Genomic DNA, 117813 nt, shown 5'->3' with positions numbered 1-117813 from the left:
TCTCTGGTAGCAGTCGTCACCAGCATCCAGTTTTGACTTTCAGCTTTGTCCCATGCGCACAGAGATTCCACCTGATTCTCTTAATGTTGTGATATTATACATTGTAGAGGCCAAGGCTGTAATTTTATATTACACATGTTGTACTGCATGTACAATTGTAAAATACATAAATTGGCCATTAATTTGTTAATTCTTCTAGGTAAGTCTTGCATTCACAGAGTCACCTTTCAAAAGTCCCTCTTCTCTTCTAAACTGTTTGAATGTTTAACATAAAATATGATAAATGTATACAATTAATAAACAACAAAAAATATGTCCAAACTGTTAATTCCACTGATTAACTTTCAGAGAATTTGGATACATAAAAGGTTGGAGATGAAATCACTTTTACCTCTGAAACAAATGTATATACCGATGCATAATATTTATCATGTGCTTTCTGTGCTGACTACTTCTTTTATCACTAACATGCTGTAATCAGGGGTGGTGGGTCTAGAAAACTTTTATGAGGGGCCACGTAGGGGCACAGACGAAAAGGTTGCACATGTGAATGAGACCTTTGAAAAAAAGTCTAGATTTCAGGAATAATTATATGATAAAGCTAAATTTGTAAAAGCAAACTTCCAATTATATTATTTAATCAACACTTGGTTTCTAAGTATCCTTCACTGTATGACTTTAATCACTGTTGGAGACTCCATTGATTAGGAAAAAATTGTTTTGAGCCAAATCACAAGTTTAAACTGTGTTTCTTCATCATTAATGCATCACATCTGGTGGTTTTGTGACTTTAATGTCCTCTTCATAATATGTAAAACGTTTGGTTAGACAAATATCATCATGGTGCTGAATGAAAAGTGCATAATGATCAAAAACATGGCAGAGTTGATGTTAAAGTTAACATTTGCCACCTCTGTAACCAGTAGACTGCTGCTCTCCACATTATGATGTAGAACGTTATCATGCTGCATTCATGTGCACATGGACATCATTATATAGGATAATATATAATTTACACATGCATTACAACTCACAAACCGGGTCTTAACAAAATCTCAAAATGTTTAATCACAGGTATCTGTAACGGGCCCAGGGCCTTATGTTTGACACCCTTGGTGTAGCCAACTATGTGTCAGAACGTGATTGTCCGTCCTGGACGGTAATCTACCAGTATAGCTGGTAACTTTCACCACTAGATGTCCTCCTGCCTTTCATGACCGCTACAACTCTACTGAGCTTCAACCAGGGACGCTTTCGTAAACGTCTGCAGCGCGTGCGCGTGCACACACCCGCGCGCTGAAGCACACGCTCGGCGCATTAAGCCACGCCCCTCTCATGAATAATGCAACGCCTCCCGTCGACCGAAGGAGGTTCGTGCTCACAGGAGGGGCTGATCTCAGACGTCAGCTCGTGCTCACCGGCTTAGAAAGATAAATGGTCATAATATTAGGATCCGTTTACTGATAAGGAGATTCTAATATCCGGTAATGAATGGGGGAATCGAGGCGCGCGGGAATCCGCCTCACGCTCAACGTCTCTACTGGTTTCTACCGGGAATTTACGCATGAGGACGCACCGAGGGGCTGGATACTAACCAGACCGTGACCGACCTATTATCTACCGGTCAGACGTTAGAATCATCGGCTGTGAACTGAGAGAAAAACAACGCTGGAGGTGTGTTTGCTGTCATTTCCCCGCGTTTCTGGCTCGCCTTATGTGAGTGTGTGCTGGATGTAATCTGTGTGTGACTGAGGGGGGGCGATTATAGTAACGCGGTTTGGTGCGTGTATTTTATCATTAATGTGTGTGCGTGCGTGGATGTGGAGTCAGCACAGCAAAAGCATCAAAGACATCAATAACAAACAGCAGCCTGGGCTCTAAAATCATCCCACTATCGATCCTGATCCTTCACACCAAAGATTATTCTCCTTGTTGTGGTTGATATTTTCTGAGCATTATATTATTATTGTTGTTGTTGTTGTTATTTATTTCTCCAGGAAATAAGTGTGATCTTGATATTTTTAACTCAACAGCAGGAGCTGAGAATTACTGTAGATAAGATCATTTAAAATAATCTGCCTTGAGTTCATGATCACACCTGAACTTGTACAGTACAGGATTGTTGTTGCACTGGGAGGACTGGGAATAATCTTGTCCTTGTACTGGGCCGGATGTCTGTTGGAGGCAGCTGGTGATTTACAGTTGTTTTGGCAGGAAACAGAAAGCCTTTGTTTAGAATTGACAGGATTATCTGTCACCTTCTCAACATACCAATCTATGCATATTGTTATGGCTGCCAACACAGGAAAATCTATAAATCTATGCAGCTCATTGTCTTCTAGCATCTACATCAGACATGTGCATCTTATTTCAAATTGACCTAAATTAACATTTCCTCATTTTAACTTTTTTTTTTTTCAGCTGACTGTGCCACATTTGTCTTTGTGTGTGTGGATTTACTCCTTTACTGTGATATTTCCTTTCCAAACCATCACGTTTGTGTAACGTCAAACAAATTCCCTTGTTTTTTGTTCTGCCAGCCTCTTTTCTGGCTTCTTTTCCTAGACAGTGGCAGTGCAGATGGGTGTAATCCCACATTAATCTGCCTTACCCTCTACTTCATCGGTGGGGTTTAACCCTGTGCTGATTAAAAGCCCCCATCACTGTGTCACTCATTAGTTTAATTAGATGACTCACACACCATCACTGGTGCAAATTAAAGGAATACAAAAGATACGGGGGTGGGGGTTTAAACACCCTCCACAAAATCATTGTTTATCTCAACCAGTCTGATTCATTCCTGTCTTGAGCCCAGGATGCCAAGAAATACGTGATATTCATCACAATATAGCTTGATAACTAATAAAAAAGTCATCTCTGCTGGAAAGAAGAGGCTGAGATGAGCACAGTTCATCACTCTGACTTCCTGTGGGAAGAAACTGTCTCTGAAATGGGCAGCGTGTGATTTAATGACCTGGTATCATTTTCCACAGGGTGAGAGTTAGTGTGGACTACCCGCCTGGTGTCCTTGATGATGCACCTATCATGAAGCTGCCCGTACCAAGATTTTTCCTTAATTTGTCCTTCAGCAGCCTGTCATCCTAACAGTCGAGCTGCCATAAAGTAGAGCGATGCCCCCTGTCAGGATGCCTCCAGTGATGTAGTGTCAGGTCAGTGTCGTGAACAAAAAATGACCCCGTGCATCATTATTAAGTTCTGCTGATTAAACTTTAGTTGTTTATACCAAGCAAGATCAAATTCTCAGGTCAAGTGTAAGGATTTGAGATAGCCCCTTTTAAATAATGAGTCTGTTTGAGGAATTGTTTGCACACACCCTCCGAAATTAACATTATCCATTTGCGAGGTGCAGCATGTGAGTGACCAGTAGGGGGCAGTGTAGGGACCACTTTGACTGGGTGTAAGGTCACAGAAAATGTTAACGTGTCAGTGTTTGGTATCACTTTGGTGTTTGCAGTCATGTGGACTCTCCATGTGTATGTCGTGGTTAAGAAAGTGCTGATCCAAAAGGTGATTTTTTTTCACTGGACTTACCAGTGACTCACCGTTCCTACCCTCACGAGCTGTGGGTAGTGACTGAAAGAACAAGCTTGTTAAACACAAGCAGTGGAAATTAGTTTCCTTCTCAGGGCTTAGTTTTAAAATGTATAACTTTGCCACCCACATCTGTACAGGCTTTGAATTACAATGTTCCAGCCTACAGACATGCAGCTTAAATGGCCGGGATATCCAAGACCAGAGGTTTTCAAAGTGGGAGGCTACAAATAATTTCTAAGGAGGCGCATTGAATAGATGTGAAGGAATATCACACTATTTTTTGAATAAGTTTAAAAAATGAGAACACATGTATTGGTTGATCAGTGATCATAGATAGCTGGTTGAAAAGAAAAATTACAAGATACACTCGAGCGACGTAATAATGGACCACTAAGTTTATTTGTAAATTTACTGGTGTAGTTTGTTGGATGCCAGTGGCCAGTCTTGTTTGCCTCTTATCACCTTTAATAAATATCATAACTTAATTGATGACAAAACAAAGAAAGACTCAGAAAATGCCCAGAAATGTCAGCACCATGCATTGTGAAAGTAACAACCGCAAGTTTCAGCAATCAGTAATTAATGTACCGAGAAGTCATTTGGGGTTCGTTGGATAAAAGAGTCTTTTGAGGCCCAGACCACCCACAATAATCAGTCAGGTGTGACCAAATCCCAAATGTTGGGGATTATCATAAAGGCAATGTTACCTACAAACATTTGTCCAACTAGTTCCTTTAATAAAAAAAAGGTTCTTCTCAAACTGGGCAAGAAATGGAGTGGTGAGTTACAGACTCGCTGGAGTCTACATTATCTTTGAGAAAGTTTACCAGGTTTTACCAGAGTTGTTAAAAATTCTAAATTAATAAGTCAGTGTTCAAAACAACCACTAAGAAACACAAAACAATCACAAAGACACTAAATATCCACAAAGACACACAAAATGGCCACAGATACGTAACAACCAACAAAATGACCAAAACATGGAAAGTAACCATAAAGATGCTTAAAACAATAACAAAATAAAAATCACAAAATTGTGTTGTGATCCAATTTATGTCGATCTCTGTGATGAGATGTTTGACATCCATCCACAGAGAAAGCTGTTTCTCTCAGCACCCTCCAGTCATTTAGGTGGCGGTCGCCTGCCTCAAAGCTGGTTAATAACCACCAAGAAAACCCAAGAATAAAAGATACAATGAGCTGCCAGTGGGCTGAGAAAGGAACCTAAACAGAAGCTTAGGAGAACCAGCGTAGTCAAAGAAAGTCACGAAAGTCGGAACTGACAAAAAAGGTCCCACCACGTCAGTAATTTGGATGCAGCCACGAAGAACAGACTAATAAAATATGCAGACTATGGCAACACCAACAGTTAATTAGTTTAAACACCTGAAAAGGCATCTACCTCGCAGCTACGCAAAGAAGCATGAAAATGTGCTCCGATGCTTTAAACAGAGAAGCATCATCTCATTTTATGCTGCTGCCACATCATAAAAGTCCGACGATGGACATACATGTCTGAGTCTTCCAGTTTGAAGATTAAAACTAGCTGGCTGGTTTCAAATGAAAAACATATTTTGTGAAATATTTTTAGCACCCTTCACACAGTGGTTTTATTGGCACAAAAAGACTCACTAAGCGGTTTCCTTTCACCTTTAGCTGTTCATGCTAGGGCTGGATGATATATATAAAAAAACATATCAATAAAAATATATTTTTCACTTTATGGCGCCAGGTTACACGGCAGACACCGGACATCGACACATTTGCCATTTTGTACAGTGTTGCTGATTCATCAAAGAAATCCAACATGACATTATTAGAGGAAGAAAGTGAGATAAGAGATAAGACAGGAGTCAACACCAGACTGACTTTTACTGGCTGGAGAGATCTCAGAAAAGAGACAGGACGAAGATGGAGGAGTAAATCTGTGAAAAAATCTGCCAGAGTTCACTAGTATTAACTTCTAACAATTAACAATTATATTGGATAATTACAGTTATTTTAGATCATTATAATCATGTCTGCATAATTTTAAATTCCGTCTTCATTCATATATAAAAATATCTGGATAAAAGCTGTTAAAATGTCACATTTCCACATTGTTTTCCACCGTTTGATGGACAGATGCAGTTGACATTCTTTTAAAGACGTGTTGACTTAATTTCAAATAAACAGCTGTTAGATTTCATAATATTTTTTATCATTATTAATAGTCTTATAGTTGTAGACCGTTGAATTTATTTGATTTTTTAGTAAAGAACCCTGTGATGACTGAATTTGCTCTTTACAAATTAAGATGATTGAATTGAATTCAACCATTGTTAAATATTTAATGCTACTCTTTATATCTGTATGATGAATAATTGTATAGTTGAATCTGCTAAATTCAGCTTTAGTACAGTTTACCAATATTTTTCCTCGTATTTTCGTCTTCGTCTTTTTTAATGGACCTTTGTCTCAGTAACTCTTGATTATGTTTGTTTTCTCTAAAAACCAGAATAATCCTGTTTTTTATCTCTTACTTTATTTGTTTTGGGTGTTCAGATTCTTTAATCTGAAGAGTTTACACACAAAAAAGAAAAGAGTAAAAGGTGAGCATATCAGTGTGGCCTTTGTTTATCTGTAGGAAGCTGTTTTGAGGCCACACACACTCACACTTTCTCCCTTCCTGTATATGTAGCGCTGTCAGGAAGGAGGGATTGGCTTCACTGAGGAAGAAAGATAAGAGTGCTGTACAGCGTTTTTAAGTTATTGTGAGTTCAGCTGCACATCTGCGCTCTTCACAAACATCCCTAAAGACACGGATACACAACCGATCCTGGTCAAACATACCTCTGTGTGTGCTCTGGGCCTAGACTGTTTGAAGGTGTGTTTCTGACTGCCGGTGATTCCCCTCTGCTTTTACAAACAGCCACTCATTGTTTGGGAGGCTGGTGAAGAGGAAATGGGGAAGATGTCTGGGAAAAAGGGACCGCCGACAGGTATAAAACTTAGGTTGAGTTTGCATAGCGATGCGTTTTGTAGTTTAAAGATTTTATTGGCATAAGCAACAGCTGTGTATTATCTACAAATGTCTTTGGCTTTTATTTTTATTTTCTGTGCAGCACAGTCGTCCGGTTTGGTTGTTTTACACTGCATTATAAATAAAGCTGGACTAAAATACTTCCTACAAATATTTAAATCTTTATTCGTTGTAAGGGATTTGTCAAAAAAATAGCTGTTGTGGAAAAATTGATCGATTTAAAGCCTGTTTTGATATGTGGTGTAAGAGTGAAGGGACAATAAAGTGTTATAACAGTATATATATATATATATATATATATATATATATATTGGTTTTACTAACCTGTACTTGTGTATCTGAGTAGCAGTGGTCTGTACGGCCATTGAATACTCAGCACTGCCCCCCTGTGGTTTCTGGTAATACTGACGTGTTTGCTTTATCAGGCTATGCATCTGTAAGCGCTCTGAAACAACGAAGCCAGTAGATGTACAGAACGCCCTGTCCGTGTGCATATGCATGTTTAACATAGAGCATAAATTAGGCTTCAGGTACACCAATGTGAAAAGAAAAAATGTAGTCGTACTCAACAAATCTTGTCACACTCTGACTGACTTCATTCATCTAATTAAGACAGTTTATGTAATCCACATCAGCCCAATTTATAATAATTGTGGCCATATAAGCCAATTTAAGCCCGTTTCCACCAATGGGGGCAGGGCAGGACACATCTTTTGTGTTTCCACACAGAAATTGGGAAGGGTACTAATATCTGACCCGACCCATCCTACTTTTTGGGACCCTTCCATTGGGGTATCAATCTAACTGATCAGACCCAAAAAGGTGGAGTTTGACACACTGGAATCCGTTGATTGGTTGGAAAAAAAACTCACTTCCTGTGCAACCTGGCATAAAAACAAAGCAGGAATGGCTCCTTGTTTGGAGCAACAGACTTTCTTTTTGTTGACTAAATCTCCATTTAAAATGGTGTTACGAGGCCTGGCCAAGAAGAAAAAACACAAACTGTTGAATGGCCGCCATTCTCCCCGTCGTGTTTTAGTTATCCTTTAAGGAAGGCGTTGCGTGCTATTACGTAGCTGAGGCTTCTATCACCATCCGGCTGATGCTCCGGCTCTCAGGTAAAGTCTGGTACATACATTAGGATTTTTTTAATCTTATGAGATTTTTTATCGGTTCGAAACCTCACATGTTAAGATAAAAAATCAGGCATTTAACAGTTTTGATTGTACTGTGTGTGGTGTGCTTCAATAATCTATTTTTCTATTCTTTTTTTTTATTCTTTATTTGTCAAAAACAACTTGTATACTGACACTTTCACAGAATAATGTTACACATTATGTCCTATTACAATATCACTTACACAACACACGATGTTACTACACACAAAAAATCATAATATACAATATACATAGCTTTCAACAGATATCCTTATTAGTTTCATATTTTTTAATTATCTCATCTGTTATCTTTTGTTTAAATTTTCCTGTTGATTGACATGTTTTTATATCCTCATTGCAGCTGTTCCAGAGTTGAGCTCCTCTTGTGGAAATACAGTGACATTTAGCATTTGTTCTCACAGCTGGTTTTTGAACTTGTATGTTCCTCTTAGGTTTAATTTACTCTCCCTTAACTGGAAAAGCTTTTGGATACTGTTAGGCAATTGTTCATATTTAACTTTGTACATAATTTGAAGAGTCTTGAATTTTAGCAGATCTTCAAATTTCAAAATTTTCAATTTGATGAACAGAAAATTAGTTGGTTCTGTACAGGTGGAGTTTGTAATTATTCTTATGGCCTTTTTTTTTGAAGAAGAAAGACTGAATTTAATGTGACTTGTATGTGTTCCCCCACACTTCAACACAATAGGTCGTGTATGGTAGTGTAAAGGAACAAAACAAGGCAAACAAAGGTTGATGGTGGATCCTGGGCCTAGAGGCTGCCGGTGGAGCCGGTGGGATTGTTAACAGAGAAAGAGAGAAAGCCAGAACAAAAAAAATAAATAAATAAAACAGACTGGAGACGGCATGAACACGGACTTTATTTACTTCCTTGTTCCCCAGCCAGCTCGCTCCCTGATTGGCTACATTCCATTTCACGTCACCATCCACGCAGTGACAATTCACGAGTCGTCGGCGTTCCTCACACACATAAAGATGTCGGGTCCTAAATATTGAACATGTTTAATATTTCCGATTCTCGGCTACAACCCGTTTTAAGGCCGATTATTGGGTCAAATCCGCTCATGAGACACCCCAGACCAAACGATAATTGTACAGGGAAATCTTATAAGACTTATAATAATCGGGTGTTAACCATCATTGGTCAGAAAGAGGCAAAATCCGGACATAAATAGCCCAATAATCTTTATGTGTGTACCAGGCTTAAGGTTACAGTTGGCTGTGGAAATGCAAGAAGATCATAGTTTACACACCATATCCACACCCTAACCATCCCATCCCGACCCGCACCGTTTGGTGGAAAGAAACCTTTAGAACATAACTGCTTAGCTACTTGACTAATCTGCAAGAGGTTTTTCAGCCAAAATTAACCTCAAGTCTGAATGATATTTACTAAGCACTTAAGTTCAGGAGAAATCCTCAGAGATGTGCATGCAAACCTACTCTAATTACTCCTTACACAAAAAGTATTTGCTTCTTGTCACATGATTTATGTTGCTCAGAGCAGTTTGTACTACAAATGTAAATACTGTATCCACACCTGTTTGAGTGTGGTCCATTTCTCCCACATACAGTACATCCAAATGGACACACCCACACAAACATGCAACATTTTGCATGTTTTTTTTGTTTTGTTTTAAATCCCACATGACCTATTAGCTGCTGGAGTTGATTGTGTTAAAAGCTTAACTGAAATCCAGAAACAGCATCTGCTTCTATGAGTCTTTGGAGTCCAGGTGGGTGAGGTCTGAGATGACGTCTTCAGTGGACCGCTTGGTCCCGAATGCAAACTGGAACAGGCCGCATGACGAGACGCTCGAAGCGATTCATTATGATGGATTCTAATGGCACAGGCCGCTAATTGTAGCTGGGCGGGTGGAGCTTCTTTCAGACCAGTATTACTATGGTGGCCTTGCCTCAGAAAGGTGCTGAAGATGTCTGTTAGGACATCCTTGAGCTCCTTAGCACAGCCTGTTAAAGCCCAGCCAGGTATGTTGTCCGGTCCTCTGCCTTGCATGAGTTGACCTTTTCACGGTGGCTGGGGATGACGACAGCGCTCGTCTGGAGGAGGTGATGTCCTTTGTGCTGCTGAGGTGTTTAGTGTCTTAAAGTGCATGCTGGAAACATCAGTAACACCTGGAGCTTCTAGATAATGTTCAACTAACTGTTTATTGTTTATTGGACTGTTGTTTCTTCAAAATGCTCTTCTTCAAAATTGTTTAATTTTCTCTTTGTTGAAGTCACATTAGAGATCAATGACTGCCAATCAAACTCGAATTTTCCTCATTTCTGTGTCATGTGTGACAAGAAAATGAAGATCTTGTAGTGTAACTTGAATAGAATCACCTACAACGTGGAGAGGTTGTACGTCCGTGTCCATCCCAAACGCAGTGTTTAAGGAGGAGAATGGTCATGAGGAGATTCATTCAAGACTTTAAAAAAAGGATCTGGTCAGCTGTTGCTGTGATAGTGTTAGAAGATTTTTTTTGTTAAAAAATTGTATATATATATATATATATATAGCTGGCATGCTGTTGCTTGTACTTTTTAATACATGGATGATCTCTCAAGTAAGTTGAATGAATGTAAAAATGGATGCAAGATGGGGATCATCCCATTAATCCTCTGATGTATGTATCTTGGTCATTCTGTCTCCCTATAGTGCTGGTTTACATTAACTGCTTCAAGTCTGTGCAAGTTATGGTGTGCAGTATGACATCACATATAATCCGAAAAAGAGTTGTCATGATTGCTAGAACCAAGGAGGACTAGAAGTTAAAATTTCATTCATTTTATTTAGCAGACCAGGTGTTTAATGTGGTGAACAAAGTCAAATATTTAGGTCACATAATCAGAAATGAGTTATGTGATGATGTCATCATCAGTACTGTAAACTGTATGCACAAGCAAATATGTTAACACACAAGTTTTATATGTGTCCAGATGATGTGAAAGCCCTTTTTAGAACATACTGTACTCCTTTCTGTATTGTTCATTTGTGGTGCACTTATAGTAAGGCTTCAGTGCAAAAGCTTCAGGTGGCATTTCATGATACATTCAGAAAACTGCTTTCACTTCCAAGATGGACAAGTTAAAGCCTCATGCTTGTATCAAATAATGTCCCTACCTTTCATTCTGTATTGAGGAGTCGTATGTATAAATTCATGTGTCAATCAATGGACTCAAAAACATAATTCTAATTCTAATTCTGTTTTTTTTTTTTCATATGGACCAATGCGGCTAAAATAAAAATAATACACACGTGTGTGTGTGTGTGTATAAATTAATTTTATTTTTATTTACACATATTACATATATATATATATATATATATATATATATATATATATATATATACAAACCCTGAGGTGGAGGGGAACTACCAGAATGGTTCAGTTCATGTTTCCCAGGATAAGCTAATGAACCTCCACACAAATCACAAAGATCAAAAGAGTCTATCAGGAAACAGGCAGATCAGGTACTTATTTGAGTTGTATTTGCATTCTGTCTCAGTCCTGCTCACATCTACAAAAACCCTAAATTTGCATCACTGAATATGTTTACCAGCCCTGAACAGTGACTTCCTGTGTTTTCACCTTGCTAGTGCTGGGTTTGACCTCCTTTTTTACTTCATAACTGCCTTAATTCTTGGTGGCATGGATTCAACAAGGTGTTGGAAACATTCCTATCTGGCATTTTTATGTCTTACACAGTCAAACATGGCCATGGTTAACCATATAATGGTTGCTCAATTTTCTTTACATTAAAGACAAATAAACATTAGCATCACATTGCTTCGTAGAATAACCATAGCACTTTAATATACCTTCACTATTGGGTACTTATATATTATTCTCTGTGAGCTACACTCATTGCTTTACTTTACAAATCTTGCCAATGATCCTTGTTTAGCTAAAGTAAATTAATCTATGTTTCTCTGCCATAAACGTCATGTTATCACCTTTCTTTGTCAGTGACGTGGGTTACATGCATACGTTAAGTTGAACTACAGTTGGAGCTCAATCTGTCCATTTACCTTGACCACCAGACGACATTAAACTGTGGATTGTGCAGAAAAACATTGAACAGCAGCTTCTAACTATCTGTGGCAGATGTAGTACAGCTGAATTTACTGCACACATCTTTGGGTTAGTTGAATGATGCTTTCGTCAGATGACTGTGGTTGTAAAATCAGGATTTTTGAGAGTAAAGCAACAGTTTGGAAATGACTTGTGTGAACCATGAATTGTCTTCAGGGGCTGCTTTTCACTCACAATTTCTGACACATTCAACCATCTCACTAAAGAAACTGAAAATATATGTATAATTTGAATACACCTCTGCTTTATTATTTTTACAAAAATTATGAAAGAATGTGGAACTTTGTAGCTTAAGAGTTACTCAAGCAGGGTGGTTTATATCATTTTAAATTTGTATTAGTATTTTTTTTTTTCTTTTTTCAAATGAGGTAATCCTGTTTATAATTATATAATGTAATCCTGGCTGTACAGCCAGAAGCCATTCTAGGGTCCTTGGTTGAATTTTAAAAAAGGTCCCTCCAACCAGTGTTTGTTGATCTTTTATTATATTGTGTACTTATAGCATCACATGTTAGTAATATAATGTTGTGCACTTTTCACAATTCATATACTTTGTTTTACTTAGTCTGGGCTAGGGGTGGGTTATATCATCAACAAATGATATAATATTTTTCTAAAATATCTCGATAACGATATCACAGACAATATTGATGTCTCTGGCCAAGCCTGCTGTTTTAGTTTGGTTTGTTTTTGCTTGTAGTTGCTCAAGTTGTTCATTTTTTTATCGCGTGTTAAAGCAGTTTAGGGCTGGGCGATTAATTGAATTTTAATCACAATTACAATAAAAATTAAATGATCCCATTATTTTTGACATTCGCAGTTTTCTCTTGTGCTGTTTTCAGTTGCAAATCGAGCACCACTGGCGTTGCAGCGCTCAGCTGCAGACTCCTCCCACTGCTACAGACTCCTCCCACAGCCCGAACGCTCTAGTTTTATTCAGCGCGAGTTGCAAACACCTTAACAGTTAAGGGCTGGACACACAGGAGGCGACGTCGCTCCTTCTCCATCATTTTCTATGGAACTTGAGCGATGAGGCAAAAATCGCTGCCCTCCTCCAGCCAAGCGACATTTGTGCATGTAAAATGTTGCGCTAGTTCACGTAGACGTGCACACGGGGGCTTGCGACGTGACACAAGAAAATAGAAAAATGTTCCATTTTTGTGAGTTGTAGAAGCCACCAGCTCCCAGAGACAGAAAGACAAACGTTATAATCAAACAGAATTTTTTTCTCAATTAACACAGTGAACAATCCGGGATTTAAGAAACTCTTTGGACAAATGGCATCACTGCCATCTCATGCCATCACATGCAGAGGCTGCAGTCCATGTCTCTTTCTCCATGTCTGGTCCTGCTGCAGCGGTGCGTCTGATGTAATCAGAAAAGAGCGGTTTTATTAAAATGAAGAGACGTTTTCTGTATGGCACTTAATAAAGAAGAAAAAGAAGCAATATTTCTCTTTGCCTGTCAAACCCATGCAGATGGGCTGAAAATTGTGATTGTTTGGACGGGAAACTGCTTTCAAAAGACAAAGCTATTTCTTTATTTATTTTTTTCCTGGTTGATTTAAGTTTTAAGGCAAGACAGCAAAGGTAAGACATTTAATGACTATGTTTTACAAACGTGCAGCTAGGGCTGGGCGATTAATCGATAAAATCGATAAATCGAATTTTCCATTTCTGGAGATTAATTTTTTTGAAAATCAGAATTTTTTTCCATATTTAGTTAGCAGCAGACTTAGCCCTCCCTCCACACCAGAACGGTGTTTGTCTGACAGATTTTCAGTAAAGTGACCCTTCACTCACGCCTGGGATTTAGCTGTGCGTATAACTGCAGTGAGAAATGCTGCAAACACTAGTTAAGAGACAACCTTCATCAGGGGAATTATTCCTGCAGTGGATCCTGTATGATAAGGATCCAGATGGAAAGAGATCACGGATGCATTGTGTCGCATATTTCAATGTAAGATATGAAGTCGTTTATATGGTGGAAGAGCTATGACATTATATGCTTTATTTTTGCTAGCATTCATCTATATAAACAAATGAATGTTTTAATAAGTTTATTTTTGTTTTGTAAAAGAAAAGGAAAAAAAATAGATTAAAATCGGAAATTGGATTTGGTTATAAAAAATCGGAGATTTTATTTTTAGGCCATATCGCCCAGCCCTACATTCAGCATAAATCGGGTCTTCTTCTGCCTCTGGTTCGGTGAATCTTGGTCATAGCGAGATGAAACTTCCAGCTGTGGAATCTGTGAGATGTGAGCTTTCAGTAGAGGAGTCGTTTGTGCTTCTTCATGCCATCGGGTGGACACGGGGAGCCATAATTTGTGTTTACATATTTTTCCGGACTTTGTGTACCTGGTCTCGTTTGTTGTCTTAACTGTGTTTGTTGGTGATAGAAATGGTTTTACTGAGCTGGTAGCTGCGATTCTGGACTTTCTGTGGATACCACATAAGTTTATAGTTACATCTACAGACCTAACGCTACACCTGGAAACGAGATGTTAACCCCTTAACTCCTGGTAGCGGAGGCTGCAGGTGCAGAGGTGAAGCTAAACAGTCAAGCTAAGAATGAAAGTTTAGAGAATTTATATCCAGAAACCTGGATAATGAAGCAGTGAAGCTGCATGGATGGAAGTTATTGTGCATATTGTGAATATTTCTCTCTCCTCACCATCTAGAAGCTGTGAGATTCTAATCTTGCTTTCTGTCTGTTCACCTGATGCTGATATTCATCACATATTGTTCCTTCTGTGTTTAGAAGGAAGCAGCTTCACAGCTTTAAATTCATCCTGCTGACTTTTTACCTTTTAATTAGTAAATCCTGAACATTTCATCCTTCTTTCTCATAAATATTTTATTTTATATATACTGAGAAATATTTTAACTGTTGCTGTTTAAAGAGAATTTGTTTAGTGCAGGGATCTGCAACCTTTACAATCCAAAGAGTCAGTTTTCCCTCAACCAGCTACATACAACTAGTTTAGAGATGCAAATGGTACATGACCTTTTGAAAAAAAAGAGGACATTAAAAAGAAGCAAAAAGGAAAGCAGGAAGAAGAAAGAGGAGACAAAGATACAACAGATAGAAGGCAACGACCCTTCGATCCAACCTAAGACCAGACAACCAACTGCTACACCTGTATTAAGTCCTGTTTTAAACTAACCACAAAAACATGACTTTCTTTTCTCACATTGTGTACATATGAAGTGGTATATCATGAAGCCCTGTGTGCACAACAAAGTTTCCACAAAAGTTTTTTCTTTGCATATTTGGAAAAAAATGCTCACTCACTCAGGTGTGCAACACATCCTGATAAGACCAGGAAACACAACAGAAGCGTTGCAAACCAACCACTAGTTATTTGGCGCATGTAACTGCTGCGTCTTCGCTGTCTGCATACATGTTCTACCAGAAACAGGTTTCGCTTCAACAGACCAAACAAGTTAAGAACATGAACGAGCACAAACACAACATGTAGGTGCGCCATTGTTGTTGTTGTTTTTCGCGGTTAAGCAGGGTCTGAGTGCTCAAGTGCAAGATGACATAAAAGATGTCATTGTCATCAAAAGATTACAGTTCCAGTTCACACTGACACGACTCGCCTTCCACTCTCTAAACAGGGCCTGAGTCATACTGGTTTTGGATTTTTTATGTTATGAAAGGGAGCTTTAAAAGGACAAGCTTCATCTGACAGCGGCTCCAGAGTCCACAGCAAACATTCAGGATTTACACTCCCAGTGTTGGAAGTGTTTAACACTCAGTGTGAACTCCACATGTTGGCTGCTTGACTCACTTCCACAGTGTGGGCAGGATGGCTGAGAAGAAGCTCAATCGGTGGATCACGAGTTAAACACAGTGACACAGTGCCCACCTTTCAAGACTGAACCTGGTAACACGCTGTACTTGATGTACATGAGCTTTCCTCTCCTAAAACTCCAGCAAATGGTCTCCTCACTTCCCAGATGTTTACAGACAGTTGTAAAAAGAAGAGGGGATGCTACAGCATGCTGAACATCACCCTGGAACTGCGTTTTACGCCATGCAGAACGTCATCCTGGAACTACTTTTTCTACCATGCTGAACGTCATCCTGGAACTGCTTTTTACACCATGCTGAACATCACCCTGGAACTACTTTTTACACCATGCTGAACATCACCCTGGAACTACTTTTTACACCATGCTGAACATCACCCTGGAACTACTTTTTACACCATGCTGAACATCACCCTGGAACTACTTTTTACACCATGCTGAACATCACCCTGGAACTGCTTTTTACACCATGCTGAACATCACCCTGGAACTACTTTTTACACCATGCTGAACATCACCCTGGAACTACTTTTTACACCATGCTGAACATCACCCTGGAACTGCTTTTTACACCATGCTGAACGTCATCCTGGAACTGCTTTTTACACCATGCTGAACATCACCCTGGAACTACTTTTTACACCATGCTGAACGTCATCCTGGAACTGCTTTTTACACCATGCTGAACAATACCCTGGAACTGCTTTTTACGCCATGACGAACATCACCCTGGAACAGCTTTTTCTACCATGCTGAACGTCACCCTGGAACTGCTTTTTACACCATGCTAAAAGTCATCCTGGAACTACTTTTTACACCATGCTGAACGTCACCCTGGAACTGCTTTTTACACCATGCTGAACGTCATCCTGGAACTACTTTTTACACAATGCTGAACGTAACCCTGGAACTGCTTTTTACACCATGCTGAACGTCATCCTGGAACTACTTTTTACACCATGCTGAACGTCATCCTGGAACTACTTTTTACATCATGCTGAACGTCACCCTGGAACTGCTTTTTACACCATGCTGAACGTCATCCTGGAACTACTTTTTACACCATGCTGAACGTCACCCTGGAACTACTTTTTACACCATGCTGAACGTCATCCTGGAACTGCTTTTTACACCATGCTGAACGTCACCCTGGAACTACTTTTTACACCATGCTGAACGTCATCCTGGAACTACTTTTTACACCATGCTGAACGTCATCCTGGAACTACTTTTTACACCATGCTGAACGTCACCCTGGAACTACTTTTTACACCATGCTGAACGTCATCCTGGAACTACTTTTTCTACCATGCTGAACGTCATCCTGGAACTGCTTTTTACACCATGCTGAACATCACCCTGGAACTACTTTTTCTACCATGCTGAACGTCATCCTGGAACTGCTTTTTACACCATGCTGAACATCACCCTGGAACTACTTTTTCTACCATGCTGAACGTCACCCTGGAACTACTTTTACACCATGCTGAATGTCATCCTGGAACTACTTTTACACCATGCTGAACGTCACCCTGGAACTACTTTTACACCATGCTGAATGTCATCCTGGAACTACTTTTACACCATGCTGAATGTCATCCTGGAACTACTTTTTACACCATGCTGAACGTCATCCTGGAACTACTTTTTACACCATGCTGAACGTCATCCTGGAACTGCTTTTTACACCATGCTGAACGTCATCCTGGAACTACTTTTTACACCATGCTGAACGTCACCCTGGAACTACTTTTTACACCATGCTGAACGTCATCCTGGAACTACTTTTTACACCATGCTGAACGTCATCCTGGAACTGCTTTTTACACCATGCTGAACGTCACCCTGGAACTACTTTTTCTACCATGCTGAACGTCATCCTGGAACTGCTTTTTACACCATGCTGAACGTCATCCTGGAACTACTTTTTACACCATGCTGAACATCACCCTGGAACTACTTTTTACACCATGCTGAAAGTCATCCTGGAACTACTTTTTACACCATGCTGAACGTCATCCTGGAACTACTTTTTACACCATGTTGAACGTCATCCTGGAACTACTTTTTCTACCATGCTGAACGTCATCCTGGAACTGCTTTTTACACCATGCTGAACATCACCCTGGAACTACTTTTTCTACCATGCTGAACGTCATCCTGGAACTGCTTTTTACACCATGCTGAACGTCATCCTGGAACTACTTTTTACACCATGCTGAACATCACCCTGGAACTACTTTTTACACCATGCTGAAAGTCATCCTGGAACTACTTTTTACACCATGCTGAACGTCACCCTGGAACTGCTTTTTACGCCATGACGAACATCACCCTGGAACAGCTTTTTCTACCATGCTGAACGTCACCCTGGAACTGCTTTTTACACCATGCTGAAAGTCATCCTGGAACTACTTTTTACACCATGCTGAACGTCACCCTGGAACTGCTTTTTACACCATGCTGAACGTCATCCTGGAACTACTTTTTACACAATGCTGAACGTAACCCTGGAACTGCTTTTTACACCATGCTGAACGTCATCCTGGAACTACTTTTTACACCATGCTGAACGTCATCCTGGAACTACTTTTTACATCATGCTGAACGTCACCCTGGAACTGCTTTTTACACCATGCTGAACGTCATCCTGGAACTACTTTTTACACCATGCTGAACGTCACCCTGGAACTACTTTTTACACCATGCTGAACGTCATCCTGGAACTGCTTTTTACACCATGCTGAACGTCATCCTGGAACTACTTTTTACACCATGCTGAACGTCACCCTGGAACTACTTTTTACACCATGCTGAACGTCATCCTGGAACTACTTTTTACACCATGCTGAACGTCACCCTGGAACTACTTTTTACACCATGCTGAACGTCATCCTGGAACTACTTTTACACCATGTTGAACGTCATCCTGGAACTACTTTTTACACCATGCTGAACGTCACCCTGGAACTACTTTTTACACCATGCTGAACGTCATCCTGGAACTACTTTTTACACCATGCTGAACGTCACCCTGGAACTACTTTTTACACCATGCTGAACGTCATCCTGGAACTACTTTTTACACCATGTTGAACGTCATCCTGGAACTACTTTTTCTACCATGCTGAACGTCATCCTGGAACTGCTTTTTACACCATGCTGAACATCACCCTGGAACTACTTTTTCTACCATGCTGAACGTCATCCTGGAACTGCTTTTTACACCATGCTGAACGTCATCCTGGAACTACTTTTTACACCATGCTGAACATCACCCTGGAACTACTTTTTACACCATGCTGAAAGTCATCCTGGAACTACTTTTTACACCATGCTGAACGTCATCCTGGAACTACTTTTTACACCATGTTGAACGTCATCCTGGAACTACTTTTTCTACCATGCTGAACGTCATCCTGGAACTGCTTTTTACACCATGCTGAACATCACCCTGGAACTACTTTTTCTACCATGCTGAACGTCATCCTGGAACTGCTTTTTACACCATGCTGAACGTCATCCTGGAACTACTTTTTACACCATGCTGAACATCACCCTGGAACTACTTTTTACACCATGCTGAAAGTCATCCTGGAACTACTTTTTACACCATGCTGAACGTCACCCTGGAACTGCTTTTTACGCCATGACGAACATCACCCTGGAACAGCTTTTTCTACCATGCTGAACGTCACCCTGGAACTGCTTTTTACACCATGCTGAAAGTCATCCTGGAACTACTTTTTACACCATGCTGAACGTCACCCTGGAACTGCTTTTTACACCATGCTGAACGTCATCCTGGAACTACTTTTTACACAATGCTGAACGTAACCCTGGAACTGCTTTTTACACCATGCTGAACGTCATCCTGGAACTACTTTTTACACCATGCTGAACGTCATCCTGGAACTACTTTTTACATCATGCTGAACGTCACCCTGGAACTGCTTTTTACACCATGCTGAACGTCATCCTGGAACTACTTTTTACACCATGCTGAACGTCACCCTGGAACTACTTTTTACACCATGCTGAACGTCATCCTGGAACTGCTTTTTACACCATGCTGAACGTCATCCTGGAACTACTTTTTACACCATGCTGAACGTCACCCTGGAACTACTTTTTACACCATGCTGAACGTCATCCTGGAACTACTTTTTACACCATGCTGAACGTCACCCTGGAACTACTTTTTACACCATGCTGAACGTCATCCTGGAACTACTTTTTACACCATGTTGAACGTCATCCTGGAACTACTTTTTCTACCATGCTGAACGTCATCCTGGAACTGCTTTTTACACCATGCTGAACATCACCCTGGAACTACTTTTTCTACCATGCTGAACGTCATCCTGGAACTGCTTTTTACACCATGCTGAACGTCATCCTGGAACTACTTTTTACACCATGCTGAACGTCACCCTGGAACTACTTTTACACCATGCTGAATGTCATCCTGGAACTACTTTTACACCATGCTGAATGTCATCCTGGAACTACTTTTTACACCATGCTGAACGTCATCCTGGAACTACTTTTTACACCATGCTGAACGTCACCCTGGAACTGCTTTTTACACCATGCTGAACGTCATCCTGGAACTACTTTTTACACCATGCTGAACGTCACCCTGGAACTACTTTTTACACCATGCTGAACGTCATCCTGGAACTGCTTTTTACACCATGCTGAACGTCATCCTGGAACTGCTTTTTACACCATGCTGAACGTCACCCTGGAACTACTTTTTACACCATGCTGAACGTCATCCTGGAACTGCTTTTTACACCATGCTGAACGTCATCCTGGAACTACTTTTTACACCATGCTGAACGTCACCCTGGAACTACTTTTTACACCATGCTGAACGTCATCCTGGAACTACTTTTTACACCATGCTGAACGTCACCCTGGAACTACTTTTTACACCATGCTGAACGTCATCCTGGAACTACTTTTTACACCATGTTGAACGTCATCCTGGAACTACTTTTTCTACCATGCTGAACGTCATCCTGGAACTGCTTTTTACACCATGCTGAACATCACCCTGGAACTACTTTTTCTACCATGCTGAACGTCATCCTGGAACTGCTTTTTACACCATGCTGAACGTCATCCTGGAACTACTTTTTACACCATGCTGAACGTCACCCTGGAACTACTTTTTACACCATGCTGAACGTCACCCTGGAACTACTTTTTACACCATGCTGAACGTCATCCTGGAACTACTTTTTACACCATGTTGAACGTCATCCTGGAACTGCTTTTTACAGACATCATGTTGCTGCCATCAGATTCAAAATGAACTCATATTTTTCAAGAAATGGTAAAATTTCTCAGTTACAACTACTGCATGTTGTTTATGTTCTGTTAGGGATAAAATATGGGTTTTTGTAAATCATTGCATATTGTTTTTCTTTATATTTTACACAGCATCTCTGAAAACCTAGTTTACAGCCTGAAAATACAACAGACCTTCACCTTTAACAGTAACATATCAGCATCAATCTATTTTATGTTTCTCTTTCTGTAAGAGTCTGTCATGTATTTCAGGTTTGCATCCTGGCTGAATGCAGTGCTTTAGGTTGGGATTGCATCTCATTTGGTTCAGGGCTAACTCTGTGTGGTAAAACAATTGTAGCTGTTTCTCATTTGGCAGCAATCGGGTCAGCCATCTGTGCTGTCCAAGTCTGTTGTGCTGCTGAAAAGAAACAGCCCCTCTTTGTTCACCAATGTGCCAGCATGATGGTTGCTAATTTTGAAGATCTCAGCTGTCGGTGAAGATCCTGGTTTTAGGAGCATAAAAGGACCAGTGTGGTAGAAGATGTTCTGGTTTAGTTAGTTCTTCAGCTTGTAGCTGGGATTATCTGCAGCATCTAGCTAGGCGGTGGCCATATGACTCAAACTTATTGTTATGCTGTGATTGCGTTTGGATAACCAAACACAAAAGGCCCTTCAGTGTGTGTGTGTGTGTGTGTGTGTGTGTGTGTGTGTGTGTGTGTGTGTGGTTAAAACAGAAAAAGTTCGTGGAGCTCAGATGGAGCAGTAACTGACAACAGATGGTGTGTATAAGTGTGTGTGTGTGTGTGTGCTCTCTTTCTCACATGAATGAGCTTCACAGCACGGTGGCGCTGAGTCACATTTACCGGCTGCAGACTGATCAGTGACTCCTCAGTTTCCACATATCTCTGCTGTTTGGTGTGTTTCATGGTTTGTTTGTGGTCATGGATGCTGTAGATTGACGGGGTCTCGGTTTCCTCACATTCATGAAACACAGAAACAGCAAATGCTACATGACAGTGTCAGGTTTAACTTAAGTAGCTTTGCATCATCAGTGCATAAAGATGGAGGAGATAAAGCCTCTTTAACACATGAATGAAATGATGCAAAGTGAATAGGAAAGGATTATTGGACAGCTGTGTGTTGCCTCAGCATTAATTTATGATCCAGTTATTGCCAGCATTACATGTTTTCAGTACGTCAACATAAGCTCATCTGGTGAACCAGACATTACACCGGCATGAGGGAGCCATGGGGGTTTTCATCACTTCCAACTTTATTATACAGAGCTGTGCCTTCCTCAGGGTAGGATATACACGCAGCCAATCTCATAGCAGCAGCTCAGTACATTTAGTCATGCAGACATGGTCAGGACGACTCAGCAGGTTCAGAATTTGGTGAAAACATCATAAGAACATGGATCCATCCAGCCTTGGATCAACACTTCAGGCTGCTGGTGGTGTAATAGTGTGGGGGGATATTTTCCTTAGTACCAACGTGGCCTAGTTTAACCAGCACAGCCTACCTGAGTATTGTTGCTGACCATGTCCATCCCTTTATGACCACAGTTGAGCATCTTCTCATGCTACTTCCAGCAGGATAATGCACCATGTCACAAAGCTCAGATCATCTCCACCTGCTTTCTAGAACATGACAATGAGTTCACTGTATTCCAATGGCCTCCCCAGTCACCCGGGGCCTCATTTATAGAGCTAGTGTACATACAAAAATCTGCGTACGGCAATTATAGTCAACTTTTGGGATTTGGCAGGAGAACGTGCCTACCTCCACGGCTACTAAGACCCTGCCGCACGCACAAAATCCGGAGAAACTGCAACAAGAATAGTACCTTTCACACCACATGTAATATAATAAACTATTTGCAAAAATAAATAAAGAGGAACATTTGGATATTAATACTCCTGGGAGTGCATGTGCTCACACACAAAAAAAAAAAGGGGGGGGGGGGGGGGCTACAGGAGAAACAGATGTATGTAATTATTAAGAACCTCATCCGCTGAAATATGTTCTGTCATTAGGAAACAAAACTTACATGTTAATAATCCAGTCACTCTAAATAATAAAGCTCACAGTCTGCTGCCAACATGTCTCATCAGTTAGGCCAGTGGTTCCCAACCTGTGGTCTGGGACCCCCGCAAGGGTGTTCCTCAAAGAGCACAAGGGTCCCTGAGGCTTTGACCATTCAGAGCCTTTGTGATTAACGTCCACCCATTGTCACTATTTTAACGAAAGAAAAGTAAGGCTCTATGTTGTTCATTTATCTTTGGCTTTATGGAAGGGCAGGACTCAGCCAGAATATGATATTCATGGTGAGAATCTCCCTTTTGAAATCTTAAAACCAAACATGGTTTCAGCACGGGACGGGGCAGGGGTCCATGGCTTTGTAGTATTTCCGTGAAGAGGGTCCCCAAGTAAAATTAGGTTGGGAATTAGGCTACAAACATGGTATTTTCTCCCCATCTGTAGCTATTCAGAAAATTGACTAATGGGTGGATATAAAAAGACGTGTACCCTAATCTGGCACTGCTGGACGTTATGACATGAGACTGCGGAGTGAGCAGATATTTGGAGACCAGCAAGAATTACTGCATGGCTCATGAGCCGGTCCCAAGTGTTGTGTGCTGTGCTGTTGGACCTCTGTGATACTTTGGGCCCGGTGTTACAGAAACGCAGGAACCATAGTATGTCCATCCCTCTGCAAGTGCTAACACTAGGTATTCTCACAAAACCAGAACCTTCCAAAGAGAACAGGCTGACAGGTCGGGGATATCACAGCCAACCTTCAGCCATGTTAGACAGCATCACTGGTTTGTCACAACTTTACATTAACTTTCCTACACTAAGGGTAAACAGGCAAGCAAAACAATGCAATTGCAGCAATGTCCATTTTAATTAGGGGCGTGTCCTTTTGATTGACAGGTATCCAAAATCCGCGGCAAGAAGGGAACGTGCAGCACAAATGTGGTTTTTAGCCGGCTAACAGTGCGCCTTAGCTTTAGCCCGCCTACCTTCATTAGCCGGTTAGCTCACGTTAAATCCGAGTTAGCTCAGTTAGCTCTTCGCTACAGACAGCTCAGAGTTTGATAGACGTCAATCATCCACCCCCACGCTCACAGCCCCCCTCTAAGCTCCGCCACTTTGCCCATTTTTGTATTTTCCAGGAGCAACGGCAGACATGACACTGCCAAGATGGCAATGGTAGGAACCGCCCAACGAACTTCACTTTTGCTCGTCAGAAAGGTACCGGTGACGTCACGGAGGCTCCATCCATCTTTTATACAGTCTATGGTGAGAACATGGCTGCTGCGGCGCTGTGGAGTCTCTGGTCTCACCCTCTCTAACCACAGCTGCTTCACCGCTGACCCAGCTGAAACACCCAGGAACCAGAAAGAAATATTAATTAACGCTAAATAAATTGATGCCAATCTTAGTTGTATCTATTCATGTTCATTTTATAAATTAAAACAAAGGAATAATTTTATTCTACTTTATTAATCCCAGTTGGGAAATTCTTTCTCTGCATTTAACCCATTCTAGTTGCTAGGAGCAGCTGCCAGATTCCAGTGCACAGGGAACAGTTGAGGATTAAGGGCCTTGCTTAGGGGCCCACAGTGGTTGACCTCAGTTGACTTGAACCCAGGTTCTCCAGACCCAAGCCCACCTCTGTAACCACAAGGACCCCCAATGACCTGCATCATCTGGTGGTGCTGGCGTATCTTTCCCTCTGACATGGCGTTGACAGCATCTGTCACCTTCTGCCAATCGTCTGCTTTTATGACCCCGGTGATGCCCATGCCTTGCCCACCAAATAAAACCTTTTTAAATTTTGCAACGTGGTCCATCAGGATCTTGGACTTGCATTCCAAAAAAATCCACTTCTTCCTTCTTTTTCCCTCTTGAGCCATCATGGAAATGATATCAAAGAATATTTATCATGGGCATTGACCTGATCTTTTATAGACACCATAAGCGCGGAGCAAGACGCCCCCTCACAAGCGCAGACTGTAGAGTTGACTGCGTGAGCACTCTTTTAGAAATCTGGACATTTTTGTGTGCTGCATTTCCCTGTAGTCATCTTGGCTATAGTATGCACAGTTTTAGAAATGAGACCCCAGTTCTCAGTCCAATAGAGCAACTTTGGAATCTGGTGGAACGGGAGATTCTCATCATGAGGGATTTTAACCTACCTACGGTTTCCCAAATTAAACAATATATTCAGACATCCGAAGGAATTTAGTAATATGTAACAATGTTAACATGAGCTTACATAAAAAATAGCCTAACTTATTTAGGTTGGTTGCCAGGCAACATAATGCAGTGACATTCAGGTTTTATGCAAAATGACTTATTCCAGTGTATGATCCAGTCTGTAGTCAACCTACTGTCTTCATTATTAAAAGTCCAGGGGATGGAAGGAGGCTCTCGATTGGATTCTTCTTTGGTGGTGGCTGAGTTCTGTTGCCTGGTTTGCTGGTTGATGACCCATTTCACTGTCTATTATACTAAAAAGGCTACAAGACACCTTTAAATCCCTTTTTAAAACTGTTGGAGGGACTTTGGAAGTGTTGGATGAATATATTATATATTCTCTTACTGCTAATCTGGCTGCCGTGTCTTTCTCTCTTTTCCAGGTTAGCACTGTGAAACTTTGTTGGGAAGGGTGCTATATGAATTACACCTTATCATTGTTGTTACAGTTGGTGTTATTACTCTTAACTTTATCAGTCAGACAGACTTTCTGATTTTATCAATTTATTGAAGGGAAACTGTTAGTGTTGATCCTTTTATGAGATTTTTTTGGAAAAGTGCTATATAAATTAAGTTTTATCATACTTTGTTGATATTTACAAGCTTTTGTTTGAATTTTCTTTACTAGTTTGTAAAGAGAAGCTGTTAGCTAATCAAAACTCTCCAGAAAGTAACTGCTTGAATGACAGCTTTGCTTGAATAACAGCCACTCTACACACTCATGGTGTGATACTGCAGCAGCAACATTAGAAATCACACACTGATCTGGAGTTCGACCCCCATTTTATGTGGTAAAAAACAAGTTTTTTGCGGTGAATGACAAGGCTGAAGACGGGCAGCTGCTGGCCAGACCTGCTGCACACAGAAAGAGAAAGTTGCTGTAGTGGAGTGCATGATAGGGAGAGTTTTGGGAAATAAGGATGTCTGGGTATCCTGTTTAACCTCTTCTTGACAAGGCCTGCTTTTTCTACCTCCTGTCAAAAATGTCATATCTAAAATAAATTAGGTACATTGTCACATCGACAAGGGCTGTATGTTTATGCTTAACATGTCAGATTACTTCAGAAGTGTCACAATCAACATGTGTGTTAATGTGTCAGAGTAAATTAGCTGGAACACTAACTGAAAAAACACCCATTATATTCAGAGTAAAAACAACTACAAGTTAGTAAATATCTGATGAGTAACAATGCAAAAATAGCAGTTTTAAAGATGTTTTAATAGGGGTATGACCAGGTGGAACCACCTACATGTGCCTAAATGTGACATTTAAATGGCACATTTGTCAGAATCGGACAGAAAAAAATTATATTGAAACATCCCTACTCTACCATGCATAGTGTTGTTCTCATGTTTTTCTTACATTCACTTATCATTGCTTGGGGTTTTGAACTGTGTTTGGTTTAGGTGGCAATGCTTGGTAGAGTATTTTAGCTGAGTTTCTCCCAGTCATGTTATGCTATCATGTAGCATGTTAGCATGCTACATGTTAGGATTGCGGCTTCCTAGCATGTGCAAAACTGTCCAGCATGTATCATATTGCCGCCTGCCTGTATGTGCTCATTAGAAAAAGCTAATGCCTTTTAAGTCGGCTTTCAGATCACTTTTTCAGAAACTTGCTAAGTCAAAGGAACTCCTCCACGCTCACCTGCTCCATTCCTGCTTCTTCAGAGAATCATCATCTCTCACAGCTCTAAACAGTTAAAAACACACTTTATATCAGGCTTTTTCTCTTTATTGTGCCATTTTATAAAGTCTTCTCTGCCAGACACAGATGACTGCTGCTCCAGTTTTTCAGACACTGTCTCATTTGTCTTTAGTGCATTTACATAAAAAGCCAACATCTTTCTTTTTCCAGACACATGCACTGTCACATTAATATATGTGCTGCAGTTTACTCATGCGTATGTATGCGGGTGTGGGTGGGTGTGGGGATGCAGTCTTAGCTTTTTTAGACCCAATCCCATCTTTCCTGCTTGCTTGTTGTCAGGGATTAGCACACTGACATACATTACACACCATGCGAGGCTGAGCTAGCCTCTGCTGTGTGTTCTTCATATCTAATGAACGAGAACTCGTCCAGGCTTCATGGGACGGTTTTTCAGACACAGATTAAGCTTATTCCTAGACTAGCCAAGCAGATAGTTGGAGCTATTTTACATCCAGGTTTTGGAATAACTGCTGCTGCTGCACAAGGCAGAAATATTAACCCTGTTAAAGGACATCATGATTTTTTTTTTTAAAAGAAAGAGTTGTTTCCATATCCCACACTTGCAAAAGACCAAGGCGTGGTAAAGTTTGTCTTTGTGGAGGAACTGCTTCCATGCTCGCTTCGCACCTGGCGATCAAGTTTTCAAAGCACCTGATCCACTCTTTGTGGACACACACACGGAGGGGGATGGGTTCCCCAGGAGGAAACGTAGGGAACAATAGAAGAGAAAAGAGCAGGCCTGGACAACATGCACTGCACCTGTCTGCCACGTTCCACACATTGTAATGATGATCTACTGAGAGGCTGAAGCATCCATCATACACCTGGTTGTTTACTCTGTCTGGGTGTCTGTGTAACCACAACTTTCTGTGTACTGTTATGTATAACAAACTAACAAAAAAAAGCAGACGCAATGCCGATGCAGCACAGACATAAAAGAAGAAAACATGATGCCTTCAAGTGTATCAGGTTTTTTTGAAACTTAAATCTAGGTCTGCTGCTAGTCGTTAAGGTGTCCTAAATACAACAGCTGTGTGGTGCCCCTAACACACACCCTCTCAGCAGGCCCAAAAAATGAGGCTTTCTATATTTGCCATTGCAGTTGTCTTTCTCAGTATTGACCCTCAGGCATCAGTTTTCTTCTGTCTAAAGTCATTACAGACAAAAATTTCTACTACTAAAGAACTGCTATAAAACTTTACACTGAAATGTTTCTGCTTTTTTCTTTTTTCTTTTTTTTTTTTGCATAATTTTTGTTGGAAGAACCTCAGCTTTGCTCAAATTATCAAGCATTCAGAGGATTTTGAGAATTTTAAACCTTTAATATGGAGGAGTAAGAGTGCCACAATAAAAAAATTTAATATATCATTAAATAATTACCTGAATCATTAAATAACTAAAATGATAATTAAATACATTAATGTGTTAATAAACGCATCACTAATTCATAAAAATACCAAGTAATGTATGTAAAAACATATATGGTCCTGTGTTGCAGAGCATAATGGATTTACTTTATCTGTCAACCTTGCCCATCAAACGCAGTGGGCGGGGCTAATGCTAATCTAGTATGATCCATCGCTTTGGTCTTAAACTGAGAGGTTGGAGAGAGATGATGGATGATTTTCGTGAACTTTTCCGGGAGATGGTGAGAAACATTTTACAGCTAGCAGATGATGTAGAAGCAGGACCTGCTTACACAGAGCATGTAGTGAGGAAACCAGAGGAATTTATGGAAGTTGTTGGACTTATTTCGGCACTTTTGGACCAAGAAATTGACCATAGAGTGACTGCAAATTTAGAAGAAGTACTCCACCACTTCTCTGGTACCAGGACACAACGAGCAGAACACACACCGGGGTGTTTCACATACCGACTGCAATTCTGGAGCACCAAGTAGGACTTCTGTTCAGAGCTTCTGCAATCAAATCCGCTGCTTCTCTCAGCAGCTCCAGGCAAGCTTTCGGCATTTTAATAATGTAAAAAAAAAATGTAATAAAAGTTTGTTCTATGGGTTTTTTTAATAGAGTACCAACATAGAGGTGAATAGCGCCACACAGTGTACGTGTTCACTAGCTCTGCACTGATCCATTATCTGGAGTCTAATTGCCTGGACTTGTGGGTAACCAATCAGGCGTTACCACTGAGTTTGATGGACTAGGTTGACAGATAAAAGAAATTCATGATGCACTGCAGCACAGGACCATGAAATAATTAATTTGTGAAATAATTATATATGTTTTTACATACACTAAATGGTATTTTAATGAGTTAGTGATACATTAATGTATTTAATTCTCATTTTAATTTAATTAATTACACATTTAAGTAACTATTTAATGATATATTTAATTATTTCATTGTGGCACTTTTACTCCTCCATACTTTAAATGGCAGTTTGATTATTTAATGTCACTGTTGTTGTTTTCCTCACTTTTTAGATAAATATGTTAATTCTCATTAAACCAGTGCTTCTAAAACTTCCCGCAGGGCCCCTTTTCCTCCGAACCCACTACCTGATGCCTAAAAGAAACATACGAAGAATGAAATAGTCTCTAATTTATAGGCTGCTTCTTCGTTAGCTATAATTAAAATCATGTCACTGGCAGAAGGCATCAGTTTCTACTTCAGGTGAGCTGAGCTTTGGATGAGACGCATGCTGCTGTTCAGTGTTTTATTTCTGAAGGGTCACGGGAAGTTGGAGTTAGCAGGCAAGAGGCAGGTACACCTGGACAGGTCACCAGTCCATTGCAGGGTCAACACAGAGAGACAAACAACCCCTCACTCCTAGGAATAATTTAGTGTTATGCCTGTCTTTGGATGGTGTGAGGAAGCCGGAGTACCCGGGGAGAACTTGACAACTCCACACAGAAAGGCCACTATTCAAATCTCTTCCCAGCCGAGGCTCGAACCCCCGACCTTCTTACTAACCACCACACCACCATCTAGCCCCACAAAAGGCCTTTCAAGAAATAAATCTTTAAAAATTATTCATGTTTCAAAGTACACAGACCACATAACATCACAGGACACAACAGTTTAGAAAACTGAAATAAAACAATTAAACAATTAAAATAAAAATGATAACAGCAAGTAGCAAATAACAAATAATGATTCAGCGAGTTATTAAAGCAAGAACATGCTTACTTTGGTTCCTGTGTTAATAAACATCATGACCTCCAAATCAGAATTTGGGCAGCTGGTAAAATTTTGGCTTTAAATCACTGATGAATGAGTGATGCATCCTTTTATTTCCCGATTTATTTGACATGTTTAATTTAGCAAGTTAAAGCTAATGGCTTGTTTTATTACAGTCAGTTATTAGAACAGGCTTGTAAACTTTTAACATTAGAGCCGTAAATGTTTCCTTTTTCTAAAAAAAAAAAAAGTTTAGTCATAATTGTTTCTATCTGTGTGTCTGTGTGTGTGTGTGTGTGTGTGTGTGTGGGTGTGTGTGTGTGTGTGTGTGTGTGTGTGTGTGTGTGTGTGTGTGTGTGTGTGTAAATGTAAGGTGGGGGTTGGTTTGGAAGGGGCGTAGGGGGAGGGTTGGAGTTGAAGGAAGTCTATTATTTTCTGTCTACCATCTCTACTTTAGCCAGATTTTATTTTGGCCAGTAAAGCTTACCTTTGCTCCGTATCCGTGGAAACTGTTGGCTGAGGTTTAGATGCCTTAACTGAATCACTTTACACTCAGATTTGCATCAATATTCTTCCACAATCACATCCACCACAGCTTACACTAGCACAGGGTTATATCTAATACCCATTCTCATTAAGGGATTGCTTAGCAACCATAGATGGTTGCCTAGCAACATCATAACCAGACAGCAACTTGGGTGTGTGCGAAAGTCACACTGTAGTAAGATAAACAAGGGGGAGGAAGGGAAAGTGTGTGTGTGTGTGTGAGTGAGAGAGAAGGAGCTTAATGATTATGCAGCACTTCAGATAAATGAGATTTTCTGCACAGTCAGCTGTTTCAGTGAAGAACACTCAAAGCATGTGTTAGAAATGAAGCTCTGCATGAACCAGCATGAACTCTGTGTTATAATCATCTCCAAAGCAGATAAAGAAAGGTGCCCAGCAGAGTTCTGCTGTTTAGTGTAGAAATGCGAGCAGAGCAAGAAGGTTCAGCTGGCGAGTTAACTACCAGAATGTCTGAAAAACAGGAAGACCTGCAGGGAGAAGTACGTGTTTTCATGGGTTGTACAGATGTGAACTATCAAAGCACAAGAATACTTGTGTGTGAAGGTTTTATATTCATATGCAAAAGTTGTTTTTGTGTAAAGCACTTTGCTTTTGTATGAAAAGTGTTTTATACATAAAATTTTATTTGATTTGATGTATCCATCCATACATTGATGTATTCATAGAGATAGTTACATCGTTTCTTCCGAGCTGGTAATGCTCAACTGTAGGACTGAATTTCCTGCAAAGAAAATCTTTTCCCATCCATCCATCCATCCATTTTATCCTGCTTATCTGGAGTCAGGTGGCGTGGAAAGCAGCCTAAGCAGGGAAATCCAAACTTCCCTCTCCCTGGCCATATTCATCAGCTTGTCTGGGGAGATCCTGAGGCATTCCCAGGCCAGCCGAGAGATGTAGTCCATCCAGCATGTTCTGGGTCTTCCCTGGGGACTCCTCCTGGTAGGACGTGCCCAGAACACCTCACCAGGGAGGCGTCCAGGAGGCATCCTGACCAGATGCCCGAGCCACCTCATCTGGCTCCTCTGGATGCGGAGGAGCAGCGACTCTACTTTGAGCCCCTCCTGGATCACCGAGTTTCTCACCCGATCTCTAAGGGAGATCCTGGCCACCATGCAGAGAAAACTCATTTTGGCCACTTGTATTTGCAATCTCGTTCTTTCGGTCACTACCCACAGCTCGTGACCATAGGTGAGGGTAGGAACATAGATCAACCGGTAAATCCTGAGCTTTGCCAAGCTCTGTCATACAGGGACCGGAGAGCTCGTATAGAGCTGGTCCACTGTTCCACGACTGGGACGAAAACCACACTGCTCCTCCTCAATCCGAGGTTTGACTATTCAATGGGTCCTCCTCTCCAGGACCTCTGAATAGACCTTACCAGGAAGGCTGAGGAGTGTGTTCCTCCTGTAGTTGGAGCACACCCTATGGTCCTCCTTTTTGAAGAGGGGGACCACCAACCCAGTCTTCCAGTCCAAGGGAACTGTCCACGATGTCCACGAAATGCTGCAGAGGCGCGTCAGCCAAGACAGCCCTACAGCATCCAGAACCTTAAGGAACTCTGGGCAGACTGCATCCACCTTCAGGACCCTGCCACCAGGGAGCTTTTTAACCACTTCAGCGACCAGTCACGCCCCACCAGGTCTCACTGTCATTGCCACATGAGGATTAAAGTCCCCCAGCAGAACGAGGGAGTGCCCGGAAGGAGCGCTCTCCAACACCCCTCCAAGGACTCCAGAAAAGGTGGGTATTCTGAACTGCTGTTTGGTGCATAAGCACAGTCAGGACCCGTCCCCCCACCTAAAGGGTAGGAGGCTACCCTCTCGTCCACCGGAGTAAACCCCAACGTACAGGCACCAAACCGGGGGGCAATGAGTATGCCCACGCCAGGAGCAACTCTAGAATGGAAGAGGGTTTAGCCCCTCTTGAGGGCAGTGGCTCCAGAGCCCAAGCCGTGCATCGGGGTGAGTCCAACCATATCTATCCGGAACCGCTCAACCTCGCGCACCAGCTCAGGTTCCTTCCACACCAGAGAGGTGACGTTCCGTGTCCCTAGAGCTAGCTTCTGCAGCCGAGGATCAGACCGCCAGGGTCCCTGCCTTCAGCTCACACTGCACCCGTCCCCCATGACCCTTCCTGCAGGAGGTGAGCCCACGTGAGGGGGGCCATGTCACCCTTTCAAGGTGAGCCCAACCAGGCCATATGGGCAAAAGCCCAGCCACCAAATGCGCACCTAGATGTTGGCTTGCTTTATTTAAGTTATTATGAGAGAAAACTAGTGAAATCCAACATGGGTCATACAATAAACTGGTTACGTCAGTCCAGCTGACTCTATTTACAAATAATTACTAGTGCCACAGAACTTAAAGCTACATAGGCACACTTTGAGATATTTCAGGGGTATGTTGATGTTAGTTAGGGTTTGGTTGGAGGCATTTAATTTAAACAATGTGGTTTTATTCTGTGAACTGATCTAAAGTTAAGAAGCACATATTAAACTCTACAGATGGTCACAACATGACTCGATATGAGCTGGAAAGGAAATGATGACTTGTTTTGCTCTGCAGGGGTTGTTGACAGGAAGAGCTGGTGTGACCGGTCTTTGTGAGCAATCATGTTCCGAAACAGCCTGAAGATGCTGCTGGGAGGCAAGAGTCGCAAGATGAACAACAACGGTGAGCTTCTTCACTAAATGGGCGTGTCTTTCTTCATCCAAATCCTGCTCCAGTCAAACTCGATTTCTTTTTCCCATCAGGTGGCAGTAGCATCGACTCAGACGGCTCAGACATCAGAATGATGGAGGGCTTTACTCGTTCACTCCCCTCCTCCCCCCTCCTCAACCTTCGCCTGACTAAGAGATCTGGTAGGTCTGTTTACTGCATGTTGCTTACTTGCTGCTACATCAAACCTGGTTTCTGCTGCCAAAGAAAACTCTGGAAGTTTTCAAGCTCTGGCTCAGGAAAACCTGACTGAGACAGTTCAAAATGTTACCTTACTCTGATGTTCGGGTGATTAAGCAGGACACCTGCTGCAGTCAGGCTGTCCTGCTTCAGGCAGACTTGCTGAGTGGATCATAACGTGGTTGGTATTCAGTCACATGACTTTGGCAGATTAAAGTACTTCCAGCAATTAAAGTGGATGTCAAAAAATCCAAAATGACTCCTAACTAAGTGAGAGATATTGTGAGTTACAGCTTTAACCCATGAGCTTTCATTTAGCCCCAACCTATCATCAGCTAACCCCACCAACTAAGGTAAAATTATTTCCAAACCTTTAACCAAGTGATCGCTGAAAACTCTGACATAACCTGTCTTTATTTGATCCCAACTAAAGATTTGCAAGCCAAGTTTTTTATAAGTAAAATCCTCAGCTCCTTGTTTTTTTCTGACTTCATAAGGAACCTCGGTCAGGTTCATGATCTGAAAACTTGGCAAAAGCAAAAACAACTCATTCTTCAGCAATCAGTAACAGGTTCATCCCACTCTCTCTGGTCTAAAATGAGCTAGTTTGACCACTACTTCATGTTACACTCAACTTACGAGATGTGTAACATTCTGCTAATCAAAGGCGTTAAAACAACCGTCCTCCTCATTTGTGTCCTCCATGTTTTTTTTTACCTCTCCCAAACAGCTGTGACCTGTTACACTGTGTCTGGCAGCTAAATGGGGGGTTGACCTTTGACCTCGCATTTGATCGCTCCGATGTGTGTTTGTGAGACAGAAACCACAGAAATGTACCGCCTCAACCCCCTGCAAACCTCTCCTCATCCTCCTCCTCTTCCTCCTCCTCAGGGCTGCTTTCAGACACTTCTAAACATTACCATGTGGCTCTTCTCCCTCCTTCTCCCGGTTCTCTGCTGCTCGCTTTCTGTCAAAACACAGTCATTATTGTGAGAAGGCACCTTTTCTTCTCCAAGCCGCATACACAAACACTCCTCTTTCTTTTCTTCTTGGTTTTTGTCTGTTCATCTCACAGGCTTTCTTTGTCTTCTTCACCTCTGGCTGCAAGGTCCTCACAATGTTGGAAACAGACGTTCATTTTACTGTATAAAATATTATTGTGTTTTCTGAATGGGCTGGAGCTTCTCTTCCAGTATTGGACCATTTTACACTATACATTTAATTTCTGCTCCAGTTGTTCCTTTAGCCCCTGGTGCTTCTCTATCTTTTTATGCTCCTTGTTGATGATTGCAGAAACTCTGCTTACACACTCAGAAACTTCCTGCTTCTATGGGTCTGTGTGCTTTCAGGCATTTAGATTCAACTCATGTTAAAAAGCAGAGAGCGCCCATAGATGGAGGAAACTGTTGGCCAACCATAAACTGTCAATCCAACTGCTCAATATCTATACATGCAGAAACATAAGCATTCTGAGTAGTGTGCCTATTTTAGGCTCAAAAACTGCACACCGATAATAAAATGAGTACATCTCTGCAACCTCAAGGTCTATTAGATAATTGTTAAGATGTGTAAATATCAGTTTATATGTTAGTGGTAAAGAATAAATGAAGATGGTACATAGCATAAATGAAAAAAGTTTCAGGCTTGCCTTAAAAAAAACAAACATTTCTGGTATGAATCTGAATATCTCTTTGGAATGATGCAGGTTAAGGTCTAAACCTCTATCACAGAGGTCCCTAACAAGCGGGCCGCGGTCTAGATCTGAGCCCAGAATCTGTCCCATATGGACCAGGACCTAAAATATAAAAGTTGATGGTGTACTTTTATTTTAACTAGCGCTACTTTAGTAGTCTTCACAGTAGTTGTCAGTAAACATGCAGACCAATTGCATGTGAGTGATGCCATCCCACGATACACTGAGCCAGTTTAGTCTGTGAGGTTCCCGGCAGGAACTTTATAGAACTACAGTGCAGACAGGCGAGACTTTAGAGCCGGGTAACTAGCCAGTAGAAGGGGAGAGAAAGCAGCTATATAAAACAAAGGGAGAGGTGCAGAGGACTGTGACAGAGTAAGGCGGCAGTGTTGCTAAATCTCGCTATAAGCGAGTTTAGGCTTGTTTTTCTGTGAAGTTGCTTGCAAACATTGTAAGTCGCAGGTTTTGGGCTTGTTTTCTCGAGTGTAGTTGCTTATTTGGGCTCGACCTGCTCCTGTTATGAAGCCCTCTTGATTCTCTCACAGTTGTCCACAATCAAGCAATAACCCATGGAAGCAGAACAGTAAACATGAACACAAAAGTCCTTTTTTTTCATGAAGTAGTGTCAACAGCCGTTTCCTTGGTTACTGCGGGCGGTCAATCTAGCACCCCCCTACCCACATGCACGCACAACTTCTCTTATATCTATCTATCTATCTATCTATCTATCTATCTATCTATCTATCTATCTATCTATCTATCTATCTATCTATCTATCTATCTATCTATCTATCTATCTGTCTATCTATCTATCTATCTATCTATCTGTCTATCTGTCTATCTATCTATCTATCTATCTATCTATTTGTCTATCTGTCTATCTATATATATATATATATATATATATATGTATATATATATATATATACACATGTACATATAATAAAAACTATGAAATATATATATATATGTGTGTGTGTGTGTGTGTGTATGTATTTATATTTATATATATTTATATACGTATATATATTGCTCCACAAACTCAGAAACGAAGCAGTAAAAATATTTGCTTTGAAACTCTAAATATGAGGAAGTTTTACACTAAATCCTGCTTTAATGTCTACAAATAGAAATGTATTCTCTTAGTTTTATTTTACATTATGTGAACATTTTAAAGCTTAACATGTGAATGGAGGTGATTGTGTTAAATCTAATTGATCTCTCCTTTCCGAATCAAATCAAACTGACATCATGTTGCAGAACTTGTGACATCATTGAACACTGAGGTGTTTGCCACTGAATCAATATATTGTAATGTGATCAGACTTGTGATTTACATCCTAATTGTTGTGAGTATCATCTGTTTGGACTCTGTCCTGTCTGGTGGCCAGTCCAAACCAGTAAAGAATTATTATTGTAGAACTGGAACAGCTCCTGAGGCAGGTCCTGAGCTCACACCGGAGATACAGTCTATTCTGGCTTTTCTAGACTATTTTACTTTATTTCATCGACATTAATCTGTGATTCCAGTCTCTGAAGTATACTTTGTATTTTTTATACACAGCTGTCCTTTAATGTGCTTTTCTTTGACTCGGAAAATGAAGGAGTTGAAGCATGTTAACAGAGTTAACGCTCTAATTACTTATCTCTACATTTTTCACATTTTCTGGACTAAGTGGATTACATTCCTGCATGGCCACAGTGATCTGTGGTCAGACGCTCCTCTGTTCCTGGAAAAGGGTTTCTTCTGTAATTACAGCGTTTCTTTGCTCTGCTGACCTTCATTCTCCTCTCAGCTTGTCATTTTTGTAGAAGAAACAGGGCTGAATTGTCTTTCTAAACTTTCCTCGCGCTTCGCTGTGTGAGACGGATGATTCTGGCTTGAGCTCCTCCTGCATGTTTTCCCTTTTTTTTCTTCTTCTTCTTTTTTTCTTTTCTTGGGGGGTTGGAGGAGGGGAGGTTTGGTTTGCACTCAGACGAAGGAGGTCGTCTTACAGACCAGTTATGGAGGCTCCACTATTGAAAGTACTGGAAGCTTTTCTTGTCTTTTTTGACCCAAGAGAGCATCACCTGGGAGAGGAGTGATTATCTCTACTTTCTGCTTTTATTTCTGTTTTATTCCTTTGTTTTAATTTTACCTGTGAACAAAAAAGAGGCTTTTTTGTTGTCAAGAAAGGACAAAAACTACCTGAACTCATTGTCCAGATCTGCTGTGAGTTGGATCAAGTTAAAAAGCTCTGCTCATGTTTTTTTCTGGATTCACCTTTTTCCTCTAAAATCCAACAAAGAAAATCTCCCAAACTCACGAGAACTTTTGCATTTTCCTGTTCTACTCGCCTCCATTTGCTCTGCTTCAAAGCTGAAGAACTTCTAGTTATTTGTTCTTTTCCTGGAGAGCCTCTTCCTCCTTTTATCTTTTTCATCTTTCGCTCCTTTGTGCACTCTGGAGAAGGAGGAGCTCAGGACCAAAGAGAAGAAGAAAGTGATGTCAGCAAATTCTCTGCAAGAAGAAGTAATGGAGAGCACAAAGAGCACGACCGGAGCCGACTGTGTTTACCCTGCCCGCTTCATGGAAACGCTCTGAGCCAATCAGAGCTCGCTGCCAGCCAGCCATGGACTGCACAGCAGCTGTTTTGAAAGCGTGTGCCCGCTCCAGAAGCAAGTGGTGTGGGCACAGGCGGTCGTCTGTCTGCCACCCGTGGATGCTCTCGAGCGGATGTGGTTGTGGTGGAGGCATTACTGCGGTGGGGGTCGTCACCCACGCCTCGTCTCTACTGCAACGTGTGGCACTGCATTTGTGCTGCTGCCGGTCTCACGAAGAGAGCTCGGAGCTGTGTCGGGAATGGGGGGATCATCCAGTGGAAGGAGAGGAGAGAAGAGGAAGAGGAGAGGAGGAAGGTGAGAGAGGACTGTCCAAATGGCAGGAAATAATAATAATCTCTAGTGTCAGCTCACTTCATTCTTATGTGAAACCTTAGTTTTTTCTGTAAGCTTGAGTTTTACCATTTCTTTTGAATTAGTAACCAAACAGGTTTATTTATGTGCGAATACTTTAGACATTTAGCTTTGAATATTCATAAAGTTGAATAAATGAAAATAAGAGATACAATACACATGAACTGACCCCACATCCATGGCATACACTCATTGGCCACTTTATCAGGTCTACCTGTTCAACTCACTGAGTTTTCTATGCCGCTTAGTCCAATTCAGGGTTGCAGGGGTCTGGAGCCTGTCCCAGGAATAAGCAGAAAAGAGGCAAGGTACACCTGGACAGGTGCCAGTTCATTGCAGATCTGTTCAACTGCTTATTAGCACAAATATCTAATCAGCCAATCACATGGCAGCAACTCGATGCATTTACTCATGTAGACATGGTGAAGTATAAAAAAGTGACAGAAAAAGACACTGCATTTAAAAAGAGAGAAGCAGGAAGAGAAGAGTTACTGCAAAATTCATGTCATTAGCTGCAACACAATCTAAATGTAAAAAATAAATAAATAAATAATCGTGGAAAATTATGAAAATGGTCTGAAAAAGAGAAAATATCCAGTAAGCAGCAGTTGTCTGGACTAAAATGTCTTGTTGATGATGATGTCAGAGGAGAATGGGCAGACTGGTTGTAGATGATGGAAAGGGAACAGCACTGGTTCCAACCAAAGTCTGCAGAACAGCATCTCTGAACACACAACACGTCCAGCCTTGAAGCAGATGGGTTCCAGCAGAAGACACACCGGGTTCCTCCTGTCAGCTAAGAACAGGAAACTGAGGCTACAATTCACACACACTCACCAACACTGGACAATAGAAGATGGAGAAACGATGCTGGTCTGATGAGTCTCCACATTCAGATGCTCGGCTCAGAATCTGCTGGAAACATCATGAAAACATGGATCCGTGCTGCCTTGGATCAACGCTTCAGGCTGCTGCTGGTGTAATGGTGGGGGGATATTTTCCCACTTTGGGCCCCTTAGTACCAACGTGGCCTGGTTTAACCAGCACAGCCTACCTGAGTATTGTTGCTGACCATGTCCATCCCTTTATGACCACAGTGGAGCATCTTCTGATGCTACTTCCAGCAGGATAAAGCACCATGTCACAAAGCTCAGATCATCTCCACCTGCTTTCTAGAACATGACGATGAGTTCACTGGACTCCAACGGCCTCCACAGTCACCAGATCTCAGTCCAGTAGAGCATGTGGAATGTGCTGGAACGGGAGATTCTCATCATGGATGCAGCAACTATGTGATGCTGTCATGTCAATATGGAGCAAAACCTCTGAGGAATGTTTCCACCAGCTTTTTGAATCTATGACACCAACAAATAAGGGGGGGTCTCAACCCGGTACTGGTGGCTGGTGAGTGAATGTTTACACGATAGCTTCTTTGCATGAAAACAGTTGTATCGTGCCTCGAAATCTGCTCTGAATTATGCAAACCATCCCTCTTTTGGCTGCAGCTGATTATCGAGCTCAAACACTTTAATTTCTAGTTTGCCTAAAGTAACAGTCAGCAGCTAATATGCTGCTAAAGTTCATTGAACTTTATAACTCCAAGAAGTTTCTGCAAGTTAAAACGTCCTGAAGGTTTTTTAAAGTTTAAAACATAGACTAGATTCACTGGTACATCGCAGTCCTGTGGTGTAAAATCTCAACAACTCACAAACAAACATAACAACCACAACATGGACACATTCACAGGGTTTCTTTAAAAAGAAAATATTCTCCTTTTAGAATCTTCAACCTTTCCAACCATGAGGATGTGCTGATTTATTAAATCAGGAGACACAGTTTGAAGAAGCTTAGCTGACATGAAAGAGCTTGAAGGTAGAAAATTCATTTCATTCATGCAAAAGTGTCACTAACACTAGTTATTCAGCTTTCTGCAGGCTTGCTGAGCTCAAAATGAAAACTATGTGGTGGATTACTGTGGTCTGTGTATCTGAGGGTTGTGGTGGGATAATGACAGCAGATGATTTGAATATTTTTTTTTATTTTAATCTTATATCCTTACCCTCTAAGTGCTACAGGTTTTCATATTCTTATTTTCTTTGTTTAAGCAGAAAAGTCACAGAGACACTGCACACGTGCTGATGAAGCAGGGTGGGGGCTGCTGCAACGTTTTAATAAAGTTCAGGCTAAATTCATCCGTTTGATTTTCTCCTGATCAACAGCATATGTTTGTTAGTTTTTAATAAAGTAAAACCTGATGCAAAAGTTGGATGAATGTCCTTTTTACTGTTGGGCTGTATTGATAATATTTAACAATTTTACATGATACAATCTTTTAGGACCATGAAGTTTAAGAGTGCTGTGAAAAAAACTGTTTGTTTGCATACATGCATATTCTTGTGGATCATGTCTTCGTGGCGTTTGACATGACAGGCCTTCATGGCCACACAGGATCGCCTGAATTAAGGCTGGACATATTATAGAATATCGTCAGTGTATTTGGAGTGATGCTTAAAATGGCCACATAAATTGTAACTGCAGCCTTTTAAGCCGTCTTCATGTGAGTTTCTTTGTAGTTCGGTTTCTATTCTCACATACATGTTAATTAAGTTTAATGTTAGTGAACAACTAAATGTCATAAAAAATGTTAGCCTGTAGAGATAAACAGAACATTTCCATTTTTATGGCCCAGTTTTCCATTTCGGGGGATAGTCCAGTATATTTCTGAAGTAAAAAAACAAGAATTAATTTTAAAAAAAGAATTTGAAGTAGGAGCTGATGTACGTCTGGAAGCTCGCTGCCTCCACATCAGCACAGCTTTACCATAATTACTAGTACAGATGTGCTTGTAAAAGCAACCAGAGATTGATGTCTAACATCAGCCAAAGGCAACACAAAGAAAATGAACAGATCTAGTTTTATGCTAAACAACTATACTTTATATCAAACCATCTGCTGCTCTGCATTATCACTGGTTTTTCTTCATGTGTTGGGGATTTAGACAGCTATAGCTGTGGTCTGAAATGAGCATACGGTGCAAGATTTAAGCATTGTATTATTTCCTGTCATTCTTTTTCCCTCTGTCATGGCATCAAATCACTAATTGCTGAAACTGCAGCTGTCCTTAAGCTAACTCATGTAAATGCTTTTGCTAGCATGTCTCAGGTGCTAGCAGGCTTTTAGCAAATGAGCTAATCACAAAAAAATCCAAAAGGCTCAGAAGTTATATGTGTTAAGCTACGTTAGCTTGACTCAGCATATCTTTGTTGGATTTTTAAACATGCTGATTCATAGAAATGCAGTAATTTATTTTTTATTGGTACATTTCCAGTACTATGTGTTGCTACATTCTACGTCGCTTTCAGCATACTTTATATATCTTGTTTTTATCTTCTATGACTGTCACTAATGAAATTTTGTTATTAGTTTCCAATTAAAATAGATTCTCTTCATCTAATTTATGTGCTGGCCTATTTCTGTCCCAGCTACAATGCTAATCTTTAATAAACCATCTTCAGGACTCCAGCTTGAGATGAAGAATACTTCTTAAAGCTAAAGTGTTTCTAGTACGTCAGAATGACTAAATACAAAAGTAAATTAGTACTTTTTCTTTTGGTGTTGACAAAGTGATAGAATTAGTGGCTGAGAGCTAAAGGTTCATAAAGTCGGAGAAAGTCAGTGCAGCAGTTGGTTCAGATACTGTTGGACCATCAGGGTCTAAAGGAACCTGAATCCTTCTGGACACACAGGACAGTTTCATTTTGTTTAAGGTTGAGAAAAAACTGTTAACAGAAGGAAAGGAAGAAGGAAGGAAAGGGGAAAAAGGAAAGAAGAAAAAACACAAGTACGGAAGAAAGCGAAGAGAAAGAGAAACAAGGAGAGCAGGAAGGAACAGAAAAAAAGAAGATAAAAAAAGATGGAAAACAATAGAATTTAACTGAGAAAGACAGGATGAAAAGATAAAGAAAGAGATCATGAAAGACTAATGTAAGGAGAAAGGAAAATAAAGAGAAAGAGCGAATTGATGCAGTCTAGGCCCAAATATAGATGGACTAAAGGAGGACAAAATAGAGAAAGGACGAGAAAGGGAAGAAAGGAAAAAAGAGGGAAAAAGGAAGAAGGACGAACACAGACAAACAATAAGAAAGGGAGAAATGAATCTAAAATATAAACAAGGAGAGAAGTAGGAGGGAAAGAAGGAACAGAAAATACTAGAACTTACTGGAAAAAGAAAGAATGAAAAATGGAGACAAATCTCGGGAAAGAAAAAACGTGACAGAAAAGACGGAAAAGAGAAAGAAATTAAGCAAAGTTTAAATTTAGATGGAGTAATGCAGAAGAAAAAAAAAGAAGAAAAATGACAGGGAGATGACAGGAATTTTCAAATGGATTGAGGAAGGAAAGAAGTAATGAAAGAGTCAAGCTAAAGAAGAGAGACAAGCAGGCTAAATACAAAAGGAATGAAGGATGAAAGGAAGTGGAAAAACTGAAAAGAGAGAGACAGAAATAAATAGGATGAGCGATGGACTGATGAAGGAATCAGCAGCTGGTTAACGAGACAGAAATGAAAGTCTGTTCTCTCTATTTGATCTTTCCATTTAATTTTTCTTCTAAAAACAACTCACACACCCTGTCATTGACTGACCACACACACACACATGCATGCGTGTGTGCACACGTACACACATGGACTTTGTGCTTGGTTGGTTTTTATTTTAAGTGGTGTGTGTGTGTGAGATGGTATTTTGTCCAACAGTCAGCATTTTGTAGCTGTAATTACAGACTGTCAGAGACTCGGTGCCAGCCTCCATGCTGACTGTGGAGACATCTACAGTCGTACTGGCAGATTCAGGTCAACACACTCCACATATTCATCTTCGCATCAAAATTAAGCTGATTTCTTCTGTTTAATGATCTGCTCTTATTGGGCAGATTTACACCAGTTTTTCATGATGATTGGTGAGACAAGGTCATTGGGGCAAAGGAATAGATCTTAGGATCAATCTCTGATTTCATTACCAAGAAGACAGTAAATGATGGATGATGTTTTGGATCTTTCGGGCATTCAGGCATCTTTACAGGACGGCAAATTGTTGATCTGAATTCCAGTTCTCTCCAAAACAATGTACGTAATGTATGTACGTAGCGATATAGCTTCCCGTTATCTTCAAAACATCCAGTCTTTGTTGAACATAGCGACGTCCACAGTCCTAGCATTAACTGCTAATGTTGGAGCTAAGTAACCTGCAGAATAGATTACACTTAAATGTTTGACTTTGTTTATGCTTTGACTTCCTGCTGCTACACATCATCGTGTTTTTCTTTTGTGTTCCACTCACGTTCTGTTTGCGACACAGTGTTTTGCACATGCACAGCTGTAAAAGAAGCAAAGTAAATCAGATATACAGGTCTGCATGCACAAAGAGGTCAGAGTACTGGGGAGAAAGGAAGGTGTGTTAATCCGATTTCTCCTAATCAGATAACTCCATAGAGCCTGTTTACATGACCATCAAAGTCTGATAACTAGTTATCATGTAATGGTAATCAGATCTTAAGGGTTTACATTCACTTCTGAAATTTGAAAAACTCTGGTCAACTTTTTCCCGTCCATTATCAGATTCCTTTCAAAACATCCAGTCTTTGTTGAACATGGAGGCGTCCATGGTTTTAGCATTAGTTGCTAATGTGTAAGCTAATAAGCCTGCAAGTTAGACTACACATGAATGTTTTACTTCACTTATACTCCAGCTCACCACTGCTGCATTTAATCAGGATTTTTCTTTTTTGTGCTCTGCTCACATTGTGACTGCGTAGTTTTAACTGAAGATATTCAAAAGATGGAAGCAACGCCGTTATTTGCACAGATGTAAAAACGAAATAAATAAATCTGATTTGCAGGTCTACATACATGAAGACAGAGTATTGGGACAAATCAATGTGTGTTAATCAGATTTCTTATAATCAAATAACTGCTATTATCTGGTAAAGCATAATCAGATTATGTTGTCTACATCATCACTTGGATAATCTGATAACTCCAGAAATCAGATAATTACCAGATTTCTGGTGTGCATGTAAATGGATTCAGTGTAATCCTTACAAAACTTCAGAAAAGGCTGTTGTCAGCATGTTTTTTTTTTTCTGCATGTAGTTTTATGTTTTTTCAGCTCCAAACATCCTGACTGTAAATTAGTCATATGTTTGAACTTTCAAGGTCGATGGTGTGTTTCTGTGTGTTGGCTTCAAATGTTGACCTGTCCAGGGTTTATAACGCCCAGGGACCTTGACAAAGGATGATGTAGGTAGGTTCTGCAGATGGATGCAGTATATTTTCAAGTTGGGTTGACTTTGTTTTTCTCCCAACTGAGTAACTGAGAGGAGTAATTCAAGCTGCGCGGTTTGACCAAAATTATATATTATTTTCTTTTTTATTTATTTATTTTTTGTTCTGGTTTTACTGTATTTAATTTTTATTTTTCCAGTTATGACTGGGTTTTAACCTCATTTTCCACAGAAAGCGAGAAGAAGTACTGCAGTAGATTGAGAATTGTATATTGTGCATTGTTTCAGTACCCACAGTGTCTCGAACTTTACCCTGAATGTCTTTGTCCACAGAACCCATCAGAACCAGGTCTTTCTCTGGATGGATTGTGATGGTGTTGGTTATCTTTATCCACTTTTTTCTTTACTATTGCTGGGGAGAGGTGATACCAAAATTTTTCCTTTTTATATAATACCATTAGTTTATGGTACTTCTTTATCGATACTGATATTGATCATTTTTGCCCCTTAATAGAAAATCGCGATTGTACTGTGTGCAATATTATTTATATTGCAAGGGCAGTATGCAATATAAATAAAACTCAAGAACATCTATCTATCATGGAAACAAACATAAATTACTGGTGAGTAAAAGCTTCAAATAAATTATTTTAAATGAAAAAATAATTAAACTACATGTTGTTATTATTAACATTTATTAAATGGAAAATAAAAAATATAATACGTAAAGGTAATATGATTAATATAATAAAAAATAATGTGCAATAACCCGCGTTAAACCAGTAAAATATCAAAACAAAACCTCATCATCACTAACAGCAGCATCATCTTGACATCTGATAGGCTACCATAGTCATGTGATACAGACGTAATACACTGTTGCTGGGCTTCAAATGCAATTTTATAGCCTAAAACTCTCAGAAGTGAAAAAAATGGCATGTTTTGTGTCAGGAGAGTGGTATCTCGATACTCAGAAAAGTGTTGAATCCGATGTTTTGACTGGCTAACATGGAAGTATTGACTCCAGAGTATCGATATGCTCATCGTCAGTACTTCTAGAAAACACATCTGACCAAAGTGTCCTCCAGCTTTTTCAGTTTTACCTGAGGATGTGGGAAGTGCTGATCTTAGTTTCAGACATTCTCAGTTCTCCAAAGTCTGGTTGCAGCTACTTTAGTGCAGCAGATTCTACGTGACAGAATTTGTAGTAAATAGCTAGTAAATAAAGTTTAGATTTAAAAAGTACTGCATCTATAACGGCGTGCAAGCTAGGGGGTAACTTGCTCCACATATTAGAAGCAGCAACAGTATTAACATCTATATCTTGGAACTGATCTGAGCACCAGGATTAAACCCGGATGTGTTGGTTAAAAGATGTTTTGGACGAGCTGAATATAAGAAAACTGAGAGAGAAAGGTTGCAAAAACTGAGAGAAAATTTATCTGAAAGCTGAAACAAGCTTGCTCTGACAACAGTCTATCTGTTTGTTGAATTTCATGCAGCTGTCAAGAGTCACTCACTTTTAACTTGTTTAAACCCTGAGGCCAGAAGACCAGAGTTTGACATCATACTGAGCAGTGTGGACAGAAGAATGTGTCTCATTATTTCTTCAGAAAGTTATCACTTTATGTCAAGTCAGGCAGCTTAGCAGAGAGCTAGATGTCACATTCGGTCCAAGTCTGACCTTTTAAAACAGAAATATCTCCAGATAATCATGTTAAACTTTTTTCCCTTTCTAATCCTCTTCACAGTCTTTAGATGATCAGAGATGCTGTCGATAATCTCAGAGCTGGAGATAGTAACCAGATGAAGACACAACACTAAATGTGGGCTATTTATGTATGATAATACCTTTTTTCTTCACTCCCTCATTTTCCAGATGAAGGTGAGGAGTTAGGGCCGCCCCCTTCTGTTGATGAGGCAGCTGATGCTCTGATGACCAGGCTGGGCTTCCTGCTGGGGGAGAAGGCCATCAGTGGAGAGCAGGATTCGCCTTACCATGCCCAGGATGATGGACAGGTATCCATGTAACTCTACCTCTCTTCTACACCAGGTTGTGTTGGGTGGATGAAATAAACAAATCTCTGTCCACATGAAAACTCAGACTCAACTGAAACACAGTCAGGAGCCAAAACAAATGATGGTGAGTTAGCCCCGCCTCTGAAGCCATGCTGGCCAATCAGAAGGCTGGCAAAAACCAACTTCCAGCAAATAAAGAAAATGAGTGCTTTATGTAGCAGTGTCCTCAATAACGTGTTGTGACACCTGCGTTGTTCAGTACAGTCAGCTACTAACAATATTTATGTTAGGGCTGGACAAGTTAACGTATTATTATTTTGGTAACATATTAACCCCTTAAGCCCGACGGACTCACCGGTGGGTCCAACAGGTGTAAACACAAGTTCATGTGTGTAAAAAAGTTACTTTAGTGATGTAAGGATATTTTATTTATAATGTGTCTCAAAGAAGAATACCTAATGCCACCAAATCAACTCTCCAAGTGCATTTAGTCAACAAAGAATTTGTTTAATAACAACTTTAAAATACGTATGCCACAAACAACAGCGCCACCATAACCAGTAACACCCGAAACAAAATGCAACACAACGCGTGATCCGTTCACTCCACCCCAACATATTGGGTATCAAATGAAACTAGAAAAGCTGCACTTTCATATGATACCAAGTATAAAAAGATATTCGCCAAGCACCTCACGTCAGTCTCAAAACAAACACAAAGCTAACCTTAGCATATCACAGCAGCCTTATCAGATAGCATGTTTATCACCAAATACACCAAATCCCAAACCTATTCTCACAAACAGCCTTTTTTTTCATTTTCTTACCATTTCGTGGTCATTTTCAGTCTATCCACACTGTTCTTTGACCAAAACTCACAGCGTAGTAATCCATAATCAAGAAACTGCGTCATGCGCTAACATGTCATATGCCCCCATTCACAGCCATTTTGTTGTCTTGTTGTGGGTCTTGGCAGTGTAAATAAAGTTTGGTCAAATCCTACATTTTACGAGCTTTCCAACGATATCTTACACTTGAAAGAGACTTTATCTGTCAGGTATAAATACTTGCGCGTAAACAAAGGAGCTTCATTTTGCTGCAGTTATGCACGTGGGCGCAACAGAAAGAGCGAATATCAAACAGCGTTCATTTCTTTGCTTCATTTTGACTTTTCATCCATTTAGAACGAAGGACAAAAGCCATAAACATGTCCGAGATTACCAAAAACCAAAAACACCGTGTTAGAAGCTCTGGAGGAAATACAGACACAGCATAATTTGCCACAGTTGGGTATCCAAGTGGCCAAATGGAGAGTCTGCCTGGTACTATCCACACTAAAACCTGCATAAAAGCTATGAGCTTTGTTCTATTCTCATGAAACTTTGTACAGTTGTAGTCAAGGAGTTGCTGAATGCATGCAGTGGTATCTTTATGCACAGAATGATTTCTATCATGGTGTTTTCATCTGTAAAAAAAAAAAAACAATTAGGCGAGGATATTTTTTTATTTTTACCTATGGTTTATCACAATTTGCACAGGCATATTAACATTTACAATGTTTCTGACACTGGATTTATATTCCATAGCGTCTTACCTATCCATTGAGACCAAGGTTATGTATATTGACCTGAAAATTACAGAGTTGATTTAATTTGGGTAGGTCTGTTCAGGCAAACTACACCAAAAACCCTAGGGTTCAAGGGGTTAATCAAACATTTCGGCTTGGGTTGGGCATCATCACATGTCTCAGCCATTCAGAGCATTTGGCCATGCTCACATGAACCAGTGTTGTGTCGAGGTCTGTTCATCTCCAGTTCCACCACAGTTCCACACTCGAGGAAAACTGCAACATACTAAGTCACTACGGAAAGAGTAAAAAACACAAAAATTCTCTCTATGTACAGCGTTTTTTTGTATTTTAAGATTTTACGTTTAAGTTTTGGTTCAGTGATCTCCAACTCTCGCTGGAGCAGTTCTCAGCCAAGTGTAAAGCATCTCCAAATCCTCTCCGGGTCAGGAATGAGGTCCTGCCCCAAGTGGAGAAATTCAAATATCTTCTGGTTCACGAATGCGGAAACAATGGATTGACTGGTAGATTGGTGCAGCGTCTGCAGTCATATGGACTCTGCATCGGTTTGCTGTAGTGAAAAAGGAGCGGAGCTAAAAGTTGAAGCTCTGGATTTATCAGTCAATCTACATTCATATTCTCACCTACGGTCACCAGCTGTGGGTGGTGAGATAAAAAAATGAGATCACAAATACGAGTGGCCGAAATGATTTTCCTCCTCCAGGTTCTTCCTTAGAGATAAGATGAGAAGCTGGCTCATCCGGGAAGAGCTCAGAGGAGAGCTGCTGCTCCTCCACAACCGTAGGAGCCAGATGAGGTGGCTCGGGTATCTGGTTAGGATGTCTCCTAGACACCACCGTGGTGATGTGTTCAGGCACATCCCACCAGCAGGATGCCTCATGGATGACCCAGGACACACTGGAGGGACTGTGTCTCTCGGTTGGCCTGGAAATGCCTCAGGATCCTCCAGGACAAGCTGGAAGAAGTGGCCAGGAAAGGGTAGTCTGGGCTTAGTCTGCCCAGAACTAATTTACATGTAGACATATATGACGCTATACATGATGCTAACCAGAAACAGGAGTTTTCCTGTCCACACATAAACTACACTGCTTCCTAAAAGTTTGCTTTCAGTGCTTCAATGAGGGACGAAAAGGTCCAAACACCAAGAAAAATCTCAGCTTCTCCAGTTCCAGTTTTAGATTTTTCCAGGTCCATTTTTTTACTGTAGTTCAAGGCAGACTCTTGACCTTATTTAAATACGGGCTTGGGAAATAACCTTTATGTGCTCTCCATCTTTTAAGTTGCATAAAATCTGTTGTTGTTCCAAAATAATATGAATTTCTAAACAAACGTGAAGACATTTCATTCCTTATCTTCCACAGAGGATCTCTCCTTCCTCCAGTCTGGCCAGCAGCAACACCTCCCCCTGCTCCACACTGCAGCCTCCTGCTGGGGGGGAGGGCAACAATAACAGCAAGCACACCTCCTCCAACCATGCCTCTGTGGCCTCCCCCACCTCAACTCTGGAGAGCAGAGACAGTGGAATCATAGGTGAGATAGAAAAACACGACTCCCGGATCATCAGCCTGCAGAACCTGCAGGATTTTTTCTTTAAGAGAATATTTCTGATGATAAATGTTTATAAAATAAATCAGAGTGCTGCGACGGGGGAACCAGAGAAGAATAAAAACCACAATGTTATACACAGTTTCCACCCTCTCCTCCATCTCTCTTTCAGCCACGTTAACCAGCTACTCTGCTGACTCGGCCGCTGAGCGGGAGGAAGGAGCCAAGTACCCCAACGACTGTTACCATGGCAGCAGCCTCAACCTGTGGCAGCAAGGTGGCCGGTCGGTGGTGGCCTCCACCTCGTCTTCCTGCGTGGAAGCTGGAGGAAACATGAACAACAGCCTGCTGTACAGGGTGGAGGACAACATGTCTGCCTCCACTTACAGCCTGAACAAACTCCACCCGGACCGAGGCCCTGGCTCCGCCCGCTCCTCAGACTCTGCCCACTCTGTCACACTCAACCTCATTCCACGCCCAAACTCAGTGGCTGGTAAGATGTCAGATAAATGTGTGTGTGAGTGTTTGTGTGTGTGTGCGTCAAGCTGTTTCCACACACACTTTCCTGTTGGGAAGGAAATTCGTCAGTCTCAACAACAGTAAGCTCAGCAGGGATAGTCATCAAACCATGATGATGATGATGATGATGATGACTATTCAGCAGTCTCATCTTGGCTTGTATGTTTGAGGTTTTATTCCATCACTTCCAGCTGACCTTTAAATGTGATCAACAGTGAATGATTGTAGCCTAAAGGGAACTTCTGTAATCAGATGCAAGTTTATTGATCATTGAGTCCGTTTACAAACCAAAAATCTGATCGTTATCCGGTTCAGGAGTTCCCAGATTATTCAAATAATCATGTCAGTAGCAGAATCTGATTTGCTTTATGAGATATATGACATCTTCTTACAGGGGCTCCCGATGATTGTCTGCTAAGTTTCTTTATCAGTGCCAAAACCTGTACAGTTGTTTTTCTTGTTTTTGGTCTTTTGTATTTTGGTTTTCCTTTTTCTTGTCTTCACCCTTTTCTGTGTAAATTTGGGCATTAAAAAAAAAAAAAATATATATATATATATATATATATATATATATATATATATATATATATATTTTTTTTATATGTATATTCTTAAGTATCAAGGGAACCCTCATATCCACTAGGCTTTATTACCTTACAATCCATTTAGCCTTTGGACAAGGTTTAAAGAAAAATAATCTGATAACCTGCAGTAATCAGATCTGATGCATCTAACTTCCGAAAAGCAATATTCAAAAAACCCTGGTCTACATTTCTAATCCATTATCTGATTTCTTTTGCAATTTTTGCAAATGTAAAAATGTAAATTAATCAGATATATGGGTCTACATGCCAAAAGACAGAGTACTGGGGAGAAATCTAGGTTAATCTAATTTCTTATAATCAGATAACTGCTGTTATTTGATAAAGCCTCATCAGATTGTGCTATCTACACGATCTGGTAATTCCTGAAATCAGATAGTTATGTGTACTGTAAGAAGTTTTTCCACTTTTTCTTTACTCAGAGCAGATTAATCATGTGCTGTATGTTCGCTCTGAGCTGAGCTGTTTTATTTCAGGGTAATCCCACCAAAACCTGTAAAGTTCCCAAGCTGAGAACCAGATCACATCTGGTCACATCACATCCTCCCTTTCCTCTTTTCTCTCTCTCTCTCTCTCCCCCTCTCTCTCTCTGTCGCACACAAGCAAAAGAAACAAAAGCACAAGCACTTTGGGAAAGGAAGGAAGTGACATGTATGACACACAGGATACGAGGCGCAGCAGCGCTCATGTTCTCTGACATGCAGGAGGATTGTTTTTGGATTGATTGGATCAAAGTTGTGGTAGGTTTTGCTGTTTGGAGGCTTCTTACTTCTAACTTTGTTAGATTAACTTTCTGTAGCTTTTTTCGACCCTCAAACCTCAAATCAGCCTGAATGCTGTTGGCGTCCACACAGCCGGAGCAGAGCTGTCAGCGTTTTTGACCGATGATGTTTTTGGTGGTTGTGTAACACTCTTTTTTTTTATATGGTCACTCAGTTCATTAACTTAGATCTATTTGTAAAGTTTGTACTTTAAAACACAAAAATTTGCTTGAATTCACAGTTTAGGAAGTTTTGCAGTCCTCAGGAATGTATGGGCAGTGTGTTGCCAGACAACCACAGGTGACATCAGAACAGCCGTAATGCTGCTTCACTTTGGGGTGTTAATTACAAAATGCAGTGATGATTAGAAGTAGAGATGCTACTATATGAATATTGTTCTGTTTTCTGCTAAACCAGCCCAATGAGCATGTTTTGGTTGGAAACACATCTTAAATATTCCACAGATATTTAGGCCAAAATTTGGCTAAATTTACTTTTGTAATGGAAGAGATGTTTAGACCTAGTTAAAACATTTAACTTTGCTTTTTAGAGGCTTTTTGCAGCCTGCGGAGCTGCTACTGAACTATTTTAATGTCTGATTAGAGTGTAAGTTTGGCCTAAAAACTAATCAAAGCTGTAATTTCTAAATCATGCTAAATAATATTTTATTTCCCCACATTTTTTATTCAGTCTGACCTTTTTTACCACATCCTGGAAGCACCTTGTTAAGTTCCATATTTATCATTCATGTGACACTAAGGGGCTGAGTTATGACGAGGGCAAAACTGCTGCGCTATTTAACATTTGCTGCGCAGTTTTGCTCTGGTTATGTTTCTACGATTAGCGCCTGATCTATTAAGACTGCTCCTGTTATCATTTGCAGAGCAAACAGCAGTATTTAAATGAGGATTTAGCGGCGCTGTTTGCTCTGTCATGTAAGGTTCTGGAGAGCAAGGAAACCGCAAACGCAAAATTAACTTTTATCCGATAGAAGTTGAGACAAATAAAGGAGACAAATAAAAATATTGCGGAAGTCGAGGAAAAAAATCTAAATGTCACCAGAAATGCTGCAATATAGTTTCATATTCAAGTTCAATTTATTTATAAGGCACACTAACAACAACCTTTAGGAACCAAGGTATTGTACATATAAAAACATGCAAGGAACAAATAAGAAATAATAAAGGTTTAAAAGCTATAAAGAAATAATAATAATAATAATAATAATAATAAAAGACAGGCATGATAAAGTCTTTAAACTTATCCAGCAATTCTAATATTGCAACGCTGGATCGTCTCCACAATCCTCTTCTCTGGCATTCTAAATATATTAATATAATAGAAAAAAATGCATTATCTTAGTCGCCTTTCATGGTGTCTGTGCCTCCTCCTTAAAATTATTACTGCAGCCATTGCGCGTATACTGTTGTGCCAATTAGCACCTGCTTTTCAGAAACGCTATTTTTAGAGCAAACATAAACACCGCAAACTATTTGCGGGCTACATGAATCCCACTGCTGCGCAAACCAGATTTATTTGCATAGTCTCCTCCCACTAATGTGCACTTTCTGGCCGGAACTCCCATAATGCATATGCAGTAGCTTCAGAAACGCAAAGTGGAGAGCGGCGCAGTTTTGCCAGGATAACTGACGCAGTTCCATGTTTGCGGCTTTGATAGATAAGCTTGGGCCGATTTTAGCGGAGCAAAGCCGTCTGCACCTGTTTTAGTACACGCAAAGCCTTAATAGATCAGGGCCTAACTGTGTTAAACTTATATTTTTGTCTTTTATCCACTAATGAAATATGAATTAGGAAGTATATCCATATAAAGCTATTTAATTTTCCATTAAACGCACAGCTGAACCGGGGTCCTGTGTTTTTTGACTTGTTGATGTTCTTACCACAAACTTATTCACTCAGACCATGAACTGACCGGTTCTTCCTACAAAACCGCAGCTTCATTTTCAAAACGTTTCTGTAAAGATGAAAACAGAATTACTGACAATGCTGTAGGACACATGCCAGGCCTGCAAGTGGCAGAAAAACACCAAAACCAGAGAAGACATGTTGCAGGCACAGAACCATGTGTTGGCAGACTTTGTGCATGGAGGCTAGGAGGACATGGGGCAATGGTTTCATGGATTTAGGTGAGGATTGTATGAAAACTTTCAGATTTATCCACTTTTTTTTTTCTTTTTTTTTTTAACTGAGCTTTTTCAAGCTTCTGAAACAGCAGTTCCATGTGGACAAAATGACCAAATACTAAAAGAAGAAGAAGAAGGAAAAAAACTTTAGCCGATAAACCTAAACTTGTCTAAATCTGAAAACACCACTGTTTGGTTTCCATGTTTCCAATCCATACTCATATTTCCTGAACCAACAACGCCATAGCCCCACCTCTCCCTTAACATGCAGATTATCAGATTACAGTTACCATGTAGACAGCGTAATCAGATTATGCTTTATCAGATAATGGCAGTTATGTCATTATAAGGCATCAGATTAACATCTAGATTTCTACGTGCATGTAGATCCATATATCTGATTTATGTGGTTTTTTTACATCTGCACATATCCAAAAAAACTGTGTTACTTCTGTCTTTTCAACATTTTCCATTAAAAAGACGAAAGCAACACACGAGAGAAACACAAAACACGTTTCTGTGCAGCAGCAGGAATCGGAGTGTAAATAAAGCATTTACATGTAGTCTGTTATGCTTTTTATTAGCTTCCACGTTAGTAGCTAAAGCTGAGACCTGCCATGTTCAACAAAGACAAGAAGTTATGTCACCGCGTACGTAAACTGAAAGGATTAGATGTAGAAGGAAGATGTAGACTGGGATTTCTTTAAATATCTCGTTTCAGAAGTGCATGTAGATGTGTCAGATCTTATTATTACAATTATCTGATTATTGTATTTTGATGGGCATGTGAACAGGTCAGGTGTTTTAATGATGTGGATTTTACAGTGAATTCCTCTACTTATCTGCTAACACTGTCAGCAACAAGTTGACACAGAAAAGTGCAGTTTCTGCACACGTCCCATGTCTTATTCTCTGTATTGGTGTTTTTCTGTGACAGTGTTACATGCCTCTTACAGGCCTGGCATGTAAGCTGCAGCCCTTTCAGTGGATTCATGTTTTTACATTTTTTTAATTGATTTTCTTCACTGAAAACTTTTAAAAATGAAACTGGTTCTTTCTCCATGTGGATGTAGGCTGAACTTGATCCTTTCTAATATTCTTTTTCATAAAAAAAAAATCTAGGATAACCAGGAACAAGCACTTGTACCTGCTGCTGTATATCAGAGTAGAAAATAAAATTTTGTATTTTACTCTCTCACATTTAGCTACTAGTTCAGCTCACCTTGAAGATCTGGCCTATCTGGATGAGCAGCAGAGACACTTCCAGTCCAGGACGCCGCTCAGGATGCCCAGACAGAACTCTGGGAGTCGTAGTCAACAAGACCACAGAGGTCACACACACACACACACACACACCCCATTAAACACACAGAAACACAATCATTTTACCAAACTGACAGCTCTTTTTCTCTCCTGCTGCAGTTCGTTTCACGCCCTCTCTCAACCTGAAGCCACTGAAGTTTGAAATCCCTGGTCTCTCATCTGATTGGCTGTTCACCGGCAGGGAGTGGCTCTTCCAGGAAGTGAACGTCTGCCTCCGTAACAACGACCCAGCGACCAGCAGAGGGGTAGTGATCATTGGCAACATGGGCTTTGGTAAAACAGCCATCCTCGCCCGTCTGGTGGCACTCAGTTGTCACGGAAACCGCATGTGGCCAAGCTCAGCCGGCAATCAGACCATGCCTAAATGTAAGTCGCGTCAGATCTGCTTCGATTTTACAACTTTATTCTGATTGTCTTATTTCATTTTACATTTTTAATCAGAAACAGAAATTGTTCACTTATGTCAGTTTGAAGTCATCTCCTGCACTTATGCATGGTGGTGGAAGCAGCATGATATGGGGTGAAGCCAAAAATGCAGATTATTGAGGAAAAAACAGCTATAAAGGGGAGCAGCTCAACAGTTGACTTGATAGCACATCAATTACAGAAAGTATGCAGCAAAGAAAAGACTTGATGTTCTTTGGGACTTTAAAAGTGGCCCAAAATCAGGTTTGTACTGTCTAAAGAAAAATTATTCAATCACACTCCTGTAATCGCTGCTACGAACGACTGCAACAAGGAACTGAGGTGAAACTCAGCATTTTCAAGAAACTTACTGAATATTTTGGTAAATATTTATATCAATGGTGCTATTATTAGTATTTGCGATTATTAGGTGATGATAATTGTTAAAAATCCAGAAGATATTGGTCCCTTTACAAACATATGTGTTCCTCATAATTGTACATTTGAAAGGTTTTGCCACAAGTAACCATCGCATGGTTTTAGCACAAAATGGCTTTAATACTATTTGAAGCAAAAAGCATGTTTACGTGCATCAGAAAAATAAAAACCGGAAGCCGAAGCAAACAAGACAAAAAGAAACACAAATCAACAGGAACAGAGTCAGAGAGCTCAAGCTGCCATAGAAGATGGAGATGTTTGGTGTGCTAAAATCCTGACTCACATTCCAGATGTGGAGGCCATTTCTCTTTCCCACGACTCTCCGGGAAGAGGAGGAGGAGGGGATGAAGGAGGAGGAGGAGGAAGTTGTCCAGGAACTCCCGAGATGAGGAGGAGACAAGAGGAGGCACTGAGGAGGCTAGCTGGACAGGTAACGTCCCAGGTTACTTAATGGAGATCTACAGTTACACACAAGAGCTTATTTATTTATTTATTTGCTTGCCTTGCATTTTCTCTTCATGTTACTTTACTCATCATATTTCAGAGGAAACAATAATTTGGAAAGAATAATTTACCTACAGCGTGTTAGCTTAGAATGAAGCTAAAAGTGAGGAAAATTTCTCGCCCAATATTCACTTATTTATGCAAAAGCCTTCATCAGAAACTAGTTCTACACTAAATATGGGCCAGATTAATCCCTCACAGGCGAAATCTTTGTGCTAAACTAAGTGAACCACATGCTAGCTGCTCCAGTAACCGTTTTCTGTGCATCGTCATCACAGCGGTGTGAGTTCAGGAACAGAAAGCAGCGCTCATTTCGCCCTGATAGGCAGAGCTAGTCTCCTCGGGGGGAATCGAGGACAGTTTAAGTAAAAACCACCCAAACAAGGATGGAGATAGTTTAGTATGTGGAGCATTCGGTGTTTTTTACTAGAAGGTGGTTGCTGTTCCAGGTCAGGACTGAGTCTCCTGCAGTTAGTTTCTGTTTGAAAATAGAAAACTCTGCCCGTGTCATAAGACTACGAAAGCCCAGAACATGCCCAGAATATTTATTTTTAAGCAGTTTTCATGTGATATTAAGTTCATTTCTGTCATTTCCTTTTAAACCTGACTAGTTATCTGCTAAGTGAACTTTTTTAAGCTGTTGCTTGGTTGAGGTTTTCTGTTCGCCTCCTGATGATAACTTTCCTGAACCCCAACAATGACAGAATTCCTTGTTTTATTATATATTTTTTTTAATAATTAAAGCATTATCTTGTGATAAACATTTTTTCAAGCATGATTGCTTTCAGACTTATCTCTGATAGGGAACATAACTAGAAGAATCCACCTACGTGCTTAGTTTCCTTTGTGAAAGCGCTGGGCTTCTCAGTGACATGTGAGCATCAGGCAAGGCAAAGTTATTTTTATATCACATTTCATGTACAGGACGCTTCAAAGTGCTTTACATAAAACATTAAAAACAGTACAGCAGGGTGCACAAGAAGCATTAAAAGTTCAATCTCCACTAGTTTGTTCCACTTGTTTGCAGCGTAACAGCTAAATAAAGTGAGTCTGAGTCTGGACTAGCTGACCCGAGTCTTTGGATCTCAGAGCCCTGCTAGGTTTATGTTGTATGAACATCTCAGAGAAGGATCCTGGGCCTTAACCATCATAGGAATTGTAGACCACTGTTTCTGAAAAGGGGGTACATGTACCCACTGGGGTTCTTGGAGACACTCCAGGGGGTACTTGAGAAAATAAAAATAAAAAACATGTATAAAACATAAAATCTATAATAATTTAAATGTAATATATTTGTAAGTTTATAAACTTAAATGTATATGCAGAGTTCAGCTTAATTTTGCATTTACATTAAGGGTTTTTTTACTTCTGATCAGGCTTTTATTCCGAATACTACGATACAATACGAACACATCTCTGTTGCTCTGGAGCAACAAACAATAGGAGAGGTCATATTTAATGTTCATGAAAACAGACTGAGCTGTTAGCGTCAAAAGTGTTGCCATGAATTTAATCATGCATGTTTGAAATATGTCCTTTTAAAATGTTTGAAAACAAATCTTAATAAATCAGGCACTGATGGCACCCTGTTGTGTTTACTTCTATTTCCAACTAAAACAACTCGTAATGGTTAGGAGGTATTTGGCTGAAAAATTATTCCACAAAGGGGTACAGTGCTGGTTCTCAACCTGGGGTCCAGGACCCCCCACTGGGGTCTCCTAAAGAGAACAAGGGGTCCCTGAGGCTTTGAACATTCATTGTGATTAATGTCCACACATTGTCCATATTTAAGAAGATAATGTATGGCTATATGTTCATTTAGTTTTGGCTTTATCAAAGGACAGGAGCATAAAACCAACACGGAGTGGGGCAGGGGCGTGAAGGAGGTCCCCACGGAAAATAAGCTGGGAACCACTGTATTAATATAAACAGTAGAGACAATGCTAACAGTTTACAGCAAGTGTCCTTTGTTTTAACTCTAGAACAGCCTCATTTGGTCATTTTAAAAGCTACATTTACGGTAATGTAAGTAATTATTTCTCTTTATAAATAAACAGATAATATTAATTATAGCTAAATAATGTTTCACAAACACAATATAAATCAACAATTGTAAACTAATTCATCACAGAAACATGCAAAATTTAAACATTAACTATCTTAAATATTATAATAAATGGCAATAAACAGTGGAATAAAGTGACAGAGAACACAAACAGCCAGTAACATGAGCTCCATGAAGACAACAATATCATAAAGCTGTTGGAGGTTTTATTGTTATTGCAGCTCCTCCGCACACGGCTCCACCCACCTTGTTCCTCCAGCCTTTCTGGCTGTTTCCATCCATAAACTCCACCAGAAGTTCCTTCAAACTTCCTTCAAGCTATTTCGATCCTCAGAGCACATCTTAAAGATGATGTTGGCATTTATTCCTGCAAGTTCCAATGTTATAAAATACAGCACTGAGCCATCACAGCAAACCACGCTTTATGGAAAACTTTCATGCCATCTCATCCAGAATGTCGGCAAACTAAAAACAGAACAGCAAAAAGTCCCCTTTGGTCAAAAAAGCCATTGTTAAGTATAACTTACCTATTGAACCTCGAGGAACTAACACTACCACCATACAGGATGTTTTAAATGTAAAAAAAACCAGGTATTCAGCGATATTGTCAACTTGTAATTTTCTCTAGTTTATACGACAACTCTGAAATAGTTTGAGGTTTGACTTATTTTATAATAAAGTCAAAATGTTTATTGTTTCAGTCAACCAGAGTTTGCAGCACAACCAGCAATTTTTGTAAGAAAGAAGCCTGACTACATTTCCAACAAACACTGATTTCCAGTTCCAGGTGTTTCAGGCTGGTTAAAGAAGCCTCCACTGACACCCCCCCCACCTGTCTGTCTTTCACAGGTGGTGTCGTATCACTTCTGTCAGGCCGATAACTGTCACACCTGTCTGGTCCCCGAGTTCGTCCACAACATGGCGGCCACGTTGAGCGACGCTCCTCAGCTGGTTGCCTATCGAGAGCTGCTTCACCGGTCGCCGCAGCTACAGAGCATGCTCAGTCTCCGCTCCTGCATCCAGGACCCAAGCTCAGCCCTCCAGAGAGGAATCCTGGAACCACTGGATGCGCTCCACAGAGGTGGCTTCAGATCTTACTGCTGACTCTGAAAAGTTAAAGACGGTGAAGTTTGTCGTGATCCCCATCGTTTCGTTTTCTTTTCTTTCAGAGGGGAAGTTTCACGTGGAGGAGTCGGGGCTTATTGTACTGATTGATGGGCTAAATGAGGCGGAATTCCACCGGCCGGATTACGGGGACACACTGACATCCTTCCTGTCCCGAAACATCCAGAAATTTCCTCCATGGTTGAAAGTCATCTCCACCATCAGAACAAGTCAGCAGGTGAACATTTAGTCCTTTAACATCAACAGTGGAAATTCCAGATGAGCAGAACATGACAAAAACCAAAAAAAATCAATTTAACTGGCAGAAAGTTGTTTAAGGACAGATATGTTCTGGTGGAGATGATGTGAGTTCTGGACCAGTTTAAGTTTTTAGAGGAATTTGTGGGTTAACCAAATAATTACATTACAGTAATTAAAAAGAGATATGAGGAGGGCTTTAACCAGTATGGCAGCGCTGGTAGAGGTGAGTGATGACTGGGAAAGGTTGATGTTACAGAGGTGGCAGGAAGCAGACCAGGGGATGTTATTGGTGTGTGCCGTCATGAGAGGGTGGTGGGGGATTCGACCAGACTTAACCTGAAAGAAAGGATGGGCAATAGATCAATCCGTCAATAGGTAATCAAAAATTGTCAGATTTGGAGAGTATTTTGGTACCAATAGTTTGAGGAGTTAAAGAACAAGAGGGAGGAGATGTGGTGCTGGGATTGAAGGAGAGGTGGAACAGTGGACCCTAACAGTGGAAACGGATACCATAGTTTCTAAAAATATTCCACAGAGGGAGAAGGTTAAATAAATTAAACCAAACTAACTTTATTTATAAAGCACTTAAAAACAACCACAGCTGAAAAAAGTGCTGCACATAACTGAAAACTTAAAAATATAATTAAGTGATGAAAGGTTTTAGCTCTCTTTCTGAAGATGTGGCACGTTTCATTCAGTTACATTGCTTGGTGCAAATAAGACCAAATAAAGAAACTAATTAGGCTGAATCCCATTTCTACCCCTCTGTTTTGGTTGTTTACATTAGGAAAAGATCTATCTCGATTCTCTTGGATGAAGGGGGAGGGGTGAGGGTGAAAGCCGCACATCCCTCCAAGCGCAGACAGCCCAGGACCACACTTCAAACGAAGGGTTTAAACACAGCGCTAATCAAGAACATTCATCAACGTTAACGTTAGCTAGTTTTGCTAATGTCGCTGACGGTCGTCGGCATAGCCCTCTGAGTGTGTGTATCATAACAGAATAACATAACTTCTCTTTTTGTTTATTCATCTTATTGAAGACAAACAGAAAAATATTCCCACAGTGCAGGCAATTACTAGGCAGAAACTATACAACATTTCTGTTTGTCAACATCGGTCTGTTGAGATTTTGTTGTCATGGATACCTGCTGCTTTGTCTGATATAGCAACTCGTGATAACTTATGATGACGTATGACTGTAAAGTTGGGGTATCTCATTTCAAATGTTTTCACCCCTTACCACTACGTTTTAATGGGCAAGGGGTAGGAAAAAGTGAGGGGTAGGGGAAGGGGTTAAAAAGAGAAATGTGATTGTCTTGCTGTGAAGGGGCATCTCTAACGTGCATGGGCAGGTTATTCCACAGTTAGGGAGCAGCAATAGGAAAGCCCCTGTCCCCTCTGAGCTTCTTCCTAGATCTTGGTATCTGCAGGAGCTGCTGGTCAGTCAACTTGAGGGTCTTATGAACAGAAATAATGAGCAGGAGGGGCCCTGGGACAGAGCTCTGAGGTACACCACTGCTAACTGGTTTAGGATTAGAAGTTCTTGTAGGCCTTGGTCACTGTGTTGAGCTGTGCTGTAGTCTTGATAAAGATCATGTGTTTGATTGTAAAGTCTGATCTGATCACAGTGTGAGGCTGCCGCTAAAAGGAGACAAAATTGGGTCTTCACTGCACGAAAACTAGGTCTAACAGTTTTTTTTCCTCATCTGCTTGTCCTCGTGCACTCGTCTTCACCTCGCTCTGCCTGTGTGCAGCAGCTTTTCTGACATCCTCTTTGCAGTTGTTTTCCTTTGTTTGCATGGACAAGTATTTTTCTTCCACCTGTTTAAGATTTAAACTTATATGATAAATAAATCCAATAACGAAACGTGCTTCAAATCATTTAATCCAAACAAGTCTCTTTAAATGTTTGAGACGCTGTCCTTTCTGCTTGTGTGTGGAAACACAGAAGAAAGCTGTTTTTCCCAAGTTTATCACCAGCTTTACAGGAAAGTAGTGTTTTGTCTATAAAGAAGCAGTGAGTAAGCTTGGACTCACTGTGGAGAAGGAGGCTGTGGGGGAGACGCCACATTCTGAACTTTCTTATCAAATTTAGAGCTAAATTCGACTGTTTACATGAAGCATTTTTGTTCTGATTGAACTAATAACCTTTTGTTGACTAGACTCCCCTGTACAGGGTAAAGCATGAAATGCGCGCTGTACAGAACATGCAGCCTCTCAACTCCAGAAATTCAGCTAGAAGACTCAACCAAGCATTGGCATCCAAACCAAACAGATGAAACCTCAAGCAATTATATGGGAATGTTAAGAAAGACATGAGAACAGCTCTGTCCACTTCAGATCCTTTGATTTCTCCACTTAAAGCAAACCACACAAACAGGCACCATACGACAGCAGAGACTTAGCTCATTACAAACATGTCTGTCTCATCACTGTGGGACAAAAGTTCTCCTGCTTCCAACCATTGATAGAGGTTCTATTAAAACATCCTGAAACCTGCACAGGTTCACTTTTTTTAGCTTCTACTGTAGCACAGGTCCTCATCAGACACTCATTTCTAGATGAACTGCTCTGCGGTCCTCTGGTTTTCACTGTAAGTAATGTTTCCTTTCAAAAAGAGATAACCATCTACATTTTCTACTGGGTTCCATGTGAATTTACTCTGACACAGTAACACATATCTGGATCTCACATGTCTCAGCTTTCTTATGAGACCACGAGTATACCCACAGACCTTGTAGCTGTGAAGATACACTACCGTTCAAAAGTTTGGGGTCACTTCCCTATTGAATCCCATGGCAAAGTGACCCCAAACTTTTGAACGGTATGCTTCATTTATTTTGGGTGTGTCATTTCGGACAGGAGGCAGGAAAAGTAGGCCTTGTGATGAAGAGGTTAAACTGATTAAAAATGCTACGTGGAAATCCTTTTCAGCTGCTTTGATTAGCAGAAAATACATTAAACAGGCACAAAGTTTACTTGAGCTACTGTGTTTCTATTCCATCAGGACATCACTCGTTCTCTACCTTTTCACCGAATCTCTCTGGACCGGTTGGAGGAGAGCAGCGCCATAGACCAGGACCTGCAGGTAGGATGAACATCAACCTGTTTCTCCATCCATTTCATGATCTCTGTCTGTACACCTGAACTCTATCTCTATGTGTTTATTTTCAGGGCTACCTGATGCAGCGAATTCACAGCAGTGCTGAGATCCAGAGCAACGTGTCGCTGAGTAATGGCCGCCTCGACAACACGGCGCTGGCCAAGCTGATCAGCCACCTGAAGAGCCTGAGCAGAGGCTCGTACCTCTACCTGAAACTGACGCTTGACCTGATAGAAGGAGGATACCTCGTCCTGAAGAGCTCGAGCTTCAAGGTAAGAGACGGACGGGATGAGCTGAAGGAGCCACAGGAGAGCTACTTTTTCTGAGGGAAATGAAATGTGTGTGTTTGCAGGTGGTTCCTGTGAGCCTGGCAGAGGTGTACCAGCTGCAGCTCAACATGCGGTTTCCCACCCAGTCGTCTTTTCAAAGAGTCCTGCCTCTGCTCAACGTTACGACGGCCTCGCTGCACCCGCTGACCGACCAGCAGGTCTGGCCTCACTTCTCTGGTCCACAGCGTTCAGTTTTTACCAAATACCAAGGCTTTACATCAGCTTTTTTTATATTAATGTTTTATTTATATTTTATATATATGTGGTATTTTATATCTTACTAATTATTTTACCATTTTTAATATTTAGTTTTAATGAAAATAAAACTAAAATATACTTATATTTTATATTTATTTAATAATTAAGTTTATATTTCATTTGTTTGATTTTTAAAATAAATTTATTTAAAAACATTTAAATTCTAGTACATTTTTATATGTTTTATTTTTGTTTTTATTTCATATCTTGTTTTATATATTTAACTACTTGATTTCAATTTAAAACAGTTATAATAAACACTAATTAAACAATTTTCGATTCAAATCAAATCAAACTTTATTTATATAGCACCTTTCATACATACAAATAGCAACTCAAGGTGCTTTACAGATAGTAAAATCCCCCAGAACCCCCCCCCCCAAGCAAGTTAAAAGGACCAAGGAAACGCTGTCGTAAATTCCTGGGTCTAGTGGTGTGAGGAAACACTGAGATAAAACACTGTAAAACCAAATCTAAAACAATCTAAAAACCAATCTGGGTATAAAAGTAATAGTAATATTGCTAAGACCCATAAAATAAGAGAACCCGTTAAATAAGAGAATCAGAATGATAAAACAAATACATAAATGATAAATAAATAGAAGCTGAATACAACCTGTGTGTTAGGAATAAAGAAATGAATGAATACAATAGTACTAATAAAAGTAATGATTAAAATGCTAAACTAAAAAGGTGGGTTTTGAGTCTGTTTTTAAAGATATCCACACTAGGTGCTCCCCTCACGTCCTCAGGCAGGCTGTTCCACATACGAGGGCCGTAGAAATAAAAGGAGGACTCGCCATGGGTTTTTGTTTTAACTCTGGGAACAGTTAAAAGGCCAGTACCAGAGGACCTGAGGGGTCTCGTGGGCTCATAAGATAAAAGCAAATCAGATAAATAAGGTGGGCTAAGACCATTAAGAGACTTAAAAACCAATAAAAGAATCTTAAAATCAATTCTGAAGCTGACGGGGAGCCAGTGCAGAGACTTTAAAATTGGTGTAATGTGGGCCCTCTTTCTGGTCTTTGCCAACAGACTTGCAGCTGCGTTCCTGTACAAGCTGCAGCTGGTTCAGGTACTTCTTTGGAAGACCAGAAAGAAGAGCATTACAGTAATCTAGTCTTGATGTGATAAAAGCATGAATCAGTGTCTCTGCACTGGCTCGAGAGAGAAACGGCCTGATGCGGGAGATGTTCTTTAGGTGATAAAAAGCAGTCTTAGTTATGTTTTTAATATGCGGCTCAAAACTGAGATCTGCATCTAAAATCACTCCCAGGTTTTTTACTTGATTAAAATGGTTGAGTGCTATTGTTTACAGTTTGGCCTCCAGTTTCTCTCTCTCAGCTTCAGGTCCAATCATTAAAACTTCTGTTTTGTCCTGGTTAAGCTGTAAGAAGTTTTCTGCCATCCACCCTCTGATATCTAAAATACAATCTAACAAGGCATCAATGGGCCCATGCTCATCAGGAGTCACGGCAACATATAACTGTGTGTCATCAGCATAGCTGTGGAAATTTATGCTGTGTCTCCTGATGACATCACCAAGAGGAAGCATGTAAAGATTAAAAAGGGTGGGGCCTAAAACTGAGCCTTGGGGTACACCACAGGTCAGTCTATAGCTCTTGGACGAGGATTCCTTCACGCTAACAAAGAACTCTCTATCTGTTAGATAGGATTTAAACCAGTGAGGCCTACCATGTCGTGGAGTCTGTTTAAAAGAATAGTGTGGTCAACAGTGTCAAAGGCAGCGCTGAGGTCAAGCAACACTAAGACAGAGTTTTTTCATGTCAGTATTGAGCCTAAGGTCACTCACAACCTTGACCAGTGCCGTCTCAGTGCTGTGATTGGTCCTAAAACCTGACTGAAACTTCTCAAATTTATTGTGTGAGATTAAAAAATAATTTAACTGATAAAAAACAGATTTCTCTAAAATTTTGCTTAAAAATGACAGGTTGGATACTGGTCTGTAGTTGTTGAGGACTGAGGCATCTAAATTGCTCTTCTTCAGAACAGGGGTCACCACGGCTGTCTTTAGGGAGGAAGGGAAGACACCCGTCTGGAGAGAGCAATTCACAATGCTCAGTAAATCCTCCTCACAAGAGCCATAGACAGTTTTAAAAAAGGCAGTAGGGATGGGATCTAAAAAGCAGGTTGCAGATCTTAACTGTGAAACAACATCCCTAAGCATTGCAGCATCAACCAGGGCAAAACTCTCCAGTGTTTCCTCACAAGTAAACAAAGCCCCAGACCGTTTAAAATCTACAATGTGATGTTGACGCAGGTCAGATCTGATTTTCTCTATTTTATCTGTGAAGTGGGCTGCAAACTCCTCACACCTGGGATCAGTGGGTGTATCAGCAGGATTGTTAAAAACAGGGTTAATTAGGCGGTTGATTGTGGAGAAGAGAACACGTGGTTTGTTTTTATTGTAGGTTATGAGTTTGGAGAAGTAGGCCTGTCTTGATATTCTAACAGCTTTGTTGTAAATACATAAGTGTTCATGTAGAATTTGATAATTTATTGTTAGTTTGTTTTTTAGCCACTTCCGCTCTGCTATTCTGCAGTTCCTTTTTAACTTTTTGATATCTTCAGTTTTCCAGGGAGGAGCTGGTTTTGTTGTTACTTTCTTCAGTTTTAGTGGGGCCACTTTGTCCAGAGTAGCACATAATTTACTGTTAAAATGGTCAACAATAAAATCACAGGATGAGGGGGAAATAAAAGCTGGGGCGCTGTGAAGGTGATCAGTAAAGTTTGCAGCCACTTCAGCATTAAGACAGCGTTTCCTAATGGTCCGTTCAGGGATAGCTTGTTTCATTAAACCTTCAACCTTAAAAAAGACACAGAAATGGTCAGAAATACCTAAATCAACAACTGATGTTATGTTGGTAGATAGTCCATAAGTAATAACAAGGTCTAATGTGTGGCCCTTGTTGTGCGTAGGTACATGCTGGGTAAAATTCATACAGTCTAAAAGATTTAAAAAGTCCTGGGGGAAAGAGCCTGACTGATTATCTATGTGCAAATTAAAATCACCTAAAATAACAATCCTCTCATACTGGTTGTGAATGATTGAGAGCAGCTCTGAAAAGTCTGTTATGAATGATGAGCACCTTCCAGGAGGTCTATATACTGTTACTCCAAGGACAGGTGGGCTGCTAAAAACAATGGTGTGATATTCAAAAGAGGAGTATTCTTCAAACGAAATGTCTTTAAAACCAATGGAAGATGACAGGATAGAGGCTGTCCCACCACCCTTTCTGCCTTTCCTGGCCATATGGGTGAACATGTAGTTATGTGGTGATGCTTCAGTTAGGGTGATGGGAGCATCTGTGCTGAGCCATGTCTCTGTTAAAAACATACAGTCAATGCTGTTGTCTAAAATCGGGTCATGTATAAGAAAGGACTTATTTAAAAGTGATCTGACGTTCAGCAGGGCCATATTCAGGGGACCAGGATGAGTGTCCTTAGAAACTGGGTGTGTGTTGGGTGGCCTAGTGAGTGTCTGTATTGATGTGAGGTTAGCAGGGTTTCTGTGGGACTTTTTACTGAGTATCTGTGTTCTGTTCGTGATAATGGACTGTATGGGGAGAGACACAGGTGTGGGTGGTGATGCCAGGTGGTACTGATAGGGGGCACTGGCAGGGGATACAGTACTCAATGGTGCAGGTAGGGTGTTGTGGTTGGTAATTATTATGGGATGCGTTTGTGGTGCGTCAGGCATACAGGGGGCGCTAAAGGGACGGTTGAGTGTTATTGTTTCAGGTAATGAAGAAGCATGTGCTGAGGGGGTGTGTGGTGTAAATAGTCAATCACGTGGGAAAACCTGCACGGCATGTTGCAGATTAGCTGCTAACAAACAGCTACCAAGCTTGTTGGGATGCAGACCGTCTGAGCGAAATAAAGACGAACGCCCCCAGAACAGATTAAAACTATCAATAAAACACATGTTAAGCGATCTGCACGTGAACTGGAGCCATGTATTAAGTGACAAGATTCTGCTGAACCTGCCACTGCCCGGTGAAGAGTTGGGATAGGGCCAGAGACAAACACTGATAATCCGTGGGAACGAAGGAGAGAAAAAAGTTCACGGAAATCCTTCTTAGTTATTTCGGATTGCTGGTGTGTGGTGTCATTCATACCAACATGGACGATTGATATGTTTTAATATATAGTTTTTATTTTGTTTTTCTATATTTTTTACTACTTGATTTTAATTAAAGAAAATCAAATTAAACTCAAAAACAATTTTCTGTTCATATTTTTTTCTATATTCTTTCTATTTTTTTCTATTTTATTCTATGTTTTTAATTAATTTAAAATTTGAAATTAGTTTCTAATACATTTTCATATTTTAAATTTATTTAATTTATTCTACTTGACTTTTTCAAATATTTAAATTGAATTTACAAGTTGGAATTAAATTCTATATTCACATTTTACATTTTATTTACTTAATTTCACAGAAAAATAACAGATTTTTATATTTACATTTTATATTTTATTCAGTTTTTAACTTTTTATTTTCATAAAAATAAAAGATTAAATTATTCATCCATACATTTTCTATACTGCTTTTTATACCGCTTAGTTCAGGGTCGCGGTGAAGCCGGAGTCTATCCCGGCACTTAGCAGGTGAGAGGCAAGTACACCTGGACCCGTGGCCAGTCCATCGCAGACCCAACACAGAGAGTCAAAGAACCACACTCACAATTATGCATGTCTTTAGACAGTAGGAGGAACCCGGAGAACCCGGAGAGAACCCACGCATGTACGAGGAGAACATGCAAACTCCACATAGAAAGGCCGCTGTTCAAACTTTTTCCCCTAGCCGAGGCTCGAACCAGCGACCTTCTTGCTGTGAGGCCGCGGTGCTAAACACTACAAATCAAATCATATATATATATACGTACAGTATCTCACAGAAGTGAGTACACCACACCCTCACATTTTTGCAAATTTTTCATTATATCTTTTCATGGGACAACACGATAGAAATTAAACTTTGACATACAGAAAATCAAAGTTTAGTTTTTATAGTTTGGTCTTTCATTTCTATAGTGTTGTCCCATGAAAAGATATAATGAAATGTTAGCAAAAATGCCCCAAACTTTTGAACGGTAGTGTATATATATAGATATAGATATATATATATCTATATATATACATATACATATATAAATATATATATATACATATATATATATATATATATATACATACACACATTTTATAAGCAGTGATGCACTATAGGGAGAGTACAATTAGACAAATATCACAATTTAGCTGAAATATGACTTAGACCATTATGTTATGAGGCTAATGATATGAAATATTAACAGTGAAAGCATGCTGAATATCAGTGATGAACATTTTACCAAAAAGTTGCCTTCAAATTAACATTGCAAACATGTTAGCATGCTAACATTAGCATTTAGCTTAACTCAAACTCACTCTGCCCGCTAATGTTAGCATGCTAACATTAGCATTTAGCATTTAATAAACTCACTCTACCCGCTAATGTTAGCATGCTAACATTAGCATTTAGCATTTAATAAACTCACTCTACCCGCTAATGTTAGCATGCTAACATTAGCATTTAGCTTAACTCAAACTCACTCTACCCGCTAATGTTAGCATGCTAACATTAGCATTTAGCATTTAATAAACTCACTCTACCCGCTAATGTTAGCATGCTAACATTAGCATTTAGCTTAACTCAAACTCTACCCTTTTTACAAGTGAAGCGTGTCACAGCTTTAAAAAAATTTACTTTTTTTCTTCCTATGTTTGACTGTTAACTTTCTTGTCTCATCTCATCCTCTAGTTGTTTGAGGTGGTGAATTCGGGGTCTCTGAGTGGAGGAACGATGCAGTGGACGGAGTTCACGCAGCGTCTGGAGCAGCTCTCATCATTCTTGCTGCGGCGGAGCGACAACAGCAGGATGCTAAACCACGCCTCCTTCAGGGAGTGGCTGGTGTGGAGGGAGGAGGGGCAGGATGACAGGTTCCTCTGTGACCCCAGGTACAACAACACCTGCAACAGCTGGAGGAAGGGCGTGATGAGGAAAGAGGAGAGGGAGATGTTTTCACTGAGGCATCTGTTTGTTTCCAGGAGTGGACACACACTGCTGGCCTTCTGGCTCTGCAGACAGGACGGGAAGCTGAGCCGACAGCAGACGCTGGAGCTGGGGCATCACATCCTGAAAGCTCACATCTATAAGGTCTGCCCTCACGCACAAACACACATTTCATTTTTCTCACTAAAGTCCCAAAATCTGACCCGAAAAAATCCCATTACACTTCCAGTAAAATTGGCCCAACCCAGATGTTAGGCTGGGGATCCTGGTTTTCACATCCCATCATGTTGCAGCTGTACACATGTGCAAACACCTGGGGGGGTAGAACCCAAACTCTGAGCTTATTAGGAGACAAACATAAGGAAGCACTTCAAGCTGTAAAGTGTACCGAACATAAAATGAATGGATGGAAAATGTTTATTGCCTGGAGGGAAGAAATCGCTGTTAGCGTTTAATGATCTGATCAGAGAGCCGGATTTTAACTAAGTGGCAGATGGTTTTTCACAGAAACCCTCTGCTGGGTTTCACCGTGTGACAGCTGCTGGAGGTGGAAACTGATGGCTGGTTGTAGGAAATTAAAATGAATCTCCACCTCATTTAAGTTTTATGAGCAAATTTAACTTAATATATATTATATTAAATATGCATTTAATATGACATTTAATTTTATTATCAGACGAGTGATAAATCATCTGATAATAACAAGCCCTGATGACAGAAAATTCCCCTGCTTAACATGGTTGATTTTCATGCATGCATCATCAGAGTGACAATATTGTTGCAGGCACCCAACTTCCTGTTCTGCATCAGCTGCTAAAAATACCATATGCTGGATTTGCATATCTTTACATCATCTGGATGATTACTGGACACATCTGTCAACGGCTCTGGCTCCATTATAGTGTCATGAATGATATAAACAGAACCATGAGCAAACGATTGTAGCTCACCAATATAACTAAATGAGTGGCAGCCCGTTTCACACATCAGCTTCCCGTTGATCCAGAGATGATCTCTGCATGACTCTGCAGGACAGTCAAGTGTTCTACAGTGTTCACATGGCTCCTCTTGAAAAGTTATTCCAGTTGTTTGTTTACATGCATCTCATGTTTGAACTGAAGAAATATTTTGACGTGCAGAATAGTAAAGTAAAAATAAAGAGCAGTAGAAGAAGAAACGATGTAAACCAAAAGCTGTTTGTGCCTATTTATTACAGTCTTAGCCATGCTTTTTAAGTCTCTTTAATATCTCAGTCGTGGTATTTGTATCACATACCGAGCAGTTCTGGGTGGCCACAAGTCGTAAGGTAAAGTCTGGGATAACGCTGTGTTGACATATGAGGCATGTGCGAACCCTGCCATAGGCAGAGGGGACGGCCCTCGTACGTCGTCATGTCTTTGCTGCTTTAAAATGTGTAAAGTTTTTGTTTCTGTTTGTGACAGTGAAGAGACACAATGACCCTCTGATTAATGTCTGCTTGTGTTTAACCTAAAAACCGAACATTAGTCTCTTTCTTGTTTCCATCTCGTTCTGCAGGGCCTGAGTAAGAAGCTCGGGGTTTCCTCCTCTGTCCTTCAGGGGCTGTGGCTGTCCTACAGCACGACGAGCCTCAGTCCTGTACTCGCATCGCTGCGTAACCTCTACACCCCCAACATCAAGGTAGCACACACACACAGAGTTGTTTAAGTGTGTGTTAATGATCAGTGAACTGTAAGTAACTCGGTTTCTCCCTGTCCAGGTGAGCAGGCTACTAATTATGGGCGGGGCTGATGTAAATTATTGTACTGACGTCCTCAACAACGCCCCCCTGCTGTGTGTGCACGCCCACCTGGGTCACACTGACGCCGTAGCGCTGCTGCTCGACCATGGAGCTCAGGTACATTTTTACCTTCATTTTTATTATTATTATTTTATATCATTTTAATGTAATTATTTATTTTAATGGTATTTTATAAATATTATTTAATTTTATATTTTATATGAACTTTTTTTTATTTTATCTGAGTTTATTTGATCATTTATTGTAACTATTTTATATATTTTTATTTAAATTTATTGTTTATTCATTTTTTTCTCATTTTATCTTCCTTTATGTAATGTTATTTAATTCAGTTTAATTTTATTTCATTTGATTTAATTTTTATACATTCTATTATAAGTAATTTTATTTTATTTTATTTTACTTGCCTGTACTGTTGTTTTTATGGTGTTGAGTTTTCTCTGAAAGACTCCAGACTTTCTGTCTCTGAACTGGACGTTCAGGTGGACGCTCAGTCCAGTGATGGTCTGGCTGCTCTGGGATTCGCTGCTGCAGCCGGTCAGCTGGACATCGTCACCATGCTGAATCAGCACAGAGCCAAGGTATCGGAGCTTCGTCGGCAGGGTTTGGTTGCTGTCATATACTTTTGTTTTTAGACCAATTAAAGGTCCTTAAATTAGTTCTCATCTCAAAAAAGGTTTTAAAATGTGTCCTAGTCCTAACTAAGGATTTTTTTTTTACACCATCCACTGACTTACCATGAAATGATAACACGTGATGTCATGTTGGAGCTGTCATATCACTTTATTAGCGAAGTCTCTGTCTCGCTTGTGCTTTTAGGTGGGTCATGTGGACGGCTCGGGTCGGTCCGCTCTGGTTCTGGCAGCTCAGCGGGGTCGTCTGGAGGTGCTGCGCTTCCTGTTGAAGTGCACTGACTGGAGCTGCAGTTGCTGCTGCAGCCAGAGGGGGGCGAGCAGGAGCACAGCGGTGCAGCAGGCTCTGGTTGCAGCAGCCAGCATGGGCCATGCAGAGGTTAAACACACACACATAAAACCTTTAATGAGACTGTTTCTCATTTTTTAATTAAGAAAACATTTCATATGTGACATTGTTTTCATCCATTTTAATGAATAATCTTGTGTTTGTGTGCAGATGGTGTCATACTTACTGGATCTTCCAGAGGAAGATGAGGAAGAGGAGCAGAGACCTGAGATTAATATATACGACAGTCTGTGGGGAGAGACAGGTACTATAAAACCTACACAACACACCTCCACAAATAGTCATTTTTTCTAGTATTTTCCTAAGAATCATGAACATGTTTGTGTTAAATGCTGCATTTCATGCACGTTTGCAGGGGAAATAAAAAAAAGGCATAAATGTCAGGCCTAAAACTCAAAATACAAACTCATCCGATTCATGCGTGAGGCAAGAAAAAGACAAAATAAAAAAGAAAACACAGACGTTTGCTCCACAGTCGGACTTAGAGGAGAAGCCTGATTCAAGTCACATTAACTGCAGGCTGTGATAGAAGAATATGAAGGGTTAATTTCATGTTACATAGCCAGCTTTTAGCTCATTCATAATTCAGCTGGTTGATCTTTGTTGTCTGAGCTGCGTTCAGAGAACAGCAGAGTGGTAAACAGAGCAGTCAGTGGTTGCTGCTCCTCTCGGAGCCGACATCTGGTGGATGAAACTGAACATTTCTCCTGGTTCATAACAAAACTACACTTCTGTTCGTTCCTGGACAGCTGCTCAGCTTCGTGTCTGTGTGTCTCAGCTGATGTTATCAGAAAACAAACAGTCCATGTGTCTGAATGAGGATGTTGCCCTAAAAATCTGTTTGCTCACTGTCCTGCTGCAGTCTGATTGGCTGGTGATAGCAAGGCTCACGTACCTTCAGCGAACAAAGTGCTGGCGAAATGAATAATGTCAAGGTTATTTTCAAGAGTGTTTCTATAGTTTAGATGTGAGTTCATGCACTAGATAATTCTGAGATAAACCCTGGCCTGCTTCCCTTTGCTACTGAAATCTTGACGAGTGAAACCAGAAAGCAGCTACAGCTTTTATCGCCCTGTGAGCTTTAATTTAGCCACAACATATCAGAAGCAAACAGAGAAGGACCCTAACCAGCTGAAGTAAACAGATTTACAAACCTCAACCAAGTTATCACTGAAAACTCTGACATGAAATCAGTCACTTTCCTTGATGTCTTTTCATAAAACCCTCGACTCGCTCTCCTTTTTTATGACTTCACAAGGAACCTTGAAGTTTGGGGATTAGAAAAGTTGGAAAAGCTAAAAATAACTTAGTCAAAATATTTTCAGCCACTAGGAACATGTTCACCACATGTGCTGGTGTACGATGAGCTAGGTTGACCACCACTTCGTGCTGCACACAATATGGCAAACGGGATGTGAGTAGGGATCTCACGATTACTTGGTTTTCACAGGTTATCAGTGCTACAATTAATCAGTCAAAAAGATCACTCATTACATCACTGTCCATTAAGGATTATGTCTGAACCATAACAACAGGTCATTGCAACTTCCTCACGTAACGAAAGCTAAGTTATTCAACATCCACGTCTTTCCGCTGGAGTCGTGCTGCAGGGGGAAAGTACGGCAGAAGATTAGCTCGTCCTTGTCAGATTTCTTTGGTTATAGAAGAAAAAATCAAACCATTGTGGAGGCTGACTCACCGGCCTGTAAAGCAACCATAAAAAAGTTTTATTTCCTGCAGGATAATCACCAGTTTTATATGCTAAAGTAACAGTTAATGTTAGGTTAATGTTTACCTCTACGTTGAAATGAAATGTTATCGTGTTGTGCAGACTTTATACAGCTGCAAGAAAACAAAGTTGTCTTAAACTCTAACAGATACTTTAATTGTTCAAACACAGCTAACTCGGCGGGAGAGTGACGTTAGTGTGCGTTAGGCTGTAGAAGAAAGCGTTTTTATTTCCGCTGTTCCAGTATTATTTGTGTCAAACAGCTTTTCTGCTAAAGAACAGCTGGAAGTCAAAGCTGGATGTTTTCCATGTGTTTCTAAATGCTCCACTCAGGTTGAAAAGAAACCCTCAAAACCATTTTTATAATGTTGTTTCCAGAAAGAAGCCTCCCTCATCCTGTAGCCTGTCCATCTGTTTTATTATGAGTTATTATAGGATTTATTTATTCTTTACAGAGCAGAGGGGATTTAGTTGGAAAGAGACTTCTTTGTTTGTTTACCCTGTTTATATATTATTTTGTTATGTTGACATCAAAAGATTGAAATAAATCAAACTTAAAGACCTGTATTGAGTGTTCATGTGATTTTACGCATTTATAGTGATGGAAATGAATCAACACATTAAAATCATGATAATCATGAAATTGTGACAATTGAACCAATAAAATGTGAGGTGAAACTCAGCCTTATATAAGATGGATGAGATAAACTGTGCTTGGAAAACATTGAGTGACTACGTGTCAGCCAGGGTTTCCTCCTGGGTTCTCTCAGACCGGATCAGAATAGAGTCGGACTACGTTTGAACCTGAATGTGATGGAGCTCAGAGGCTGCAGACCAAACAACATGTTCATGTGTTTCAGCTCTGACTGCGGCGGCTGGACGTGGTCGGCTGTCTGTCTGCAGGCTGCTGTTGGATCAGGGCGCCGCCATTGAGCAAGGCAACAGGCAGAGCGTCACGCCGCTGGTGAGCGCCGTCAGACGAGGCCACTGGCAGGTAAAACCACCAGTTCGCACACACACTAAACCTCTGATGGTCGCTGTGGGAATCCTGAGTTTCTGTCTCTCCGTCAGGTGGTGGATCTGCTGCTGAACCACGGCGTGGACGTGAACAGGGTGGACCAGCAGAGTCGAACGGCTTTGATGACGGCAGCCTCAGAGGGACACATGAGCACCGCTCAGCTGCTGCTGGATCACGGTACAATGAAGTCTCAATACAAGGAGCTATATAGACACACGCAGGTTATTTTGGGCTAAAAACAATCAATACTTCCCATTAATTCTTAATATTGTAGTTTTGAGGTCTAATAAGAGGAAGTTTTATAATGGCTTTAATGAAAGAAAGTTGGCAGAAGATTCTAATTGGTTAATCTGAAGTCTTTATTTGCCCCTTTAATAAAATTTTTTAAATATTTAGCATATATGTACCGCTTATTACTGTGTGATATGTCAGGATTATTTTAGTACAGAAGACAGAAGTTTTTACCTTAAGGTGATGTGATAGGTGTGTATGTATCAATGCATACATACACACTGTACATACAGAATGGTTGGATCAGACAAGGGAATAATAAATGAGGAATTCCAGATTTTCAGAGGGGGTCATTCAAGTCCAGAATTTAACAATTTTTATAAGATTGTCCAGAAGAGAGACCAGAAATCTTAAGTGATTGTCACTGAGATCATGGATCAAGACAGGGGTGTCAAACTGCGGTCCTCAAGATCCACTATCCTATAGGATTTTGTTATATCCTTGCTCCAAAACACCTAAATAAAATCAAATGGATCCAACAGCTTCTTGTCAACATCTTCACAATAGCCCATTAATTTCAGTCAGGTGTGTTAGATCAGGGAAACAATGAAAATCTGCAGAATACCGGCCCTCGAGGACCGGAGTTTGACACCCCTGGATTAAGAGGATAAATCTGCTGTAAAAAAAATAAATAAATAAAAAATAAAGGGAGAAATTAAACAGACCTGCGGAAGATCAGACCTGGTTCAGGTTCAGGTTCAGGTTACTCTGCTTGTACCCGTAGCTAAGTTGTGCTACAGTCAGACAGATTATGACATTCATGGTAGTGTTGATGCAGACCAACATTTAACCTGGAGCAGCTGTGTCCGGGTCTGGCGACATGCTGCCTTTCACTTTAGTGCATAAAACTCAAAGAGACCAGACTCAGATCTCTTCATCTCAGAGGTGAACCCCTCTCTTTTTCCAGGGGCCTCTCTAGACCAGACCGACCGGGAAGGATTAACAGCGCTGAGCTGGGCGTGTCTGAAAGGCCAACTGGCTCTGGTCCGAGAGCTGGTGGAGAGAGGAGCGGCCACAACTCACGCCGACCGCAGCGGCCGGACTCCGCTGGATCTAGCCGCCTTCTTCGGTGACCCTGAAGTGGTTCGTATAAACATGCAGATGTGACTATTTAGCCCAGTGGTTCATAGCCTGGGATCCCCCAAAGAGCACAGGGGGTCCCCCAAAGCTTTGACTGTTCAGAGCCAGTGTGATTTAAATGAAGGCCATGTCCACACAGACAAGTTGAGGTCTGAAAACTACACCATTTCATTAATGACACATGTCTGAGAAATGCCACAGAGCAGATAATTTGTCCTTATTTTGAAAAAAAAAAGAAAAGACTATATGTTTGTAGTTACCCTAACTTATCAAAGGAAATGAGTCATTCAGAGTGCATCATTTATAGTGAGAAGCAGCTAAAAAAAAGCATTAAACCAAGCACAGTTTCAACACAGGGTGGGTGAGCGGTCCAGGGGCGAAATAGGTTGAGAACCACTGGTTATTTGGTTTTCTTTTTTTTTTTTTTATCCCCTTTAACGTCACAAACTTCAAAAATCCAGCATCATTCATACTTTTGTATTAGTCATGAATTAATATATTGTTATAATTTAGATTAATTAATAATTCTGCAGAGAAAGTTTAATTGTTTATCTTTTCACTCAGAAATCAAAGCCTGAGATGGAGTTTAGTGACTTCAGAACATTACTCTCTGTCTCTGCTGCTTTGTTCATTTCTGCCTCCAACATTCATCAAATCCTCAGACAAAAGACATCTTTTCCCGTAATTCCTCATGAAGCGCCCTGCTCTATCTGAGCTGCTGTTTCCACCTCTGCTAGGTCCAGTACCTGGTGGATCACGGTGCATCGGTGGAGCACGTGGACTGCAGTGGGATGCGTCCTCTGGACCGAGCAGTCGGCTGCAGGAACACTTCAGCAGTCATCGCTCTCTTAAAAAAAGGAGCCAAAATAGGTAGAAACTGATGCTTTCTGATTCACTGCTTTATAACACTTTAACGCAACAACAGCTGAAACAAAGTGCTGTACGTCAGTAATAAATAAAGTGTATACTGGGACATCAAAACAAGAACTGCATGATGTGCAGAATCCAGGCTGAATTTAGTCTCCTAATTAGCATATGGCCACAATCACAGAGGCAATGAAGTATATTTAATGATCACAAAACTCAATTTAAATGATAAATTACCAGTTCCACAACAGCTACAATTTCCTCCAAGTCCACCTGCTTCTTTCTGCAGAGTAGATTCATTTTCTTGCAGATTATTTTCAAAGTCTTGATACTAATGATAATGTGGTGCTGATGTGCTAAAAGATTACGTATCTCCTGGTTTGTGAAACGTATGCTGAAGTACGAGGTCATGAAATGCTCCATGGCCCTCATTTTAACAACATTCCTCTACTAAAGCAACTGGTTAAAATATTACAACTTATTTCTTGGAAATTACTACATTTTTGTGTAATATTACAACTTTATTCTTGAAGTCTGTGAAACAATGCTCAGTTGTACTTTTTGATGCATCCCCCGGTGGCCTGGCGGGGTCGGCAGCTACCAATCTTGGTCTGCCGGGGCCTGTGTCGGCGGGGGGCTCTGGGTGGGTCCGGGGCAGTCTTGATGGTGGGGTGGCTTGGGTTCATGCTCTGGGATTGCCGCTGATCGCCCGGGTCTCTCTCTAGTCTGCATCTAGCCTCAGAGGCGTGGTCGCATTTGCAGGATCACACTCATCTCTGATCATTCCTCATCCTCTGCATGCTGACACAGTTACTGAGGTGTCCAGTGGGTTTATACACTAAGAGCTACCTTTGTTTAGGATTTTTTTGTGTGTGTGTGCATGTGTGTTTCTGGTACTTTGGTTGTTGCTGTTGGTGTTTCATTTAGGGACCTCCTGATGGTCAGCTTAGTCCATCCATCCATCCATCCATCCATCCATCCATCCATTTTCTGCTTCTTATCCAGAGTCGGGTTGTGGGGGCAGCTGCCTAAGCAGGGAAACCCAGACTTCCCTCTCCCCGGCCACATTCACCAGCTCATCCGGGGGAATCCCGGGGCATTCTCAGGCTAGCTGAGAGATGTAGTCCAGCCAGCGTGTCCTGGGTCTTCCCCAGGGCCTCTTTCCAGTGGAACGTGCCCGGAACACCTCACCAGCGAGGCGTCCAGGAGGCATCCTAACCAGATGCCCCAGCCACCTCATTTGGCTCTTCTTGATGTGGAGGAGCAGCGGCTCTACTCTGAGCCCCTCCCAGATCACCATGCTTCTCACCCTATCTCTAAGGGAGAGCCCGGCCACCCTGCAAAGAAAACTCATTTCGACCGCTTGTATTTGTGATCTTGTTCTTTCGGTCACTACCCACAGCTCGTGACCATAGGTGAGGGTGGGAACGTAGATCAACCGGTAAATCGAGAGCTTTGCCTTTTGGCTCAACTCCCTCTTTACCACGACAGACCGATGCAGAGTCCGCATCACTGCAGACGCAGCACGGATCTGCCTGTCCATCTCCCACTCCATCCTTCCCTCACTCGTGAACATACAAAGATATGACATGATAGGCTTAGTTTACCTGTAAAAGCTGTAGGAAATTCTCTGTTGGGGTTTTGTACAGGTGTAGCAGCTGGTTGTCTGGTGTTGGGTTGGATTGAAGGGTTGCTTCTACTTTCCTTTTTACTTTTCATTATTCTCTTTTTTCTTCTGTCCCCTCTGGTCAGGTCCAGCAAGATTAGTGTTTACCTGGTGTTTGGTGGAAGTTCCTGCATCTGTCATGAATCTAAAACCTACTGATCAATAAATGTTCAGCCACTTTACAACCAGATGAATGAAGACAGTTATGATTATGACAATTAAAGTCGCATTGGGGAAAACACAGAATTTAAATTTCAAGTGTTAAGCTGACAAAACATAGAATACAAATTTAAATAGATTCAAATTTAAGATTTAAATAAAAAAAAAGATAAAAATCAGACACGAGCAGGATGAATGTCAAAGCTGTGTGAAGCTGCTCTCCTAATCTCTGATGCTGAATTTCAGCCATCAGGTGTGTTTACCTGCTGGAACGGACAACAAACGGTCATAATGCCCAGAAGATCACCGATTAGCAGATGAAGTCAGGTGTTCAGGAGAAGATCAGGTGCTGCCCATACACCTGCAGCTGAAAGCAATCAGTTTAAAAGACTCCCAGCTCAGCCAACCACCACGTGAAACCAACAGGATTAGACTCAATACTTGTGATTGTGAGGGAGGAAATGATGTTTCATGAGAATAATAAAGATAAAGACCTCAAACTTCTACAGATATTCAGTTTATCTAAATGTAAACATTTCTTCTTCCTGTTGTGACATATCTATTAGCTGTAACACGAGTCTGCATTCAAAGTGACAACTCTGAAACCTTTATAAAACTTCTGTGTACATTAAAGTATTTGGTTCTGCTATAGACAGAAGTTTGTTGAGAACATGAAGAAAATCCATTTTTAACCACATTTTAAAGCATAAGAGAAGCAGGAAACGAGGGCAGTATATCAGGAAGGAGTTTTCAGCCAGAGCTTCTTTCCTCGTGTGGATGGATCGGCACTTCAGTGGGGATTCGTTTGCAATGGTCTGCATTAATTAATTAATTAATGTCTTAATGTGATAACGTGCTAACCTGTTGGTACCAGTCGTCGCGTGGGTAGAACATGATAAATAAATATCATAAACTCTGATTCTTGAGATGTGTGTGATGTATGCTATTCCAGGCTACATTCATAACTGAAGATTCAGTAAAAACTTATTCAGGACCAGTTACTAATGCAGTTTATCTTTTTTACTTTTAAACTGTACTCCAGTAGCAGATGATACTGCAACAAAAACACTCCTGCTACATAAACAAGGGTCCAGAGAAAGAAGTCCAGTAAAATAGTTGCTCCAAAACCAGTTTTAGGTGAAAATGAAAGGATTTTAAGGGGTTAACTTCCCCAGCCCCCCAAAAGACAAATCAAGAAAGTTAGCAAATACAGCACCAAGAAAATAATCAACAACAATGAAGAAAATCAACACAGCCAATAAAATCAAGTAAAATCTGGAAATCTTCTTAAATAGAAGTTTTGAGAAGTGATTTAAAAGTTTAAAAGAAGTAAATTTTTTCAACAAGCGGTCCGCATGGTAACATCTAAACAAATTCCTCATTCATTTCCACCAAATTTCAGGAAATTCTGTTAAAGTCGATGATAAAAATCACCATCAGTGACACAAAGAGACGAGTGGAAGTAAACACTGATGATCTTGTGTTGATGTGTGTGTGTGTGTGTGTGTGCGTGTGTGTGTGTGTGTGTGTGTGTGTGTGTGTGTTTAGGTCCAGCTACCTGGGCCATGGCCACTTCTAAACCTGACATTTTAATGGTTCTGCTGAGCAAAATGATCCAAGAAGGAGACAAACTGTACAAGGTAACACACACAAGAGCATAGTCAGACTGGATCACAGTTTTCTGATGTGGTTAGTCATTTCTGTGTGTTTCTAGCAAGGGAAGGTGAGGGAAGCAGCTCACTCCTATCAGTCAGCTCTCCAGAAGTTTCCAGGAGACGAGCTGAAGACCTTCAAACAAATGCGAGTGTGTGTGCTGCTCAACCTGTCACGCTGCCGTCGCAAGATGAACGTCAGTCTTTGTGTCCTACACTCTATTAAACTCTTTATTTTAGCAAACATTGGGAGGGATCTCCTAATTTTACCATCACATCTTCTTCTCCTGCAGGACTTTAGTCTGGCCGAGGAATTCGCCACCAAGGCTCTGGAGCTCAAATCCAAATCCTACGAAGCCTTTTATGCTCGAGCTCGGGCCAAACGGAGCCGCAGGTAACCATTGTGTCATTATTACAATACTCACAATGTTAACTACCAGTACAGTCTTCTTTATTATCTATTCAGACATTTACAGACTTCAGATGATTTTAACATCATCATCCTCCCTACGTCTGAGTCTAATTGATTTTACTGACAATAACTTTGACTAATGTGAAAAGGTTGTCGCATACTCCGCAACCACAGAGAACTTGTGCTTGTTCTGGAGGTGGTGAGAACAAGAAAACGTTAGTTTTGGCCTGGTTATTTTATACTGGAAGCCTTGTTCATGACGGAGCAGGAATTAGTACGGGGGTGGTGTCTGTGTCTTTATATTTTATATGTGCTTTTTTCACAAGATTTTGGATTTCACATTGATTAACTGTTTGTAAAAAATATCCCCAAATTTTGCTGAAATTTTCAGAAATTACAACTTTCTGCTTCACGCTTTTCCAGTGTTTAAAACTACATGAAAATACTTATTCCCAGAGCAAAATTGCAATGCTGTAATTTTTTTTTTTAAGTGAAAATCGTAATAATTGATTTGAGGTTAACCGCTTGTTCCTGAGGTGAACTTGAAGAAGCCTCTGACTGAACACACTCTGTTGTTTCTTGACTGTTATGCAGAGAACGTAAAGAATTGTCCGTTATGTTCAGCAGCTTGTCAAGCATTTTTAATCTTCATGTCAAGGTGTGCAGTCCGCCTGATACAACACATGCACAATAACAATAACCCATACAAACTGGGAATCTATTCTATTCTATTCTAAAACAAAAGTTGCTGGTTTGGAGTCAAAATAAACTCCGAAGGTTCCACCCATGACTTTATCTGACAGGGCCCTTTGCTCCTACTTTAATATTTTTACCCCTGTCTAAAACAAAAACTTACAAATTTAGCTTCAAACAGCTTTAAAACAGAATTTTAAGGTTGAAATTTATGTAGTGTTGCTTTAGCACGTCATAACGTTGTAGCTGGAAATCCACTCATCCTGAATTAAAATTAGTCCAGCTCTAGTTAAACTAAGAGCACTGTCCCACTTTTGTAGCCAGTCCAGGAACTTGATGCAAGCCCACTAGTAATAATTATATATGAATTACTTTTATTGAAATTGCATTTACTAAACAAATGTTACAAAGTGCTTAACACAGCAGCATTACAGTCAAGTACAACAACTGAGAAGCAACACAATGACAGAAATATAATGAGCAAATCACTCAAGAAATCAAACGAATGGTGTCAGATAAAATCAAGAAAGGCTGTTAGATAAAAGTATGTTTTAAGAGGAGATTTAAAAAAGGACACAGACTCTACTGACATGATTTCCTCAGGCAGCTCTTTCAAGAGTTTAGAGGCTCTGCCTCCTCTGGTCTTTTAAAATTCCTATTCCAGAAGATCTCTATCAAATACTGTAAAAGCAAACGCCAAGGTTTGCAACAGGCTTTATGTGTTCACCCAAGACGCCAACAGATGGCAGGATTTGTTTAGAGATAAGCTGTTAACCAGTTATGTATAAAGAACCACCTCAGCAGATGAAGCAGTACTTTAAAACCAGAGGGGCTCGTCATTGCAGCTAGATGTCAGAACTGATCTATGAAAGAAGTTGTTGTGTTTAAACCTCTGAAACCTGGTTTCTTTTGTTGGTGACTCTTTTCAGGCAGTTCCATGCAGCTCTGGAGGACCTGATTGAGGCCAGCCGCCTGTGCCCGTCCAACCGAGAAATCCAGCGGCTGCTGTCTCGGGTCAAAGAAGAGTGTCGACAAGCCGCACAACAACAAGACTCTGCTCCTTCATCTCATCATGTTTATCAACAGAACGTGGCCATGTCAATCAACGAGGCCAGGTGCAGGGATTCAGGGTGTCTGCAGGTGCAGGACAGGGAGGGGCTGACCGAGGAAGAGGAGGAAGTTGAGAGGGAAGAGGAGGGAATTTACAGGGAGGAAGACTCTTCTCTTCAGCCTCTACATGGATGTCTCTCTGGACCGCCATCATCCTCCTCCCTCTCCCCCACTCACATGCATCATCACCTCTACAGTCCCACCCACTCAGCATCCCTATCCTCCCCGAGTCAGTCTGCACCTCCACCTACCTCTCCCTCTTATTCCCATTTCAGCCCTCCATCTTCCCCTATAAAACATCATCAGAGAGCTGGCCAGATGTTTGAAGGTATGCAACACCACCCGCAGTCGGTCTCAGCCCTCCACCACTCAGATCAAAACCCGGTGTCCAACCAGAGGTCCCTCCAGAAGCAGAGCCCTGGCCAAGGTCAGTGGCTCCAACAAGCCATAGGGCAGGTTGTCAGAACCAGTCAGCCAAGTGCTTCTGTCCATTCCAGCATGGTTTTGGGAAGTTCTGCCTACTCCCAGTTTGCCCATCTGCCCCAAGAACTAGCAGAACTGGGAGAAGGTTTTGGCCCAAACCCCTTGGATGTGAGGCTGAACTCGCAGGTCCCGTCTGGTCTGAGCTCTGGAGTTCCATATACATCAGATGAGGACCTCGTTGGCCAAACAAGAGCTGAATCTGCCTATGGAAGAGGTTCAGGAGCAGAGAGGGGCGGGCTGAACCGGTTTGGCCAGGCTCGACAGTTTAGCCGTAACCAGTCCAAAGCTGCTTACTACCCAATGGAGGTTACAGAGGCAGCCATGGGGCCCCCTGATCGGCTTCAGTCATCGCACGATTACCAGTACCACCCCCAGGGTGGGCTTCGTCGCCCACTTAGCACCCACCCAACCTCCTCTGCTGCTCCGCCCCCAAGGCCTCTCATGCACTCCCAGAGCGTCAGCGTACGTTTTTCCTCCAGCAGCGGAAGCCTTGCTAGTGGGCAGCCGCCTATCCACGCCTCAGGCTTCAGGACCTCGGCCTCGGCCCAGCACATGGAGCTACCTTCAGATTCTGTGGGAGGCATTACCAGTTACCATGATGATCTTTTTCTAACATCCTCTCCACAGTCAGAGATTTGCATGGCAGGAGGCGGGACCTATCCTGGGGAGGCGGGCCGCTCCTCAAGGAATACTCCTTTTATGGGCATAATCGACAAGACTGTGAGGGTGCACCAGCAGTACCAGCAGGCACCTCCTGCCACGTCACCAACTTGCCTCAGCCCATCTCGCTCTTGGGCCGTGTCTTCAGTGGACACAGTCATCACCTCACCAAGCAAAAACCCTGCCAACCACGGAGGCTTCCCTCCCCATCAGCCTTCATCCATCGCCTACTACAACCGCAGCAACAACAATGGCTACCAACTCCACAACAACCAACCAGACTTCTATGAGGTGGTTCCTGGCAGCAGTCGGCAGAGTGACGGTCCCTGTCAGATTCCCTCCTATATGGATGTAAAAGTGACCCGGGCGCTGCCGGTTGTCCACAGGACAGGCCCTACGTCCCCGGTCAAACCAAAAAGACCATTTGTAGAGTCAAACGTGTAGAGACGAAGAAGCTGTTTAGGGATTAATGTTAAGCAGCATCATCTAAGATTAATCAGAACTATGGAGTTATGCACTTGGTTGTATGTATGTATTCTTTAGTACTCTACACTGAAACGCTTCAAATAACAAGCACATGCTAAACTCATTTATTGAACAAGAGGAGGTTTAGCAACAGTTTATCCTTTAAAGGCGGTTCCTCTCAGACAAGTAAGTAAAACTAAATAAAAAAACAAAGACTGCTGGGAAGGAGAGGATCATAAACTCACCTTTTCGGATCAGAAAGCACAAGGACAAAGAAGAAGATAGAATCTAAACTTCTTTTTCTGGTTTATCTCTGGTTTAATGGCATCTCAGATACAGATGAAGCACCACTGTTACTTTTGCTGCTGCCAACGCCTTTAACAAAGACTCTCATATTGTGTATAAAACGCATAAATGACACAAAGACTTGATGTGAAAGGATGGATGAAAGTTTTACAAGTGATGCCAGTTAGATACCGGTCAGTGACCCAGACCCCAAGCCATAGGTTTAGAAAAAAGGACAATACGGTCATTAAAAGCACTGAATTCCTGTGCATAAAACAAAATATGTCATATTTATCTTTTTTTTTTTTTTGTAAGTTATGTGTGTATTTAAGTGTATAAACATTTTTTCCCTTTTTTTAACTTTTGCTTTGAGGGTAAACATTTATCTGTTTGCATACGTGGAGGGTGTCAATCCCTAATGAGCATCCTGTAAAAACGCCTTTTAAAATTTATTATTATAATTATTATTTGGGTTTATACCGTCAACCAGAATTCTTGTTTTCTGTGTTTTGTTTTGTTTTTTTATACTCCTTTTATCGTTGTTGTTGATTTATCGTCATAATTTACACAAGCCTCACAGATTCCCACTAATATCATATAGCTGGTCACAAATTGGAAAAATGATCCTCTTGAGCTGCTCACTGGCTTCTCCTGCTGTCACTATTTAAAGAATATTTATTTGATGGTCACCTAATAGAGTGGACCCTTTAAATAGAGGTGATAAGAAGAGAATTAATACAAAAACTAAAAATCTATCATCTGTGTTGCTAAGAATGAAAAAAGGCTGGATTTAGATCCAGATAGATTTATCTGGAACTGAGGCTGCTGATTACACTTTGTTAGTTTTGTTTGTGATCAATATCTCCAAGAAATTCCTGACAGAAATATTTCAGAGGTTGTCCAGGCGTCCATATGTTGAGGGGTCATTTTTTCTTGTTTACATATGGTGCCGTTGTTGGGATAAAACGGCTGCTGTGCTGGGCCGAGTCTTGTTATTTTATTTCAAATGAACAAAAATGTGTATAAAAGGAATAAAAAGTATGTTGTTGTGCATTCATTGTAGTAAAATGTGGCCAATTAGGAGCTTACAGGTGGAACTCAGACACTTTTAGTCTAATATTTAAAGAGATTATCATTTAAAATAGTTGATGTCCAGGCATATTTTCCAGACTAACAGCTACTATAACACATTTTCCACACATAAACACCTGTTTTTGTTACTTTCTTTTTAGGGGGTTATTTCTAATGTATGAGGATCTTGGTTGGAGCATTCCTGTTACTTCTTTCTCAGCAAACGGTCTCTTATGTCTTACTGCTCAGGAGTTCCCAGCTATGAAACGTTGTGGTGAGACCCATTTTAGTGGTGCAGCTGCAGGATCTCTAAAGTGATCTGTCCAGTAAGAATACCAACGTACGTTATTAAGACTCAAAGTTAAAAGAAAAAAAAGTCAAAGTGAGAATATGTGGAAACAGGTCGTCATAGTGTAGCGGTGCGTCTTCTTTTGTTTGGTGAGCCAGATGACACCCTGCTCGGTGCTCTACATGTAGGGTTTCAGCCCATCCTGCTCGTTCCCTGAGAGAGGGGCTGCTTTGGGCATTTTCACTGTAAGATAAGTTAATATTTAAACACAGTGATTACCACCGTGAGGAGGACATCATTATTAAAACATTTAAGATAAGATGAATGTGTTTGGAATCAGCTGATGTGAAAAAAATAGACTGCTGAGATAACTTTGAAAAGAGGAATAAAAATAAATGAAAAACGTGGAAAAGCTTGTCTCTGTCTCTTTCTGGGTGAGACTTAATGTGGACTGAATAAATGAGAACGAATTTAATTGACGCAGCTGTAGAACAGTTAGTACAGCTCAGAAGAAGTCTGAACTGGCACCATCTGTTCTCCAAGTTCCCCATTGGGAGACTTCAGGTTTTAAAAGGTTAAGTTGTGTAAACATTTATCAGATACTGGTAACTGCCTTTTTCAGGTTATATATCCATTGTTTATTTTTTATAGTTCTGTTTCTGCAGACGTCCTGGGATCCAAACAGCTACTATCAAATATTTGATTTGCTGTTATATTTGCCAGGATACACTCATGAGCCATTTTATCATGTCCACTTGTTCAATTACTTATTAACCAAATGTACAATCAGTCAATCACATGGCAGCATCTAGTCATGTAGACATGGTGAAGACAACTTCCTGAAGTTCAGAATGTGGAAGAAATGAGATTTAAGTCACTTTGAACGTGGCATGGTTGTTCTACTGGAATTTTCACACCTAACCATCTCTAGGGTTTACAGAGAATGGCCTGAAAGAGAAAATATCAATATAAGGCAACAGGAAGTCAAATAAGCACTGATTCCAACCACGGTATGCAGAATTCAATCTCTGAGCACACAAAACATCCAACCTTGAAGCAGACTCACCAACACTGGACAACAGAAGATGGAGAAACGTTGCTGGTTTGATGAGTCTCCATTTCAGCTCCACATCCAGATGCTAGGATCAGAATTTGGTGGAAACATCATGAAAACATGGATCAGGCTGCTGCTGGTGTAATGGTATGAGGGACATTTTCTTGGCAACTTTTGGCTCCTTAGTACAAACATGGCATGGTTTAACCACCACAGCCTAAGACCATGTCCATGCCTTTATGACCACAGTTTACCCATCAGGATTCAAACCACAGTCCACCAAGCATCAATATCCCAGCGACAGAGCAAGATTCAAACTCATCAAGTGACAATCTGGAACCTAACCAGCCACGGCCTGTTTCAGAGAAGAACATCAAAGGTTGCAGACCTCAAGAGAAGTGGCCAAAATCTTGCAGCAAAAATGAATGAGCAACAGTAAACGCAGATCTGATAAACATCCTGAAAAGACTTAAAGGAACAGCGGAGAAGATGCTGGAGAAAAGGGGCGGTTTGATCTGCTCATATGGAGCAGAGGGATTTGGCTTATTTGGTTCAGAGAATATAAACTAGCAGAGCTCTTAGATCCAAAGACTCTGGTCAACTAGTCCAGACCAGAGTCCAGACCAGAGTCCAGACTAAACATGGAGAAGCAGCATTTAGCTGTTATGCTGCAAACAAGTGGAACAAACTGCCAGTGGAGATTAAACTTTCACCAAATGTAGACATTTTTAAATCCAGGTTAAAAACATTTCTTTTCTCACGTGCCTATGCATGAAATCTGCATGATAACTTTTTAATCATTTTAATGTAATTTATTATTTTACTGTGATTATGTGTTGATGCCTTTTACTATTCTAAATATCTGTAATGCCTTTGTTTTATGTAAAGCACTTTGAATTGTCGTGTACATGAAATGTGCTGTACAAATAAACTGCCTTGCCTTGCCTTATAAAGGAAACATTGACCCCAACCAAGTCCAGGAGACAATGAGAGACTGAGCAACTTGTCAAGGACAGACGACAACTGAGGAAGCAATGAAAAAAAAGCCACAGTGGAGGAGAGAACAGCCACTGACCTGCATGCAGATCTTAAGGGATGATTGGCAAGCTTGCAGAGAACTGAAAACCTCAGAGCTCAGCACAAGAGGTAAAAGAAAGCAAGAACTACCTTCTACAAAGATCTCTTCAGGTTTCTCAAAGGCCTGTTTACAAAGGAGAAGAGTAGGTTGCTGAAGGAGCCTAAGAGAGAGCTGGAGGACCACCTGAATTAAACATGCAGAGACACCCACAGATGTGAACAAATGGAGATAACCTCAGAGAAGCCACCATTACCTCTCCAAATATGGCAATATTTTTCATTTTACATGTTTAATTACTGCACAGGTGGGTGTTTCTGCTGTGGCAGCTTCAAATTCCCTCTTTTGGATACGAGCGTGTCACAAATCACACTCGTATCTCCCAAAAATCAGATATTTTAAAAGAAAAAGCTATTGTCAGGAAATGCACAAATATTACTCTACTCTGTTAATCTGGAAGAAAAACAAAAGCACACCATTAGATAAAAGTGGGTGTTTAACCTGACATATATAATGGCATAAAAAGTAAATATTTCAGGTTCTTTTCCTGCTAGCTGCTGAGGCTGGTCAGTAGAAACTCTGCTGTATCCCAAAGCATCTCTGTGAAATTTCAAAGTACCATTTATTTTGTTCCAGGTGTTTATTAGCATGAATATAATGAAATGTAAAGAAGTCAAGCCATTTCACACACTTTATTTAAAGTTGTCCTAGTGGGATCAGGACTTCACTTAGAACAATGTCAACGAGTACATGAAGATAAACAACATCCAGCAGTGTACGTTAGGCACCAGTAATGCACCCTGAACTCAGACTGTAAAAAGCACAATCGAAGAACACATTCAAAGATACAGATTTAACACCTTTAGTGCATCAAACATCACACATCTGAACACAAACTCCACAGGTTGCTTCCATGTTTGATATTTACATCTAAACATTTTACAAGTGAACAAAGAAAAGACATCAGATCATAGAGCGAATAAAGAAAAGGCATCAGATCATAGAGCGAATAAAGAAAAGGCATCAGATCATAGAGCGAATAAAGAAAAGACATCAGATCATAGAGTGAATAAAGAAAAGACATCAGATCATAGAGCGAATAAAGAAAAGGCATCAGATCATAGAGCGAATAAAGAAAAGGCATCAGATCATAGAGCGAATAAAGAAAAGACATCAGATCATAGAGCGAAGAAGAGCCATCAGATAAATGAAAAAAACATCTAATCAAATCATGAAAAACAAGACACAAGATGATGGAGTGAACAAAGACATGAGATCATAGTGAACAAATAAACATCATAGGATCATAGAGCAACCAAAGGAAAAATATCAGACCATATTGTTTGAATCAAAACATAATGCAGCATTTCAGGAAACTTTTAAACGACTTTATTTACATTTAGATCTTTTAGTAACTAATTTAGTTCAGAGTTATGCGTCGGGTCTCGAACTTTCTCTTTAGTACTGCTTAGTTTTTGTGTTGTGAACATCAAACATTTTGGGTTACCTGGATGTCAATTTTATCAAATTCCCACTGTCTTCAAAACAAGCATGGCACCAATCCACTTTTATAAGTTACTCATAATCATTCTAGTTTATCAATAATTTTAAGTAAATTATTAATAAATGGATCAAAAGGTCTCACACAAGCTTTTGATATCTGTGTCTTAGCTGCAGTGGAAACCGTACGACCTGTTCAGCAACAGAAAATCATCAAACTTGTTGGAGTTTTCCTATAAAAGCAGAAATCTTGAATATTTATATTTATGCAGCTCATTGAAAACTCTGAAATACAGTGTTGTCCATTTCCTCTATCATTAAACTTCATCGCAACTGATGTTCTTTACATTGACTTAAATATTATGTGTTCTTTTTGTTTCCTGCTTTTGTTGGCAAGTTGCTGCATTTCAGTGGAATAATGTAACCAGACCAAGCCACATAAAAACTTCCAGCATCACAATTAATTGATGTCAGTTCAGAGGAAAGAATGTAATCCTCACTTCAAACTTTGCGGGCAAAGGCTCAATCCCAGTCCCGTAGTTGGTTCTACCATTCAGTCTAGCAGAATCCCTCTCGTTTTTTAGTGATCAAGGAATAATATTAATCAAAAAGTAGTCATTAAATCAGCCTCAAAGGTCAGTTAAACTGCTAGATGACCACTACTCCTTGATTAAACAAAAAGAGCCATTTTATCTCTTCAAAACAGAAAGGCAAGGCCAAGACGAGGATTTGGGATTGGATTGAATAAGATGAATGCACTCAAAGTGTTTTTAATTCCATCTCACAAGTCTGAACAGACTATCTTCTATATGTTTGACAGGAACCTAATATTTCCTTTGAAAGTTTTGCTAAAGATTTCAAGTTAGTGAAGCCAGCAAGCAGATCAGACATTTTAAAATACTCTAAGGGTACATTATACAACCTTAGACACCTCGGGTGTTACGTAAAAGCAACGAAATTCTAACATGGAGCCCTTCATGCAGCTTGTAGATCTATTATCAATTAAACAGAGTTAAAATTACTGTAGTCAACTTCAGGTCACTCGATTTGTACTGCATGGGAGAATCTCACATGCAGCTAACATAAATGTGTGAGCGGACCATTGAACATAGAAAATGACATACACAGAAAGACGAGGATTGAGCTCTTCTGGTAAAATCATAATTGCAGTTTACTGCTGTATAAGGTTGAAAGTTTCACAAATTGGAAATTTGGCTTAGCAAGTTGATGGCAGTGTCAATGTTTACCACAAAGCAAACTTCAGACCTGATGGTGAACATAATGTAGGCCCTAACAACTGATCAGACCAGCCTGGATAATGTAGTGTCACACATAGGATCAGTTCTTCCGGGAACTGTAGTTATAGATTAGGCCACTAGGAGGTGCTGCTCATCTTAAAATGAGCTATAATACAATCTAACAACCCCAACAGTCAAAACGTTTTTGTCTATTTCTGGAGATCGTTTGCACAGTGCAATGTATTTACTCAAAGATAAGGTGAATGATCATACAGAATTTCACCAAACTGCCCTCCATGCTTTACTTCTATAAATATTACTCTATAACTTAAAAATAAATCAATCATTTGGGGAGAAGACTGATGAAGCTGTCGGTAAACTGTGGCAGCAGAGTTATGATCATTACAACTCCCTGTCCATTCGTTTTCACTTCACTTAATTAAAGCTTACAGTAAATCTGTTTTTCATATCAACAGAGACGAGTGGCAGAATTAGTCTGTAGTCATTGTTTGTGTCCAGATTAGAAGCGAGGCATCAGAAGGAAGTCAGGGTGTTGTCGGTGATCCACCCTCCGTCAGTGTCTTGAAATGGACCGACAGAGACTCTTCCTCTGGGTTTGGTGGCCGTTTGTACTCCTCCCTGGTGATCAAATAAGACAGCAGCAACCCGAACAACACCAGCAAGAGCCCAAGGATGTTGGCTAGCACCCCTTCTGGGGCAAACTGAGAGTAGGTAGACCTAAAAACCAAGAGAGAAAAAATTTAGAAACTAGATTTTGGGAGACTGGCACAAACTATAGACACTCACCAGCCATTTTATCACATCCATCGTTACTTCTTAACACAAACACACTGCCTGACATAAAGACAAAAAGTCGCCACCTGGATTTAACTAAGCAAACAGGTGCGAGCCTCCTATTGGAAAAATTCCTGCATGGGCGACTATCTTTCAGCTGCAACAAGTTATTTAATCCCAACTGATGCACTGAGTAGCTTATCATTTCTTAAACAACCACAGGGGAAGACACATCCTGTGGTTGTGGAAAAGATGTTAGTGTGTTTCAGAAAAGTAAAATCATTGGCATCAAGCAGAGAAAATATCAAAGGAGATGCAGAAGCTAGTAACACTCATAAGAACTGGAAGCATAGTGGGGAACCACTGTATTCTAAGAAGAAAAAAAAGGTCTGAAAAAGGTCTGAAAAAAATCTTAAATGATGGTGATCAATAATCACTTAAACCTTTGGTAAAATTAAAATTTAAAAAAACAACAGTAGAACTCAGGACTATGTTCCACATGAACAGTGGGAAAGGAACGCCAAGAATTGGGACTGAACAGCTGTGCAATCACAAGAAAACCACTAATCAGGATGGGCATCGTTAGGTCTATTGTAGGGGGTTTTGAGCCACTAAAATGTTCTAAAGCCCCCCTAAAAAAATTATAAATTTATTTGAGCTAGGTTAAAAAAAATCAATGTATCAGTTTGAATCATTTCAAACTGAATAAATCCAATATGAATTTAAAGAACTTGGAGATCAGTTTTTTTATACATTCCCTTTTCCGGTAACGTGAGCCTACTCTTGCGTGACTTGCTGAGGCTCAGCGAGATCTTAGCATATGCACACATCTGCTTTCCTGTGTTGCCTCCATCCAAATTCAGCTTTTCTTACCAAGATAATATCACATTCAGATGTTTTTATGTGGATTATATTCACCTATAAAGTATTTTGCAGCGTATTACCACTCACATTAGCAGCTAACGCTAAGACAGCAGGCTCTCACATTAGCAGCTAACGCTAAGACAGCAGGCTCTCACATTTGCAGCTAACGTTAAGACAGCGGGCTCTCACATTTGCAGCTAAAGCTAAGACAGCAGGCTCTCATATTAGCAGCTAACGCTAAGACAGCAGGCTCCCACATTTGCAGCTAACGCTAAGACAGCGGGCTCTCACATTTGCAGCTAACGCTAAGACAGCGGGCTCTCACATTTGCAGCTAACGCTAAGACAGCGGGCTCTCACATTTGCAGCTAACGCTAAGACAGCGGGCTCTCACATTTGCAGCTAACGCTAAGACAGCGGGCTCTCACATTTGCAGCTAACGCTAAGACAGCGGGCTCTCACATTTGCAGCTAACGCTAAGACAGCGGGCTCTCACATTAGCAGCTAAAGCTAAGACAGCGGGCTCTCACATTTGCAGCTAACGCTAAGACAGCGGGCTCTCACATTTGCAGCTAACGCTAAGACAGCGGGCTCTCACATTTGCAGCTAACGCTAAGACAGCGGGCTCTCACATTTGCAGCTAACGCTAAGCGGCAGGCTCTCATGTTAGCAATTAATGCTAAGGCAGTGGGCTTTGATGTTTACAGCTAACGCTAAGACTGCAGGGTCCACCATGTTCCACAATAGGAAGTAATGTCATCACCCATGTACACAGTTTGAAATAAATCCAACTTGGTCATTTAAAGTCATTTCTTCTGGAACAGGAGAAGACGGAGAATTTCTCCTGCTCTGGTGTTTCGCCTATAGCATCACGGTCGTCAGGGAACTCGTACAGGACATTTTAAAAGTTAAACTTTTTTTCTGTCCTGAGTGTTGTTTTTGCTTGTTTGTTTTTTGGAGGGGTGGGGTTATTACTTGCTGTGAATTGGTGGAAACATTGCATTGTTCTGGTATTTCAGAAATGCATGTGTCAGATCAGATTACAGTAATCTGATTACTCTGATTTTGATTGTCAAGTAAATGCCCTCAGTATTTTATAAAAATAGATATCGGAGAATGTCTTTAATATTTTATAAAAACAAAAAAAAAAGAAAAGGTGGCGTTACACAATTAGCTGTAAATGAATCAATGCTGAAACGAATCAGATTTAATAGACACTGAACTGAAATAGGCTGTTATGAATCGAATCAATTCAGAAAATTAATGAAGATGCCTGGCCCTAAATTTATTGTTTCCATTTTTGATTTAATGATCGTGGTGTTAGTGATCTATGAGTTGTGTTCAGGGATGTCTGGAAAAAAGCACAGTGAAGTTTCCCATTTGAAATCCCAGTAGCCAAATCCAGTCAGTCAATATAGGAGGAGTCTTTTAAAAGATGAAAGTAAGCTGCAGTCTGCTCCAGCTAGTTAACAGCAAAAACTTGGTTGTTATTGATAAAGTAGGCGCTCCCTGTTTTACAGGGATTTGCTAGCTCTGTTTAGTTAAAATCTTGGCATGATTTTAACTTCTCTTACTGTCTGATTAGCTCTGAGACCAGAGACATCTGCTGAGGACATGAGTCCGAAGGATTTAACAGGAAGTCTGACCCTCAAAAATGTAGAGTTCTATTATTCCAATAATATAAACAGTTGAGCTGCCCATTGTAGAGGACATGGAAAGAAGACAGAGAAAATGAAGCAGGTGTTTGTAGAAAGAGTCCAAACAGATCCAGAGATAGAAGAAGCAACTTCTTCTACTAGTGTGTCTGATTTAGGTCACAAATCCAACGTAGCAGACAGATGATGCTGAACAGCTGCCCACGAAATTTGGTTCACAGAACAGAGCATTTTATTCATTTCTGCAGCAATAATGAAGGTGGAGACACCCCAGAAAAGTCTGGAAAGAGTTTGACCCTTTTCTAAACTTCTATCTGGGCAGATTTCACTATGAGCTTTAAAACAGCTCCTGGGATCTATTTTGTTTTTGAGTAAATTCACATCCTGGTTGAATCAGTCTGCAGAGCAGAGATGGTGACCTGTGACGGGACGCTCGGTGGTTAGTTGTATCACAGCAAGGTTTTCATTGTTAACTTGTGATTCTATATTGACTGTAAAAGTGAACGTGAGTGATCCCAAATATGACAAAACAGGTATAGAAAAAGAATAGATGAGCAAACCTGCAAGTTATATAATAGGAAGTGGAATTAATGAGGTTGTTCTACAGTAGTGGAAAAAATTTTCAGACACCATTAAATTTTTACACAAGCTCAAATGTTATCATGAAATATTTCAGTTTTAATAGTCTTTAGGATTTGTTTAGTATTTTGACTGTGACCTACTAAAAGAAATTGCACCCGAACACCCAAGAGTAATTCTTAATGTAATATTTCACAAAGGCATGGAGTGTCCGAAAACCTTTTTCCACCACTGTAGTCAAACATTTAGCATTTATATAATTACATCCAGAAGAACTCAACAGGAGGGCTCAGATTGAGAGTGTGGTTCAGGGAACAGGAGACATCATTTTCACACATGGATTGGCCACCACAGAGTCCAGACCTGAACCCCATGGACAGTCTTGGGGATGTGCTGGAGAAGGCTTTGTGCAGTGGTCGGACTCTTCCATCATCAATCAAAGATCTTGATGAAAAACACTGGATGGAAATAAATCTTACGACATTGCAGAATCTTATCAAAACAATCACACAGCGAATGCTGCCGTAATCAAAGCTAAAGCCAGTTCAAAGAAATATCAGTGTGACCTTTTGCTTTTGGGATGGTGACTGTTTTTTGGCCAGGCAGTTTATCTAACCAGCCAATCACATGGCAGCAATTTAAAACATTTAGTCATGATGAAGACAACTTACTGAAGTTCAATCTGAGCATCAGAATGAGGAAGAACGGGGATTTAAGTGACTGTGAGTGTTGCATGGTTGCAGCAGAAGACCACACCGGGTGCCTTCTGTCAGCTAAGAACAGGAAACTAAGGCTACAATTCACACAATGTCACAAAGCTCAGATCATCTCCACCTGCTTTCTAGAACATGACGATAAGTTCGCTGGACTCCAACGACCTCCACAGCCACCAGATCTCCATCCAATAGAGCAGCTTTGGGATCAATATGCATGTGTAGCAACTGTATGATGCTATTACGTCAATATGGAGCAAAATCTCTGAGGAAGTAAGCAACTAAACCAGTGGACCTGATAAAGTGACTGATAAGTGTAATACCACAAGGAATGTTAAAAATAAATAAGCCACAACATAAAACATAGAAATAATAGAATAAAAACAAAGAGTAAATGTGCAAAGTGCATAAGCTGATGTGCAAAATCGAACATTAGAGATTAATAGCAAAATATGTAAATAGTAATAATAAAAACAGACGAGTTGGATGAACAGATGCTGACAGACAATAAAACACTCACGAGATGCTGAAAAGGAGTTTCTCTGTGATGCCGAGCAGGCTCGTCCCAATAGCCATGACCAGCAGGGTCAGGCCACAGAACACATGGATGGGCAGGTACATGGCTCGCAACCATGACGACGCGACAGGAAACAGGAAGAACAGCAAACCCATCACCCACTGGCAGACACAGATGAGTAGAAGGTGAATGTTTTGATCCACATTAGATTAGCGTTATACTCTGTGTTTACCTGTAAGCTGAACATGATTAAGGTGGCCAGGCCGCACCAGCTGTGCAGAGAGTACATGTCTGGAATATTGGCTGCTCTGTGGAAGTCAAACACAGCTACAACACCTGCACACACAATCAGACACACACGCATACACCTTCAGACTTTCATCAAACCATCTTCATTTATCAGACATGGGCTTCTTTTTCTCTCACCTACGATGCTGATGATGAGGGCGAGCAGGTGGATGATGCCATGAAGCAGCTTCACGTTCTTCTTTGCCTCGTTACGAAACACTCTGTAGACCAGGATGGCTGGAGAGAAGGAGACTTCATCAGCATCAAAATATCTTAAAATATAAATAACCAGTCAAAATTAAAATCAGCTTCTTAGTAAACTTTTTTCTATGTTTAAATATTTTATTGAGTAAAGAAGAAAATTTCTACTGTAGAAACACCAGAAACGCTTTAATGAGTAGTGTGACCAAACTCCTGTTTATTATATTACTCTCATCCAGGGCTCTAAATGAACACCCGCCAAATGTGGGTTAAAATAGATTTTTAAAAGGAATAACTAAAAACTTGCTGTTCAGTTTAGGTTATAAATAAATTAAGTTATTTGTCGTGGCAGAGCTAAAGAAAGTGACGTGTAAAAGGAAAATCTAAAATGTGGTGGAAAGAACAATGCTGACTTCAACCTGTAACAATTCTGTCAACATCAATTTAAGCTTTAAATATAATGTTATGCAATAGTTACTTTCCCTGGTTACTAGTTACACTTATAAAGTTGTGACTCTTTTTGGGAGAAGAAGCTAGGAACTACTACTAATTACTTTTTTAAAATGAAATGTAGAGCACTGGTTACTGGTTGAAAACTTATTGATTCATCATTGGTTGTCATGTGGTACTTTGAAAATTTGTCCATGTTTTGTTAGCAGTGCAAAAACTTGACGTTTATTTAGGCACATTTCATGTACAAAACAATTCAAAGTGCTTCACATAAAACAATAAAATCATTACAGATGTAATTAATGCAAAGAAAGCATTAAAAAGTAAAGCATAGATCACAATAAAATCATGATAAGATCATAAATCAAATTAAATCAATAAAAGCAAAGTAAAATATTCAGCCTAGCTGCTAGCTGCCCTTCCTCCCAGTCATAACTAGTTTGGGAACCACTGATTTATGTAATGTTGTAAAAAATCTGCAAGGCTGCAGTTAAAAGTAGATCATTTCCAATATGTTGAGGGTAAAAGTCACTTTGCTCCTTACTGGAACAGAATGTTGAAAGATTGTTAAAGTTGTTTCGTTACTTCTCCAGTTCATTCAGCAGCATCAGGATGGATCTGCTGGGTGAGCAGCTGACAGCCATCAGCAGTACTGGGGTCCCTCAGGGGGCTGGATTCCCCCACTTCCTCTTCACCCTCTACACCATGGACTTCAACCACCACAGAAACCACACAAATTCAGATGTTTTCTGACAACTCTGCAGTGGTTAGATATATCAGAGGGTGATGAGGATGATTACAGGGTTGTGGTGGATAACTTTGTTACGTGTTGTGAGCAGAACCATCTTCAGCTTAAGGTAGCAAGAACAAAGTAGCTGGTAAGCTGGAGCTGGATTTCAGGAGGATTCGGAGACCTGTGACCCCTGTTTCCATCCCGGGGGTTAATGCAGAGGTATGGAGGGTTATAGATACCTTCAGTGTACACACTGATTATGAACTGGACTGGAACCAAAACACCAATGCTGTTTACAAGAAAGGTCAATTTCCTGAGTCTGGCTGAGGTCTTTTAATATCTGTTAGATGATGTCAGATGTTTAATGACTCAGTGGTGGCTAGCTCTATATTTCATCCACATACTGAAGGCAGACAGTAACACTAAAAGGCTCAGCAAATTGATCAGCAAAGCCAGCAACATTGTAGGGATTACGGAAAACACTTCACACCCACTCCATGATGAGCTGGTCAGTAAAAACAGCTTGTTCAGTAACAGACTTATTTCACCATGCGGCACCACCGGATGCCCCAGGAAGTCATTTCAACCTGTGGCTATCAAACTCTACAATTACACCCTCAGTGATAAATATTTAACAAGCAATATACATATTGCTTATATTTTATCCAAATAATCTTTTTTGCTGGATAATATTTTGTTAATTCTTGTTATTTCCTGTTATCTCCAATGGAGCACTGTTACAAAAGAATTTCCTCTTGGGAATTAAAGCAACATTACACATGTTCCTAGTCTTTCTGACTCACTTATGTACATTTCTGGAGTCATCGTTTCCCCCTGTAACCTCTTAAAGGTTGAGAAACTGCATTTCACGAATTTCTTTTCCAGCCCGGAGGATTGCATGATCCTCTACGCCATTGTGTCACAAACCAGCAACTGGTTATCAACACACTGGCTGTTTTGGATGGACCTCGGCTAATCAACAAAGAAACCCAAGAGGAAATTATCGGAGGAAGAGAGGAAAAGACAGAGAGAAAGTGACAGAGCAAGACATGACACAAAATTCGACAGTGGACTGACTTTTACTGGCAGGACAGAGCTCAGAGAAGAGAGGGGATGTAAGATGGATGCTAAATTAGACTAATTGTTCAGGGGCACCAACTTTTCCATCTTTTCTCAAAGTGTTTTTGTTTTAAAAGTAATGGCTTTTGTTCTTGGATTTGAGATATTTAAATAATGTGAATTGAATAAACCTTTCAAGGATTATTTCATATATTAATTGTGAAACTGGAGATCATCAAACCAACTTTACCTTGTTACTAAAACCTAAATTTTCCAGCATCAAAGCTTTCATTGAAATGTGTTGAATGTCAGAAATGCAAAAATGGATAAACATATAAAAATAAAAGTGAAGAGACAAAGCATAGGTTCATAATGACGATGGAGCAGTACATAAAGCATAGAATGTGTAAAGGTCTTACCACCATATAAAGACACTGTTCAGAACAAAGTCTTTAACTGTGTGTCTTTTTTACAAAAGCAAAAGGTTCTCGCACTTCATTATTGTGTTCATATTCAATCCTTTTCTTTTGGCCACCTGAGCCAGTAGCTTTCCTCTTTTTCTTTCGAGCATCTTTGTTTCTTTCCACCACAAGTACTAAAATTCATTGAAAAGAAGCCAAAGATGCAGATTAGGATATAAAAAAGAAGCATGCTGTCAAATGTAAGTACATTAGGATGGACATGTGTTTGTGCCTGTGTGAAGAACTCCCCAGGGTGTTTCCATCTCACATCAACCTCCCATCCCAGTCCCCACCTAATGTCCAGCTGACCTTTTCCTCTATTGCTCTAATACAATCTAGCACAGAACCAGTTGAGCTAATGATGTTACTCTCATTAGCGAAAGTACCCAGTGCTGCAGAGACACAACCACTGAGGAGGATAACTGGCGTGGTCTTCATTTAAGGGTACAGACACATCAACGGGGTCTGGAGGCAGAACAAACACATCAGACAACAATTTGGCTCCCGAACTGTTAATTAAATGCATAAATTTTTCAGGAATACGAGTGTCACAGAGGCTTTAGAGACTTTAACATTCGAAACCACAGTTAACAACAGTTTGGACATTTAACCTAAAGTTTTCCTGAAAATAGACAAAAGGAAGAAAAGAGTATGTGGAGAATACATGGCCACAAAAATAAGTTCATTAAAAGAAATCCCCAAAATACGAGCCAGAATTATTCTCTAATTCTTTCTTGTAACTCTCAGTAAGCTTAATAAGGCAAGCAGAGAGAGTGTATTACTTTTATAAGTACCCCATGCTTAACTTCCAGAAAGACATTTTCCCTTCTCAGGCATCAAAAACAGATTATCATTAGACATTATTTCATGATGTGGGCCCAGATATTCGTCTCACCATAGGAGATCTCTGACTAGGATTCTAAAATTTATTTTTAAATAAAGTAAAATAAATATTTTCATATTAAACAGATATCCTTCACACTAATTCAATAATTCTAAAATCTTAGAAGACATACATTTTCCTATTTTGTTACACTAAAACCTAAATTACCTTTTTGTGACATTTCACACTGAAATCCACAAATATTTAATAAATTTGTCATAAAGTAAAGAAAATTTTAGATAAAAACGTAGCTTTGAAGGGGTTGAGATTAAAGCAACAGGATGAAGATTATTACGAGGTTGAAAGATAAAATACATCCATATGAAAAGCTTTTTTTTTTTTACTCTCAGTTTTACTGGATTTTCTATAAAGTATGTAATTATGTAACTACAAGAAGTACAGTGTAGAGATAAAAAGTGCAGTAGAACAGAGTTTTATAAACCCAAATGAGGATGTAGGGATTATTTGTTTGTTTATGGCTTTTCCAAGCAATCACATCTTGAAATTGATGAACATTACCTCAGGGCTTGTCATGAAAAATCGAGAGCGAGCCAGGGTTTTATAAAAGGACATGAAGAACGATGGCTGGAGAACTGTTTGTTGGGATCAAAAAAAGCTCAAATTATGTCATTTTTCAGTGATCACTTGGGTTGTGAATCACTTTACTTCCGTTGGCTAGGGTCCTTCTCAGTTAGTCTGCAGCTGTTTTCTTGTTTTACTAGTCAAGATTGCAGTTGCTAAGCAACACCACATGAGTTGAGCTAATGTTTCAGCTTCATCCACCAGGATGTCCAGCAATCTTTATTATAAAGTTGACATATTGGGCTCCTACAGAGAATATAGGCTATGATGGAGTGAAACGGTGAATCATGGTTTATTTGGACTAAAAACTTTGTCAATGATGCTAAAAAACAAAACAAAATGCATACTAAGACAGGCAAAAAACTGCATGGTGTATCATAAAAGGTCTTAATCCCAACTGGTATCACCCATAAGAGGTTTAAAGTTTCCAAGTTTTTTTATGCTTTCATTTTCTCTGAAGCAGTAGATCATTCCAGAAGTTGGGGAACTGAACTGACTGATTCAAAGGTTAAATCTTTCTAACGTATGAGTCTCAGTTCCATCTCATAGCTTAACTTCTTAACGCTTCTAGTGACCAAACACATCTAAACTCTGAAAATACTCAACCTTTCACATCTTTCTTGCACCACATTCGCCATTTTGGTTTATTTACCAACCACTTTGTTTATTGGAGGTATGTGAATCCGCACACGTCACATAATTAAACAAAAGCAATCAGGGAAATGATGTGGGTGTGTGCATGCAGACTGGACACAACATGCGCTGCATGAGAGTGCCTGGATTATGACAGGTGTGGAATTTAAAAACCGAAGAAGTGGAAACCGTTGAGAGATGCTAGTGTTTGCTGACTTGCATCTTTAATGTCACCAAGTAAAATTCTCAGTTGGATTATTCTGTCAAAGCTTGACTGGATGTGGCACAAAAACACACACACACAAGCTCATACACTGGTACAAATCACTCTTGCTTTTTTCTATTAAATCTCTGTATTGCTTCTCGATTGGGTTTGGGGGGGGTGATGAGCATCTGCTCATTGTTAACTTAATGCAACAGGTCAGCAACACAGTAGCTTGAGGCAACAACACGTCTACACTCATAAACACAGCCGCACACCATTCAAATGCAGCATCTTGTTACGATGACCTGCTTCCTGTTTCCCTGAATTTAAAGAACAGTATCCAAAATGACTCCTCGTAACCATGACTACAGATTGGATTAAAGATATCAGTGCCATCAGTCCTGTGACAGACAAAAGGAGACTTACTGCAAATTATTGTTCACCCTGCTTTAATGTTTCAGCTGAGCCAAAACCACTCTGTTGTCCTATTAGTGGCTCCAATATTTCAAAGCAGTTAAAAATAAAAAGGAGACATTAACTAAAGAATCCCTGACTTAGAATATGAAGATCAATTCCCCCAAAATTCTGAAAAACTAGTCAGCTGATGTAAAACAATGAAGCATCTCTTCTCTGCTCTCTCTGAGCTACAGCTCAGTTTGTCTGTGGAGTTCAAACTGTTGATTAAAAAAATTAAATAATAAGCAGTAGGTTACAGCAGAAAGAATAAATGCAGTGCCACGGCTGTATATTAGGTTTTAATTTAGCCTAAAAGATATAAATGGAAGCTACGGGAAGGATACAATCACCTTTCCTAACTCGTCTTGATGAGGGAGCTAGCTTACCTGAAGTCACGTTTGAAATTATACTAAAGTAGATTTGTTTTAATTGGGTCACAATGAAGCGAAATGAATTGGTTATAATCATAAAGTGCCTTGAGATGATTTTGGTGTGAATTAGCTTTATATACATAAATTGAATTGAATTGAACTGAACTGAAATTAAGTTAAATTAAATGAGATGTACAGATTATCAGTTTTCTATTACATCTGGTCATATTATAAGGCCAAAGGAGTCCTAAAAATTATTGTGGAAGTACACCTTAAGAGCTTTAAAAACAAATTAAAGAAGCCAGTTTACTTAAACAGTGGTTTTTCATGTATGACCCGAGTATCCTGGCATCCTGTCCTAGTCCCCTATCCTGATGTAAATATAAACATTTAACTCAAAATGTCACATATTACATAACATTTGTTAGTTATGCACGACTTTATTTAATTTTTGTCCAGATAAAGTCATTCATCCTCCAAAACTGCCCACACTTTAGCGCAATGACCGTACATGGTCAGTCCATATCCCATGATTTATGACAAATCCTTCAGTCATGCGGTCTGAAGGATTTGGGATTGGAAATGTAGGATTTAAAACAAAACAAACAAAAAAAAAAATTAAAACAGTTCTCTAAATTTTTCTGAAAACACGTGGAAGAAAATTTCTTCATATCTTCACTGGAAGTTTTCCTTTTTTAGACTGTCCATCGTGTTGAAGCGGCGTAGACTCACCATCACCCTGCAAGAAGATCAGGCCCAGCACCATACAAAGAGGATGCAGGTTAAACTCCTGGGCTGAACCGTCCCAGGCAAAACCTCCTCTGTAGTGACCCATCCACACACCAGTGAGCACTACCGACACCAGTCCCAGCACCTGTGACGCGCCCACTAGCCCTGCAAACACAGAGCCGCCATGACGTGGACCCGACTCCTCCATGGTCTGAGAGACAGAAACAAAAAGATAAAACTGAATTTAGTTTGGAAGATGAAGTGGGCCAAGAGTCATATCACCAGGTTCTTTTCTTTTGGTCATTTTCCCCTTTTATTATTGACTTTGAATGAGAGTTTGTTGCCATGAAACACAAGACCAGTTATGATTTTACCATGGCCTAACTTTCTTTTGGGGGTGGGTTTTTTTTTTAATGCACTGAGCATGGTCACACATATAGTTACTACCAAAACACTGCTCTGCTGCTGCTGTATGCAGCCTGTTTAATCAGAGACAGGGACAGAGAGTTCTTTAACAAGCACAAAAGTAAGCATATGACAACAAACAATGCTGCTGTCCATGGGGCTGAAGGAAACAACGGATCACCTGCTCGTTTGGATGATTTAATTAATTAAATTAAATTAAATAAACAAACACACAAAGCTGACAAATTAATGCTATTCTTTTCAAGAAATATCAGGAACCTTATTGAATATTTAAGTGTAACCTGAATGTGGACTATTTTTAGGGCTACCTCTTAAAGTATCAGCTAATTTTCTTTAGTGGAGCTTCTCTGTCTTTCAGTGGAGCCGAGCTCCCCTTAGCTCCCCCATAATTTGAACCCTGATTAGATGGCTCTTTTTCTATCCTTATGACATCACTATGGTCTTACTGGCACATGGTCTACAGCAGGGGTCTGCAACCTGCAGCTCCGGAGCAGCAAGTGGCTCTCTGGACCTGCCACAATGGCTCTTAATACAGAACTTGTTTTTTAAAGTAAAGATATAATAACAGGTGCTGTTTGTTTGTTTTTTTGTTGTTGTTTTTTTTCCCCAATCTTTCAGTCAATAATTGCATTGAAAGTACCAGTAATATTTTTCCATCTATTTTTCTTGTCATTAGGTTGGAAACTATAGGCTCTTTATCCTTTTACAGAATTTTCCACAAATATCTACATCCCATAGAAAAAAAGTCTGTCTATCTTCTTTTTGCGAATGTTTTATGTTTTTCTTTATTTTAAAAACTAAAAATAGAAATAAAAATGTGGTTCTTCAAAATGACAGCGAATTTCCTATAGTAGATATTTATCAAAAATTAAAAGTTAAAAATGTATGGTTCTAAATGAGTTTTATTTAGGCTGAGGGGAAAATGGCTCTTTGGATTGAAAAGGTTGCAGACCGCTGGGTTACAGCTACAATTTTGTTTGATAATATTCCAATAATATTCCTTCAATAATATATAGTAAACCATGTTTTACTTTGGTCCACATCTAACATTCTAATTTTACACATACATGAGGAATTTGAAACATTTTCCTCACAGAACTGTCAGATTCTCCGGAGGTCTGCAGTCAGTCCAAAGCTTGGGTTAAGTTAAGTTAAAATATCTGTAAATATCTCTTAACTGTGGATACATTTCTACAACCATACAAGTATCTCACTTATCACAGAATAAGATATGGAAATAGAGTATGGGGATCCTAAGCCAGGATTCTGAAAAAGGAAGTTTCCAAAAAACTGAGTTAGAATTATGAGATATTACCATTAGAATTTTTAAATACTAAGTCATAAACTATCTCAGTCCATACTGAGTAAGAATTCCAAAAAGTCAGAATCCTAGAATGTGGCGTATAGTTCTAGAAAACTGAGTGATAGTCTGAGAATACTGACACAAAATTCTATAATAGAGTAAAATTCTAGAATGCGACTTATAGTTTTAGAACACTGAAATACTTTGAGAATACAAAATTCTAGAATAAAGTCAGAATTTTGAGAAACTCCTGTTATAATTTTAAGATACTAAGACATAGTTCTAAAATTTTGTCAGAATTCTAGAATGTAAGCCATGGTCATGACATACTAAGTCTGAATTTGAGATACTACCATTATATTTTCTGAAATACTGAGTCAGAATTTTAGAATACCGAGTTAAAATTCTAGAATACCGAGTTAAAATTCTAGAATACCGAGTCAGAATTCCAGAATACCGAGTTAAAATTCTAGAATACCGAGTCAGAATTCCAGAATACCGAGTTAAAATTCTAGAATACCGAGTCAGAATTCCAGAATACCGAGTTAAAATTCTAGAGTACCGAGTCAGAATTCCAGAATACCGAGTTAAAATTCTAAAATACTGAGTTAGAATTTCAGAAAGTGATTTATAATTCTAGAACATTGAGTCAAAGTTCTAGAAAAGTGAGTCACAGTTCTAGAACACAGTCAGAATGTTGAGAAAACTACCATTATAATTTTGAGATTCTAGTTATATCTTAGTTCTGGGGTACCAAGTTAGAATTTCAGAACAATGAGTAATAATTATAGAATACCGAGTCAAAATTCCAGAGGACTGAGTCTGAATTTTCAGATTCTTCTATTATATTTTTGAGATACTAAGCCATTGTTCTGAAATACTCAGTCGGAAATTTTAAATTCAACTAATAACCTCAGTTACAATTGTGAAATTTTAAGATACTTTTCAATTCGTTACTGTGAATTCATTTAAGCCACACAAAAATTCTTGGACATTAAGCAATTATTTCTTAAATACTAAACCAGTGTTTTGGTATGCTGATAATCTTGGAAAAGTCTGTAAATGATAAATTAGAAAATCTAAAATATTACTGAGTCTCTGCTTCTTTTTTATTTTGGAAGTCAAGTTCTTAAATACTGAGTTTGTTTTCTGCCATTTGTATGTCACAGAGTTTTATTTATTATTTAATTGTTTCTTTGTTTGATCATTAATTTATTTACAACCTTGTGGAAGTGGTACATTATGGAATACAAAACTTCATTCCATAACGTAGATATCGGGACTCTCACTAAACCACAAATAAATAAACAAATAAATAAATAAATAAAAAACAGTTCAGAAATTGAAAGATTTGTTGATGTTTTTGCATCGCAGAAAAAAAAAATTGATGAGCTTCAGATGAACAGACACCCTGACTTTATCAGTCGAATAGCTTGATAAACTTATGACTTCATCTCCACCCCAAACTTGAGCTGGAAAAACTGCGAAGTAGCAGACTCGCCCACCATGCTACTGTGCTTCACCTGTTTTTGTTTTTATTATAGTAAAGAGTCGTACATGTAAATAATGCTGTTGGACGAAATAGACAACAAATAGCTAACTCCTAAAAAAATTTATTAATTAATTTTAAAAAATTAAAATAAATTAAATGAAAAAAATGGAAAAATATCAGGTAAACTATAACTTTCACTAACTTACTTTAATTTTTAAAACATGGCTAAAGGACACCCTCTCTTTTTTATTTTTATGACACAAACCAGACAGAACAGTCATGTTTTCTATCATGTTTTCTATCATGACGTTGCAGATAAAACAGGAAGCGTCTCGCGCAGCTGGTGAGAATTAGGCTACATGAAAACCTGCGCAGAAAGGAAAGAAAAAGTTTTCCCGCTTGGTCATCAGAGCTGCTAATTACCACCACCTCATCTGGCCCATGGTTCCGATCCAAACATCTGACTCCATGCTTTGGCATTAAAAACACGGTCACAAGAATCACATTAAAAACAAAACCGGAATCGTGATCATCCACGCTCCCACTGCGAGCGGCGACACCTGCCACCTGTCAGCAGCATGACGTCTCATATTCAGTCTGTTTAATGATCTGAGGTTGACGGTTATTTACTAAACAAAACAGCTTGTTCCCGCGTGGGAAAATAAACACGCAGATTAAAGAGCTCACGAGGAGAAACACTTACTGCGCTCGAGGATCCGCGCTGGTGTGTTGAGGAAGTCCGTCTGGACTTCACAGATCCGCCTTCCTCCTCCCTCCCACTGACCCTGCAGAGCTGTGGATGTCTGTGCGCGCGCGTGCGAGCTGTTAAACAAGCTCGTGCGATCTCAGGACAAAATGATGAAAAGCGGACTGAACCTGGTCTTTCATGAAAATCATCCTTCTAATATTGCCTGTCATTATGATGATGACAGGCAATGACCTAAAGGCGACATAAATAGACCACCTAACCGATGACACGTCACCATCACGTCACAAGACGTGACGTGGACCCCTTACAGCGGGTGGGACGGACGGGGGGGGGGGGGGGGGGGGGGGGGGTGACAGTGTGGATTGATCCTCAGTGGAAAGGACTGTTGCCTTGGCAATGCTGGAGCCAGGATAGAGTATAGGTGAGGAGAGGAAGAGGAGGAGGATGGTGGCGCCTGTCTTTGAATCACAGATGCTTATTAGATGAGAGGCTGGAACATTGCCACAATCAGCTTTGGATTAGTGCTTTTATAAGCAAAAGTGTAGAGGCACAACTCACTTCTCCCAGACTTTCTTTTCAAACCTCCTCTGTTTATATTCTAATGATAACGGAGCATGTCAGCTGCATCCTGTTGGTTCATAAATTATCGTAAATGTCTTCAGCAGTAGTGGAACGCTGTACAATGCACTCCAGCTTTTTCTCTGTAAGGCAGACAAAAGGTGAGTTTCCAAACTCAATTAAATGAACATAATCCTGACTCAAACATGAGGGATTAGCTGGAATTGTGTCACACTGCTGAACAAACAAGCTGGTGATGGAATGAGGGGAGACTTTTAAGAACAAGGTGGAGCCCGTCACAGGTGAGAGGGATGAGTCATCTGGATCCCTGCCAGCCACCATGCCCACAAGGAAGCAGGAAACTAAAGAAAAAAGTGAAGAATCAGTGAGTATCAAGAAGCTGAGCACAGAGAACTGGTCAGTCACTGTGTGAGATGGGGCAGAAACAATCACCTCATCTTGAACACAAACAAAACAAAACAGATGATTGTTGACTTCAAGAGGAACAAGAGTAAACAAAACACTGTTTACATCCTGGGAGAAGAGGTGGAGGTGGTGGAGGAATATAAGAACTTCAGTTTAGCCAGATAACAGGCTAGGCTGGAAATGCAACACAGAAGCATCTAGATTAGGGCTATTCACTTTGGGTCTACAATGGTTGCAGTCCTGCAGGTTTTCAATGTTTCCCTGCTCCAACACACCTGACTTGAAATAAATGTATACAACAGCCTAAGAAATTATGCACAATGACTTATGATTTATTTGAGCCATGTACAGTATATTGGAGCAGAGAAACAATGAAAACCAGCAGGACTGAGGCCCTCAAAGGACTCAGGTTCTGGTTCTGTACTGGGGATAACTCTAGTTCTGGTTCTGTGCTGGGGATAACTCTGGTTCTGTGCTGGGGATAACTCTGGTTCTGGTTCTGTGCTGGGGATAACTCTGGTTCTGTGCTGGGGATAACTCTGGTTCTGGTTCTGTGCTGGGGATAACTCTGGTTCTGTGCTGGGCATAACGCTGGTTCTGTGCTGGGCATAACTCTGGTTCTGGTTCTGTGCTGGGGATAACTCTGGTTCTGTGCTGGGCATAACGCTGGTTCTGGTTCTGTACTGGGGATAGCTCTGGTTCTTTACTGGGGATAACTTTGGTTCTGTACTGGGGATAACTCTGGTTCTGTGCTGGGGATAACTCTGGTTCTGTGCTGGGCATAACGCTGGTTCTGGTTCTGTACTGGGGATAGCTCTGGTTCTTTACTGGGGATAACTTTGGTTCTGTACTGGGGATAACTCTGGTTCTGTGCTGGGGATAACTCTGGTTCTGTGCTGGGCATAACGCTGGTTCTGGTTCTTTACTGGGGATAACTTTGGTTCTGTACTGGGGATAACTTTGGTTCTGTGCTGGGGATAACTTTAATTCTAGTTATGTGCTGGGGATAATGCTGGTTCTGGTCCTGTACCTGGGATAACTCTGGTTCTGGTTCTGTACAGGGGATAGCTCTGGTTCTGTGCTGGGAATAACTCTGGGCCCTCATCAACTCTACACAAGCTGCTGAAAATAATGTCAGATTCTTTACATCCTACACAACAGAGTGAAGAAACAACACATTGTTCAGCGGCTTCTTCACTGCAAGACGGAAAGGTTCTGGAGGTCATTCCTGCCAGCAGCCACCAGCCTCCAGAAAAAGAGTTTGACAAATTATTATTAATTTACAATCCAAATGTCAGAAATGACACACAACTAACACATCCAAACCCATCCCCATTGGATGGTTATTTTTGGCTCAAATAATTTTAGTTTTAAGTTTATTTATTTATTTATTTTAGCAAAGCCATCTTGGACACTGTCCAGTTCAGTTCAATTCATAGTCCAATTTTAATTCAGTTAAAATGAATCCATCACACAATGTACATTAATCTAATTTATAATAACTGTGTTCATATAAATCATAAAAAAATGTGTAGCAAAGGAAACCAATGGATTGCACTGAATCTTCTCTTTGATTTAGTCCTCCATCCTGAGCTGCATGAGGAGACATCAGAGAGGAAAACCTGGAAGGAAAACTTGTGTTTTAGTTGTCTTTAGAATTCATTTATCAAAGGAATTTTTGCCAGAAATGATCTGAATCACCTAAATAGCATCGAGTTAGTGGTATCAATAATTACGTTAAGGTGGGGTTGTTCATGAAATGCTGGGTTAGTACATGTAGTTTATTAATCATTATCACCTAAATTGATTGATGTTGTCATGGTGCATCATGGGACGCCCCCCCAGCAGCCTCGACCTATAGCAGCAGGACTACAGGGATGATTTACAGTCACCAAGTCAGACCTACTATAAGATTCATCAGGAAGGAAAGTTTGATGTCTGATCTGAAGGTGGAGAGGGTGTCTGCTTCCTGAAGCAGACTGGGAGCTGGTTCCACAGAGAGGGGTCCGATAACACCAACAAGCCAGTCATGTTGTTGGTGTGGAGCTGGACTCTCTGAGGGTGGTGGTGTCAGAGAGGAGGGTGCTGTCCAGACTAAGAACTATACTGAACAGCCCTTCCCACCCTCTCCACAACATGCTGGAGAACCTTATTAGCATGTTGAGCGACAGACCCGTTCCACCTCGCTGCAGTACGGAAATCCTTCCTTCCTCCATAACAGCACTGAACCAGAAGTCTGAGCCATAACCTCCTGTAAATATTGTAAATATTTGTCTATTTGTTAATGTTGTATTATTTATATTTTATAGTCTGTTTTATTTTTATTTTTATATTATGTTTGATTATATTTATTTTTATTTAACTTATTGTAATTTCACTTGGACTCTCATTTTTCTATTTCCTATATACTTTTCTCTTACTGTATGTCAGTGTTTTGAGGAGCACTGCAATGCATCAATTTCCCTCTTTAATTAATAAAGTATTTATGATTCTGAAGGTTCTGCTTCCTGTTCTACTTTTAGAACCTCTAGGAACCACCAGTAGACCTGCAGCCTGAGAGGGAAGTGATGGGAAAATCTGAGACTCTCAGATCTAATGCAACATTTTTGGTCAGATGGAGAATTCAGGATTTTAAACGGACTGAACAATTATCAGGAACATCAGTAATCCAATCTGAAAGTAACAAATCAATGGTCCAGATATTTCTGCTTCCTGCTGAGACAGGATGTTCCTCATTTTGGGATTATTACAGCGGTGGACAAGGTGGTCCTAGAAACCTGTTTGATATGTGAGTAAGAGGACAAATCCTGGTAATTAGAACACAAATACAAAAATGATGGATGTAATGATACATAATCCTGGATCATAAACTAGCTATGACCATGCTATCTATGCTAATACTTTTGATGAAATAAAACAAGCTGTATTAACCTCAGACGTTTCTTGGAGGAGTTGATAAGCACTTAGAGCAAAAACACACATTCAAGAGGATGTAGAGTCCAACTCGGGCTTCAGTCCCATTAATGTGGAGCTTAACTCACAACCTGCAGCAGCAACAGTTCGGAGGCTGTTTGAGTTGATGTCATGCAGACTTTAAGTCCTTTAGATGTCCAGGCTTAAGCTCATCTTCATCGTCTCTTATCTGTTATCTCTTATATCTGCCGGACCGGGTTCCTCTTTCCATCAGTCTTACTGCAGCTGCTTCTGTTTAATCTGTTCCAGGACCTCTGTTCCACATCTCTGCAGCGTCTCTACAGCAAGCAGACCTAACTGGTTCATTTACTGCTGACTCACAGCTGAAACTTAATGCTTGTATGTGTTACTCCTTTTATAGGTTAAATCTGCTAAAGAGGCTGAGATACAATAATGTGAAACTCTTCTAACTACTGTAGTTAGGGCTCAATGTCTGCTCCTCACCAGTGGTCCAGCTTCAAAACACTTTATTAGACTTTTTATTCTGGGATATGTATAAAAAATAGTAGAGCACTAAATCTTTTTTTAATGAATCTCCAAGCTGTTTAGAACCAGTCCAGATTTGAATAGTGAGTATTGTACGTTTTGATCAGGACCGGGCCTAATGTGTTCAAAGTTCCCAAAAACTCAATAAAATCCACTTTTTTTTTTTTTTTTTTTTTTGCATTTTTAAAAACAGAATATAGATTTAAAAAATCAGAAAGCCTTTTTAAAAATCTACATGATCTATAGAAAATATTAGTCCAGAGTTAAACAATCCAAGTGTTGTATTTTTTTAATCAGGACCTAATCTAATGTGGTTAAAGTCTGCAAACAAGCAGTTCATCCCTTTTACTGAACCCACTCAGAAGCAACAGCTCAATCAAAACGCATGCTGTTCTCTTTTCTCTCCACTTGAGGGCGCTGCAGTCGTATCTAACACAGTTTGTCAGCCTGCATGTGACGAGGCAGCAGGATGAACTCACCCTGTAGTCTACAAAAGATGGAGAATTGCAGAAAAGCATCCTTCTGATATCAAATATTGGTCTAAAGTCTCCAGATGTCGTCATGTTTTTGTATGATTTCCTACATTCATGCAGCTGCTCCATGACATTGAGACAGAATGAGGCGTGTGTTGGAAATGAATGAATGTAGAGGAAACGGGAGGGATGGGAGCTCACGTGTTTCTGTATCTGTGCGTCAAACCATTTAGAAGGTGGAGAGAGAAGGCTATCTGTGTTAATGTCAGATAGTGATGGCTGCAGCTGAGTGTGGATATGTGTGTGTGTGGTTTGGTGGTGAGTGCTCTTTTTCTGTCTGACATTTCTGATTTCTCCTGTGACTCACTGGAGGCTGACTCACCACTGCTCCTTTAGCTGTGTGCGTGAGTGCTGCTTATTGACGTGTTATTTGTTGAACTTTTCTCATTATCCCCCTCCCTCTGCTAACCAGCAGATACCCTGGTTTGCAGGAATAGATAAAAAATGGATAACCTGCAGGGTTAATGTTATTGAAAAGGTGTATGTTATCAGCCAATGCATCAGTAGTTTCTTGCCTATATATACAAGGTCTCAATAAGGTACAAGGTAATCAAGTTTCAAGACATTTGATTGTGGCCAAAACAAAAAGATTTGACACATTCGGTATCTTTTACTGGCATAATGTGCAGTTTTGACCACAGTCAGCAGTGGTGCCTCCCATTCATCTTGCTGGATCTGTGTGGTTCTACATGCCTAATCTGACTGGCTGAATGATGCTTGTGGCTTTGGTTGCTAATCAATCACCTACAGTTTCCAGAGAGAGCTCTCATGGAATACAAAGTAACTTAGTTATAGTATAATATATACTGTGTATACTAGGAACTGTACTTGGGTCTACTGTGGTACATAAATATACACTTTCATGTCACTTAATCAGGTCCATCTTCTACCAGGTTGGACCTCATTTTTTCTCCAGAACCGTCTTAATTCTTGGTGTCATAGATTGAACAAGGTGTTGAAAACATTCCTTAGAGATTTTGCTCCATATTGACATGACAGCATCACACAGGTGCTGCAGGTTTGTCGGCTGCATCCATGATGAAAATCTATCGTTCCACCACATCCCAAGCTCCCCCCCACCAACCAAGAATTGTTGAGGATCCTTCACACCCCTCCCACTCCCACTTCAGCCTCCTGCCCTGAGGGAGAAGGTTCTGCAGTGTCCGGGTCTGATCCACAAGACAGGTTCATGCACCAGGCTCAGGATGCTGAACTGTATTCACTACCTCCCCCGTCTGCCCCCTCCCTTTGGACTGTAAATATTGTAAGTACTTTTGAAAATTTAACTGTCTGCTGCTGCCACTTTATTTTTTTTATTTATTTATTTATTTTTATTGTCTTACTTTTAAATTATTTCTGCATGTCTTAGACATTTCTATGGTGAGAAAACAATATCTGTATGTTTTAACATATGGTGAATTAACAATAAAAGTCTTTGAATTAAGACTCAGGTAGGCTGTGGTGTTTAAACCATGCCACTAAGGGGCCTAAAGTCAGGATGGGTCCATGCTTTCAAATTCTGAGCCCAGCATCTGAATGTGGAGCTGAAATGGAGACTCATCAGACCAGCAACGTTTCTCCATCTTCTATTGTCCAGTGTTGGTGAGTGTGTGTGAATTGTAGTCTCAGTTTCCTGTTCTTAGCTGGCAGGAGGCACCCGGTGTGTCTTCTGCTGCTGTAGCCCATCTGCTTCAAGGCTGGACGTGTTGTGTGTTCAGAGATGCTATAGGTAGTAGGACTATGTGTGTAAAATGGTTGTAGACTAATTCATCTCAAGTGAACTATTTCATCTGGACCAACTGGAATGCCCTCAGAAGTTGAGAAGTCGGCAGAACTTAAGCCTGAACTAAATCCAATAAGACTACCCTGTGTATAAAAGCGTTGTGAAAAAGAGTAAATAAGCTGGTACTTTACTAGCAGTACATCCTGTGCTGATTTTGCCAAATAACTGTACGCAGTAAGTTTTATATTAACTGTAGTTCATAATCTACAGTACACAAAAAGTACCCAGATGGTGTACTGATTTGTAAAAATTCTTTATCTGACCAGTCAATGTTACCATAGTGGTTTAAAAACTTTTCCATTTATCTATTTATCATTCTTATTGAAATTAATGCATACCCTCTTAATGAAACATAACAAATCTAACAATTTATTTATTTATGTATTTACTCATGTTAGTCTTCTACATGTTTGGGCAGGTGTCCCCCTCTGTCAAGCAAAGGTAATTTATTTACTGTCATCTACCTTGTATTTTTGTGGGTTGTGTCATTAAAATGTACTTTTTGAAGATAAACACAGCTATTCCATAGTTAAGTTGCACTTTTCCAAACCAGAAACTGGCTAATAATACCAGAGTATACTACAGAATGAACTTTAGCATGCGTGTGTCTATCTGGATGTATGTATAGTATGTGGTAAGGATTTCAAGACAGTCACAGTTCTTTTCAGCTTCTATAAGCGAAGCCATCACTACTGCAATAGCTAACCTGATCAGCTGGGTACAAAACTGGGTTTCTTATTTCTGAGGCACATAAATGCAGCATAATGCTTCTCAAGGTGTCTCTGCTGGCTGGATTTTCACACACCAGACTGATACTATTACTCTTTACTTCTAGCTTAAAAATGGTTAGGTGTAGGGTAATTCTGTAATGACGTTGCAAGAAACTGAGCTGTGTTATTAGTTTTAAATTGATGTAATTCAGCTTCATGTGTATTTGGAGGAATGAGGAAAAGGCGGGATGACACCTGACCTTCAGCCATGGCTACCAATCAATCTCTTTCTGCTTCAAAGACATCCACCAATCCACAGAACCCTTTTAAAAACCCCTCATGGTACCTGTGGAGCAGACTGACAGAGGATATCGTCTCCATGGCAACAACATCACTACAAGAATAGCTCTTTATTTCTCTCTTACTCCCTGTTTCTGTCAGTCACTTTCTACATCCTTCATTTGCACTCAGTGTTTTCTCCTTCCTGTCTTTTATCCTGTTTTCTTTTTGTTATTTATTTATTTCTTCCTTCTTTCATTTTTCTGTTATATTTTGCTCCTACCGTCCTGCTTTGTCAATTTCTTCTTTTTGTGTTTGCTCCTTTTTTTCTCCACCTCCTCCACATGCATCGGTTGTGCAGAGCTAAGAGTAAAAATATTTATATCATGTTATCACTTCTCTCCTTTTTCCCTCATTGCTTATTTCTTTATATTATGAATGAAGTGATTTTCAAAAATTCAATAATTTCTCTATGTGCAAATAACAAGACTGAAACCCATACACGTGATTTCTATACCTCAAGCAGCTCAAGCAGAATCACAAGCACATAAAGTGTCTTTTAGAAATGTCAAATAGTCATAAAATGGTCTTCATAAGGACGGTGGTCACATAACAAATGATCTTATTTGTCCCAAACCTTTTCAAACACTTAGATTTATAATCAAAGGTTATTGGCTAAATCCAACCAGTGATGAAGTTTTAATGTTTTGTATTTACTTCGTTTGCAGGGCGTAGAATTATTTCATTATTTCAAGTTCACAAGTCCAAAACCATGTCTGTCTTGTTTAATGTTCCTCAAAGAAAATTAGAAAAGGTGCATCTTTACGATACGATTATATTTACATAAATGACGTAGGGCTGACTGGGATGGACTGGTGACCGTCTGGGGTGTACCCAGCCTGTTGCCTATTTGCTGGGATAGACTCCAGGATGGATGAATATGTGTATGAAGGGGTGTCCAGAGTCGGTCCCTGAGGGCCTTTGTTCTGCAGGTTTTGGATGTTTCCTGTTGCAGCACAGCTGAATGAGATTGATGGGTCAACATGCTTGGGCAGAACATGACAACAAGCTGTTGAGGAAACACATCTTATTTAAATAAGGTGCGTTGGATCAGGGAGACATCTAAAACCTGCAGTACTGTGGCGCTCAAAGACCTAAACTGGGCGACCCTGGAAGAAGAGGAGGAACCTTTGATTATTATTATTATTATTCCTTTAGTAAGAGTATTAACGCAATTGCAGTGACTTGCTGGCTCCTCTCTAAACATCTAAGGCTGGACTCTCCTACAGTAGATGCATGCATCTTTTAGGCAGTATGTTTCATTATGAGATGACAGGAGCCCGGCAGGTTGTGATGGGAAATATTTATTTTCCCATCTGATGGATCGTGAGATTTCCAAAAGTCCGAATAAAGAACATTGTTCATAATATTATTAACACTGTTCATCAAATGCAGATAAAGTGTCTCAGGTGTGAACAAGTTTGCATTTTATATTAAGGCATAAAATCCCAGCGTTTCATGCTTTCCTGACCTTTTCAACCTCGCTGGTTTGGCATGAAGAGACATCCGAAGCGTAACAGATCCCAGAGATTGTTTGGAACAGAGCTGGTCTGGGACGGGGTTTACAGTCTGTCGAACAATAGCGTGCCGCAGTGCTTAGTTACTGGGGAAAAGTAATGAAGAGATTACCATGACTGGATTAACATCTGAGGAAAATAAGCATGTGGTCTCATAATTACAGGTGCCCCTGAGAGCTCGGGGTTATTGTGGGTTGTTTAGCTTCTGCCAAGTGATCATGCATTCATGAAAACGTACATTAAAGCCAGACGTCAGGCGGCATGAAGGGGATGCTTCTGCCACTCTTAGCCCAGAATTTATCTTTATTTAAACAGCTTTGTAAAATATACTTAAATTATTTAAGTTTGATGTCATTACTAAAAAATACTAAGTCATTTCTACTTATTTGTACAAAAAGATATATGGGTGAAGAATTTTAGTTAAATGGTCTCAAATTTTCTGTTTTGATGAAGGCCTCATGTTTATGTCCTTAACGTGTGAAATGCCATTTTAATTTGCACCTTGCAGCAGTTGCTGCCTGGAGGACCGTTTACTGGATCTATCAAACAGTAAGTTTTTATCCCCAGTTTCTACTTTGTGTAAATGTTTATATGTAATCAGAAGAGAGCTTTTGAACATACCAGTAGCTCATAGAAATGAACACAGACTCGGTTAAATGAAAATGGCTCATACTAAAACTTTACGATCCCAGCATTTAGTGGCTGAAAAGGGTGTATTATTGACACTTTAGACGAGAATAGTGTGAAGACTAATGGAGACATAAAGCACGCGTAGATTTGAATGGCGCTAGCTTGAGGTTTTAGCTCCTCCATTACTGAGTCACGCTTCCAGACAGACGTAGTTTTCACCAGTTTTCACAGAGGAAATAGTTTGTTAATATGAGACGTTGGTGAGTACAAGTTTGTTTTAAACTAATTTTCGTGTGTTTGTCTGCTCAGGTTGCTGTTGGCTTGGCTTCTTTTGTGTTTCGGAGGAGGGCTGTGTGGGAGAAATCTAAACAGTTGATGACTTTCTCCATTTTACTGGGCTTTTTTCTAATTTCTTTTTTAACATGTGTCTGTTTACGCTAAGCTTGTTGTCTTGACTACTTAATTCTTTTAGCTGCTTGTTAATTAGCTGCTTTTGTTTTGTATCTGTTGGACACAGCTGAACTCTGAATTTTCCACTGGTGAGACAGAAGCTTTCCACGAGGCGGGCGAGTCACACAGAGCCCTTCACGTGGATCAGAGAGGTGGGCCACTGTTCAGGTATGGATGACCACAACCTGGAGGACGTTTATCAGGTGTTGGTTAATGAAAT

At 40.2% G+C, this 117813-nt stretch overlaps 2 protein-coding genes across 6 annotated transcripts; one reads left to right on the top strand and one right to left on the bottom strand.

The window, feature by feature from the left end:
* Positions 1-1376: 1376 nt before the first annotated feature.
* On the top strand, positions 1377-85835 carry LOC121630274 (protein TANC2-like). Of its 5 annotated transcripts, none has more exons than XM_041970492.1 (30): positions 1377-1674; positions 2994-3170; positions 33223-33330; positions 33411-33518; positions 46362-46501; positions 49450-49618; positions 49806-50126; positions 54865-54990; positions 55082-55348; positions 56116-56255; positions 59244-59475; positions 59564-59736; positions 62769-62849; positions 62936-63136; positions 63217-63351; positions 69276-69472; positions 69563-69671; positions 71064-71186; positions 71266-71403; positions 71790-71888; positions 72127-72318; positions 72439-72532; positions 74878-75011; positions 75089-75212; positions 76234-76409; positions 77144-77276; positions 80647-80738; positions 80813-80947; positions 81044-81144; positions 82785-85835. In XM_041970492.1, the coding sequence occupies exons 3-30, from the start codon at positions 33270-33272 to the stop codon at positions 84550-84552; spliced, it is 5769 nt and encodes a 1922-aa protein (XP_041826426.1). In that variant the 5' UTR covers positions 1377-1674; positions 2994-3170; positions 33223-33269; the 3' UTR covers positions 84553-85835. The 5 variants fall into 5 exon arrangements, with proteins under 5 accessions (XP_041826426.1, XP_041826417.1, XP_041826437.1 ...); XM_041970483.1 differs by having other exon boundaries at positions 1377-1716; XM_041970503.1 differs by lacking the exon at positions 2994-3170.
* Positions 85836-89025: 3190 nt separating this feature from the next.
* LOC121632476 (transmembrane ascorbate-dependent reductase CYB561) lies at positions 89026-107412 on the bottom strand. The gene is made up of 6 exons (XM_041974028.1): positions 107183-107412; positions 103262-103469; positions 96634-96732; positions 96440-96543; positions 96211-96368; positions 89026-91823 (listed from the first exon to the last, which is right to left on the bottom strand). The coding sequence occupies exons 2-6, from the start codon at positions 103464-103466 to the stop codon at positions 91631-91633; spliced, it is 759 nt and encodes a 252-aa protein (XP_041829962.1). The 5' UTR covers positions 103467-103469; positions 107183-107412; the 3' UTR covers positions 89026-91630.
* Between the last annotated feature and the right edge of the window lie 10401 nt (positions 107413-117813).

The sequence above is a fragment of the Melanotaenia boesemani genome, chromosome 2, assembly GCF_017639745.1.
Source record: "Melanotaenia boesemani isolate fMelBoe1 chromosome 2, fMelBoe1.pri, whole genome shotgun sequence".
Taxonomy (NCBI): Eukaryota; Metazoa; Chordata; class Actinopteri; order Atheriniformes; family Melanotaeniidae; genus Melanotaenia; species Melanotaenia boesemani.
This window is presented reverse-complemented; position numbering and strand designations above follow the sequence as displayed.

What these genes read in the sequence shown, in the direction of transcription:
- LOC121630274 (XM_041970465.1), top strand. Translation starts at nt 37,861, where the DNA reads ATGGACTGCACAGCAGCTGTTTTGAAAGCGTGTGCCCGCTCCAGAAGC. An exon ending in ACTGGATGCGCTCCACAGAG is followed by an intron (nt 59,476 to 59,563) that starts GTGGCTTCAGAT and finishes CTTTTCTTTCAG; the next exon opens with AGGGGAAGTTTCACGTGGAG. An exon ending in ACCCGCTGACCGACCAGCAG is followed by an intron (nt 63,352 to 69,275) that starts GTCTGGCCTCAC and finishes CTCATCCTCTAG; the next exon opens with TTGTTTGAGGTGGTGAATTC.
- LOC121632476 (XM_041974028.1), bottom strand. Translation starts at nt 103,466, where the DNA reads ATGGAGGAGTCGGGTCCACGTCATGGCGGCTCTGTGTTTGCAGGGCTA. An exon ending in GATCTTCTTGCAGGGTGATG is followed by an intron (nt 96,733 to 103,261) that starts GTGAGTCTACGC and finishes CCTTCTCTCCAG; the next exon opens with CCATCCTGGTCTACAGAGTG. An exon ending in AAACTCCTTTTCAGCATCTC is followed by an intron (nt 91,824 to 96,210) that starts GTGAGTGTTTTA and finishes CTTGGTTTTTAG; the next exon opens with GTCTACCTACTCTCAGTTTG.